Source organism: Tympanuchus pallidicinctus, unplaced genomic scaffold (assembly GCF_026119805.1).
Source record: "Tympanuchus pallidicinctus isolate F22 unplaced genomic scaffold, pur_lepc_1.0 scaffold5, whole genome shotgun sequence".
In the NCBI taxonomy this organism is placed as follows: domain Eukaryota; kingdom Metazoa; phylum Chordata; class Aves; order Galliformes; family Phasianidae; genus Tympanuchus; species Tympanuchus pallidicinctus.
In genome coordinates, this window is record NW_026294769.1 from 42,964,215 (window position 1) to 43,081,235 (window position 117,021).

The 117,021-nt window shown below is 41.8% G+C and overlaps 4 protein-coding genes and 4 long non-coding RNA genes across 17 annotated transcripts; 3 read left to right on the forward strand and 5 right to left on the reverse strand.

Moving 5' to 3' along the window:
- The first annotated feature begins 10,478 nt into the window (after positions 1-10,478).
- Positions 10,479-66,330, forward strand: SGK3 (serum/glucocorticoid regulated kinase family member 3). Of its 8 annotated transcripts, XM_052703683.1 has the most exons (20): positions 16,583-16,701; positions 25,087-25,193; positions 26,105-26,190; positions 32,739-32,868; positions 39,505-39,704; positions 43,666-43,749; positions 45,106-45,178; positions 47,834-47,909; positions 53,178-53,265; positions 55,194-55,243; positions 56,482-56,539; positions 57,127-57,210; positions 57,300-57,431; positions 59,542-59,654; positions 59,874-59,910; positions 60,018-60,104; positions 61,786-61,881; positions 62,623-62,778; positions 64,054-64,143; positions 64,937-66,330. In XM_052703683.1, the coding sequence occupies exons 5-20, from the start codon at positions 39,627-39,629 to the stop codon at positions 65,105-65,107; spliced, it is 1,473 nt and encodes a 490-aa protein (XP_052559643.1). In that variant the 5' UTR covers positions 16,583-16,701; positions 25,087-25,193; positions 26,105-26,190; positions 32,739-32,868; positions 39,505-39,626; the 3' UTR covers positions 65,108-66,330. The 8 variants fall into 8 exon arrangements, with proteins under 8 accessions (XP_052559648.1, XP_052559643.1, XP_052559647.1 ...); XM_052703687.1 differs by lacking the exon at positions 32,739-32,868; XM_052703688.1 differs by lacking the exons at positions 16,583-16,701; positions 25,087-25,193; positions 26,105-26,190; positions 32,739-32,868 and adding an exon at positions 10,479-10,588.
- On the reverse strand, positions 25,659-32,434 carry LOC128090915 (uncharacterized). The gene is made up of 2 exons (XR_008211147.1): positions 31,560-32,434; positions 25,659-28,796 (listed from the first exon to the last, which is right to left on the reverse strand). It is a non-coding gene; the product is annotated as an uncharacterized LOC128090915 (long non-coding RNA).
- A 128-nt stretch (positions 66,331-66,458) lies between the features above and the next one.
- Positions 66,459-77,546, forward strand: MCMDC2 (minichromosome maintenance domain containing 2). Its single transcript, XM_052703692.1, is given in 18 exon segments — positions 66,459-67,786; positions 67,789-67,850; positions 67,852-67,936; positions 68,045-68,128; positions 68,954-69,088; positions 69,175-69,305; positions 69,402-69,461; positions 69,792-69,987; positions 70,566-70,688; positions 71,004-71,111; positions 72,282-72,410; positions 72,925-73,156; positions 74,264-74,469; positions 74,925-75,091; positions 75,413-75,589; positions 76,100-76,242; positions 76,664-76,773; positions 77,250-77,546. Coding segments are annotated over 18 exon segments (2,385 nt in total). The 5' UTR covers positions 66,459-67,716; the 3' UTR covers positions 77,417-77,546.
- A 1,341-nt stretch (positions 77,547-78,887) lies between these two features.
- On the reverse strand, positions 78,888-82,448 carry LOC128091244 (uncharacterized). Of its 2 annotated transcripts, none has more exons than XR_008211314.1 (4): positions 82,128-82,448; positions 80,973-81,141; positions 79,826-79,912; positions 78,888-79,294 (listed from the first exon to the last, which is right to left on the reverse strand). It is a non-coding gene; the product is annotated as an uncharacterized LOC128091244 (long non-coding RNA). The 2 variants fall into 2 exon arrangements; XR_008211312.1 differs by having other exon boundaries at positions 81,010-81,141; positions 82,128-82,447.
- Positions 82,449-82,645: 197 nt separating this feature from the next.
- Positions 82,646-84,817, forward strand: LOC128091245 (uncharacterized). The gene is made up of 2 exons (XR_008211315.1): positions 82,646-83,073; positions 84,568-84,817. It is a non-coding gene; the product is annotated as an uncharacterized LOC128091245 (long non-coding RNA).
- On the reverse strand, positions 83,578-87,453 carry TCF24 (transcription factor 24). The gene is made up of 2 exons (XM_052704298.1): positions 86,900-87,453; positions 83,578-84,588 (listed from the first exon to the last, which is right to left on the reverse strand). Exons 1-2 carry the CDS (start codon positions 87,398-87,400, stop codon positions 84,475-84,477), a joined length of 615 nt encoding a protein of 204 aa, XP_052560258.1. The 5' UTR covers positions 87,401-87,453; the 3' UTR covers positions 83,578-84,474.
- A 1,115-nt stretch (positions 87,454-88,568) lies between these two features.
- On the reverse strand, positions 88,569-90,244 carry LOC128091246 (uncharacterized). The gene is made up of 3 exons (XR_008211316.1): positions 90,155-90,244; positions 89,436-89,522; positions 88,569-88,724 (listed from the first exon to the last, which is right to left on the reverse strand). It is a non-coding gene; the product is annotated as an uncharacterized LOC128091246 (long non-coding RNA).
- Positions 90,245-92,686: 2,442 nt separating this feature from the next.
- PPP1R42 (protein phosphatase 1 regulatory subunit 42) lies at positions 92,687-113,122 on the reverse strand. Of its 2 annotated transcripts, XM_052704396.1 has the most exons (8): positions 112,672-113,122; positions 110,307-110,473; positions 109,787-109,925; positions 107,672-107,788; positions 102,561-102,678; positions 101,740-101,868; positions 101,017-101,169; positions 92,687-93,747 (listed from the first exon to the last, which is right to left on the reverse strand). In XM_052704396.1, exons 1-8 carry the CDS (start codon positions 112,798-112,800, stop codon positions 93,743-93,745), a joined length of 957 nt encoding a protein of 318 aa, XP_052560356.1. In that variant the 5' UTR covers positions 112,801-113,122; the 3' UTR covers positions 92,687-93,742. The 2 variants fall into 2 exon arrangements, with proteins under 2 accessions (XP_052560356.1, XP_052560355.1); XM_052704395.1 differs by lacking the exon at positions 112,672-113,122 and having other exon boundaries at positions 110,307-110,652.
- Between the last annotated feature and the right edge of the window lie 3,899 nt (positions 113,123-117,021).

Genomic DNA, 117,021 nt, shown 5'->3' on the forward strand with positions numbered 1-117,021 from the left:
CAGAGCAGGAACAACCTCTGCATGCAAGACAGGCTGCTCAATGGCTGCTCTGTTTTGCTCATTTGCTTTTCTTTTTTTTTTTAACTTAGGTTTTTATTTTGCTTCTTGGATCAAAATCTGGTTCCTAGGCCCCATCTTGCAAGCCAATTTAATTGATTTCACACGCAAACTCCTTCTCAAAATTAGGGCTCTGCATTTTTTGTCCTGAATTATCTCTTTGAGACTCATTGCTAGCATTAAAGGAGACTATTAACAAAATTGATTCATCAGAACTGGCAGTGTCCTGCAACCATCAATAGGAATCGATCTTTACGGCAGCCAGCCATTAAAAAAGAGGAGAATGTAAGTGTTATTAGCTTAGATGTGTAACCTGATTACACAGAAATCTCAATGGCACTTACTGTGAATATTTATCTGCTTTCCATAGTGCTCTGTCAAATACAAATTGGCAGTATTAGAGTATTAGTTATAATGGTGCAATCCCATTATACTAAGAGATAAATGCCTCACAATAAAATAGGTTGAGCAACTAACACACTCACTGCCGTATTGATTTGTATGTTCATAGAGCATGCAGTCACTGACTCAGTTAAAGGTTTACTTCAATCTCTGTGTCCTGATCACGTGCCTGCTCCTTAGTGAAATTCTCTGCAACTGCTCAGTTTAGAAGAGATGAACAAGCAGCCATATCCAGTACAGATGAATTCTCAAGCCGAGGATGTAAATTAATGGCACCGACAAGAAATGCTTCTTACAGAGCACACAGGGCACTGATGCTGACTTGTGATTGTGCTTAAATTTTGAAGTATTTGAGAGACAGAGAGCTTGTATTTTTCAGATTTGAAGACACACAAGAGAACCTTGTACTCAATAATAGAATGATGGGAGGGAATGAGCTGGGTGGAAACATAGAATCGAAACCACTGTGTCCCCAGATTTCTCCTGAGGATTTTAACCTACATGTTATTACAGCTGAAATATAAACTAGAGGTACCCTTTGGACTGGTTTATTGCACTTACCTTTAGCAATTCACTAATATAGACACCCTTACCACTAGCAGCAATAGCTGGCAATAAAAGGTATATAATAGATAGAAATAGGCATCTAAAAAGATTCTTAATCCATTTTACATGCCTAAAGTTCTTGAAAAAGGAAGTTTGCAAAAACAAAGAAATATAACCGTACTACTGAGTAGGAATTGCTTTGAGGTTAAACTTTCCTTGGATCTGATGTAAGGCCATTCTCAGTAAGAATGAAGATGCATTGCCTATTAAAAAATAACAGCCCTTTGGCCTTTGGGAAGTATTCACAGAATCATAGAATCTTTTGAGTTAGAAGGGATTTTTAAAGACCATCTAGTCCAACTCCCCTGCAGTGAACAGGGACACCTACAGCTACACCAGGTTGTTCAAATCCCCACCCAGCCTGACCTTGAATGTCACCAAGGACAGAGCGTCCACCACCTTTGGATGTTAGGGGGAATTTCTTCACACAGAGAATGGTGAGGTGCTGGAAAAGGCTGCCCAGAGATGCTGTGGGTGCTCTGTCCCTGGCGGTGTTCAAGACCAGATTGGATGTGGCCCTGGGCAACTTGATCTAATGCCTTCATCTAATGGAGGTTGGTGGCCCTTTCCATGGCAGGGGCTTGGAACTTGATGATCCTTGGGGTCCCTTTCAACCCAAGCCATTGTATGATTCCATGATGCTTTCTGGGCATCACCACCCTCACTGTAAAAAACTTCTTCCTTATATACAGTCTAAATCTCCCTTCTTTTTCTGCTGGAAACCTTTCCCCCTTGTCCTGTCACCACAGACTCTGCTAAAGATTTTGTCTCCTTCCTTCTTATAGCACCCTTTAAATACTGAAAGGTTGCTATCAAATCTCCAGAGCCTTCTCTTCTCTAGGCCAAGCAGCCCCAGCTCTCTCAGGCTGTGCACACAGGAGAGGTGTTCCACCCCTTGGATCATTTTTGTGACCCTCCTCTGGATGTTCTCCAACAGGTCCATGTCTCTCCTGTACTGAGGACTCCACATCTGGATGCAGTACTCCAGGTGAAGCCTCACCAGCACAGAGTGGAGGGGCATAATGACCTTCCTCAATCTGCTGGCCACACTTCTTTGGATGCAGCCCAGGATGTAATGGGTTTTCTGGGCTGCGAAGGCACATTGTTGGCTCATGTCCAGCTTGCCACCCACCAGTACACCCAAGCCCTATTCAGCAGGGCTGTGCTCCATCCTTATATCCCCTACCTTGTACTGATACTTTGGGTTACCACAACCCAGGTGCATTACCTTGCACTTGGATTTACTGAACCTCAAGAGGTTTGTGAGTTCTGCACCGCCTTTTCTGCAGTCACCAGGAACTTCACCTGACCGCTGTGACTTCTCAAATATCATTGAGGGCAGCTGGATGACTGTGTCAGCCAATTACTTCAGGACTCTGGGATACATCTCATCCGGACCCATAGACCTATGGATGTTCTGTTTCCTCAGGCAGTCATGAACCTGATCTTCCCTTACATCAGGAGGGGCAATGCTCCCCCAGCTCCTTCCAAACTGTCTGCTTGATGTGTACAGCAGTCATTAGTGAAGACTGGGGCCAAAAAATTGTCGAATACCTCAGCCTTCTCTGTCCATTGTCACCAGCCTGTCTGTATTGCTCACTAGGAGGGGTGCACCTTTCTGGACTTTACTCTTCTGATTGATGTACATGTAGAAGCCTTCTTTGCACCCCATGTCATGTCCAGTTCCAGTTGAGCCTTGGCCTTCCTGACTCCATCCCTACACAGCTCAGCAGCATCCCTGTACTCCTATATTTCTACCGCCTTTTCTTCTTGCTCTCCAGTTTGACCAGCAGGCCCTGTCCAGCCATGCCAGTCTCTTGCTTTTCTTTCCTGACTTCCTGCACCAGAGGATGAAGATTTCTTGTGCACTAAGGAAAGGTCTGCCAGCTCTGCTCCGCTCCCTTGTCCTTGAGGACAGATTCCCAGGCATTTTTGTTGACTAACTCCTTGAAGAGCTGGAAGCTGGCTATCACCTAGTCTCTCCAGCTTGGCTGTGTTATCCTACACCTTGCCATAAGCAGGCTTGATAGCACTCATTTCCCACTTGAAATCTAGCTTAAAGCCCTGTCAGTAAGCCCAGACAACTCCTGGGTTACAATTCTTTTCCCACAATGACTTAGATGGACCCCATCATCAGCCATCAGGATAGAGAATTGATCTACTCCAGGCAATAAAATCATTTGCTTGCATCATGGAGGAACAAACGTGTAGTGATTTTCAATTAATTCTTTTCCTTCTCTAATTCTACCAGAAAAATAGAAGCAAAATACAATTTGGTCCCAAAGATTTTGTAATTTGTATTATTATTATTTCCATAAAATCATGGATGGTATTTATGCCTTTAAGCACAAAGCTGACAGCCTGAAGCCAAAACCACAGGCTATTAACCAAGTGGGACAGGGCCGAAACTCTCTTGCGTTGCTTTGCTGGGCTGGTTCTGGCAGTAGGTGTCAGCAGTAGCTCACTAAGGAGCCCTCTGATGCCAGAAGTGCCGCTGAGCAGATGATGCATTAGGGTACACCTGCAGTGTCACCCTGTTGCCTTTTATCAGACTACTCCAATAAAGAAAAACAGAGAATCTGAGTGCTGAACATCCCAGATGATTGCAAACGACTGAGCCAATGAGCAAGACACACCGCAAGTGAAGCTTTGGTTTCACACTTGGGCTCATTCACACAGCAGATGGGGTAGAGTAGTGCAAGGCACACACTGATACTGTTACTTCTTGAAGAATATTGCACTCTGGGAACATGAGTGCCTGCTCTGGGGTCCAGAACCCAGCAGGAATCTGCTCAAACAAAAGCAACAAAGCAGGAGTGAAGAGAAAGCAAAGCAAAGGTCTCACTGTGATCTGACTGCCATAGATAGCTGAGTAAGGAAGGCTCGGTAGCTGTAATTTTAAGGGGAGGATTTCAAATAAAATTGTGCTAAGGTCCTTCATTACCACCAAATTCGTTACGCACATTAAAAGATACCTTCTGGTAAATGAGTGCAATGGGAGAAAGCTGGCTAAAAGGTAGAAAGTTTGGTAAAAGGTAGAAAGTTTGGGAGATGTACCATTGATACAGAAGTAAGACATCCAATAAGGAATTACTTCTGTCTAAATTTGACTCATACATTTTCAGGTACGGTTCACATACATGAAAAGAAGTGATAGCTATTTTATCTGGACATTCACGAGTTCTGGCACCCTCTCACATAATCAAGCTAGCAAACAGCACACAGATCGGACGCTGCTGTCCTGGCTCGGAAAGCTGCGGTTAGAGCACGCTTATGTAACCATGCGGAGCAGCTGGTCAGCACCAAACTGCAAAAGCCTACAAAATGAGGTTATGCAGGCATCTGTCCTCAGTCAGCTCATCAGCTACGTGCAAGGTTATATTTATTAAACTTGGGGACATACTAAGCTGCTGCAGGCACTTTGAGGGAGAAATTTGTAGTTCATAATGAACTTGACAAGCTGTGAAATAAGCAAGTTTAGAAATCAGCAGATACAATGCTTTAGTCCTACAACCACGAGGTAGGAGAATACATTTAACAGAACCATTTTACAGAAAGAATCAGAGTATGCAGTGAATCATGCACTGATCGTGAGTCAGTCCTGTCATATCGTTACAGAAAAACAAAGTCTTTTGAGGAATTAATACAAAAGTGTTGCAGGTGAGATAACATAACACAGAGGCACTTGCAGCAAGAGCAGTGTGCGTTGGTGCCTCATTTCAAGAAGCATGTGAACTAGCAGGAACTGGTTGAAAAAATTGAGAATCTGAGAAAAAGCAGCTGAGAGCATATCTTGTATGTGGGTCAGCAGAGCTGAGAGTTTCAGCTGGTTTTGTAACAACTTGCAGATCAAAGAATATTTGGATTGAAGCCAGCTACCCATCCCAAGAGTGTTATTCCACATTCAGCCCTGAAAGCTCTTCCCTGGCTCTCTGGTGCGTTAATATCCATGAAGGAAAAGCATGATGGAAAGTATCAAGTCCCAGTCTCACACACAGAGAAGCAATGGGGTAGGAGTGAATGAAGGAGATGCAAGTGGGCACTCTGGTACAGGAACACAGCCAAAGCAGCTTGTTGTGAACCCCTGCCATCCCCTCTCCTTTTTGCAGGCGTTTTTACTGCAGCTGTCCAAGTAAGATGGAGAAGCAAATAGAGGATATGTAAGTGTGCCCCAAACCCTGCCTTTCAAGTCTTGACATAAGAGAGCCCATGGACAGTTTCCCCAAATAACTCTTTAGAAACAGATACTCTCTGATAATAATCTGAAGTACAGAATGGTATTTTTAACATTGGCTTAACATTACTTTTAAGTTGACTTAATCCCTACCCTTAATATTGTGCCTCGGTCACTTTGTAAGGCTCCAAGCACGTCCAATAGCAGCTGTCTCCCAGCATGTGTGCAGAAAGATTTCTCCTAAACTCCCAGTGGTTCCCACCAGCAAAGCCACTACCTCAGATCTGGGCAGCTGCTGGTGTTCAAAATACGCTTTGTCCAGGACACATCCATGCACAACACAGTCAGAACTCTGGGTACCCACTCTGTTCTTCCTGCTGGGGCTGAATAAGACTGTCTGTGTTGATGAAGAATGAGTATTAAGCAACAGTTCTTCTGCTTTATGCACAGACCAAGAAGATTTTTTGCATATAAAATCTATTAATTACCTCCACTTTGATTCCGTATAGTCTTCTACACTTGCCAACTCAAAACTCTTATTCTCTACTTTTAAAGACTTTTATACACTAATTCCAATCTTAAGAACATCACCTCCAATAACCTGTGATGTGTTTTGAGATGTATTTCTGGAAAGACTATTGCCTCATCCTTGGTACTTCCTGGTAAGTCATGGGAAACATCTGACACAGGGACTTTCTTGTTCCCCAAAATGACAACCGCAGAAAATGAACAGGGAGAAGAACAACAGTAAAAGCTCTGCTTTATTAAATAAATTTGTTTCCTAAGTGAGATGATTTCTTGAGTTGTGACTTTGGTAAATTAACTCAATTTTAACTTACATATCTTCATTTTAATCACTACAGCATGCAATAATTAAGGAGACGGTAAGTTAGAAGCCCTGAGTAAAGCCTTAAGTCTACTTTTACTTCTTATGATATTTTATAAATGTGAATGGAGATTAAATCTTAATGGAAAAAATACAAAATATTTTATTATTTTAAAGTATTTTTACTACAAATTTAAAGAATAGAAAGACTTCCATTACTGTAGTTAATTCTGCTTGTGGGGGTTGAAAGTTACATCCTATAGCCAATGTGTTTCATGTGCCAAATAGCTCAAAGCACGGGGAATTCTGAATGCAAACAAAGGGTTCTACTTCGTATGCAAAAATTAAACAGGCTTGGTGTGAATGCGTGAACTTTACAGTTTGTCCAGTAATAAAAAGTGCAGAGCAGTGGAAACTCTGATCTAACTAACCCAGAACTTAACAAAGAACACACTCATATGTCTAACAGCAGCACAATATGCCTCAGCAGCTGCATAGGGGAATATGATAAAAGAATAACAAGTTTGACTCCAACTTTTTGGAAGGAGGAAGAGAAAATGACTGCTGTCTAGGCTGTAGATCCCATGCTTAATGGCTTACAACTTGCCATTTCAGGAAAAGCACTGTACCTACTGCACTGAGAGCTGCTTCTGGCTAGGTACTATGCTAGGTGCTTGCACAACTGAAATGCCTCAAGCCTGGCAGTACCTTCATCCTCTTAACTCATTGGTATTCACCATGTCTCAGGGTTAGGCTGCTAATGACCGCTATTTAACAACAACCAAGACTTGGAAATATGTCTGTTTCTACACTTGGGAGACTGAGAAGCCCACCTCAATATCCCTCTGTGGAAGATTCAAATTCTGCAAAATTTAACCAGATTAGAGCAGTGGCCATGAGAAAGGCAACATCTGCTCTTCTCTACATGTGCTGCTTTGGATGTTGGCATGAGAGTCTGATGGTGGTCTTTGGAAAGGATTTTCTCTTGAAAACACAGTGGAGTTAGACAAGGATCCCAAGGTGAGATCCATCAATAAGGTTCTGGGAGTTCAATAAAGTGTCTAAATGCTCCATCTTATGCAATATGCACATTAAAATGCCCATGTTTACCTTTCCTAAGGAAAGCAAGTTCAGTATCTTTAGTTTGTAAAATGCCAACATCATAAGAAATATTAATAATTAGCTAGCTGCCTGAAGACAAATTTTACCATTCCTTCAGGTGCACAGCTCTGAAAAAAAAAAAAAAGGGAATTTGTGAGCCTGAGACAGGAACCTCATTGTGAACCGAGCCGAGCTTTAGTGCAAGCAAATGCCATGTCACAGAGAGCTTTTCTTATGAAATGTAATTGCTGATTTAATTCCTTGATGTACTCAGCATAATCTTGCTTGTGTGTGGTTAAGGGGGATCAAACCAGCCCCAATGTGTATCATCTGGTCTACTGAACAGACAGTCCTTGGTGGAGGAAGTTCACCTCTTGTAACTTGCTTTCTGCTCCCTAATGTAAAACCTTATTTTCTTTTATTCCATTTGTCCATGGTTTCTGTCTGTTTTTCTCCCAGCTTTTGCTAGAAAGTTCACTGCAAGTCTACACCAGCTAACAACTCCTTTGTCTTTGCAGGGTTTTCTTCTAAAGTTCAGCCTGCACTGCTGCACAGCTTCTTGGTGTAGGAGTGAAGTAGGATGTATGGAGGCAGAGTTGCTATGGGGAAACAGGAGCAGAGGGAAGAAAGGTGGTGATATGCAAATAGATGAGGTGACAAAGAATGAAACCAGGGACAGAAAGCAGGCAGAAGCGATGGTGACCTCACAAGGGATATTTTCCCCATCTTGGTGGTTTGGTACCTCATAGATAGGTGGAGAACACATCATCTCTACAAATACAAAGGGTCTGTCCTCAGTTTATGTACCAGACTGCTGATGTTGTTCTGCATTAAAGCAGCATGTCATCATCACCTGACTTTTCCTTGTTTTCTCTTTCAGTCTGGCTGGTGCTTCTAGGTGAGCTGTTCAGACATTGACCTGCGTGTAGTTAAACAAAGCAACCCGTCTGCAAGGATTTGTGCAAGAAAACAAATGACAGAGCAAACAGAGGATAGAACAGCTGCGGCAGCAGCAAGGACTGAGCCTCATCCTTTAAAGGTTTTTGAGTCTCAGTGCTTCCTATTACAGATGGAGTGGAATTAGGAACCTTGAGTGTGTACTTATGTCCTCACAGGGGAATACCAGAGCAAAAGGAAAACACACAGTTCTTACAGCTCAATTACAATGAAAAAAACACCGACTCTAAAGGCAAGTAATTGTTGTATTTGTTCTTTTATTTTTAAGAGGATTTTGCTTTACATGAAAATTGCTCATAGTGAGGGGAAGCAGCTAACTTTCTCACTGGCAGCTGGGCCTCGTGCTGGGGCTGTGCAGGGAAGCAATGCAGAGAACTGCAGCTCAGAAATGAGAGTGAATTCATACATGTCCAGAGCAGTGTCATGGCATGGCCAAGGCCACAGCTGCAGACAGTGGTCTGTGCTGGGAGATTCTTCCTAGGCTGCCCAAGGATTTGCCTCTTTGAAACAATACTGAAAACAGTTTTGTATACAGCTGCACTATAAACAGTTAGAAGTGGAAGATGGGTCCATACTGCAAACATGTGGAAGATGGATCAAGGACACCCAAAGGACACTCACGTGGAGGTGCTGCTGCATATATGCAAGACTTACCAGAAGCAGAAGGTTACAACCAAGATTATATGTACTTCAGCTTTCTATGAAAAAGGAACTAAATAATCTGGCAGCTTTTCATGTTTGTGATACTTTGGATCATCACACAGTTTTAAAGAAGCTATCAGTCAGAAAGAGAAATGTTCAACCCAACAGGAATTGTTGAATCAGTTTGAGGTTATGATTCCAGCAAGTGGTGGTAGGCTAAAGAACAGACAAAGAAGTAAATTATAGCTGTATCACAGGACTAGGCAGGATGATGGGCTAAAGAAGCATTCCTAAAAAACATGTCACAAAAATTCTTAAACTGAGAGAGCAAAAGGAAGCTTGCATGAAATCATACCAGCTTGGAACCTGGGTTCTGCTGTTTCATCACATGTATGTTGTTTGGCTGCATAGTTTTGCCTTATTCCTTTGCATGTTTTTGCCATCCTTCCTTTGAGGGGAAGGAAGAGACTTTCCAGAATATACTGTAAGGTGATGGTTATTGTAAGATATGAGGGTTGCTCTAAAAGCAGTGAGTGCTATTTTATGTTGGCCAACAAAATCAGAGGCAGATGCTGGTGGTATGGCAGTAGGGTTGAACTTTTCCACAGATACTCCATTACATGTTGTTACCATGTCACAGATGGCAACAGAAGGGCAGTGTGACAAAACAATATCTGACATGGAAGTGCATATGAAACAAAGGGTCAGACTGAATTCTTCCATGCAGAAAAAATGGCACCCATTGACATGCTTGCTGAATGTTTATGCAGTCCAAAGAGTGGATGTGAGCACAGTGCGGCAGGGGGTGGTATTTCAGCAGTGGTGACAGTGGCAGTATATAATGTCACCTCGCTGGTGTAGATTTTTATGAGCACCACATTATAGCTGAGAATTTGCTCTATCAAATATTGTTATAGTGCTCTTTGTATCCCCTCTGGACGCTTACCTGTATGACCCATTGTAGGGTACCCAGTTTAGCAGGGGCGTTGGACTCAGTGATCTCCTGAGATCCCTTCCAACCCCTGCAACTCTGTGATTCTGTACCTATTGTCATCTCGATGGAAATAAACAGAAGGCATTACTTTTGGAGTGACCTACGTAGCTGTAACATCAGATTAACCACAGCAGAGCATCAGACGGCTCTCTGCCCAGTTTTCACAAACTACAGCCTGTTTTCTTCCTGCCCCCTCGCAGCGAACGCCTGGAGCCCACTGCCACATCCCAGCACAGCTACCTGCAGCTGCCTGGGCAGGGCGGGACATTCTGGGGGGCATCCTGTGGAAATGCGCGGGGCGGAAAGCGCGGCAGGAAGCACACCAACGGCACCCTGAGTGGAAGCAACCGGCGTTGCTTCAGGCAAACAGGCAGCCCTAAGCTTACCACATCCTGCCGTGAGAAACGAGCACGGAGAGCGACTACCGAAGGAAATAAAAAAGCAAAACGTCGCCAGGAGGCTGTGGAGGAGATACTTCAAACGCTTCCTGCTGAGAGCGGCAGGCCGGGCCATTCGGGCTCGGTATAACAGAACCGCACAACGGTTTGCGTCGCAAGGGCTGTCAAAGACCACCGAAGGGCACCGTCCACCTGCCGACGCCTCCTGAGACCGCGGCGCTTCCGGGCGGCGCCTGCGGAGAGGGCCGCCCCGCCGCTCCCTCAGGCCGCGGCCGCCAGGGGCCGCTGAGCCGCGCGTCCCGATCTGACCTCGCGGCGTGGCGGGGCGGCAGCGGCACCGCCCGCCCCAAACGGGGGTGGTCGCGCGTGGCCGTGGGGCCGCTCCGCCGGCGGCGCGTCGGGGCGGGAAAGAGCGAGCCGAGCGGGCGGAGGTAGGTACGGGCTGGGCCGGGAGCACCGCCGGCGGCGCGGGGAGATCCGCCGCTCGTCCTTCCTTCGGCGCGGGCGTTTGGTGCAGCCCGGGGATAAGCGAGATCTGCGCTTCTGCCTTTGCGGCGCTTGCGAGGTCAGCGGGGAGGAAGCGAGCCGAGCCCCGAAGCGCGGAGCTGATACTGGCGGGCGGGAGGCAGCGCGCCGCCCCAACGGCAGTGCCCGCAGCGGGCGGTGTTCCTGCACGTTCTGCGCCGTGCTACGCGTTGCGCCTCCCGCGCTGGCCGGGCTCGGCAGGGAGCCCCGTGTATGCTGGTCCCGGCCACGGTTGACATCGTGGCCTGCAGCTCCACTGCTTTAACTCCGCGAGAGCGATTGCGGGATGGAGGTGAGGGAGGATTTGGGGAGGGGGCAGAGGCTGCCAAGCCCAGTTACCTGGCTGCGTGTTCCGCTCCGCTGAGCGCTGCAGCCTCTTCAGTGTGTGCTCTGAGTGCTGAAATAGTGTTTCAGTGTGGATTGGGCACTCAAAGTAGGTGCTGACAGCCCTTCTGTTTAAGTGTCTTTCAAATTTATCTGTTAAAATAAGTACTGCTATCTTAAAAGAGCACTAAACATTCCTTGAGGAGTGAGGCGCTGGCACAGCTGCCCAGTGAAGCTGTGCTGCCCCATCCCTGGAGGCACTCAGGGCCAGGCTGGATGGGGCCCTGCGCACTGAACTGGTGGGTGGCCGCCCTGCCCACGGCAGGGGTTGGGACGTGTGTGCTTTGAGGTCCCTTCCAACCCAGATCATTCTATGACTGAAGAGAATGAGAACTGTCAGGACTGGTACATACAGCATACCTAGATTAGTGCAGGGCTTGTAAAGTGCTGAATTTGTTCTTACTTCAGTGATCAGCAGCAGATAGGAACTGGTGCTTTTCGTTATTGCCCACCTGCATTTGGATGCATTTGGATTCATTTGGATGATCTCGGGCTGGATGTTAATGGAGCAGAGGAGCCACAAGGGATGTGAGTTGGGCGGTTTCTGGCCCGTTCTGCTGTGATCTGCATATGAAATGACATGCAGGCAGCTAGTAGTTAAAGCTTTACTTTAGAATTCCCAGTAAAAGTACTCGTCTGTTCATTTTTGGAGTTATTTCAAGTCAATCCGTGAGTAGGTGGATAATTCTGCTGTAATGGTGTATGTTTAAAACTGTGATTGCTGGTTTTTAATATTCAGAATTCTTTCAATCTAAGCAGCTGGATTGGCTACCAGCCTCCAAAGCTGACTTGACCCAGCAACAAGAAGTTTCCACAGAATATACTGAATTCTAAAAATAAAGTGTATAAGATAAAATGTCACAGGTATTGGCAAATTAAAATAGGTGTATAGCAACTCTTTTCTCTCTGGGATCTGGGATTTATGATGGAAATAGTCTTGTCATTTCATAATGTCATGCATGCTAATTGCAGGCTCAGGTTAATCATCACTATATAGGAGTGCGTGTCAAATCTTATTTTTCCTCCTATGTGCAGAGGATAAGCTTCTAATAAGCTCTGATCCTCCAGCCACATCCATACAGCAGCACTTTCTTGGGTTGCCCTGCCTCTATCCCAGATCATTTTCCACAAGGTTTCAGTTTCAGCACTGACATGCAAGCAGTAGGGCATTTTTGTCCCATGGGTACAAGGCGTTTCATACAGAGATGCCCAGCATTTCTGCATATAAAGCAAGATCAGTTTACGCATATTGTACTGTAAATGAATATTTATTTTTGGTTGTCTAGTTTTAAAAAAGTATTATTTTTAAGCAGAGGGCATCTCCCAAATGCAAAGTCACTGTTGGCTGGCTTTGTGACTTCATTTTTGTACACTCATAAGCCACTAAAGACTTAAACTGCTGTGATTTTTTTTTGTATAGACCAAAGATCTAGATAACAGCATAAGTAATCTATGTGCTTCTGCAGACTGAGCTGTAGTAAAGCAATATGTTGTTTTTATTTGAAGTTAGCACTTCACATGTTTATATTGAAGTTTCATTTTGTTCAAGCTTAAGCAGTATCCATCTGCTAACATAACCTGCGAAGCAAACATGCTTTCCAAAGTAGAAGTGAAGGACTTGGAGAACACTGCAAGAATGCTTTAAGACATCTTCAGTGAGTTTCACTGAGTCCTTGCATTCCAGTTTCTCAAACACACTATCTCAAACAAAGTCCTCCAAGCTGCATAACAGTGTCTGCCCAGCTCCGAAAGTGTCTGAGGTGTAGTGCATCTTCCTTCTTGAGCAGGAAGTTCTTAGTTGCTTTATCTGGAGCTGCTGTGGTTGAGCATCAAAGCTCTGAGGAGATAAGAAACTGGGACACCTAGGAAGTGTGCTGTAAACACACTGATAGGATCAGTTGTTTAGGTGTTGTTTTGTGTTGTTTTTTTTTTAAACATGGCCTTTCCGTAGGTGGCTGGAGGGATGATAGTTGTGGTGATCAGAACCTGGGATCCTGCTCCCTGTGCCCAAGAGGTTCAAACCCACATCTCCCCCACCTCCACAGTTGTTGCTTGGACTGAAGGAGCCGAGTGGGGGGCAAATTGCTGCTGCAGTGGTTAGCCTGGGCCATGGCATGGAAGGTGCTACAAGCTACCACAGCCTGAAGAGGGGAGAACCAGCAGGAACCCAGCTCTTGCAGCACTTGGTATGGTGGCTGTGGTGTAGCTTTGTAGGGTGAGGGCTAGTCTGTCACCTCTTAGGCAGGGATTTAGTTCTGTCATACTGACCTCATCCACAGATTGGTGTGGCTACAGTCTGACCTGTAACTGTGTTGAAAGTCATCTTCTGCATTCTTTAGCAAAGGGAGAAACACAAAGATATAACGTTATATCTTCACATGGTCTTTTCACTTCAGTCTTTAAGGCAAAAATCACAGAATCATTAAGAGACCTCTAAGATCATCTAGTCCAACTGTCAGCCCATCCCCACCATGCCACTAACCACATCCCTCAGTGCCACATCTACATGTCTCTTGATCACCTCCAGGAACAGTGACTCCACCACCTCTCTGGGCAGCCTGTTCCAATGCCTCACCACTTTTATAAAGAAGACATTTTTCCTGATATCCAACCTGAACCTTCCCTGGTGCAACTTAAGGCCATTCCCTCTCATCATGTTGCTGTTGTGTGGGAGAAGATGCTGACCCCCACCTCGCCACAACCTCAGACTTGTACTCCAGACCCCCAAAAGTTCGTTGCCTTTCTCTGAACGCACTCCAGAGCCTCAATGTCTTTCTTGTAGTGAGGGATTCAAAACTGAACACAATACTCAAAGTGTGGCCTCACCAATGTTGAGTACAGAGGGATGATCAGTTCCTTGCTCCTGCAGGCTGTGCTATTTCTGGTACAAGGATGCCATTGGCCTTCTTGGCCACCTCGCCGCACTTCTGGCTTATGTTCTGCTGGCTGTCAACAAGCACTACCAGATCCTTCTTGTCATCTGACAAGGAGGGGTAAATTCCTCATTCTGTGATAGTTCAGGTGCTTTGTTTTGCTAGCACTGTATTTCTTTGATTTAGAGAAGGAAAGCACCTGGCTGCTGGGGGAGGTGTGCACAAGAAAGATTGGTGTCTACATTTATTTCAAAGCTCCTTTATTCAAAGAGACACCATGTCTTATTGTTGGCAGTCTCATTTGAAACTGTGAGGATGACTGGCAACCTGCTAGTGCTAACTGCCTTGCCAGATCCTATAGCAAAATATTGCCACTGTAAGAGTTGTTTAACTTTATAGACCATTATATTTCTCTTGGAGAAAAGTAAATCAGAAGGATATTGGCTTCTGACACTCCCTGATGTGCTGCTTAAAAGGAGAGAGGTCTCAGCTGAGAAACAAGCACTGCCAGCTGCTTTACTGCTGCCTGCTCTTCTGGCTCTTAGGATCATTTCTCCTTCAGTGGTACTCCTCCATCTCTTGTTTATTGTAGTGAAAAACCGAGGATGCATAACTGCTTCACTGTGTTTTTAAATGCAAAATACTTTATAACAGGCTTCAGACTAAGGAATGCTTTGCCTTTGATTCTGGATTCAGTGTTGGTAACACTGGTACCAACAGGTACATCAGAATGGATTTGTGGTGTCCTTGCAAATATGACTGTTACACCTCATATCTCAGCACTGATCTACTGTAGAATTGAAGTCACTTCCAAGTACTTATCTATATCATGTAAGATGCAAAATCTGTTATCTAAATTAAACAAACTGTGTGCCAGCATTTTAGGTATTGCACCTTCTCTGTTTTCTGCTAAAACAAGACACCAGTTGGGCACAGTTCTTATTTTCATGAAGCTACCTTTCACAGCTTGGCATCGTGAACATCTGCTGAAATGATAATTTGAATGAGAAGCTGTGTTTGGGAGACTTGGGAGCTTTGTTGTGAGCTGTTGTACTAGAGCAACATTTCTGAATTCCAACAGGAAGATGTGCTGAAGGGGAAGTGCTGCTTAGGGCTACATGTGTTAGATCATGCAGTTACTTGGGTCAGAAGGAACCCTGGCATGTGTCAAGTGCAACTACCTACTGAAAACAGAGTCAGCACCAAGTTCAGGCAATTTGCTCTGGGTTCCTGGCTGGATTTTGGCTGGATTTTGGCGGGGTTCCTGGCTGGCTGGATTTTGAAAACCTCCAGAAACAGACCCCACAGCAAAAAGCCTGACTTCTTGGTAACATTCTCAGCAGAGGCTGCCATTGGATCCCATGAAGTCTGATGTTAAAACCCCTACGGCAGGCGCTGCAGCCATTGACCATCCTTGATCTTCCATTCCCTGTATAGTTTCTGCTTAAGTGCAGGAATGTTGCACATACATGTTTAAATGCTGATGTACAGAGTCTGCAGTAGTGTAAGAGGATGACTGTCTATTTAGACCATGATAGTCATAGTTGAGACTTTTTTAGTGGCACCTTAGTGTTAGGTTCTTATGAATTGGGATCACTGTCATGCCCTTAAATGTTTCATACTAAGTTCGATAAATAAGCATTCAGTTGAGCATCCAGAAAATAAGTACTTGACTTGAGTGCTCTGGAATTTCCAGTTTATGTGTTTTGCTTTAAAATTTGAAGGAATATAGAATAGGAATTTGAGGTAATTAAAAAAAAAAAGGCTTTTAGATGGGCTTTAACCATACCTTGCAAAAGGAAGAGCCCTTATTGGAAACATATGGGGTTTCTCTACAAGGAGACCACAAAGCTGACCCTTAGTAGCATCCCTTGAAAAATCATGTGATACTTGGATCAGTGACAGAGAAAATGAGCAATTGCATGGCTCTGTCAGGAGAGCGTGCCTGATGTGCTCATAAATTGTCAAACCTCTTAGTAGAAAGTGTTTGTATTGAGAACAAATGGTGCTGCTTCTGATGATGTTTTATATCTTGTGCATGTGTACACACATATTACATGTAACTCCAAAGGCATGCGCTAAATAGATTGCTTTTACTTCACTTTTCTTCAGAGTTTTTTGGAGGTCGACTGCCTTCTTGGTGCTCTTTTCATGTTAACGAATATGTTACGTGGTGGATGAATAGGATTCTTTATAGAATTATCTAAAACGAAGCACCGATTTATTTGAAAACAAAGGGTTTCTTTAGAGCTAAGTTTAAGCTGGCATTGCCATGAATCCTAGAATTATTCCACATTTAAATGAGAGAACAGTGATGCACTTGTACTTGTGCCTTGAACAGCGCAGAGCTGTTGACCAGACTTAGAGGCTGCTAAGCGAATCTTTTTAGGTTCATTTGCTGAAGTTTCCAAGTCTGCTCTTCTCTTCTTAAGCTGATAATGAAAAGCAAAGGTAAAAAGATATTATATCTTGCACTAACCAGTTTATGTGGAAGTATGCAAGTTGCTCTATGGAGTGCTTTAAAAAAACCCTTAGAATCCCAAGTGATCTGTAGCTATTTGAATGTGTACTTTTTCTCTGTTTTGGTTTGGGGTGTGTGGGATGTAGTGTATAGCAGCTAAACAATACCTCACTTGTTTACAGAAAAGCTTGGGAAGGAGCAGTGTGAAAGAAGAAAATATTTACAATAGTTTTCTACCCAATTAAAAACAGAAGACAGACTGAAAAGGAGAGAGCTCATCTACCACCCACACCAATTAAAAGTAAGTTTTGCTGCCTGGATTTTGATTTACGCATCCAAGACAACGTAAATATAAAGTAGAAGCTTGACTTAGTCTCGCCAATTCAGAAGACCTTCAGATTTATGATCCACTTGGTTTTGGTTATGGCATCTGAGTGTTTGAACACATTTTATTTCAATTGACAGAGGCTATTAGAAACTCATGAACAGCCTTAAAATGCTGCACTTGTAGAGTAGTTCACCAGAATGTGTAATTGATGCCTGTCTTGCAAGTGTAGCTCTGCAACATGTGCTGGCTGGGATCCTCACTTAAGATATTCTCATGTCTGATGCCCTCAGCCCTTCTTCCTGTTTAATTATCTGGGAATAAAACCAGAATTCTGTAGCTTCTGTCAAGTATTCAAAAGTATCAAGAATTTCTGTGTAAACATTGTAATTGTTGACATTGGAGTTGTTTTTTTGTCCCGTATTTCATGTGTGTTTGTTTCTGAAGAACTGAAATAAAGATGGAAGAAGGAATGGCACAGTGCTTGCAGGGTTTTACTCAGAAATAAGAGAGTGAACTTGTCAACACGTGCAAAAAATCAGTTTGATATTTTATGTAGGGGCATCACTTGAAATGACTTGAAATGACCTGAAAGAAACACTATCATCGACCACTCAGTCAAAGTTCTGATAATTATACAGGCAGTCATGCTGTATGTGAAGGGCAGAGGTTAAGAAACCAACCAGTCTTTGATAAGGAATCTGTACATGCTGAATATTTCCACGGGTGCACTGGCAGCCCCTTTGCTACAGAGGGACTGCTTCGTAAGGCACAGAGGCTGGCCTTAAGCCTCTGAATATAGAGCTGCTTTTCAATGGCAGTTGCATGCTCTCAGACATATGCACAATTTTACCCTTAGGGGGAAAGAAAAAAAAGAGAAGTTGCATCATGTTAACAAGAAATTAGGAACAGGCAATGAGAAACTGGAACATGGTTTGTCATGGGGACTGCTTTATGACTTGGGAGCTGGAAGAGATTGATGGCTTGGCTGCTTTGGCTTTTGCTTTTTTGCTTTATTCGTGCAACTTTATACAAGTCAGAAAGCCCCAAGACATGGGGTTTCATTTATTTTTTGGGGGGTGGGGTGAGAAAGCAGTTCTGTGATTGTTTGCTGCAGTTCGTACGCACACCCGCCGAAGACATGCATATGTCACATTAGGTGTCAGTGGTCAGTATGCAGTCTTGACTCAGTGCCCAGTGCCTGAGCTGTTGATGGTGTCCCTCTGGCATGCGTGTTGCTGCAGGGAGCATACACCTACCTGGTGGCAGAGAGAAGTCGTGCTGTTCTGGGGTGCAATAGTTGATCTGTCCTGCTTTGCTCTCTGTGCCGCACAGATGCTGCTGCTGGTCCCAACACTCACAGTTTGGCGTAGGGCAAACCTCCATGGTTCATAGAACATTGCTTCCAGCTGTACTTTTGAAGTCTCAAGAGACCATCTAAAATGTCTGTGCCCCAAAGGAAAAAAACTGTCTTTTATTAAGTGTTTGTCTCAGCTGTTCTTAAAGGTCTTGTGGAATCTCTTCCAGTGCCTCGCTACCCTTCCTTGCTTGCTTGTTGTGGTAGATTTGGTTTTCTGTTTTTGTTTGTAATGTTCTTGCCTCCCTCCTCCAGTGTCTAACCTGAACCTTTACTGTGCTCATTTTAAACTCATCAGGACTGGTCCTATCCATGCTTGACTGAGGAAGAGACTATGACCTTCTTGTAGCAGTACACTAAAATAGCAGCCATCCTTTGTGTGGTTTTCCCCTGTCCTAACAACCAGCTTGTCCAGGATCCCACTTCAGCCCTAGCTCCTATTTTTAGACTGCTTTGCATTCTCACTGCTGTTCCCTAGACCCTTTCTGGTGGTCCACAGCTCTCCTAGGTATTCAGATAGGAAGGGAGATAGGAAGGGAGAAAGGTATTTTTAAATTCAGCTGCTAATGCTCTGGCATTGCACTCCCAACACTTTTTTTGGTATCTTTTAACAATATTTGCCTTTCTTAGAACAACTTGGTGTTTGTCTCCTGTGATTCACTGTAGCCTACAGCTGTATTGCTTCTTATCTTGTCTTATTTGATGTTTCCTGCCTGAGGGAAGTACCTTGTAGGTGACATTTCACTCTGTCCTTTCAAATTACTACTGTATCCTGACATTTGTATATTTAACCTTTGTTTCTCACATCCTAAACGATTAATTCTCCCTGCATCTGTAGTTTGATTGTTAAAATACCTCGAGGCAGTTTTGAAACCTTACTCAAAGGAAAGATGTGACATCTGTGCTTTCTCTTCTACCTATCCGGAAGGCCTGTCAAAGGCAGTTAGCTGTGTGATTTAGAAAATCTCTTGTGGCTACTCGTTAAGCTTAAGGTGCTGCTAATTCATTTGTTCTGGATTTTTTTCTTTTTCCTGGGAATTTGACATTAAACTGACTTATTGGTCCTGTAATTTCATTCTAACAAAGATGGGTGATATGTTTGCCCTTTTCCAGTTTTTTTATATATTACATTACTTACCCTTCATGAGTGACCTGTCACCGAGCTTCATCCTGCAAGGAAATTCATCAGGCCGGCCAATTTGTGAATCTCTAATTTCCCTAATATTCTTACCTGCTTGCTGTTGTTTTGTTTACTGTTTGTTTTCTCCATTGTACACATACATGTGCACACACTCCTTTGAGATAAAAGGCCGCAAGGTTTCTCTTGATCTTAAGATAAAAATATATGGACAATAAGGATTATTTATTGCTACTTTTTTTTTTTTTTCTTTTCAATTTGCATTGTAACTTTGTCATAACTGCTGATTTTTTGTAGTTATGTGCTCATGCAAATTTAACACTTGCTGCTAGCAATTTGACCAGGTTTCCACGTCCTGCGTCTGCCCTGAGCTCCTCAGAGATCCCCAAACACAAGACCTAGACAAAGAACCCTCTTACTACAACTTCTTTTGTTTGTTTTTATAGGGCACAAGGTCAGATTGTCCTGTTCTATTGTTCCTTTGAGGAAACTGCTGCTTTTTTCTCTCTTTTAATACTTTCTTTTGCGAGCTGTACTCTAAGTGTGTTAACTTAGACAACTTAGTTAGCAAACTAAGTTTGTCTTCATTGTATGTATGAGCTCCCTCGCTTGCCTTCCATTTCATGACTTCTAGTCAGTTTATCTTCTGAACTGGTTGATCTCCATTTGCCTAGAAGCAAATCTAAAGATCTGCTGCTTTCTGCATTTCCTGCATTTGTTTTTATTTAAAAAATGGTTAATTTTGAAATAAAGAAGTCTCAGTCTAAAGCACAAGAGAGCTTCACACCAGTTCCAAGGCCTTTGTTCCTGATACCACACAAATATAATCACGTTATTAGATTCTCACTGTAGCCTTTTCCGTTCTGTTTTCAGCTTGTTAAATGTTTGATTGCTCAATTTGATATCCCAGGTAGCTGGTGCTGCCAGACCCTCTAAAAAAGCCACATCACTGTTCAAACTGAATAGCCCTACTTACATAAGCAGCTGGTTCCTGCAGTGCTTCAGACCCTACAGGCCATAGTCCCATGCTGTCCATCACTATTCTTCAATAGCAGTGGATAGCAGTGAGAAACATCACTTCAAAAATGGAATAAAGAGTGTGTGTGCTTTCAGAAGGACTGTTGCTGTGTGTCCACAACTCTAGCCAGCAATCCACACGCATCCTTGGTGGGGTCAGATTGCCCTCTGCACACTGATTGTCCCACCAAGCAGGGATGCTGCATCTAAGCTCCTCAAACCCTGGATTTAGGCACAAGATTTAGGTCTACTGCTTCTTCCAAGAATGGTAGGCAGAATTTTTAACGAAACCACATCCTTGGAGTCAACAGTTCTATGACTTGTGTGGCTTAGGAGTTTAAGTGCTTTCCACTGCTGTTTTCAGAAGGGAATGCAGTACTGCATTCAGAAAGAGACAGAACGCTTCAATCGTCCACCCTCAGTGAGAGCAGTGATAGTAGGAGCTAACTGCTGACTTTATGGAAAGCCAGTGAGTAAAAAAGGCCAGCATGAGTATTCCCACCCCACTAGGGGGAGTCAATCCAGGCAGCCTTTGAATTGAACCATTAGCATCAGGGAGAGCATCTGACCTGAGTCCTAAGAGCTTGGAATGAAGAGATTTTGAAAATTTAAGGGGTTCTTAGGTAGTCCATTGAGCATAATTAAAAGGGCATGAACTAAAATACGTAGGTATAAATTTGTTTGGTTGTCTTTGTCATGGGCAGCCACTGCGTGACACCCACGTTGTGCTGATGTGTTGTAGGAGATAATAAAGTTGACTTCTTTCCTAAAGAAGTGTACTCTGGCATTTCTTCCTCTCTGGTGAGACAAGTAACAGCTGCAGTGTGAGAGGGATCCGCTTCTATTAACATCTCCAGCCAAATAAGACAGAGATTTGGATATTTTTTGCACCCCTTCACATCGTGCACCTAACTGGAGATTTAAAAGCTTTAGCACACGAATCCCCTAAGCATTCTGATGCACACCTCTAAACACTCATGAGCAGCTGCAGTACCACTGGTGGTGGTGAGCGAGTGGGCTCTCCAGAATCTGTATGTGAGCTGACCGTTGTGCTGTTGCTCAGCTCTGCCCAAATGAGCCATCAGTGCTGGGCTGGGGTGCTTTCAGAAGAAAGTAGGACATGCAGTTCTTTGTTTGAAATGGACCGGTTGGGATTTTCTTTTCCTAGCTCAATAAAAAGGCAGCCTTTAGCAAATAATCTTACTCCGCTGTGGCATAATGACTAAGATCTCATGGCATTAGAAAGACACAAGGTCTTTTCCTCGTTCTACTGGAAAACCTTCTCATGTGCTTTGGCTGAATCTTTTCGTGTGCGTTGCAGGTACATTTTTAATGCTATTCCCTTGGTTTCCATTGTAGTAGCTCTTAATTTTATTGTTCATTGGAATCTGAACAGGCTTGGCCAAGAAAATGGTTCTACAGGCAAAGAAAATGCTGCTTAGTCTATTTATCAGGATCCAGAGCTGGATTTATTATTTACTCTCCATAGCCAATATCTGGGATTTTATTCTATATTCTGACTTCCTTACAAATCTGTGGTATATTCTATGCCAGCATGCTACAGAACTAACCACAAACCAGCATCAGATGTGTTTTCTTTTTAAGGCTCTTCAGTAAACTGACTGCTTAACTTTTCAGCTCTGGGCAGATTATGTAACAGAATTTGAAAACTTGTTTCTAAAATGTAAATGCAAATCCTGTGGTTTATTTGTTCAGAAGATACCAACAAGTGTTCTCTGAAATAACTTCTTGTTCTCTTAGTAAATCCAGACCCAGCCTGGTATATGTGTGCATATATATATTTTTTTTTTCCTGCAAAGCAACACTGTGGAAAATACATGGAGATTTATATAGTAAAGGAGTGGGAGCTCTGTGTGTTTCCATGTCTGCTCCCCCTGACACTACAGGAAGCCCCAGGCTGTGCTCTCATCTTTCCTAGACACACAATAAAATGAAAATATAATCCCATGTAAATTCAATAACTAATTTTCACATCTCCATGTTTTCATACTCCAAAAATTCTAGCATCCACACAGGTCTAACTTGTACCTGTCTACCATGATCATCATGTTAATGCTTTCAACTCTGTACTTCTGTGAAATGTCCAAAATTTCTTTCCCCTTGATATTAGCTTAATGCTCTGTGTGTTCTCTTTTTGTCTCCCTCAGCTTCTAGTCCTTCTGTTAGTTGATAGAAATTCTGCTACCAGTCCATGATCCAATAAAAGTGCTAAACTATTCCAGCTTATGTGATTTGAGACATCCTTCACAACAACAAGATTTTAAAATCCGATACCTAGTTTAACAATGCAAGTTCACAATGAATGCAACAAAATGTGCATGAAAAGCTTTATTGAGCAGTTACATAGTGTGGAAACACAGGAGCCAGCAATCAGCAGTACAAACAGCCATCTGCTTGCTCTGACTTTTAAGGAATTAGCTGGTTTTTTTCCCTAAAGCATTTCTCTTCTCAAAATTAGACATTATTCTTCTAACAGTGAAAAACTGACAGTGCTGTGTTTTATGACTTTAAAGACACATCCAAATCAATAGCATCAGTAGTGGATGCAGATGGGTGAAGAGATGGAAATATCCATGATTACCTGGACTTTATTTCAGTGGAGATCTGTTTTTCTTCCCAAAGGGTAATACAGAGCACGTGGCTAGGAGGAGGTGTGGTAAGGGGCCCGTGGCAGACTGGGAACAGGAAAGATTTAGGAAGGAAATTGCATCATGGTTTCACGGGTTATTCAAATGTATTTCAGCTGATTCAAGTGTAGGGATATGTAAGGGTGAGCAAGGAGACAGTATTTCTGAAGTAGGTATTTTGAAGGGCTGTTGTTTGGTGCACTTTATATAAATGAAAGGTACATTTGAATCAGAAGCAATTTGGTGTAGTAATCTGCTAGTGACTCATCCCAAACTTGAGTGGAAGTGGAGCTAGTGTGTGACAGATAGATGTTTGAGCACTGACATGGTACCTGCTTCAAACTGAAATTAATTTTCATCAGTTAAATCAAGAGTGACAGTCGTTTGCACCCTTCTCTAACACCACTCCTGTTGGCTTTGCTTGGTATATATTCCAGTTGAGCCGTCCCCACCAACGCTGCCATTTCATCCCAGCGGAGATTCATTTTTGGCAGTTGAACATTGTGCAGGTGAACAATTCTTGTATTTTACTCTAAATGCAGTAGCAATACATTTACTGAATGCTTCAGTTCCTGAGATGTACAACATCTTTCGTTCTCATGGCTTTTAAAAATTACTTATCTTGCTTCTAGAACAAAATTGTTCCTGTGCTTAATTGGAAGATTTATGAAAACATGTAATGAATCAGGTTGACACAAAGTAAGATTGCCAGGTAATTACAAAAGTTGGGCATTTTGTTCTTTTGTGTTCTTACGCAAGCTTGAAATTGTTCTGTCGTCTACAAAAATTGCTTTAATTTGCGCAGCGCTGTTGGAGAACGTTGCATTTGGAGCAGGACGTGTTCTCATGTCTTACCGAAGGAAAATGGAGTTGTTTAGATTTGTGTGCAGGAACACCTTCCTGCAAAACATCTGACTGTTTTGAATGATGACTGCAGGAAAACACAATGCATTTTAGGTAATTTACTTCTTATTGTCCCTTTAAAATAGCTGTAGGAAAGTGTCAGCAGGTAAAATTCTCCTACTTAGTATTCGTGTTCCATGCAGTGACCTTTCCTTATTGCCTTTGTTCTTTACTACCCAAGAATCACAGATTGGCCAGGGTTGGAAGGGGCCTCAAGGATCATGAATCTCCAACCCCCCTGCCACATGCAGGCCCACCAACCTCCCCATTCAATACCAGACCAGGCTGCCCAGGGCCCCATCCAACCTGGCCTTGAACACCTCCAGGGACAGGGCATCCACAGCCTCTCTGGGCAGCCTGTTCCAGCACCTCACCTCTCTCTCTGTAAAGAACTTCTCTGATATCCAACCTTACTCTTTTCTCCCTCAACTTAAAACCATTTCCCCTTGTCCTGCAGTTATCAACCCTTTCAAAGAGTTGAAACACCATAACACCATAATAGCTAACGTCCAAAGAACTGCTGACCTGAAAGATTAAATACTCACATTTGCCCTTAAAAACTTGATTATGAAATAGTGGTCTTGAGTTAACATCGAGATTAGGGGGGATTTACATAACTTTTAGTTGTGTTTCATACTCAGGTCTAGTTTTTCTCAGGATGTGCAATATATATTTAACTGGTTCTGCTAGATTGCCATGTTATTTCTTAAGAAAGGAAAGAGAGATCACTTAAGTAGGTACCGAAAGTTGATAATCTGTCTTCTGCCCTAATTTGTTCTTGGACATCATCTTATATTGGATTGGTTTTACCTGGTATAAGAGGACAGGACATATGCATCTCCATATAAATCTATCACTTAAAGTTCAGACTCGTGTAAATACATAAAACATTGATCTGAAACTCTGAGGACTGAAGAAAGGAATGCTTGGAGAACAAACAAACAAACAAACAAAAAACAGACTCTGTAGTTAGTAGGTGGAAATACATATTCTCTATGGATGAGTAATAGGCTGGGCATTGGGCAAACATGAGGAAATGACTAGATAAACATGTAAACAAAGTAGGGAAAGAAAATAATAAACTTCTGCAAGATTTTCCTTTGATCTCTCTCTTTTTTGGATGGGATTTGGTAGAGGGGCTTTTAAATTGTTGCTATCAGTTTTCTACTGAGGGAGGGAAGATAGAATTGGCATGGATCAGTGCTATAGCAGAATGCATGCATCTTTTGACCTAAACGATTTGTTGGAGATATTAATAGAATAGTAAATCCAAATCTGATCTATTCTGCAAATCTTAGGTTGCCTTTAAAGTGCTGCTATTTTGGAAAAGGGCTGTGAGCAAATGAAAATAGGAGAACAGCTGTCAAAAGAGAAGACCAGTGATTCCTTCCTTCCTCCCATCAGGGTAAAGCTTCTGAACCCTCCTGTCTCTGTGCTTATTTCTTAAGGCTTAATAGAGCAGGAACTGAGAGCAGCTGGAGAACAGAGACTCATAGTGAACCTTCCCCATCTCTTGCCAACTAATGAAGATACTGACTGTGGTGAAGAGGGTGGAAAAGCAAATAGGAAAAAAATACACCACCCACCCACCCACCCTTTTAAAATTTCATTTGAATAGAATACTTGGACAGATGAACAACCAGAAAATAGCTTGAAAAGGCAAATATAGTGGTTGTGTTCTTGCTCATCTCTATGATTTGGGGAAGAATTCTTGACATTCTGGATAGATCCCACCTACATAACATTGTGTGCCAAAGCATTTGTTTACCAAAGCGTGTTTGTTCACCCAAGCCTGTATTTGCAATTCTAGTTGAACGTGCTGTAGCTGGGATTCAGGAGGCTGAATTAAGAAACATCCATACAAAATTACTACTTTGAGAGCTTTTTTTATTATACTTAGCTTAGCTTTAGCATACCTTCCCGCACATACTGCTCAGATCTTGGGCATACTCAGCTAGCTGACCTGTTTTGTGAAACTTTTTATAAGCTGAACACCACAGTCTATGTTAAGAACAAATGCAGGTCTTATCGTACTGTGAGTTGGGAGGAGGTTTTTTTTAGCAACTAGGGCTTATACTTCAAGAGGTATATTGGATAACTTCAGCTTCAAAGCATTTAACAGCACAGTAATTGATGTGATGATGTGATGTATGCATATCTATTGAAGCTTGCCCCAGATCTTGCTAGCACATGCTGCAAGCTGTATATTTGACACATTAAGAACTTAATTTGCATGTATTTGTAAAGCAACCTGTTATCTTTAGTATTTTGCTATATGTGGTTGATAGGTTTTTTTGCTTGGTTTTGTTTTTGTAGAACTCTATAGGACTTAAAATCAGGTCCAGCACACTTCTTTTCCTCATACACATGGAACCTATGTAAAACCTGTGCAAAACTTCCATGTAAGTAAATGCCTCAAGGCAGTATTGACAATGTGCATCTCCAAGATAACAGAAGGCTGAAGTAAATTAGGCTGTGGTTGGGCATGGTGATGTTAAAGGTCTTTTCCAACCTAAGTGATCCGTGTCCCTATCTGGAGTTCGGTATTGGTGCTGTTCTCCTCCTCCTGATAGCTGAACTTGCCAGTAGAGATGTTGTTTGGGTGCCCGTTCTGCACTGCTCACTTCAGCGAGTGAGGGTTGCAAAAGAGATCTGATCCCAGAGGGCTATTTTGATACCAGTGAGTATAGTTTGATAGTGGTTATATGTCCATGCACTGCGGTTAGCAAGGCTCTGTCTGGGTTGAGTCTGTGGTGGAGAGTGAGCGGGGTGAGTAAGTGAGCAGGGTGTGCACAGGGGGCTTTGAGTATGAAGCAAGTGCTGTCAGGCAGCTTCCTGCACTGCTGCTCATTTGAAGTGCTTTATGTTGCAAGTAAATTTTAGAAACTAATCATCAGAGTTGTTTGTGTTATAACAGAATACTTTGTTTAGCTTGCCTTAACTGAAAAAGTAGTGCAAAGTGACTGATGCTGCAATAATGATACATTCTGGTTACGTTTGAGGAGGTCCATGTAGAGCGCAAGGAGAGGAAAAGGAATGCCCGTATTTTAAGGGCAGATATGGTACTGCACTGCCTGACAACTGTTTTTTATCTTCCAATCCCACCATACATTTATGCAGTTTCTGCCCCAAACTGCTCGCCTATATCAAACTGTCCTGAGGTCTGTTAGTTATAACACTGTGTTGTAGAAAAAGAATGAATTTTCCTAAGTACATTTATAAAAGTATATTCAGAATTTTGGTCATGTAACAGAATGTAAAAAACTAGAACTCTTGTATAAAGGGATAAAAAGGATAACTTACGGCCTTATTTGTCCCCATATTTTCATTTTATTTTCCATCCTTTAAAATCCTGTCTAATACTTGTGTCAGTAACTTGATTTGCATGTATCTGTGCTCTCTAATATTAGTTTATTTGGATAAAATGTGAAGCTGATTATGGTATGGTGCAGATTATAGGCTGGTATCAGGCTCATGAGGTATCTGACTTTCCTAGTGGTATGAAATCTTGCAGGTTTCCTCCCCCACTACTGAGCCCACTGTGTTGCATTTTCTGCAACCAGTATTTCCCCACAGTGTGGTGATAGCTGCTAAGCTCATAGTTGTTGGCTGAAACAGATTCCCTCTCATTTTGAAGGACTACATGGAACGTAACTGAACTTGAAATGTACAAGGAACAGCCACGAACCCTGGCATGTATGCAGCTCTGAATGTCACTACCTTTCAGGGAATTAAAATTCCTTGAAGCTCAGTAAGATCTGAAACTCAAAACTGGCTTTTGGTGGGGGAAGGGAAACAACGTTAGGTCAAGTCTCTTTTGCTTTGTGAGAAATTAGGGTGATGTTTGGGTATGATGAAACCTGTAAAAAGTGCCACATCCAATTTTTCTGCAGAGATTTTTCCTCTCCCCTTACTAGAGGTGATACCAGGACTGCACGTGAGCTGTTTGCTTTGATTTTGGAGCATACAAGTAAGAGTGGCCATTCAGTCCAGACTACAGATGTTTAAAAGTCCCACAGAGATCCACTGAACGTTCAAAGTGATGCTGTTGCTTCTAGGAAGGACAAGAAGCACTGCATCATTGATAAGTGTGAATGTCAAGGCACTGAGGGTGCCACTGAGCTCTTTGTTACAGGACCTTTGCACACGACTGAGAGCAGATGCTGTTTTCTGCAGTTAGTCTTGCTCACAGCAACAGTGGGCTGTTGGCAGTGTCATCCTCGGGTGTAAAGGCACTGCTGAAGAGAATGAGAGCTTCACATATTTTTAACAAAAAACGTAATTACTCTGAAGAGCATTGGCAGGCAGTTTCCTTTTCCAAGTTAGGCAGCGGCATCCATGGCACACACGTTCTCCTAACTCACTTTTGTTATCACTCAGCCACACTTGTTTTTCTTTATTAGTGACACTGCTGTTTTTGGCACAATGCCTGCTTGTGTACTTGTGTACCAGCATTCATTTCTATTATGTGCGTCACTTGATTTAATCCTTTTTTTTTCTTTTTAAGCTTCTGTGAATAATTTCTTTGATCTAGTGCTGCTGTCATCATTCCTTTGGTCCATGTTATGCCTACCCTGTGATGTTTGTGAAATGACGCAATTTAGTACTGTTTTTCTGCAGTTATCCATTGCCTTGTTTAGCAGTGTTTGTTATGCTAAGTGTGGTTCCCTTCTGGTTTGGATCTCCACCAGCCTGAGTGCCCACAACACTCTTCTTGTAACGCAGGATCATCTTTGTGTCTGGAGCTCTGGAAAGCCGTGTCAGCTCACTGTGAATGTCATTCAGGACTGGGAAGTTTCCTCTCCTTGCAAGTTTTTAGCTTTGTTGAGGTAATACTCACTCTTCCAGTATTTCTCAGTGAGGTGGCTTGTGTTAGTTTTGGTTGGTGAGTTGGTTTCTCTGGAAGCAGAGGCTGAAGCATATAACTACAAATCAGTCTCTTACATATCCATTCGATTCCTCCAAATTGAAAGACTATCTCTGTAATCTGAAGACATTTTGTGGATGACTGAGAATATGGAAAGAAAAAAAAAGTAGGAAAAAAACATTTCTCCTACAGAGCTCAAGTAAAACTGAACTATTATTCAGACTCCTCTAATAAGCACAGGCATGCAACTATGAAAATGAGTTAAATGAAAGCTATTAATATGCATACATCCATTAAGTGTTACAAAACCAACTTCAGTAAAAAACAGTTACCTGGTGACACTCTTGCTTGCACTGTGGAGTGTAAGTCAGTCTTCTTTTCCATTGTCTTAACTTTCAGGCTTTCAGTGAAATCACTTTCTCACTAAGAGACTTCACTTATTTGATTTTATCCTCTACAGCCTATGATTTCTGGTGATCTTCTGTACCTAGGGAGTCTCTCAGAAGATTGTTTTCTCCAGTAGGTGAGTCTTGGGTGTCATGTTTTGCAGCACCGTGTGCCTGGTCCCAACCTGCCTAGTCCCACACCTCTTAGAAGTCCAGTCCCTAAGCAAGCAGTGAGGATGGATATGGATTAATCAGGTGATTCCGAATCAGAGGCTGGGGAGCAGAGTGAGTGTAACTGAGAGGCGCTGAGCACAGAGTGATGGAAAAGGGCAGGTATCCATCTGTCTTCATGTATTTTATGGGGTCTTTGTGACAGTCAGAATCCTGGGTAGCTGGAGGTAGCTCGAGGTGGGGTTTTTTGTTGTGTTTTTGTTGTTTTTTTTTTTTGTGGGGAGGGGGTTGATGTTTTTTGTTTGATTCTTTTTATTTTTTATTTTTTAATGGCTTGGACTGGAAGGGACCCCAAGGATGAAGTTCCAACCCCCCTGCCACAGGCAGGGCCACCAAACTCCAGATCTGGTACTAGACCAGAACTCTAGACTAGGATTCTTGCATTAAAATCATTTGGCAAATGTGAAGTTAGGTACAAAGGCCAACGATTGATTCCTGAGAGATGTCTAAGTTTCAGGCTTTATAGGCTAAAGTCTAACAGAAATTACTTAAAAGATGGCTTGATAGCAGTGTTACATTTGTGCCTTTTGATGAGCTTTATGCATACATGAATTTGGTTTAATTGGAGCTGTTGGTGGTGGTATGCAAGATAGCATCACAGAAAAATTTGATCTCAGACATTAGCTCAACTTAGTGTCCAAATCTGACTATTAATTGCCCTTTGTAGGGGGCAAGGAGTTTGTGTTATCAGTGAGCGTAAGGTGTAGGACAGCAAACTGGGTGTGAAAAAGTTTGAAGCTGACAGTGAGATGGTTTTTTCAAGGTGTTAGTCAATTGACCCACCATGTTTCAACAGTAATAAAAAACATTGAACTACACTTCTCCCGTAACTGTGCTTGTTGTGTAAATATTTGAATATTTATCTAAGTACCACAGCATATACATATAGAACAGTGCTTATTAACAAAGGTTGTGGCTATGTTTAAACACGTTTTCTGCATTCCTATTTGTCTTTGTCTTACAGTGTTTTTATTTATATTGTCTGTTTCAGACCTCTGGTAAAATTAGACTTCTAATCTTTGGTAAGCGACACAGATTTTCCTGCCAGCTTAGGCACATTTTAAAAACAGCTTTTACTTTACACTTAATAGTTCATATTATAGTGCTACCTGTTTGTACTGGGCTTGGAGAAGTCCAAGTGGATTGAAACAGTTCCTTCCTTTCCTTTTTTTTTTCTCCTCTCCTACCACCCAGTCACTGAGATTTTTCAACAGAAACTTTACATAGTTTGAAAGAAGCACAGCTTATGGGTTTGTAACATTCCTCAGAAGCCAGGTACTGCAAAGCAGTTGGTGGAGGCTAGATTCATTGTGTACACTGCTTGCCAGGCAGACATAAATGGGGAATGCTCGGGAGATCCCATGGATAAAAACATCAGAATGGGTGTGACTTATAAGTTCACTCAAAGGCGAGTTTAGCTCTGTGGTTTTGTGCCACCAGCTATCCCAAAACAAATTGTCATTAGAGTACTAAACTTGAAAAGCTCAACAAAGAAATCTATACATTAGGGTTACTTTAAATTTCAGGATCTTAGCAGTGCTTTGTATGGTGTGATGCAATATATAGCTACATTTGCTGTGGAATTCATTCTGGCAAACTGCAGTTTAGGGATACATACCACACTGCTGCTCTGTAATTACTTAGGCTGAGGCTAGCTCCATAGTGAGAGGAACCATAGCATATATACATAAGATTAAACAGATGACAGACCAGTCTTCAAAGAGTTTTCAGCTGCGAGGAAGGACAAATTTATCTCTTCATTCAGAGCTTTAGGGCTCAGACTGTGTGGTCAGGTGGGCAGAGTTAAACTACCCCTGGGCCAGGGTCCTCTGCTCTCCTGCCCTGAGGCCCTCTACTGTAAATCAGTATGGCTCTGTTCAGTGGCCCTGCTGATGAGTGAATGATTAACCAAAACCCATCAACCAGACGGGAGATGGGCACTGCTAAATGACTTGAAAGTAACTCCTGCATACAGATTAGCTGATTAAATTATTTGCCAGTGAGTTACTTGTACTGACTGAAGTTCAAAGCCTTCTCTTCTGGATGAGAACGAGACATACCAGCACAGTTTCCTTAAAAATTCTCCATGAGTGCAAGACAGATACCTGTTGCCACCATGCAGCATCCAGATCTAGCAATGCGTGCCCCACACTATGAAATTCCCAAACTGGATAAGGGCAGGCTAAAAAGGGAGAATTCCTCACACCTTCCTGGGAGGACTCTGCTAAAATGGCAGGCCACGATCCAGTTGACTTGCAGCCTGTGTGCGCGCAGTCACAACACTCACCGGAACGCTGCCGTATTTCAAACTGTGCCAGGCTGCTTTGCTGGTTGGCATGCAGAGAGCTCTTGGACGACTGTCAGCATGTGACGGTGTGATTGTGTAGAAAGTCTCGCAGCAGGACTGCTTGGAAACCGGATCTCCTCGCTTGGGATTCGCCAGGAACATGCCGATACCTGTGACTGCGTCAAGGAACTTCGCCGTGTCTCGTCAGGCCTACGTGTGAGTCCTGTGAAGACATGCTTGCAGAACGCAGGGCTTTTCCACCGGGCACCATTAGAGCAGTTTGCCGAGGAGGAAGACTGTTGGGCACTGGGGCACCCAAGTGCAGTGCTGTGCATTCCTGCTTGCTCACTCTTCACACAGCAGTCGAAAAGCAAAGAATGATTTTGAAATCCATGGAATCACTTCAGGTATTTGCATGGAAGAGGATAAAACATCATACTTGATACTTCAAACTTGGTATTATCATTTGTGCTGCACGCTTGCCTCTTCAGCTTTGTGTGAGCAGTAACTGTATGCACATTTAGAAACTACAGCTTGTGTGCGTTAAACAATTGATGACTCTTCATGGTTAGAGGCTGCATGTGCAGCAGCTCCACGTGCACAGGTGTCCCTGCGGACTCCTGGCAGCCCTGAACACATTAGGCCTGTTCAACAGAGTGGAAGCAATGCTGCCATTGAAACAGATTTTTTCTGGTACGTGTATTTTTATTTACTTCCTTACGGCCACAGTCCGCTATAGAAAAGCTCACCGAGTCCGACGTTGTAGCTGGAGCGCTGCAACCTACCCTCCAGTTCCGCAGGCCACTGCAGCGCTTCCCCGCAGCCCGCCTCCAGCTAGGGCCAGGCCTGTCCCGAGGGGCTGGGGGCCGCGCTGGCCGGCGGGCAGCCCCGCCCGGGCCGTGTCCCGGCGCCGCGGGGGCGGAGGGGAGCGGCCGTGGGCGGGCAGGGGGCGGCCCGCCTTTACCGCCCGGCGGCCCCTCCCGCGCTACCCGGGGCCGGGAGCGGGGCGCGCTGTTCTCTCCTGCCCGCGGCCGGCGCACGTGAGGGCTGTGGGGGCCGGGCACGGGGCTCGGCTCGGCGCTGCGGTAGCCGCCCGTCCCAGGTGGAGCCGGCCCTCCTCCACTGCGTTTATATAGATATATATTTATATATAATTTTTTCCGTCGTTGGAACCGAAAGCGCGCTCGCGTGCGACTGTGTTCGCCTGCGGCATTCCTAAAGCGGGCGTGAGGCGGAGGAAAGCGAAACGCTGCTTGGAGAGCCAACCGAGAGCCGCGGTGCCTCCGGGGCTGAGGACGAGTCCGGGAAGGTGAGCAGCTGGCGGCGTTCTGGGGGACGAAGGGCTCCCTGCCCCCGGGCCGTTCTGACTCCGTGGCGCTGCGGGGAGCGGAGTTGGAGCCAGGCGCTGCTGCGCGTCAGGTGGCACCTGGTTGGGGCTCCGCGTACCCGCGAGGGCTGTGATTGCCAGGAGGGTAGTTAGGGTAACGTGCGAAGGCTGCGGCCGTTCTCACAGCTCGCCTGCTTGTCTTCACACTGCTGTGAACGTGTCTTCTGCAGCAGCTCTTAGAAATACTGAGCTGCTCTCTTCTGTCCCGCTAACGGGTCCTGAGGGATCCTGTGAGTATCGCAGGGCTGCTGCTGTATAACGCCCTTCTTGTGCTCACAGCCTCGTTCAGGGATGAGGCCGACTCTAAGACTGCTGGTATTTCATTCCTTCGTTCTTTTAATACATTAAAAAGACAAGGTGTCCCTGCAGTTGCTCTTGTGGTTTTTCAGTCTAGAGGTTTAAATATAGTTCTGATAGTTTTTTTTCTTTTTCAAGTGCAAACCTGCACATCGATGTCTCTAATGACTGCAATACCAACTAATTACGAAGAGGGGAGGTGTATGAGGAGGAGTGCTTTCCCAAAGACACTTGAGAGTTCAGGAAAAAATGTTTCGAGCTTTTGGAAGGCATTTTGGAAAGTTCCCTGTTAATGTTGTCAGGGCAGACTCCGTGCGTGGCATTTCCAATAACTGAAAGGTAGGGAGCAGCCCTCTTTATTCCTCTGAAGACATTTAGAGGTGGTTGTTTGGGTCAGAAATACACATGTTGAACTTCACGAGCAGTGTTGTTTTACCATTGTGACACTTCAAGGCTGAAGCATCCGCTATGGTTATGGGGTGATGATGAATTGCCTTAAAATTGTTTTCCAACCTTAATTTCCCCCTTTGATTGTAAATTACAGCCTCACCACATCTGACATTACTGCACCGAGCTCTGTTATACATGCATAAACCAGTGTGCTGTGAGTCTGTGCATTCACACAATTAGAGCACCTTAATGCTCTGTGCGGTTCCAGAACGCATGGGGTCAGTGTGTGTGTTTACTTGTAGGAGTGTGTAAACTGTTCTTGCAAAAAGGCTGCAAATTGCTGGGGGTAGTTGCACTCACAGCATGAGGAATCAACGGTGGTGAACTGGCTGTGTAACTTAGATAGTGCTAAAAGCTCTTTCTCTGATGTCTTTCAATATTCTGCTGCTTAAACTGTTGCCTTTTCCCCATCCCACAGCTGCATGATTCTGGGCAGTTGTGAGCTCTGCTCAGAACCATGGCTCGGGTTTGCTTCCTTCATTGTTCTGTAAATCCTGATACGCTCTGTTGTGTGGATGTTTTGCCAATTTTAGTATGTGAACTCCAGTAATTTTCTCTGTGCTGAATGCACAGTAACAACATAAATCTTAAACAGAGGTGAATCCGGATCTATTCATGTAGCAAAATGGGAACAGCTGGGGACTTCTGTTCAAGGTCATGGAAAAAAAAAGAAAAAAAAACCCAACAGAGGGCAGTACATCTGGAACTGAAATTTGGGTTTCTCCAGCTTAATCTGCTGTGAAAGGGGCGACGTAAGGCTGGGATTATTTGCTGTGTGTTTACTGAAGCCTGACTGCCCTCTTACGTAGAACCGAACAAGTTGCAAGCGGCTGGTATCGGTGTGTGCCCCACTTCTGGGAAGCAGCTCGTGCTGCAGCTGCACCTTCTGCTCTGCACTGTCCTTAGGCATCTGCCCTTAGCTGTAATTGGACCCGGTGTGTAGGAAGGCTGAGGAAGCATGCCAAAAATGTGCAGGTAGCATGTGCAGTGCAAGCTTGGGTCTTGCTTGGGCTGCTCCTGCTGTAAGTCAGTCGCCATCTGAGATGCTGTGACCTTTCTGCAAACTGTAGACACAGGCTAAAGATTGAATTTGTATATAACCACGTGTGGATTAGAAGCCATCTTTTATTGGTGGCAGTTGTGCTTAGGCCCATTTTATTACTCAGGTATTGCTTACCACAGCAAAGAATCTGCATTCTGTTATGTAATAAACAGGAATGCATACAGATACTATTTTCTATGTAGAATGTGTATTTTATGTATCAATCGCTGTATATTTACAAAGGTAAATATAAATATGTATTTGTATGTAAGGTATGTCTGTTAACTTACTGGAGCTTATTCTGGGAGGTGGGCTAGAGAGAAGGGATGTTCTTTACTGCAGCAGGGAGGTGGGATGTAGTAGAGACTGAAGAAAGAAGTTACTGCTTTCAATCCCTTGGTTCAGTTTTCAGTTCACTGCTTCTTTCTACTTGTAGAAAAGAATAGCAGGTAGAATTGGACTTTGCCCAAGTGGCTGTGGAGTAGTGGTTTGCTCTTCACGCTGGTGCTACTGAGGATTTTTAACAAGCAAGGTAGGTGGTGGGTGTGTAAACAGTGATCAGCCTTTCTTTCCTTCGTACCAGTGGCTGATTTAAAAGAGGGCTTGAAGATAAGACAGGGATTGGACAGAATGTTTTGGTTAGTGTTCTTCTTTTTCATCACTTCTGATTTCTGGAGGTCTGTGCTGGTATCTAATGTTTTCATACCAAAATGGTATGCGTGTGGTATGTGAAAGAGTAGCCTGTGTGCAGCCTGTTTCCTTCAGAACTAGATTCTTCAACAGCTTCTAGGCATCCATCTCTCCTTAGAGAAGAACAGTGGTCTGTGTTTTGCTTTTGAATCTTTTGTGACTCCTACAGTCCCTGTCTTTCCTCCTCGTGATTCTGCATTGGATTGTGGATAGCCTGTATCTCATTTCCTGGTGGTGAATGGTTGGGTCACTCCTTTTCATCATAAAGAGCAGAGAAAAAGTTGGCTTTCTCAAAATATCTGTCATGTCCTGTGATATATCAAGGGATTTGGGGAGAAGGCTGTCAAGTGATGAAAAGTGTGCTGGAGATGGTGCTCTCTAAGAGGAGATCAAGTAATGTTTATAGCAAATAGTAGGACTCTCTCCTGTGTCTTTGTTCTGTTTCCCTTAAGTTTGTTCTGTGGCTGGAGTTGCACTCAGGTGGGATTTTCTGCAGCTGGTTTTACTTGTGACTCAGTCCTAGAGTAACTTTTTGCAGGTGGATTATTAGTGTGTAGGGGAAATGCCTGTTCTGTTTTGGTAGGTGGGGTATGGATCCTGGTGAGTCTTCCAATTATGCTTGCAGAAAGACTGGCTTTTGGTCTTTTTGACTGTTCTCTCTGCTTTCCTTCTATTACTTGTAGTGAATTTAATGGTTGTTTTATTCCAGCCTTAGTCAGAAGCATTTAGGGCAATTTGACTACAGCTATAAAAGCAACGAGTGCTTCCTAACCTAATTGTGGTAGAGACTGAGTCATGAGCTTGGAGGGAGAGGGTCTTTGGTTTTGCATTGATATAATCTTCAGGTTATTCTCATTTATGAAAAGAAAACAGTCTGATTAAACTTCAGAAATGTTTTATGATGTGTTTGGAGCCTATCTTACATAGAATGGAGTTGAGAGGAAGTTGCTGTATGTCACAAACTCCTTAGTGTTTGCTTGTTGCATGTAACTGTAATGAGGTTGCATGAAGCGGTTTTTTGTGAGGCATTCAGAAAATTCTTCATTTGTGTGTCTAGAGCTATATACGTTCACATTGAGTCAGTTTTGCTATTGCCACGCTCTTGCTTCAACAGAGACAAGAGTCAGCTTGAAATTTGGCATTGTTGCGGCTTCCTACAGGAAACAGTGAAAATAAAGCTTGCTGCTGGATGGCCACAGTGGAGAGAATGGACGTGGAGCAGTTGGTTAGGCTTGAAATTTTGCCAGGAGAATGCGTGACTTCTGCTCTTCCCTTGTCTATCTGTCTGTGCCTTCCTGTGTTTCAGACCTCAATACTGCAGTGACTTGATGGTTCTAGTTCATCACAGTTGTTTTTAACAGCATTGATTTTGGTGTTCATGTCCTGCATGATCTGCATGCTCTTTATCTAGTGCTCAAGTATGATTTTAGGGTATTTCTTTTATAGGCTGTTCTTTATTTTTTAAAAAAAGCTTCTCCTCCTTTCTGCTTGTTGCCAGCAGAGGCAGGGTTTGCTTGTTCCTAGCTGCAGAAAAGCTGTAACCAGAGGCAGAGACTTCTCACCTGACAGTGTCTATTACATTTTCCCATATTTGACAACCTTCAAGACACTGCAGTTTGTGCTTTTGGAGTTGTGTGTGAGAATGCTGTCTCTTTGCTCCTTGTGACTTTCATGCAGTTATCATGGCACTACTGGTTTTACCTACTACTAAAAATTCAGCATGGAGAAGGGTAAGGTAAATCTGTCCCTAGTTCTGCAGGCAGACCTGCAGTTCTGACGAGTTCTTCAGAGCTCGTGTGCTCACAACAAATAGAATTTAAAGAAAGCTCTGATATTCTGGACTGTAATGGCCTAAACAATAATGCATTTATTCCAGCCTTGGCAATTCCATGTAGCTTTGGTGACCCAGGCTCAACTTGGAGGAGATTCCTCAGGGAAGGAAAAGAATCCCAGCTGGGGACCTTCCAGGTAGCTTAAAGAAAGAGACTCGAACACTGCAGTTTCAACTTGTCAGATGATTTATTTTTTTTCTCCCCCGCAAGATGAATAAACTCTTCCTGAATTAATGTGAGTGACGCTTCCTCCTTTTGTTTCCCCTAGAACTTTGAGCTTCTGATCTGGAATACAGCTCAATCTGCTAAGTAATGTTCTTTGTGCTACAGCTTTTAATCCTTAGTCATACTTGTGTAGTGGTGGAACTGTGGCACCAGGAATCAAAGGTGAAAGGGATCAGAGAGATGCAGCCTGTATTGTGAGAGTGAATGCATGCGTGTTAGGAATGAATGTGGGTTTACAAGAGGACAAAGACATTGAATGATATTAGTCAGGGAACTTTTAATTCTTGTTAAAGCTTTGCTGTGTTCTTTGTGTGATGAGCAGGAAGGCAGTTCCTTGAGCTGTATCTGAAGTGGCTGAATATTGACATAAGTGTTTAGTGAAGTGTAAGCTTAGCAAAATGCTGACTGAAAGCAGCACCCATTCCCTATTTTAGAGGACCTCTTACTGGTGGAGAAGAGTACAGTTAACCTTTAGATCTTAAAAATAGTGTGGGGAAATGGGTGTAGGATAGTCTTAAGGAAGTTCTAGTGTGAAAAGGGAACTGTACCTTGTTGTAATAAGGGTTTTAACAGTGGCTTGCCAAAGGAATGGAGAAACCAAGTTGAAACTTTAGGTCAGTAACCGTGCTGTAGCCCAATAAAAAGGGGAAGGAGAAAAACTCAACTCTATAATTGCCAGATCAGTGAGGAACAGAACACTTGAACTGACGACAGATGTAACAAAAAGTCATTCTCTGGTTATGTTACAGTATGGATGATCTGTGACTCAGCTGTGATTACAGTAGTTTCAAACACTCCTTTTTGTTTAAAGTCATCAGACTGAACTTTCAAAATTACTTAATTTTAAATTACTACAGGAGGGATGATAATGTGAAAGTTTGACTCAGGGAGATGTTCTGGCTTCTGAGAACAAGAAAGTAGTCGACTGACTGTGATTAGCAGGGTATCAAGAACGTCTTTTCACTGAATTCCAGGGGCTTCAGCCTTCTTGCCAACATAAATATGGGTGTCTCTCTAATAGTAGAATTACCTCAAATTAGCTTGTGCTTTTGAAAGTTTATGGTATGAAATACAGTCCACTTTAATACCTCACTGTTTTAAGAAAACAGGGAGTTAAATGTTGAACTGGGCGCTCCTTTTTCCTCTGGGTGTTTTGAAGAGAACAGTAGCCTCCTCTTACTAAAATAAAAAAAAACCCCAAACTTCTGTCATGTCTGTAGCTCTGACACGCAGTGTTCTAGAAGCTGAGCCGCACTCGCTGACAACACACTTCAGATGGCTGCGCAGGCCTGAACAGGGGCTGTAGGTATTTCAGTGGTGTTCTCCAGCACTCCTGAAGTTCCTGTCACTTGAAGTGTGGCCTGGTAAGCAATTGGCTTGTGCTCGCTGCCAGGTGGGCAGAGTATTCCTCTCTCTGTAGGGGAACATCCAGTTAGCACCGAATGCTCTGTCTTTTGCCTTTCTTGAGTTCTGTAAGGAAGTGAACTGCTTTGCTGATGGGAACGGGCGCCTTACTGCTCTGCTAAATGCAGGCTGTGCCAGGTGTGCCCTCTGAAATTCACATGAAACAATTTTCTAATGTCATCTTTGATCCCTGATGTGATAATTAAATCCACTCAGTACATTCTGGCAAATCTGAAATGCCTTCTGGTACAGCCTCATGCAGTTGAAAATACGTAGTCTTGAAAGAAACCCTTCTGAACGTAATGTCAGTGGTTTTTCCTCAGCTGATACCTAGTTGTTATTTCACTTGGTTCTGTCTTTATTCCTTCAAGTGGACCCCAAATCTAATTCCAGAATGCATAAAGGAGGCTTTTGTGTTGCACTCAAGTCCTCAGAGAACACAAATGATTTCAGTGAAATGACGAAGGACCAAAGGCATGAAAACTTGCAAAATCTTGTGCATGTCTGCGTACATGCGTAGTAAAGTGTATGTCCTGTGAGGAAAAGTTGTTGTCACACAGGTTTTAGCACTTGGAGCCAAGTGTTCCTGGACTTAATTTTCTTTATGTTCACTTTAAGGTTACATGATGGAATTCACTCAAGGAGAGTTGCATATCTTAGATCAGTACCGCTGAAGATACCTTCTGATTGCAACACCCCAGGCACAGTACTGTCACGAATTTGCTGGAAGAACGCATACAATGGATCTCAAAGAAAGCTGCCCAAGTGTTAGCATTCCCAGCTCTGATGAACACAGAGAGAAGAAAAAAAGGTTTACTGTAAGTATGTGAGTTTAAGCATTGTAGGCAAATGTGTAGGTTATTACTACTTGCAAGTGTTACTTGTTTTCAGTAGTGAGCTTGTTTCTATTTTGAACAGGTTTACAGAAATCTGTTCGCTTGCTCTTGTGAGTACTGGCCATAGTCCAGTGTGAGAAGCTGTGAATGTTTTACAGTGCTTAACTACTTTCTGCAAAAACAATTTGACTTTGCAAATTTGTGATACTCCCCCTCCACCCACCCCAAATAGCAATGTTTTCTCGTATAAAATAGGGAAGTTTTCAAATGTGAGTATAACATCTTAGTGCCAAATCAAATGAAAATTTGGCATTCTTCGCGATTTATTTTTGACAAAAACATTCTTTTTGTAAAGGAATAAAATACGTTTATGAAACTGCCGTTTTTTGTAGGTATCACATTTTCATATTTTGTGTGTAAAAGGAAAAAAAAAAATCATAAACCATCACATTTTTGAAAGACCAATTCTCAGTCTTCCTTCCTGTTTTCCGATTGTAATGCTTATGAGTTTTTTCCTATCCTGTTCTCATTTCCACCTCTTGTCGTTCCCCTCCCTTTCTTTTTTGGTCTCCCAGTTTAACCTTCTTTCTGGAAATAGTCTTCCCATCCTGTGGGGAGGTTCTTGCAGTTTGAAAAACAAAGTTTTGTGCACTTGTGTGTGTTTGTATACAAAGACAGCATAATAATCCTTCATTTAAAAAGCTCAAACTGTCTCATTGCTCTTGTGCAACTTCCTCTAAGCTTCCCTCTCTCTGAATTAGTCACTCTTCAGAAGTGGAGGGTAAATACACTTAGACTCAACTGCTGCCTGAATATAACAAAACAAACATTTACTTAATTATTTGTCTTCCTTGACCCCCTCTTCCCCCTTTTCCTCAGAGAAGAATGATATTCAATCTTCAAGTATGTCAGAGCATAATTTGAGGCATAAATGTGCTGGTAAAAGGAACAAGAGAACATTACTAATACTTTGAATGTGTGCGAAACTCAAATGAGCAAATAAAAATCAAAGCTGAAACTTGAGCAAAACAAGTTTGCTTTATTGCCTCAGCACTGACAGTCCTGCTGTTAAAAAGTCTCAGTGTGGTACAGCTGTGGAACATGCTGATATTTAGATTTCCATGTCACTTTACCTAAATATCTTTGTGACAGCCTTAGCTCAAAGGTACTTTATCTGGGCATGCCCTTTGGAAAGCGCTACCAGCAATAGTAGGAAACATCAGAAATTGGGTGTGAGGAGGAGGAGGAAAAAAAAATCCAGCCCAGTTTGTGCTGTGTAGAGGTGCCTTGTCTGGGCATTTTCTGCTTTCTGCATCAAGGAATAATGAGCAGTGTGACAGGGCTGCTTTCAGCAACCAAGCTTTTGACTACTGCCTTGTGTGCTGTAGGATTTGATGACAGAAGTGAGGGTCATGCTAAACTTTGTGGTAGGAACACTGAATTCCAGAGCATGTCTGTCAGTGCTTTCACTTTTGCCTCCTTTTTTGTAGCTGTGTTGTAATGACTGGAGCCTGTCAGGTCTGCTTTTGAACGGGAGTGAGAGGGGTGGGGGGAACACTTAGTTCTGAGCGACTTTGTGCTAGGTCATAGTTGACTGCTTCTCATGGCAATGTCTGTGCGAATTCCCTAAGGAGGAAAAAAGCCTGGGGGTGAAAGAAAATGTTAAGTGACAAAGGCTAGGAAAGACTTTGAGTGACTACTTTGTATAAACTTTACCACTTCACTGATTACAGTATGTATCATTGCTGCTTCTATTAAAAGGCTATTCCAGAATCTTGCTGATCTGAATAGAAGTGATAACTTGTAGCTCAAACCTCCCTGTGGTTGGCTTCATGTTGGCTCAGAAAGGATGCAAGTATGAGCGTTGTCTAGCTCTCATACTTAGTCTAACTGAAGCATTTTCAGAAACAATCTCTGTAGAATCCTTATTCAGATAAATAAGTCAAACTTCTCAGTTTTGTCTTTGGAAATGAGCTCGTGGTTCTTACTGAGCATCTGCATAACCTTTTAATTGAACGTTCAGTTTTTTTTTGATAAATACTACCTGTATTTGATATGTTTATTACCTTTGGGGTGTGAAGTGGGAAAGGGAGCTAATAATTTCACATTTGCTTTTTTTTTTTTTTTTTTTTTTTTTTTTTATGTTCAGGCTGTGCAGTTTTTCTGTTTCCACTTAATTTCTGGTAACCAGCTTCTTTTATATTCATTCTGGTTCACTGTCATGCCATTTTTCCTGAAGATTCAACATTCACGTTTTTTTTTTGTTTTTTTTTTGGGGGAGGAAGTGGCAAAATACATATTTTGGGCCACACATAGGCCGTGTTAACTGCTATTCTGTCCTTTATAGTGGCCTGCTTTCTTTTGCTTTTATCCTTGTGTTATTTAATGGCTAAGGCTTAATTGTATTTCCTGACCTCTTCTGTTGTCTCTTCCAGCCATAACACAGACTTGCTAAGAAATCATAATTTTTCTGATATAATCTGAGAAACTTTTCAGTTTTAACATGTAATAAGGTACAGCTTCATGGAGGCTGTTGTCCTTTTTTAACTATAGTTAGTTTGCATACTTTCCCAATGCTTCCTTTCTTCAAAGTGAAAGATGTATATCCTACCATTGTACATATTTTTAATACAAATTGCATATTCAGTCTAGCAGTGTAAGCTACCAAAACAGAATTGAAACCTTTTGATTTCAATGATTTCTTCCATGAGGAAATCATATTGAGAAATAGCTGGGTGTTGTCCAGTCTGGATCTGAGAAGACAGTTTGCAATGATGGTTGTGATGGTGATGTTTTCAGGAGTTTTGTTTAGTCTTGTGGGTTTTTTTAGAATTTTTTTTCTTAATCTTTTTTTTTTTGAAGTATTACTTATCCACAGATTGCAGGGCTTGGATGGATCTTTTCCATTTTCTAGGAGCTGTTTAAAACAAGTTTTGCTTTCGGCTTAATTTAGTTAGTTTGAAAATGTTATTCTCTGAGCAACTCTGGATGGGTGGTGGCTGTTGTTTTTTGTTGTTTTTTTTTCTTCTTCCTCTCTTGCCTTTCTAGAAGCAGTCAAGATAAGTGTAGCTGGTGGTAGTAGTAGAGCCCAGAGGTATGAAAACATGGGTTAACTGTTGATGCAGAACAGAAGGGAAGGAGGCCACCAGGGTATCAGCCCAGTTTTCTAGGTGAGGAATTAGCAGCCTGCTGCACTTGTTTCCTTGCTATGTCCCTCTTCTCCTTGAAGAAAAGGTGGGCTCTTTCTGGAAAGACAAGAAGATGGGGATGGAAGATGAACTGCTTGCATAAGAGGGAAAGGGATAGGAGATCCAGCTATCAAGTAGGTGTATGAATCCAGGGATCCACAGTTTGCCTGGTTACTAGAGTCCTCTGATGTCATGGGATTTGAATTTTGCATCAGGTTCCAGCTACTCGTCCCTTGACCCCAGACCTGTATTATGTAACCTGAACTGCATTTCAACAACAGCAACGTTTTTTTTTACTTTGAAGAACTCATAGAATCATAGAATGCTTTCAGTTGAATTTAGTATTGTCCAGATTCCCAACTGTCTGCAAGAATCCTAATTATAATATGCATTCTAGATGTTGGGAGGAATTGTTCTCTTTATACCTGTCATCCGTGTGCACTTTCTCCCCAAATTTCAATGAAGGCAGTCTGCAGTGTTGGAATGCTTTACTTCCTTGGTATTTGATATTAGCTTTTTTCTCTTTCAGGGCACAGGTAAGCAAAAGTCGTTTCTGAAAACAGCCAGACTTTCTTGCTCTCCTTGTCCTTTGCATTGATGATTGGTGTTTGTGACTACTGTAAGAAATACATAGCTCAGCCAGTGTGTTCACACAATAAGTTTAACAAGCTGGCCTTATTTTCACCCAGGGATTAAATGTGGGAGGTTTTCTGAGACTTTGCTGTTGACGTTAACGTGTATTTATGTTATTGTAGGTTTACAAAGTGTTGGTCTCAGTTGGCAGAAATGAGTGGTTTGTCTTCAGACGGTATGCAGAGTTTGATAAACTCTACAATACGGTAAGCCAAAGGCGGGTTTCATGGCGTTGTGCCAGGATAACACAGGGTAACACTTGTTTCCAGTGCTAACTGTTCAGCTAATGCCCTCACTGAGGAGCTTGAGTCAACATTCAGTAACTTTAGGAGCCTGTTTAAAGAAAATGGTGGGGTTTTTTTGTTTTGTTTTGTTTTTTGTTTTACTTTGAACTCAAAATTGGCTCCTTTGCCCAGGATCATTATGTTGCGAGGGAAATTTCCAATTAACCAATTGTCAAAGCATGCAAAGTGTGTATTTGTGTATGCAATTGGTAGGATGGTCCCAGCCAAAGGATTGTAGCTGATGCTTTATGTCCAGGTGAGGACCAGTGACAAGTGCTGTCCTTCAGGGTCTGTCTTGGAACCAGTACTGTTCAGCATCTTTATCAATGGCATCGACAGTGAGATCGAATGTACCCTCAGCAAATTTGCTGATTCAAGCTGAGTGGTGCAGTTTGATGCAATGGAAAGAAGAGATGCCATCCAGAGAGACCAGGGCTGTCTTTGAAAGTGGGCCTTTGAGAACGTAGTGAAATTCAACAAGGCCAAGTGTGAGGTGTGACGCTTGTCTGGGCAATCCTGTATACATAACTGGACTGAAAGAAGAACCCCTTGAGATAGCCCTTTCAGGGACTTGGGATCCTGGTGGACAAAAGGCTGGACTTGATGCAGCAGTGTGCAGCCTGGAAGGCCAACTGCTTCCTGATTAGCAGATTATCCCCCCTCCACTCTGCCCTTGAGAGGCCCCCTCTAGAGTACTATGTCCAGGCCTGAATTTCCCAACACAGGAAAGATGTTGAGCTGTTGGATCAGGTCCAGAGGAGGGCCACTAAGATGATCGGAGGGCTGGAGCACCTCTCTTACGAAGAAAGGTTGGGAACTGGGCTCGTTCAGCATGGAGAAGAGAAGGCTCTGAGAGGACCACGTTGTAGCCTTCCAGCACTTGAGGGGAGCTTATAGACGGGAGAGAAACAGACTTTTTACACTGTCTAATAGAGACAGGACAAGAGAGAACAGTTTAAAACTAGAAGAGATGAGTTAATTGGACTAGATAATTAGGAGGAAACTTTGTACTCGGAGGATGGTGAGGCACCAGAACAGGCTGCTCAGAGGAGCTGTGAATGTCCCATCCCTGGAGGCTTTCAAGGCCAGGTTGGATAGGGCCCTGGGCAGCCTGATCTGGTGGGTGCCAGCCCTTCCCATAGCAGGTAGGTTGTAACTAGATCATCTTTAATGTCTCTTCCAACCCAATCCATTCTGTGATTCTATAATTATGATTTTGATGGTAAAAATCACAGCAAAGGTCTAAGCGTGGTTTCATTTTATGTGTTATATTTCCAGCTAAAGAAGCAATTTCCCACTATGAACCTGAAGATTCCAGCTAAAAGAATATTTGGAGATAATTTTGATCCTGGCAAGTTATTATCTTGTTTCTTGTTTTGTCAATGTCTTTATTTGAGACTTGGTCTGTTGCAGCATACAGGAAGCTATCTTAGATGAGTATTGCAGCAATCCTCAAACCAGTGACTAAACCAAAGTTTAGTCATACTTGAGTAAAGAGCAGGAACTAGCGTGGGTAGGTATTCTTCCTTGTGATTTTGAACAAACTGTTGCTTACTGGCATGATACCTGTTTTGTACTGAGTGCTACAGTTCTTCCCAGCCGGGTCATATTCAGGATTGTGAGAGATTCTAACTGTCAGACATAAAATCCAAATTACAGGCTCTTCTAAACATATGCCTATTGAACTTTATATTTGCTTTGTGTGACTTTTCTTCCTGCTAAAAATTTAAGTAACAAAGGAATTTATCCTTGAAGGCTTCTCAACTTCATATCTAAATGTGTTTTTTTGCACAGTTTAGATGAAAACAGAATTCTTCCTGTTGTTACATTTCTGGAAGCCTGTGTGATAAGATCACTGTATGATCCAATTAGGACGGATTAGTCCCAATAAAGCTCACCCTGCCCACATCAGAATATTAATGGAAAATCACTTTTAAAAGTGCAGTGAGTCAATGGAAGCAATGCCATGGGTGAATAAATACAAAGGCAAATGGGCAGGCTAGGCCTCTGCTCTCTGTTCCTGATGGTCATTGAGAACCTCCTTCTACTGGCTTGTTGATTTGATCTGTCTAAGTTTGTAGTGTTCCCTCCTCCTGTACCTGTTTAAAGGTTTAATATTCTTCTTTGCTGAATTACCAGTGGAACCAGATAGGCTGACCTTCTTGGCATGTGTTTGGTTGAAGAGTTCTTTCAAGCATCTTCATTTTTAGCAGTTACTGTTAATCATCTAAACCTTGATGTGAAGCTTCCTTCTCTTTTTTTTTTTTTTTTTTTTTTGTTAATTAAAATAATCCCATACAGTTACCCAGGTTTGTTTTCCTCTTAGGTTGACTTCTTCTGAAGAAGACCTCTTGTTTTATTTTGTCTTCTTTCATTTTCTCCTACCTTGGGACTTCAGAGCTGGCCGAAGACCTAGTAATATCATGCTTTCTGGTCTTCTGTGCAGCCATATGTGCTATTGGATTTCTTGGATTCAGATTTAGGAAACTGGATTTAAAATGGGGGGCGGAGGGAAGACTAAAACTTCACTGAAATTATGTATGTAAAACACAATCCTCAGACTTACTTTAAATTTTCATCGAGTGTTCTGTAATCCTGGAAACATGAGAAAGCAGTTCTTAAGATTTTTCTTGCTTCAGGGCAGGGTGATGCTCATTTAAATAATTCTTGATCTTAACACTAATTTACTAAAACTTTGATGCAGTGTTTCTGTTTTCTTCTGAAATAAGGTGTGTTCTACAGCTTTAGAAAGGTATTTTAGTTTTGTCTGTCTGTTCTTGCATGTGCAGTGTGGGCATTCAGCATTGCACTGGTGCATTGTAGTCATAAGCACAGTAGAGTGAAACTGAAAAATGCTTTTCCCAAGGTCTGCTAAAAATACCATCATCACATCATCACGCTATCATCTAAAGCCTCATTTCTTATTATCATTAAGGTTATTTTAAAATTAATCCAATTGTAACTTTAAAAACAGAGTAGAGGGAAATAATAGAAACCAGTCAGAATACAGAACAAAAAAAATGATGGCGTGTATTTGAGTAGATTTGCTGCAGATATTTTTTCTTCAGCAATGTGGATAGGTTTCTAGCCTTAGAGTGGCTGACTGCATTCAGCATCAGAAGTAGCTGATGCTGGTGACTCGCATAAGATCTTTATGCACATTCATGCTCCTATTTTGGGGGATTGTTTAACATCCTAATTCAGATTTAGGTGTTATGTTGCTGAAACAACGTATTGTTCTTAATAATTAAAATTCTCAAGTTTTTTTTTGCAAATATTTTAAGTAACCTGCTCATGGCAAAAGATGTCATTAGAATACCTTAGAAGTGTGTACACGTTGATTTTTAGAAGAAAGAGGCTTTTTGTGATTGATACAAGTGATGAAACACAAGGTTCTTCTGTTCTGTGCTTTTGTTTTCCTATTTCAAATCCCTCGCGTATCTTTCCATACTGCTTAAAAAAATCATAAAGATTCTGAGGATTTGTTTATTTAACATTAGGGATTATGTCCAAGGTGGAAAGAAAAGTATTTTACCTGATTACTTTTAGTGTTACATCTGAGCACTTGCTAGATGGTTGTGCAACTTTCCCATTTTCATTTGTTATGGAAATATGCTGTTTGGTGAGACTGTTCATGTAAAAACACGATTTGTGTGATAGTTTTGCCTGTGGCTTTTTTCCAAGAGAAATCTGGGCCTGGGGGGCTCAGCCATGCAAAGAAGGCTGCAGGAGGTTAGCACACTGCGGTTGCACGTTGCTCTTGAAGTGCTTTAAAATCCACCTGTCCTGTCACACTTCAAAGTAGCATTACAGAGGAACTGAACTGTGTTCTCTCACCTCACCTGACTGTTCTTGTGATTTTCATGTGTTGAACGAATCCTGTTCTCACTTTGCTCTTTTTAACCGTTGTGCATCAAAATCTTCAAATATCTTCAACTTAAAAATAAGTTTCTTTTGTTAGCTGACTGATCGTTCCTAATAAATGTTTTTTTTTTTTTTTTTCCAGATTTTATTAAACAGAGAAGAGCAGGACTGAATGAATTCATTCAAAACTTAGTTAGACAGCCAGAGCTATGCAACCAGTAAGTAGTTTCATTTCTGTTTTATAAGGGCTATGGCTATATTAAAAGTTGTGAGGTGTCAAATATAAAATTGTGAATTAAGTACTTTTGACTAGAAAATTTATTTTACCTGTCAGAACTTCTAAATGTAATAAATTATCTTTAATATGGTTGTTCCTTAAAGAAAATACAGAGGCTGAAGAGCAGTATAAAATGTTTTTATTTTCTCGGAACTGATTTACAAATAGTCTTGCAATTAACTGAAATGAATTTAAGGGGTGCAGTTTACACACACTCTTCCTCTAGGGCAGGTGTTTGTTCCATTGATAGCTTTACTGATTGAGAACTCTGTCACTTGCTACTTGTTGTCCTTGTAGGAGTGATTCCCTGCATCTTTTCTGGTCTTGTTTAACATCTGCAGTGGTGACCTGGATGAAGTGATAGAGTTCATCCTCAGCAAGTTTGCTGATGATACACAACTGGGAAGAGTGGCTGAAACACCACAGGGCTGTGGGGCTATCCAAGGAGATCTAGAGAGTTGGGCAGGGGGGAACCTGACAGTGTTCAACAAGGGCAAGTTAGGGGCTGACCTTCTGGATAGGAGCTCTGCGGGGAAGGACTTGGGTGTCCTGGTGGACAACAGGTTGGCCACGAGCCAGAACTGTGCCCTGGTGGTGGACAAGAAGGCCAGTGGCATTCTGGGGTGTGTTAAAAAGAGTGTGGTGAGCAGGTCTAGGGAGGTGATCCTCCTTCTCCACTCCGCTCTGGTAAGACCTCACCTGGAGTGCTGTGTCCAGTTCTGTGCTCCCCAGTTCAAAAAAACAGGGAACTTCCAGAGAGAGTCCAGTGAAAGGCCACAAAGACAATGAAGGGCCTGGAGCATCTCCTGTATGAGGAAAGGCTAAGAGAGCTGGGACTGTTGAGTTGGAGAAGAGGAGGCTGAGGGGGAGTTGATCAATGCTTATAAATATCTAAAGGGTGGGAGTCAAGTGGATGGGACCAGGCTTTTTTCAGTGGTGTGCATTGAAAGGACAAGGGGCAATGGTGCAAACTGGTCCATGCAAGCATGAGGAAATAACTTTATAGTAAGGATGACAGAGCACTGGAACAGGCTGCTCACAGGGATTGTGCAGTCTCCTCTGGAGATACTCATAACACATCTGGATGTGTTCCTGTGCAACCTATTCTACAGAACCTACTTTTAGCAGGGGGATTGGAGTAGATGATGCTCAGAGCTCCCTTCCAACCCCCACGATCCTGCAGGTTTTCTTAGAGCCGTTCATGTGTGTACTCCAGAACTTGTTTTAAGCATCTTAACCAAGTAGCTTGGTCACCTTCTTTTGGTGGCTTGGAACTTGCCTGAAACACATTAATAAGATTCCATGCTAAATCTTCTGTCAGAAGACCTGTATGTGTGATAACCTCCATCGGTGGGATGGTGATGAAGTGGTGATAAATTACAAACAGTTTCTGCATTACAAATTTGGAGGAGGACACTTGTGTGAACTGATTTTGAGGGTAAACCTCAGTTTTCTTTCAGTTTCAACCTAGACCTAATCAATTTAAGATAAAGCCATGGAGCTTTCTACGTTGCTTGAATTAGTAAATCAGTAACGTTCTATTTCTGTCTTTAGCTCTGCGTTTCTTTACTACATGTGCTTTGTTTAATTATCCTATCAGTACAACCCATGAAACTGTCCATTTCCCACAGGAAATAAATACCAGAGCATATTGCTGCAGTTTGAAGTCTGCCATCAGATTTTATTTTCCAACAAGCAAATTATGTAATGTTGATTAAGTTGAACTATGTACTTCCTTTCTTTGGAAGAAAAAGAATGGCATATATAGGTTCATTGTGATAAGTGGAAAAAACTTTGAAACAAAGGCTTTATGGCAAAATAGTTTTCCACTGAAGGAAGTGCTGTGAGTTTTGCAGTCATAGCATTGATGTTCTTTGGGAAAGAATAGAAAACACTGCAGAATAACTAACTGTTAAAAACAAATCTGTTTTGTTAAATTATTGAAAAGATTCAGATCTTTTTTTTTTTTTTTTTTTTTTAATTAATTTAGCACGACTCTCTTGCCAGTATGTCCAAATACCAAATATTGTCTCTAAACATTTCATATTAGTTCTCCAGAAACAAAGCCGTGCTTCTGTATGCATCACAGATTACAGCAAATCATGTTAGTAATTACATACTCTGTTGCCTTTTCTATGTGCCGATAAACATGAGCAGGAAAGAAATACCAAAGGTTGATGATCTCGAGTGTCTTGGCACAACCTGCTAGAAACTAAAGGAGTATGCAGTGCCTGAGTCTTTACAGGTAGCCCGTATACACATTTGAACTGTTTTGCTTTAATAATAAATTTGATGTTAGCTAAAATAACTCTCAGAAACTTGGTAACATACAAGGAAGTGTTAGGGGGCTGCTTGTTCTCAGAGTAATGGAAAGAAGCTCATCTTCCACTAAATCTTTAAGCATTAAAACAGATATTGAGATTTTATGCTTTTTAAGTCCTGCTTGGGAAAACGATTTCAGTAAAAGCTGAAGAGTGGTTCATGGTGGCTTCCCACTTCTGGAAGGGAAGGCACTTGAATGTCTGAATTGAAAAGCACAGATGTCAGATTCAGTGTGTCTGTGATGGTGATCTCTACATTATTCTCTGAAACACGTAACTCTGTGCTGTGTTTTGTTTTTCTTTCAGTGGACTTTGTTCTTGGGTCTTGTTTGTTAGATAGCGTATCAGAATCAAACCTTTCTGCTCAGTAGTAAACCTGACAAAACCTACAATCTGCTAGAGTGAATAGAGAGACCCTGTAGTGGGTGGTGAAGGGTTTTCCTGCAGTCCCTGTCATGTGGGATACTGGGCTGGGTGAATCTTGTCTTAGACTGAATTGGGAATTACATGGGCCAGCTTTGAGCTGTGTTTGCTCAGCTAACCATATTTGTTGGAGAACCTGCACTCGTGGGTAGAATGCAGCGTGTACAAAACAAATCTCCAAGGGGGTGGAGATCTGCTGATGCTTCTCCTTTGATGACTGCTGTCCTGGGTAGGAGCTGGTAATTTGTTAGTTATGAGCACTATTTTGTGTAAGAAAGATAGCAGCATTTCACATTTTTTGAAAAGGGTCTTTACAGTTTAAGATATAAAGCACACACCAGGGAGTATACTTTAGACACTTAGGTTCTGTCAATGCCAATTAATTGTACCATTGTGTTTCAAAGTTTGCAACTTCTTGAGCTTGTTTATGTTTCTCCTCACTTTTTGTATGGCTGGCATGTGTTAGCCTTCCCACGTGAGCACAGAAGTACTGCCACTGAGGGAACTACATTTAGGGGGAGTTTGGGGCCTCTTTGTGGATTTCAGAGATAATGCATGAACAGAATGTATCCGGTCCATCATAAAAGTCCAGGGACAAACAGCTTACTGGTAAAAAATAGGCAGTGTGCATTGAACATTCCACCTACGCTTTTTTTTAATCCATTCAATTTGATATGAGAGGTTATTTTAGAAACAGTTTCAGTTTATTTTGAAATCCTTTGAATTAATGCAGCACCTGAGCTAATGGTCACACTGCAACCTTGGTGAAGAAGTGGGTCCATTAAACTTTACTCTAATCACTACTTCTGCAGTCTTTCACAGCTTCTGGAATTAGATGTGAACCATGTAACATTCATCAGTTGTGCCGCTGGCTGCTCCATATTGCAGAAATTGCTGAATACCCAAAACTGGTCAGCAGCCTTTCCCCACAAAGTGATTTTTTTTTCTGCTCTGAACTCAGTAATGGACAAAGTTACTACAGTAACTACTTGAGATGTATTGCACCATGCCCTGCTTAATCAGCCAGTTGCCCAAAATAATGGATGAGGGAAGGTAATTAGGGCAGATTTTGGAATTCCATGTCTAGTGAAAAATGTTAACCATAACTTTTTCTTCATTTTATGATAACCAGAGGTTCTGAAACTTTTAATTGTTGTCACTTGTAGGTCAATATTACTGTAAATTTCCTACCAGTTATTTTACTCTTCCTGGGACCAAGGATACCAAACATATCCTGAAATAGATCAGAATTTGGAGTTTATGTAAGATTGGGAAAAGTAAGCTGAAATGGTTGTGAAATTGTGTGAACAGTCTCACTCCTGAAAGGCTAATGGTAACTGAAATTGCATTCCATCCATACAGAATTTAGGAATACAGAACATAAGCAATGGAGACTGTGAGTGTTAGTAGAGTATGACCTGAGTTAGGTTCCGTAACACTGATGTGAAATACATTATCTGGAGAAGTGTCAAAACTAATTAATCTCTCACTTCTGATCCTTGCTTTACAGAAGTGCAGAAGGTAAAATAGACTGAAAATAGCAAAATAAGGGTATCTGCTTCTAATATAAAAACTACCCTATGTTGTTACTCTAAAAGAGCAGCTTCATGGTGCAGGGTGTGGGCTGGTTGTTGTTTTGAGGGCTTTTTTTTTTTTTTTTTCTTGTACTGAACAGCTCATGCAGAGTTTCCTAACTGCAGCCGCCCTGAGAACGTATGAAAAAACTCTGAAATCTAAGTGAAATTTCTTCCTGCATAAACCATCTGCCTTTTAGTGAACTTGAAAGGCTCGAGTCATCTCTTCAAGTGGTGTATAGCTGTAAATGAGACCCATTCAGGAATTAATTTTGCCTCACTTGCATGTCCCTGTGTACAATGGGAATCTTACAGTCTCTCTTACCAGTTTCTGAAGGGTGGCAGTTTGTCCTGAGGTGGAAAGATTTCTTGTGTTGCCTTGTCATGCCCAGCTAGAGTGCACTGAAATTTCAAAACAGTGATGCTTCACTTAAAGGCAGATGGGGACAGGAACATTACTACCACATACCTCTTGGGGCATGCATTTCTTGATCTTTTGATGTGTTTTACTTTTGTTTTGGCGGTGTTGAAAGCAAATAGATTTACTTACGGTTGCTGGCCAGTTGAAACTTAGGCTTTGGATGGGGCCTTTTCTTCAACTGATTACTTTAATGCGGTCCTACTGACCATTCCCTCATGAAGTCTCCACATATGTATACTGCAACATTTCACATTTTTGCAAGTTGAAAAAATCTTACATACTGTATGCAACATACTCAGCAATTACATTTCTGTAAAAGCATTTCTTGCACACAGTCCTTAATTACTGTAAGTGTAAAACTTTGTGATTAGTGACTGTGATGTGTCAAAGCCATTACTCTTTCTGTGATTCTGGCTGAAAATCATGCAAGTTATTGGTTTCCTAATGTATTGAACTGTGCTTCTTTCTAGCCCAGATGTCAGAGCATTTCTTCAGATGGATAACCCAAAACACCAGTCAGATCCATCTGAAGATGAAGATGAAAGGAGTAATCAGAAGGTAATAAAGCATAGATATAGATCAGTCTCCTAAATTTTAACTACTTGACAGCAATCTTAAATATATTACTTACAGAAGATTACCAGTTGGTTTTGCAATAAATCTCTCCCATGATCTTTTAAGCAGAACTGTTCTGCTGCAGGCTGTAAGATGTTTTCCTGTCTAGTATAAACTGCAGAGAGAAGTAATTCTGATCATGAGCTTTGTCTTGCTTCTTTCCCCACTTGCTGTGAGTAGAAGAGGCACAGATTGAGTTATAGTTTAGCTGTCAGTTTTTTCAGTCTCCTCGAGCACTCTTGCTAATGATGACTGTCAAGGAGCAGAGGCAATTGAATGATTTTTTGTTTGTCTTTAAAAGAAAGAGAGATGTCATTAAGGGTTGGAACGAGATGAGCTTTAAGGTCCCTTCCAACACGAGCCGTTCTGTGAAGTATAATTCTCATGAAGGAAAAAAAAAAGTTGCGATCTTTCTTTAAGTTGCTGAATTTAACTTTAGCTCACATTTAACACTGTCAAGCCTCTTCTGTCAGAAAAGCCCCTAAAGAAGTGCAGTTTAGATGGGTTGTCTGAAAGTTAATTTACAGTCTTCAGAAACAGTGCTGATTGAAGAGAGTCTTTCTAGGAAGGCAGAAGTGCCATAATTAAGTTTATTTTCTCTGGTTTACTTCGTGGCCTTAGGACTTCTCTTTTTATTCAGTCCTCTTACAGAATATACAAACAGGCTATTTGAATCAGCTGTGGATCACACACAATGCACCGTGTTTTCTCAAAGTCTCACTTCCAAAGAATGCCAGTCTTTTGCTTTTTGTTTTTTGAGTGCTTGACAGCATGGTGAGCATACAGCAGAATTTAATTTAGATGACAGATTTCCTCCTCTTCGTTTGAAAATGCTTTAAATAACATGAAAAGCTTCCATAGAAAATTAACAGTGTATTACATGATAACAAATTTCAAGATAAGTGGGGCACTCGTGCTGAACCGATAGGCTGTCATAGGAAATGGGTGCTGTCGTAGTCACTGTAAGCGATGAATTTGTGTGACCAGGAATAAGAACGATCCCCTTCCCAATCCCTGCAGTACTGAAACTTGCACGCTGACTTTTCTAAATCTGCTGAGTACTGTTGTGTGATTGGTTACTATTGGTGCAGCTGTCACATCTGGTGTTGATGTCAGGGCATGCTCTGTTCCTGTGGGCGTGCTCATTTTGTGATGCCTGCTGGCCCGTCTCTGGATAAATTGTTCTTCAAGTTTATTTTCTCTGATAAAATCCAAAAGCACAGTGAGAGTACTAGAACTGCTTTTTTATTTGAAAACAAATTGGAGAAAGTTGCTTAGATGAAGGTATTTCCTCCTGTCCACATAATTTAGAGATTCCATCATCAGTGTGTACTGGTGAGATTTGTGCCTTTCTTGGAATTGAGTTATCCATTATTGTCAGGGTAGGAAAGATTCCTAGTGGCTTTTCTTGGTAGAGGAAACTGGTTTTGTTTTTTAAAGCACCATATCCTTAATTAATTAGACTCTTGCATAAACAGTGGAGTTCTACAGTAATGTTATTGGAATAAAAGGTAAAAAGCAGTTGCAGAAGGGTCTAAGTTCTCCATGAGGAACGCTGTTTGTTGACACAGCCTTAAATTTTTGTTCCTAATCTTGTCCTCTCTGTTTGGACATAATTATTTTATTACCTTTTTTCTTCCATATGGTGTATATAGAAATGTTTTGTGAGAAGGTGTTGGTGGGCAGATACTTGAAATTTAAGAAGTTCACAATCCTAGATATCTTTAAAGAGATATCAGAATATTTGATATCTTCAAAACCTATCAACAGGTGTAAAGATATAGCTTGAAGAAATTAGTATTTTGAAATTACTACTGATTGAAGCATAAGAAAGGTTTATTTTATTGTATTCTATTTGTTTCTTCCAACAGTTAAATTCTACCTCACCGAATATCAACTTGGGACCATCTGGAAATCCTCAGTAGGTTTTTCAATTAACTGTATACTGAAAAATTGGACTGAATATAATTGCTAATAGTATGAAGAGTGGTTTGAATATGTGGCTTTATCTTTTCTCTGCCCAGAAGGAAGCAAGACATTTAATCCTGTGTTCAGTAAATGAACTCCGTTAAGACATTTCCCTTTATTTCCCTTTTCATCTTCAGGTTTTGTTAGTCTGCTGTCCTTTCACATGAGGATTCTATGGCGAAAAATAAACAAAAAACAAAACCCTCTCTCTTTCTGGAATGGTCCCACAGCAGTTAGGAATGTGAAACATTCTGAAAACACATTTGTTTTAATGCATGGCAAAGGAGCAGCTTAAATTGTTGGTATTACAAACTTTATCACTGCAGTTACAACTTGCTTCTCTGGTGTTTACTTCTGTAAACTGCTTTCTCAGTTCCCTGTGCTTTTTTCATCTGAGAGATGACACCTATTTTGATTTATCTTTCCTCTCAGATTTTTTTTCTGGGCTAACAGGAAGAAGTGCTTAACAGATTGCAGTGAGAAATGAAATTGTAAAAGTGCTTCCTTTGAGGGGCAATAAACGAGGAGAGTGTCGTAACAGTTGTTTCAGAGGTGGAAAACATAATTGTTTTGTTGACAACAATACCTCTAAATTGTACTTAGGAAAAAGTGAGGTAATTAGTGGAAATTGCTGAAAGTAGTAGTGACTTGGCAAATGGAAAAACAGTGAGTTCATACAAATAACACATAGAAGAGGAAGGTGTTGGGCCTCCCTCCTGTCACTTTAAACTGGGAAAGCAATGGATGTAGGAAGGATGGGATGAGGAAAGAGGATGAATGATAAACTCCTTCCTTCTGTCATGTAAGCTTCAGAATCCGATTGGATGTCTGGAAATGGGAGGTAAGCTTTGGGAAGAGTCATGGGGAAAAGAAGACTTAAAAATTAGAAGAATCTTGAGTCTCTGGGTGGGGGGGGTTGGAAAGAATAGCCTTGTTCATCCTCTGCACTTACACTTAAAATGAAAAAAATGAAATAAATTCAAATGCTTTAGCTCTGTCACTTTTTCTGGAGGAAAATGGAATTCCAAGATGAAGGGCAGCTTTGCAGAAGTCCAGTTGTTGATTAGCACGAAGAATTAAGAAAGGTGCTGACTTCACATTACGGTTGAAGGGCTACACTAGAATTCTGTACAGCTATGAAGCTTGTAATTTGTCCCCAAATGACCTGTCTCCCTCCTAAATATCTTTCAGCGCTAAGCCAACGGACTTTGATTTCCTGAAAGTTATTGGGAAAGGCAGCTTTGGCAAGGTGAGCTGTGTGATTGCTGTGACTCGCTGTGGTGCAGGGGTGCCGGCGGGTGTCTCATGCACGTAAACTCCCGTGTTGGATTCCTGTTGCTACTTCTCCATAGCCCTGCCATTGTTATTTTCTCATGGTACTTGTTGCCTGCCTTGGTTGCTTGTTGGGATTAAAAAAAATCAGTGTTTCCCTTTCTTGCTAAGAGCAGTAGGGATCCCCTCTTGCCCCAAGAGAGGAAGGGAGGTACCCCTGTGCTTATGCAGCTGGAGTACAAACCCTGCATTTTCCTTTGTTCTGCCTTGTCAAGCGCCTGGTGCTATGGAGCAGTGCAAACATCACTGAAACAACTCTGAGCAGTGCTGAAAAATGACTAATATTGATGCTTTCCAAAGAGATGCATTTAGCTTTTCGTTATATCAATATATAGACTGTACTGAACTGTAAGATCACACTATTAGCGATTGACTGTATTAAAAACAAAGAGACTATTGTGGACACATAGCATTAATGCTTTTCAGTTATGCTGAAATTAGCAAGCCATCAGTGGAATGTGAACTGCAGCCATAACATTTCTTCATTTGTTGTGAATTTCGCAGGTTCTTCTTGCAAAAAGAAAACTGGATGGGAAATATTATGCTGTCAAAGTGCTGCAGAAAAAAATTGTTCTTAACAGGAAAGAGGTATAAAGAAATGCACTTTCTCCACGCGCTTTTTTCCCTTCATTACAAAATTGTGTCTGTTTACTTACTGATCCTTTACTTCCTTACAGCAAAAACATATCATGGCTGAACGTAATGTGCTTCTGAAAAATGTGAAACATCCATTTCTAGTTGGATTACATTACTCATTCCAAACAACAGAAAAGCTTTACTTTGTCCTGGATTTTGTTAACGGAGGAGAGGTATGTGGGGATTCTACTTGGATTTGTGTCTGTTTATTCTGCAGTTCTGTTATTCTGTGGGAGTAACAAAATGATCCTTTGCAATGGGCTGTGATCAGTATTCTCCCAAGTTTTGGAAATCCCGTTACTTAATCTCCAGTGATGCTATTCCTGCAGGCTTCCATAGCTAGACAGACCCTGTTCCTCTTCTTATCAGCAGCGTTAATACAGAATTAATTTATGATTGTCAGATAGAAATACTGTCTCTTTGACAGTTGCCTAAATTTATCAGTTATTAATTAATCATATATTGACATTCTTCAGCATGTAAAATTCTTTTCCTTTTTCATCTGCATTATCTGAGGTGTTCGTATTTCAAAAGTGTGAGGAAGGAAACAAGCAAACAGACAACTGATTTTATTGCTATGATGTCTCTTGAAATCCTGGGATACTTCTGTGGCTTTGCAGATGTAATTGCTTACTGCCAAATAGCCTTATTCTCAGGATTCTTCTCCTTGGAGTGATGCTGTTGAGGATGAGGAGTCCACGAGTAACCTAAGGGAAAACTTCTAAAAGCATTAGAAAAAGTCTATAAATACTTGAATAGTGTTCTGGAGCAGCTTGCCTTTAGCTCTTGCTTTTCAGAGTACTTTGAGGAGTGCTCGAGAAACTCATGATTGAATAGCTACTAAACATGATAAGGGTATAAAAAGTTGTTTTTATTTCTTCAGAAGATACTATTGTATGCTAATTGTATGCTAATAATACCTGGACCTGTCTAGCAAATGAGTTGTGATTGAAGATCATAGAATCACCAAGGTTGGAAAAGACCTAAAAGATCATCCAGTCCAAGATCACAAAGCGTAGTGAAAAATGATTGTGTGCAAGTAACTATACAACATAAATGCTTAAAAGGGAAGCTGCTTGTACTCTAGCAGTACTGTTGTAGATAGTAGAAACTAGCACCTGGCAGAGGGCAGGAGAAGAAAGGGCAGAATTTACATTTGTTTGTTTCTGCATATCTCAGGTTTTCCTGTTATGTCACTGCATCTGAATACACTCAGGATATACATATGGTGAATAAAGCAGGGTGAGGTTCATACTGTGACCTATGTTGGTTGATATTCATGAAGACTACATGGCAGCATTCATGATGCTCCTAGAATTGAGATTCTGACTCCCTTTGAGTGCTGGAATCTGCACTTGATGGGCCTTTCTCTGGTCTGATGCACTGTCATCTTATTAGAAGAATATGATCAAACTCCAGGTTTGCTCTACTCTGCTTCATTTGGCATTCTTCCTGGCAAGCTAAAACACAGTTCAAAACAGCTTTCAAAGTGGAATTAAGAACTTGTAAGATTTTGGTTGCTTGCTATATTTTCTTTCAAATTTTGCAGATAGAAAACAGAATTTGTTCTTTATTAATTGAATGTATAGTACAGTTTCATGTGTGTATGATTTAATCTTTGGCAAGATTTGTGCATATGCTCAACTTGTTTAAAGTCTGAAGACTGTCTGTAGTTGAGAACATTAAGGGATGAGCAGGCTGGAACATACATCTCCCCAAGTGCTCTCAGAATAAGACACTTTTATACAGAAGTCTGAACACAGAGATAGTCAGAAATGAAAGGTTCTTTGTGTGGCACCTGACTATCTGTTAGGAGACTATTTATGCACTGTTGTGCATGCCCCATCACTAGAGGTGTTTAAGGCCAGGTTGGATAGGGCCCCGTGCAACCTGATCTAGTACTTGGTCTAACAGCTGGCAGCCCTGCCTGTGGCGGGGGGTGTTTGGATCTTGGTGATCCTTGAGGTCCCTTCCAACCCAAGCCATTCTGCAATTCTGTGATCTTGCGTAATTGAATCTTGTCACCCTCAGTTAACATGGTTTTCTCTAGTTCTTTCTGACTGGCCTTGCTTTTAAGGGCATATCCTTGTTAGTAAGTTGTCTATTTATTTCTAAGCTGTGAAAGAAAAAAGGAAGTGAGTGAAGGAATGTTGTCAATTTTATTTCATTTTGCATTCTTAAAATTGTAGGCAGCTCAATAAAATTGCTGTTAAAATTATACCATATTAACTTGGTTTTGTGTATGATTTGTTTTTTCTTATTTACTACTTTGCATATTTACAGCTGTTCTTTCATTTACAAAGAGAACGTTCCTTTCCTGAGCACAGAGCCAGATTTTATGCTGCTGAAATAGCCAGTGCACTGGGATACTTGCACTCCATAAATATTGTGTACAGGTAGGTTTCTGAAGTGTATTCTTGTCCTGTGGAAGTTCAAAATAGGACAAATTAATATATAAAAATTACTGCATGAAATGATCTCGGGAAATTTGAACAAAATGTTTTCACCGAAATGTCAAGCTTCCTTTCAGCTGAAAAATAAGTCGTTGCCTTTGAAGCTTTTGTGTTAGTGACTGCTGTTCTGAGTTCATACAAAGATTTTTTTTTTTTTAATAGGGATTTAAAACCAGAAAACATTCTCCTAGATTCACTAGTAAGTAAGCAATGTTTTTGTATTTTATATGTCCTCTGTCAGAATTGACACGTGGATTTGTAAACGTTGATTGTGTTCTGTTTTTTAAAACTCTGTTTCTTAAACAGGGTCATGTTGTGCTGACAGACTTTGGACTTTGTAAAGAAGGGATTGCAAGTTCTGATACTACTGCAACGTTTTGTGGGACACCAGAAGTATGTTGATGACTTTGGCATCTTTTGGCTGGTAACAAATGGTTGTTGAGTGTTACTGGTTTTGTAAACGGAAAATCAAATATGTGTGTATTTATAGTTATGTGTTGTTGAGGACTTAAATTCTTTTTACGGGTTCTTCCATGAAACCAAAGACAAGTTCACTGCAGGTCTGTTCTTTGTACTACTTACTAATGTTCAGTATCTCCTACTTAGCTACCCACATTCTCATAACTCTTGTCTGTCCTCTTCCCTCTTCCCAATCCTTTTCACATACTATTTCTTCCCATGTGTCTGACTAGAAGTAAGACAGTTGGCTTGTGTAACAGCTGTCACAGATTTGCCAATAGGAATCTATGTACTGTATCCTGCCATTAATTTTTAGTAAGTTTAGAAGCACTTTGTATCTTTGAGACATGAACAAATTTTGTGTGTGGGAGAAGCTTTGAACTTACTGACTCTATTGTCTTCTTTTTACTAAGAAAAATGGACTGGAAAACTCAGAATCTGGAAGTCTTAAAAATGTATGAGGTATTCACCTAGATGTCAAGAGCAGTGGCTTTGATATTTTGATAAAATACACTTCAAATTACAGGAAAGGCCTTTGAAAGCAGTAAAGGATGGGTGAGGGATAATGTACTGAAACATTTGAACTCAAAAGGGAAAAAATAAAAGGGCAACATGTGACAACTTATCCTAGCTATCATTAGAGTAGGAATTTACATGGTAATCTGAGCTGAAATAGCATTTGTTGGATTGTTTTGGAAAGCACAGTGTATATAAAACAGTGATGGTTTTGGAGTTGTTGGAGGACAATCTATGAGATTTTGGAGATGTTCAAGACCTGCCTGGATGCCTACCTGTGCGACCTGCTGTAGGGACCCTGCTTTGGCAGGGGGGTTGGACTCGATGATCTCTGGAGGTCCCTTCTAACCCCTACAATTCTGTGATTCTGTGATTTTTGTCCCATGCTCAGAAGTGTGGACTTTGTGCTTATCGTGGATTTGCATGAACTGCAGCGTAACAGGATGCTTAATTTCAGCTCTTTAAAATACCAAGACTAAACACAGCAACTGAATATTAGTCTTTACGTGCCAAGATTTAGGTTAAAATCTTTCACAATCCTGTGAAAAGTGTAATGATATTGTCTGTGTTTCTCAACACTGAGTTGAATGACTTAGTTCCAACTCACTATGCAGAAAGTTATGAAAAATTAGGAAAGTTAGTTCAAAATGCTCTGCTGCTTTTCATGCTTTCTGTAGGGTTATCTATAGACGAATGAGGTACAGAGCACTCGAGCATACAAAAGTTTGAGAAATGCTGACACCATTGAACAGTGACTTACCGCCTCATTACAAATGGTACCTGCCTTGTCCATTAACAAATAGATCTATTTTGTACATTAAATGTCAGAAGGTGGATACCAGTGAGCAATCTTGTGTTCTGAGAGAAGGCTTTAGAAACCGTGTGTGCGCTGTGCAGGGGCGACTGAGATGACAAGGATCCAGCCACAGTAATTCTATACTACATGTCCACAACAAATAGCCTTGTACTGTGAAATGCCTTTGCTTGTACTATGGTGTTAGTGAGTTAGATTTCTTCTGAAACTATGACTAAAACCTAAAAACCCAGATTTTATCATTGCTATCCTAATGCACTGCTTTTTTTTTTATTTCGTTTTTAGTATCTCGCACCAGAAGTTATTAAAAAGCAGCCCTATGACAACACAGTAGACTGGTGGTGCCTTGGTGCAGTTCTTTATGAAATGCTTTATGGACTGGTATGTATTTAATATAGGTGGGAAAGTGCCATTAAGGATGCTAACTTTTTGTAGAGCATTGAAGTACTCTACTTCAGTGGATGAATGATTTGTTTTAACATAGCATCTCTTTTTCTCTTTGGGATTTGGCATTGCCTCTCAATGTCTAAACTTCTGCTTTCCACTGAACTTCTGGACGTCGGCTAAAGACAAACAGTGATAACTAGAGAGATGTTGAAGTAAATAGAATCAACAGCAATAGCACCCAATAAATTAAAACATGTATTTTGGCTTGGGTCTTCCAGGATTTCTCCTAGTTCTTCTGCTTCTTGATACAATATTAAAAGAAAAAAAATCTTACTATACTAATTCCGTCATCTGTAATCACTCTAATAATAATCTGTTCTGTTACCTTTCTTTCTAGTGTTATATGCATCTGGATATTAAGTAGGGAAATAGATTTCTTTTCCCACTCTCATTCTTTCCAGGCAAGCACAGTGGGAGCTTTGAATCTTGGTGGCATCTGCAGTTACGTTACCTGTGAGTGTGAGAACATGTTATGGAAAGAGGAGGTGGCAGGGGGAAGATATCAAGCATGGAGAGCTGGCTGTGTGAATGACTGAATTAGAAGTTAGCTGTGTCTTAAGGTTTCTTCCTTCACTCTTAGTAGTTTGCTTCTTACAGATTTGGTTGTTGGTCCATGCATGTGAAACAAAATGCTGATGTAGCTTTGGATTAATGCGTAACATTTGGGTTTTTTAGCCTCCTTTTTACTGCCGTGACGTTGCTGAGATGTATGAGAATATTCTTCACAAGCCCCTGGTCTTGCGTCCAGGAATCAGTCTCACAGCCTGGTCCATTCTGGAGGAACTTTTGGAGAAAGATCGGCAAAGCAGACTTGGAGCAAGGGAAGATTTTGTATGTAATCTCCTAATTTATCAAGCTCTTCTTCATTTAAATAGGCACGAATAAATCTGAGTGCATCATACAAGTTTAATAGCAGGAGACAGAAAATGCATTTCCATGTATCTGTCCCTGTTTGGTTTTTTTTCTTTTTTCTTCTTTAAAAATATCAGTTTTGGTCATCAAGTCCTGAAAGATGTTTGGAATAGGAAGGGGGTAATTGTTGTGGGATACAGTATTTTTAGCTTGGTTGGTGTCAAACCAGTCAGCAGGGAAACAATTCCCGGCATAGTAATTGCTAAGGTTGGTTAGTTAGTTAATCTAGGAAATAATCAAACAAAAAGGTGATTTTCTGGTAATATCAGTTTACCTGACTACATAAAAAGGTGTTCCTCAAACACAGAATAGAACAGTACTGTACAAGTAGCAGCTTTTTCTTTTTTTTTTCCTCAGACTTAAAATCATAGTAAATGTTTTCCCAGTACAGCCGTGAATTTTATTTTGTTTTACTTGCAAAAAGATGTTGCTAGGAAGCACAGACGACTTCAGAAATGTACAGTGAGGAATAATCTAGAAAGACTTGTGAAAGCACTAGATGTGCTTCCATCCATGGATCGTGAGTCTTCTGATTGCAGCCTTAATGTTAGGTAGTGTGTTGACCTCATCATAGAACGGCTTAGGTTCAGAGGGACATTAAAGACCATCCAGTTCCAATGTCGTGGGCAGGGTTGCCAGCCACTGGACCGGGCTGCCCAGGGCTCCATCTAGTCTGCCCTTGAGCACCTCAAGAGATGATGCATCCGTAAGTTGCCTGGGCAACCTGTTCCAGCACCTCATTGCTCGCTGAGTAAAAGTTTCCTGCTAACATCCAACCTAAATCTCCTCTCTTTTATTTCAAAGCCATTTCTTTTTGTCCCTATCATCTTTTTGTACACTATCAGACAGTGTAAAAAGTAGTTCCCCCTTCTGTTAATAAGTCTCCTCCCCAAATACTAGAAGGCCACAATGAGGACTCTCCAGGGCCTTCTCCAAGCTGAACAGCTTATCTTTGTGGGAGAGGTGCTCCACCTTGTGATTGATTTTTAAGCCTTAAAAGCAGCAAACAGGCTTTTAAAAGGAAACTAGTTTGTAGAGGCAGGCTAATTTTAATTCTCTTTTTGCCAGCTACAGCTTTTATTGAAAAATAAACTGTAAATGCAGAACTTGACCTCTTTAGGTTTTGTTTGTGCATTTACTGTGATGCATGGGATGGATTTCTGAAACATCTGTGATTTCTATTCTTTACTGCAGCTTGAAATTCAAAAGCACCCATTCTTTGAATCTCTCAGCTGGACTGACCTACTACAGAAGAAGATTCCACCACCATTTAATCCTAACGTGGTAGGTGCTGTTTTAGTTCCTAGCTACCAAATTTGTGCCTGTGCAGGCTCCTCTATTTGGAAAGAATACGCGTGTATCAGAGTGGATGGGAACCTCCTAGTGCTGACTGCGCTTTGGAGCAGTGACATTTCTGAGCAGCAATGCTGCCTTTTTGACTAAAAACTCACTTTGACACATCACTGTTTCCTCTGCTTTTTTTCCCATCAAAGAGCTCACAGTTTTTTATGGTGTCTGAAGACCAAAGAATTTACAGCTTCTTTTAAATAAGCCTCTTTCAAATTACGAAGACTATTTTTATAAGCCTTAGTTGCAGCCCTACTCCTGTTCATCTTCCTAGTGGTTTACATCTGCTTGATGAAGAAACCTTTGCTGTCTTGTTTCTTCTCTCTGTAACTGAATGTTACTGTGCTTTAGTTGTTAGGTCCCTTACTGCAGATGTGACTCTATAGTAGCTACTGTTGATGCTGGAATGTAACAGTTTTATATTATTGATGGAAAAGGGAGAAAGATAACTGTACGTAGTTATACAGTTTTTATTTCATTTTTTTTTTTCTCTAACAGTCAATTAAGAAAGAAAATATTTCTTACTATTTCTTACGTTTATTGTGTCATAAATGTTGTGTAGCTCTTGGCCTGATCCCTGGCCCAGAAAAAAACTAGCAGGCTTCTAATAAATGCTTTCAGGGATGCTGTGGTGGTTTTCCTTAGGCTTTATATACTTAAATAGGAAAGAATAGTACAATTTAAAAAATACAGAATTAATGTGAGAAATGATAGATCTTCTGTTTTCTAGGTTGGCCCGGATGATATTGGGAATTTTGATGCGGTGTTTACAGAAGAAATGGTCCCATATTCAGTTTGCATCTCTTCTGATTACAGCATTGTTAATGCCAGTGTCCTAGAAGCAGACGATGCGTTTGTTGGGTTTTCTTACGCGCCACCTTCTGAAGATATGTTTTCCTAGGAAGTTAGAAGCCAACGCTGTTTTGGGAGTCTTGGGATGAACTGAAACATTAAGAACACATTCCAAATTAGTGTAACTAGTGCCTCATTTTGTATATAGATTTGTAACCTATGAAGAAACGTTCTCTGCTGTATAGAAGGAATTTGGGCATTTTCGGATGGCTTTCTTTGGGATTTGAACTGTTTATTCCTGCTGCAGAAAATATTTTTTAAAAAACGTTAAGTAACATTCTCTACATTAACGTATTTTTTTAAGCAAAAACACTGACTGTTCCCATCAGTCCCTTCAGGTTTACATTCGTACATATCTAAGATAATGCCGCACAAGCAGCAGCGTATTAATGAATTTATAAATGCCTTTGTACCTATTTACAGTGACTTTGTGCTTGAATTGTAACTATGCAAATTATCTTTTGTATATCCTGGTTTAAAAAAGGTAAATGTTTTTTTCCCTGTTATATTGGTATGAACTTTGTTAACCTGTCTGCACTTAAATGAAGATTTAACTTAAGACTGAGATGCTTGGAGGATTTACGTAGAATGAAAAATCGGGTATGTAAAACTAGATTGCCACTTTTGTGTCTGCTGGAGTACCTGCATCTCTGAACTGGATTATTTGCAGTATGCAGGATTACTCAAAGCAAGGATGGAACAAATTAGCCATTCATTTGTTAACTTCACTGATCACGAATTCTACCTTTTTTCCTCCTTGGGATAAATGTGTCTGTATTTCAACTGCATTAAAAATATTTTTGATTAAAACTCTGCTTTTCCAAAGATATAATACGCAATAATCAGTGCTCCTTTGAAAGGCTATCTTACTTTAACCTTCCTGTGGTGATGGTGAGGGGATCACGCCAAACATTTAATACTTTTCTCACTGATTTATATTTGGAAGCACCAATATGTTCCAAATCACTGGTATTTCAACATGCATAGCTACTTGTCTTTGTGTCCCATTTTTAAATCTTCACTTGACATTTGAGGGGGAAAAAAAAAAAAGGTAAATTGTGCTTATAATTTTAGAAATGTGAAAAGTTAATGTATTTCTGATAACATACATGTGTATGGAGAAACTGATCGTTCTGATCGACTTCTGTGTAAGGAAAACTTTTAACAATGCAAAAACTGCTGTTAGTGCGTAAAAGCTTATCATGGCAGGTAGTAGTATTATTATGTATATCACCTGTAAATAACAACTTATTTTTGTCTGTTCCTTCATAATCATTCTGTGGTGTGTTTGGTGTTTTGGCTTGGTTTTGTTATTCATAAATACATTCAGTTGAAAGCCTTGGTTTGAGGGAAGTCTGATAGGGCACAGTAAGCAGCCAGAGTCCTGAGGGAGCTGGCTGATATCACTGAGCTGCTCTCAATGATATGTGAGAAGTCATGGTGGTCAGGTGAAGTCCTTGGTGACTGGAAAAAAAAGGCAGTGTAGCATTGCCTTCTTAAGAACGGTAAACAGGATGACCCAGGGAACTATCAACCTGTCAGCAAAATTGTAATTATTCTTGAAATTAATGATGTCAGCAGCAAAGCATTAGACAAGTAGAAGCTAAACCAGGATTGTTTGCTTTTTTTTCATTCTTTCACGTAATGCCTAAGTAATGCTGAGTAGCTGCTGTGTGAGGTGTGGGAAGGAGTCGCTGAGTAAAGCAAGTAGGAATTAACGCTGGCATGGGAAGAAGGAAGGAACTGTGTCGTTTGTGGGAGGGGACTGGTGGCTCTGTGCTCATTTCCTGTCCTTTCACAGTGAAGTTTTGAGAAGTTTGAAACAGCTACACAGCTGTTCAGGACAGCCAGTGACTTACATGAATTGCAGTTGTAATCATTTGGCAGCAAAGTACGTCTTTCTAATGGGCTAGAAGGCAGAAATTGTTGCAGTATGGTATATTCTGCACCCTTTCATTTTCTGTCCTTTCAGAAATGGCTGTAACTAGCTTCCTGACCACGTGTGGGCTCTCGTCTCTCCCCTCTTTATTGGGGTTTCTTCCTTACGGCTTTTTGGTGTGAATGTGTTCCTTTTCACGGGGAATGCTCTGCTCTGTTATTCCTTCCATTCTCTTCCATGTCGTGAAGTGCCCCAGTCAGATCAGGACCGCCAAAGGCGGAGCAGCAGACCCTTCCATACTTCCATAGATCAGCGCTCTTGTTCCGCTTGTCTTTGCATTTCGTGACGATACTTCTCATAGTAAGATGGTGAAAGTGGGGCGGGCCCTTCACAAACCCTGAGTTGAGAAGTAAAATCTCAAATGGTGGTGGTAAATCCGAGGCAGGAGAGCCTACGTGGGAACCGCGGTGGCATTCCCTTCCCGTTGCGGCGGGTTCTTGAGAAGGGGAGGTGCCGTCTGTGACTGATGGAGGAGCGTTAGGACTGACCGCGCGGCGCCGCGTTTCCCCTCATGAAGCGGCGGGGCTCCTGAGGGGCCGCCTGGTGCTGCCGCCGAACTGCCCGAGCCCGCCAGCGGGCGGCGAGAGCGGCAAAAGCTTTGGCGCGTGGCGAAGGGAAGCCCTGGGCTGAGAGGAAGGGTGGTAGCGATGATGAGGCAGCTGGGAGCGATGGAGGTGTTAGGCGCGGTGCCGTGAGGCAGCGGAGTGCGACCGTGGGGGATGCGGTGGTTTGTGAGAGGCCGCGCTTGGCTCTGTGAAACTCAGGGAGCGGCGGCGTGTGGAGAACGCCGGGGCCGTGGTGCGGGCTGTCCTCAGGCTGTCCTCGCTGTGCTGCGTGTCTCTGCTTTGCGGCCGCAGAGCACGGCGCAGAGTGACCTCAGGGCGGTGGGGGAAAGGAGAGGCTGTGGTTTCAGCTGGACTTTAATCTCTTCTTGTAAAAGGTTTGAAGGGGTGGAACGGTAGTTGCATGGGATTCATCCTAAAGAAACTGAAAAATAAATCCTAATGTAAGTTCTCCTTCAATTTGTGCATAAAATGTGATGCTTCGGGCCAGTAGGACGCATCTTCCAGCCCACCCACAGCATACAACTGACAAGAAGTTCTCTGCTGCTGCCATACAGGTGCACCTCAGGTACCCTGTTCTCTCCACATCTGACTGCCCTCCAAACCGACTTCTGTGACCTCCCGCCATGAATCGTTCGTAAATGAAGAGCTTTAGTTTCTCTTCAGCCTCTTAATGCTGTGTTTTGTCCTATGCCAGGTGTTTCATATCGGTTACCTTTAGAAAAGAGAGATGATAATTTGTAAAATAAAGTCTGTGTGAACATTGAAAGATCATAGAATCAAAGAATCCTTAGAGTTTAGAAAGGGCCTCTAAAGGTCATCCAGTCCAGCTCCCTTGCAACAAACAGAGACATCAGATGTGTGTATACAAAGTGCCACATTTTGGCCTTAGTAGTTCTCCCTCTAAGTTCATAAGAGAAGTTCTGAGATTTACTCTGAAAATGCTCTGAAAATACGTGAACAGTATGCAATAAAAACAACGCTGAAGAGTATGGTCACCTTCTAGACCAACTCTGTGGTCTTGAAAGTTTTATCTACAGGAATAAGAATTGATCACCTGTGCATTCTGATGTTTGCAAGATCTACACCTTAAATGGATGCTACAGGAGGTGACAGCAAACAAGGAAAATGTAATTTAAGAAATAAATGATTCCTCCGTTTCATGTTTTCAACAACTGTGACAGCCTTCATAGCTCTCTATATATGTCTCACTTTAGCTCCAATGACTGGGGGGAGGTAAGGAGAGGAGGGGCTAAATGCTGCCTTTAATTTTGATGGGTCAGGGGTTGGGTGGTGCAATAATTCAGTAATAAGAGGAATAGTAAGCATTTTAGGAATTCATTGTTATTGTAGCACGGCCAATTCTGAACTAATTCTTTCCAGCTTATTCCAGAATTCTCATTAAGAGTCCAAAGATCTTTTTGGAAGATGCACAAAGAGATACAGAAAATGAAGGAAATTATCCTTATTTACCTTGACCGAAGTGGTGGCCTTGAGAAATTTGTGCACGATTGCAAAAAATACAACGGTATTGCTCACTCAGTATTTTGTTAACATTGGTAAGTATTGTTAAGCAAACCTCTGTAATATTTAAGACCGTTTTTGCTCCTGCAGACTCAAAACAAAGTTATGCTGTGTATCGTTTCGTTATTTCAATAAACCCTTCTGATGTTGCTGAATTGGATGCAACTCTTGGAAACTACATTCTTCATAGGCCCATGAAAGCTGCAGGGATTTTTCAGTCAGTAAGTTTATAGTTGTGGTCAGGGCTGACAAAGAATAATCCTTTTCTATTTTAACTAGATTTTCCTTTCTAAAGTGAAGTTATTTTTCAATTACAGGTATGTTTCATAGCTATTAAGACATTATCATTAATTGAACAGTTACAGACGGAGGCCCAAGTGAGTCTACACTGTTTCCCCAGTTAGATCTTAAATCTTTTAAGTCTGGTGAAGTATTAGCAAAGATTATTTTTTGTATTAATTTTTCAGCCTTTATATTCCCTTTGGTTGTATTATCCTTTGTACAAAGTGCAAGTCTCACCTCAACATATTGCAAGAATCCTGGCATAAATGATTGTTTTTCCACTTGATACGTTTCTTTTTCTTTTCCTAAAAGCTATTTATACACCATGTTGCATTTCTTCATGTAAGTACATTGAATTTATGAACAGCATTTTAATATATTTAATCTAAATATTTTTATTTCAATGTCATCGTGTCTCTTGTTAGATAAGCATACTGCTGAAACCAACACATTTACCACCATTACCGAGTTATGTTCTCAGTCTTTCTGCATTTCCATTTAATTACACATCTAAGAGATTTTATATGTCTGAAGGAATAGTGATTGCAATGGGAACTGTCACAAAATACACTCAAGGAGCAAGATTTCTTTGCACTGGGGAAACCTGTCCATTCTCTGAAGGTAGTAGTAGAAGAAATTAATATTATTTCATAGAACTGTAGTGTCACCAAGGTTGGAAAAGACCTCCAAGATCGTACAGTCCAACCATCCACCTGCCACCAACATCTCCCCACTCAGCCACGTCCCTCAGTACAACATCTGAATGTTTCTTAAACACCTCCAGGCACGGTGACTCCACCACCTCCCCGGGCAGCCCGTTCAGTGTCTGAAGAGCTCTTTAATAATTTAGATAACTCACCAAATTGAAAACCTATCGTGAGAGTCCTTTTCCTACGCAGTCTTTATGAGCGCGTGTCTTTGTGAAGGCGCGTATATACAGCACGTGTCTGTCCGGTGTCATTCCCACACGACGCAGAATAGCGGCACTCCGCTGCTGGGAGTCAGGCCCTGCAGTCGCGGTGCGGAATGTGCGATGGGGGCACGGCGCCATCTGGCGGCCAATGTTCGGGAAACACGCTTGTGAATTCGGAATTTCCTTGCCCAGTTTTTAGTTACTTCTGTGTTTAACGTGAAATGCAGAATGAAAACCGTGCTCTCATTATAAATGTTTACTAAACTTTTTTTTTTTTCTTTTTCAGGGTTTAGGTACATAAGGGTGCATCTGCCTGGAGCTACAGAATCTGCCACAGTGAGGAATGACTTTGTGTGCAGTTTGTGTTCTTCACCACTGCAGGAAGATATGAAATTCAGAGTACTTGGTGGTAGGAACTGTGTAGTTTTATTTCTGGGTCTGTTATTCCCCTACTGCTGATACACAGTACATAAACAAAAATGGCTGTGGGGATAACAGCCCCAAAAGATAGCAGTCGTCCTAGAATCATAGAATGGTTTGGGTTGGAAGAGACCTTTAAGATCATGTAGATCTAACCCCCCTGTTTTAGGCAGGGACACCTCCCTCTAGTCCAGGTTGCTCAAAGCCCCATCCAGCCTGGCCTCCTAGAGAGAAGAAAAAGAAAAAAAAGAAAAAAGCTTGGTTTTCAGGACAAATAACCTTCTCCTTGCCTTTTTTCTGAAAGATAAACAGATAGTTGAAATGATTGATGCCAAAGTTCTTCGTGCTTTAAAAGGATATTCCGACCATAAATCGCATTTTAGGATTCAGACTTTTACAGTTTTCTTGAGAGGTATGCTGAGTTTCAATTCTAAGACTTGCTAAAAATATTTTAGAAACGAATTGTGACAATTATCTGCATTTCCTTACAGGTTCATTTCTCTGAATAAACTGATGAACGTCATGATAATTTATATTGAGGTTCTTTCTCTAAAAAAAATTAGGGGGGGAGAGGAAGAGGGGTCGTCACCTGCCTAATGCAGGCACAAATGATTGCAGAGAATAATATATAGCTGTGGTGTTCACTTCTGTCTTCATTTAAGCAAGATCCCCTGGCCAGCTCTGCTGCATTACATTCTAGCTTGTTTTTTCCTCCTCTCTACTTCCTTTGGTCCTGCTGTTTTGCACCCATTTCATGTGTTTTTGACATCCTTCCTCAATCTAGCTGGTTTCCGGATTCAATCAGGATTTTTGGCTTCTACTACCACTGCTTTCCACTGGAAACATTAAATGATTTCTAATGCGAGTACCCGACTAAATCACAATTCATCACCATATTTCCAATAATGTTATCTGATACCCAGTGTCTATGGAATCATACAGCTCATCTCTTGAAAACTCACAATAGCTCCAAGATGATGAGATACAACGGCAGCGCTGCACGTACTGTTATGTTGGTGTGATGCTGTGAATTGTGCAAGTACTGAAATTCTCCTGGCTTCAGTGAGCAGTGCAGTTAGACAGGATCTTACAGGCTGAGATTCACACTTGGTTGGAACACAGCTCTCACTTCTGAAAACTAAACGTGACTTCTGAATAAAGTGCACAGAACTACAGAGCTTCCCAAAGCTGTGTGTGTATCTTTTTGAAATCTTTGCAATTTGTCATGTGTAATGTGGTCACTTTTTTTGTGGTTTTTTTTTTTTTTCCTGTCATGTTTATAGGACAGTAACTAACAATGGTGGAACCACAAGCTTTGGAATATACTTGCAAACAGCTGTCCATTTTCTTTTCAGTGCAGAACCAAGTGAATCATTCATTTTCTTTATCAGGAATTTACTTCTCCTCACCCACTCTCCTTCCTTACTCCACAATGGTAAACCTGGATTCCAACTGTTGTTTTCAGCAATTACGTGTGAGAAATGAAAGCAGTTTAGAAAAGCTGACTGTGTCTTTAACACTTTTTTTTTTTCTTAGCTAAAACATCTTCAGGTCTCCCCCACGTTTTGTTTTTCATTTCCAGATGAACTGGCCAATAGAATGACAATAGGAAACCACTACAAGATCATAGGAATTCCAGCTTGTGTACAAAATGGCCCACAAGCTACAGCATTTATAGAAGTCAGTAGTGTAGAGCTCTGTAAACCAAATGGTAAGGAAGTTCCAATTAGAATTGACTTAAAATTTTGAAAAGCATTTTTTTTTCTGCAAAATCTTGAGAACTTTTTGTTATCTAGAAGCCTGGATTGCAAAACCACGGTGGGACTTTCCTCTAACTGGGAATGGGTTCAGTCAGCCAGCTGAGAACGTCTCTCCCCCACTTCTCTTTGCATGCATTGGGAAGTGACATAATTATTTACTGCAGTTCTTCAGCTTCCCTTTCCCAATTTCCCTTGTCACTTGTAAGCTTGGGAATCATGTGTGACACTGACCCAATATTTTTATTTCTTATTCCTTTCTTATCCCATTGGTTTTAGTAGATCGTGTCTGCGGCCTTTAGAGCAGTAAAATTAATAGCTGGCTGCTGTTTACATTCTGAATTTGTGTTTAATGCATAAATATCTGTTCTTTGTAATCTTTTGTATAAAGACTCGAATGGCAATGTATTCTAATGTACCTGCACTGCTCTGTTAAGTGCTTGTTAATCTCTATTTTGTTTCACTTAGGTCCTTCTTTCATCGGTGAAAATTTCAAGTATCTACTCTCACTGACCTCAAGTTCATGCTGGAGGTTTACAGCCACGCTTGCCAATATTTTTGCTTCTCAAGTTGTTCCACCAGGCACTTACAACACTCTTAAATTGGCAATATTACTGAGTTTGGTACAGACGTGTGAAATAGAAAATGCAGATTACCTCGATCTACTGATTGTGACAAGTGACACTCTAATAATTGATAGGTAAAGAGATTCCTTCACTCTTTTTATTTTTATTGTTTTAAGACAATAGGATTGGCCCTACATCAAAAGCAAGAGATGAGGCTTAAAAGGCATATAAAGGGTTCTGACTTGCTAAACAATAACCGTGAAACATCTCTGTTTCAAATGATGTATATAGGATTGCAGCTAATAAATACCCCTAACAGTCTCATAATGATCTCTGTAAGCTTTTAAGACAGGCACTGTTTAGCAGAGGTCAAACTAAACCTTTTTCTAAAATCAAAACTAAGGTTGCCCCAAAAGCTGGTGATTATGAAAGTGAAGTTGTCTGCTTCTCACATCTTTTGTCACTTTAAGCCTTTCCATCGCTAGCTTCCCAGCTACCTTAATTTTCAGTTATGTCCTGGCTTGCCTGGGGCAGAGTTACTTCAGAGAAGCTTACGTGGGGGTGAAGTACAGTTGATGATGGCCAGCTGGCTCCAGAAGGCTTTTGGTCACAGCTTATGCTATGCACACAGTATTCTGTTATCATTAACCTATTTTAATCAATAATTTTATGCCATTTCTTAATATGAGAAGAAATCATGCTTTAACATCTTAAAATCATATGGAGCCTTTGACTGCGGGCCCAAGCAGTGTGTAACTGTGTGCCAAGGAATATAGTGCAGGGGAGTTAAAAAAAAATAAAAAATTGAGCACTCTCCTTTCTCAAAAAGAATTGGGGATGTAACCCAGTGGCTGCAGCCTAGAAGTTACCAGCCTCTTCTTTTTTCCCCCGATGGCCAAGAGAATTAAGAATCCTCTGCCTTCCCCTAGAACAGGAGTAGGCATTAATGGTATGGGGTTACGTTTGGGGACTTCTTTGATTTCCTAGGTATTACTTCTGTTACAAGCCATGGTTTGCCTCATGTTAAAACCATCAGAAATGCAGTCCTCCTGGGGCTTAGATTTCTGTATTTGTACTGAAGTGTACTTCACACATGTAGTCTTGACAGTGGTTTAAATTTGTTGTTGTTTAAAGGTAGATCTTGATATATCTATCACTACCACATGTTAAGAATAGAGTTAATTTAGAAAAACTGAGCAATGTTTGGACAGCTTACCACTGACAATTATTTAATCCTCTAGGCTTCTGAATTACAGCCTGTGTCTCCTGCCTCGTGGCATACGCCACCCATCCTCTAGTGACATCTTTCCTGCTGTGTCCAAAGATAAACATGGAACTGGAAGTGCTAGTATTCAAGCTTGCAGTGCTCTGCTGGCTCAGGGTGGTATCTGTTACATAGGAGACTTCTCTGCATACAAAAAGGATAAACTCGAACTCCTGCAATCCGGTAATTTCATATCTACTAACAAATGAGGGGACAGAATGAAACAAACATGTAACGCCTCAGCTAGGTCTGTTCCTCACCTTATGGCCCTCAAATGCTTGGAAAATATCAGCTATTTTTAACAAGTCTGAAAGAAATGAGGTTAAAAATGGCAAAATCTATAAGCTTCCATTTGCTATACAGGCTCCAGCAGAGGGATCCATTTATTGGCAAAACAAGCACTACAGTGAGGTGGAATGAGAAGCGCATTCATCAGGCTTGCAGGATTTGTGATCTAGCCTTTAACGGATTTAGGCACTCACACACTCAGTCCTCAAAACTGGTGGTGTGGAAGTGCCAAAACTTAAGACAAATTCAGTGAAATAAAATAATGACTCTTTTGGGCTACTGTGCTTGGAACTAGGATTTATAGTCAAACTGTATCAATCACATCGCTGATGTTTATTGTCCTCTCCTAGTGCTAGAGAGCAGGACGACAACGCTGTTCATTCCTGGGAAGAAGTATGGAGAAGAGGCTGACCAACAAGTGACTATTTCAATTCAGACCAACTTCTGGTCTTATGTAGATGTGGGTTCTTCCCCAAAGAAACAGACAGCAAGGGACAGCTTTTTAATTGGGCAGATGGTAAAGCAACTGACAATTATTTCTGGTTATTGTTATTTCAGCTTGGGAAATAATGAAAACAAACAGCTTAAGTGACTTTAAATCAAGTATCTTCTAAAATGAGCTAGCTTTCCCCAAAGTAAATGCCATTTATTTTATTCACAATAGCTTTTGACAACTACTACTGAAACAATTGTGTTACTTATATTATAGATAACTCATTAGCTATTTTTGCACCCTTTGGCATATGGATACTGAATATTACAGACTGAAAAAATTGCAGTGTTTCTAATAGTCAAAATTCCATAATAATTTGTTTTCTTCTCTGGAACTTCTCTTCAGGACCTGAGTTTGATTCCACCTAATCTTTTAGATGTTTTTGGGCTGTTGATATACAATGAATTTCCTTCGTGTCAGCTGTCTTTTCCTGTAGTGCATCATGTCTTGCAAAAAGCCATTAATCCTGAAGCCATGCTGTACAGAGTCTCACAGCAGTTCAGAACACAGGATTATGAAGAGGTAGTTATTATCTAATAATTTAGCAATGCATTATGCTTTTAACAAGAACAATTTACAGTCATAAAACTTAGTGTAAAATACTTGACTAGTTAGTACTGAACTAGTATTAGATCTGGAGGCTGGCAGCCCTGTTTTAGGCAGGGGGGTTGAAGCTTCATGATCCTTGAGATCCCTTCCATCCCAAGCCATTCTCTGATTCTATAAAAAGTTAATATTTCATTCTAAAGAAACTGTCAGTATTTCTAATACAGTTAACTTGCAATAGGGAACCTGCTTTAGCAGGTTCATCTTCCTTCAAATCCCTGTAATTCTGTAACAGGTAATTCAGCCCAGTATCTAAAATCTACCCTTATGCATAGCTGAACAGTGACAAGCTTTTTACAAAAATTGATGGTGAAATACACTGTTCTACCTCTCTTACTACGCCAGTATGTTAAAAGGTATGAAAAAAAAGGTGTATTATTTATTTCCCACAGTTAAATGTTTAAAATTCTTTTACCTTCTCTCTAGTTTATTTCATTCGCAAAGAATCTTCATGTCCAACTGAGTTCTGAAGCAGAAAACCTCATTCAGGGCTACTATCTTGCAAGTCGTAGAGTGAGGAGAGATTCTTTGCGTGGATCAAAATTATCAGCACCTGCACTAAAAATCCTGTATGTCCAATGCTCATCGCAACACATCTATCTCAGTTTCCAATAGAAACTGCTAACCAGCTCAATTTATTAAGTAAAAATGCAGACATTGTTTGAGTTTGGAAGAGTTCAAGTATAAAGAGTATCTTAACATTAATGAATACCACCTTATAGGATTGGTTTTAAAAAATGAACTATTTAAAGAATGAACTATTTCTTAGACTCGATGTTTCTTCAATTTTTTTTTTCCCATTAAAGCTGTTTAGAAAAATAAAAATGGGGTTTACATTTTCATAGCTTTCTCTTACATAAGTTTATTTTTAAAGCAAGAAGTACAGGGTTACCTCTTGATTTACAGAAATGCTTGCAACGGAAAAATATGCAATGTCTTCATTTCTGCAATTTTTTCAACCATTCTGACATGCTTACATTCATCTCTTAGGATTTCACTGTCCAAAGCTCATACTAAACTGAGTTTGAGGAAGAAAGTCCTTGAGGAAGACGCATTGATTGCCATCCTGTTGTTTGAGTCATCTCTTACCCTAAAATACGGTAAGGCAGTCTTTAGGCTTGGGTGTATCGTTTTCATGTTTTGTCAGTTTGAAAAAACTTACCTTAAGTCAGTTGCAGTAACAGAGGTATTTCATTTCAAGTGAAAGCTGAGATCTTTCAGGTGACTTTCCAGTGGTGTGCTTCAGTACTGTCCATAGTGAAGCCCCAAACAGCACCAAGCCTCTATCCTTACGATTGCACACTGGAGACACTGCTGCTGCTATAGCATCGGTCCGGGTTAAACCCTCGGCAGAACTCTTTCCCTGAAGAAAGGTTTTCATTATCATGTCACATTTGTTCACACACAAATTTGGCAGTGACAGAATCACTATGTAATACAGAAGTGCTAACTCACAAAATGAACTACTAAGTGATCTGCACGGCAGCTTATTTTTTTTTTTCCTCTCCACTCCTTAAAAATACTGGCCAAAGGTTGCCAAGCCTCCTAAGGCCTGAACTGATTTCTTTTTGCTTAGGTAAGTCAGCATTGTGCATAGAACCAAACGCAGTATTTCCATTCGACCTCAGTGATGAAAACAGCCTCCAACAGAGAGATATTTACCTACTGCAGTGCCACCATCAACTGCTTCAGTTTATTGGTGCATACAGCCCAGGGACTTACGTTAGCATTAATGAAGAATGAACTCTGCTGTGAGTCCGAAGCTTCTACTTCAGCTTTCTGGCACTGCAGTTACAGAAAAATAGACAACTGTTTTCAGTGCTATTTTGCAAAGAAATAAAGCATAGCTGATAGGATTTAGTTGAAGTTTCCTGGTAACTGATTTAACTGGATGAACACAGACAAGTTTTTAATAAGGTAACTAACATTTAAACCAAGAATGCAGAATACTGTATTTCATTTCAACTATGAACTGTACTTTTTCCTGTTGCTTTTTAAATGCATTATCCAGCAAGGAATAGTTTAAATACACTACAAAAAACAGTACTGATGTAAGACAACTTCAAGTTATTCATGTACTATATAATGTACTATAAATTTTAAGATTTATATCACCATACTGCTTCTTGCTTTATGTCTCAGTTTTACATTACAGCACCATCATATCAGCACAGGATGCAGGTAAGCTCCTGCAATCTGAAATAAAGTTTAGATAAGGACACTGGAGACAGGAGAGCAAAAAAAAATTATTAGTAGGCCCACCAGGGAGGAGGCAGCTCAAGGAGTTCCAGCCTAACTGCCTCATTGCAAAAATGAGTGTGAAGACTGATACAGTGGGTACGCTGTTCTAAGTAGGGCCTTCTCTTGCTGCTTCCAGCTTCTCTTGCTGGGATCCTGGGCTCCATCAGGAGAGGGGTGGTCAGCAGGGAGAGGGAGGTGATTGTCCCTCTCTACTCGGCTCTTGTGAGGCCCCACCTGGAGTACTGTGTCCAGGTGTGGAGCCCTCAGTACAAGAAAGACATAGAGATCTTGGAAAGGGTCCAGAGGAGGGCGACTAAGATGATCAGGGGGCTGGAGCACCTCCCCTATGAGGACAGGCTGAGGGAGTTGGGCTTGTTCAGCCTGGAGAAGAGAAGGCTGTGGGGTGACCTCATTGCAGCCTATCAATACCTGAAGGGAACCTACACCCAGGAGGGGAGTAAACTCTTCAGAAGGGCTGACAACAGCAGGACTAGGGGAAATGGATCCAAGTTGAAGGAGGAAAGATTTAGGTTGGATGTTAGGGGGAAGTTCTTCACAAGGAGAGTGGTTAGGCCCTGGAACGGGCTGCCCAGGGAGGTTGTGGATGCCCCGTCCTTGGACGTGTTCAAGGCCAGGTTGGACGGGGTCCTGGGCAACCTGATCTGAATGTGTACGTTTGGTGGCCCTGCTAGGCAGGGGGGTTGGAACTACATGATCCTTGAGGTCCCTTCCAACCCGGGTGATTCTGTGATTCTGTGTGATTTCTCTTCCTACCAATGCTGCAGCTGTAGCACAACACTGGGCAAGTTTTACATCGGAGGCCCACATTAAATGCAGCAGCAAAATGGACAGACTTCTACTCAAAGATGGATAAACTGAACAAACACTGAGGGCTTGCTGTGACTTCTGCACAGGTCATGCAGCAAAATCATGGTGCTACCATTTACACAGCCTTAACAAAACACTATAGCCGTTGGAAATATAAATCCAGGATTTTATTTATACAAACACTGCATTGAAAATGAGCAGAATAGCTTCTACCATTATTATATAGACTAATTTAGGCAAGAAAACAAAATTTCCTGTGTTTTAACCCTGAAACCAAACTTTGACTGCACTTGAATATTCATACCGAGTTCTAACATTGTCTGAAGGGCTACTTCTCACTCCACTCTCTCTTGAACTTCATTCAGGCATTATTCACATTTTCATCTAAACTCTAACTCCATCCTACTCAACTTCTTCCTTTCAGCATGGTATTACAAGTCACAGGACTTCACCCAGAGCACATTCAAATCAAGCAGTGCTTCTGAGAAGCAAGAAGGGCCAGCAAAGCATTTCCAAGTGCATTAGAAATCCACTTTTCACACTGTTCTCAACCTGTAAAAAAAGCCAAAGCATTTCAAATTTAGCCACTTTTCTATAAGCTTAATCTCATGTGCAATTATACGAAGTTACTAACCGTGCTGGCATTTCAGATCCAATGATACACATCAACAACCAGTCAGATGGGTAAACGGCAAAGATATCATCATTATGCCAGTACAACTATTTTCATAACAGACTAATCAGAAATAATTCTGAAAAGAATTCTGTTTAAGCCATAATAAGGACTACATATCCTTAGAAGAACAATATTCAGCAAAAAGAACCCAACTTTTTACTCCTTCCTCTCCCCAGCTTTACCTATGTGATGCCTTAAGCAAAAACTGTAGTTCTTGTAGAAGGATCACAAGTAAGAACTGCAAAGTCAGGCAGCAGTCTAAAAGCTTAAGTAACAGGCCACATCTTAAGCCACTGTAAGTTGGCACAACTGCGTGCAGCAGCAAATATGGCTAGCAAGCTCTCCCAGCTAGTGAACAGCTCGCTGGATCCTCAGCATTGTAGCATCACAGCAGAAAAACAACTTACCTTCTTAAGCACCCATACTTCTGGAAATCAACAGTCTGCTGTTGGCTATACACAACTTGAAGTCAGCGGAGAAAGTCATCTGATAACCTTTGAAAGATTAGAATAAATCGAGTCAGAAACAAAAGGTTTATCCCATTTGATTTGCCACCTACTGATGAGCTGGCACATCAGAGAGTGTTACTCATCACAGAAATCAGTTGGGTAAACGGCAGACAATCATCATCACAGTGCCAGCAGACAGGTTCCCACATGCCCTAAGACTGGAGCTAATTTTCCCAGGTACCAAGTGCAAGGGGATTTATTAGGTTGGCCTCCAGAAATGTGCTTCTAGAAATCTAAGCAGAACTGTGTTTTCAACCATTAAGCACAGAACAAATTTGGTGTAGCCAGGAAAAAAAAGAAAAGCTCTTTTAGGGCACAACAACATGGGTCTCTGCTGATACATTCAGGCTTTAGATGCCAAGTGTTTTTTTTTCTTTTTTTCCCAGAGGTGAAGTTCACTGCCACGATTCTCTGTCCACTCTGACTGTATTCTGACAGACTGATGTGGTTAAGTACCAGCAGGGATAGCTATCTGAGGACGTGTTCTCTACTTCAGCCTTTTACTTCCAGCTAACATCTGGTTAATTCTTCACAAAACTATTTATCCAGTTAAAAAAGGATTCTCCAGTGTTCTCAAGTCTCTCATTTCCAATTCCTTCATGATTCTTAAATTGATAGTGACACCCCACAACACAGCAGTTGCAAAGGTTTATAGCTGGTATAATACCTTTTAGAATTTTAGCCTCAGTAAAAGCTCAGTTAGCTCTCCAATGACATGGAGTTCAAGTTCAAAGAACAAAAGGCCAGATTTTAAGGGCTATGGTTGTTAATTTAAAGACGGATAAAACCTCACCTTCCAAAATTCATGGCAGTAGTACATGGTAAGGCAAACTGAGCTGCATAATAGACAAATTGAGTCATTATATAAGTAAAAAGCTTAGTAGTAGGAAATCAGTCAGTAATTCAAAATGTATTAACTGGTCTGTGCTGACTGAGGAATACTCTCTAGGACAGTTTAAGACTTAACCCTTCATGCAAATGATCATATATCTTGTTCCATCAGTAAGACAATTTACAAATCTTAAACAGCTGCAGAAATCAAGACCTCGATTTCAGGAGACAGCTCTGGATGATTTCCTCACCACTAAGAACAGTGAGAGATACTTCTGTCACAATTCATGTGACATCTTCCTGCTTGCAAGGCAACAGCACAGAGTCGAGCCTGAAGATTCCCGAAGCCAGAAACCGACTCATCTCCTAATTGCCTTTGTTGCCTAAAACAAGGAAGAGAAGGAAAAAAGGTTTTATTCTCCTGAGCATTCTACTATTGGGCCTTGAGCAAAACGCAACAGCGTTTATCTGGGGAAAGCAAGCCAGTAAGAAAAATACGAAATGAAACTATTGTTGGCTTCACCAGGACCTGGGGAGAAAAGCAGAGAGCGTCAGTCAAAATTAAGGTTAAAAAGATTGTATTCCACCAACAGAAGAGTTCCAGAATGAAGAATGACAGACTGTAGGATCAGGCTGCTCCTAATGAACAACCACCACCAGGGAGAGGAGTATCCCAGCACAGTACAGCAAATAAGACAGCCCTTTGTGGACTGTGCTCCGCAGCACTGATTGATGGGTTTCCCTACAAGCTGAACTCGAGGTCAGCCCCTGCGCTATGGCCCTGGCAGGGCACTGCCACAGAGACACCTCGGGCTGCCCTGGCCCTCTGGGATCTGTGCCTGCTGTGCAAAAAGGGCACGCTCAGGGTCACAGTGCAGCACCAGCCAAACTGGGGAAAAACAGTAATTTATCTTCACAATTAGGACATGCGCTTGCCAATCAAAGTGGCTTATCAGCAAAACCAAGTCTCTCCAGGTGCCTCATTCCCCACAACTTCAGAGGCCTGATGAGCAGCCTGTGAGATCAGCACCCCAATTAGACCCACTTTAAGCTCACAGGTCACATTGCATTGCCAGAATCCTGCCCTGGCCAGCAGGCATCAGCCTGAGCTGCACCGCTCAGCACCGAGGTGAGGCCACTGATAGCAATCAGGCACCTCTGGTGAGCAAAGCAAAGGCTGATAGCACTCGCTCATCCCTCAAGTGATGCTTTAGGTTTGGTAAACGCAGCCAACAATTACTGCTTTCAGTTTAGAGGTCGGATTCATTTCACTGCCAGGACTGCACTCTTCAAATTAAACTGCTGGCGACATAACTTAATGCCTTAAAAGAAAAAAGCAAAACAAACAAACAAACTAGAAGCGACTCACTTAAAGCATCGAGCGCTGAATTGACGTGGGATTGACGTGGAGCTGCAAGGCAGCATCAGCGAGCCACAGCCCTCTGCAACCACCCGAGACCGGCGCTGCGCCCCGTGCCCGCCGCACAGCACGGAGCCAGCCGGCCAGCCAGCAGCCCGCTCCCAGGAGCGGCGTGCGCCGGGCACGGCCCCGGGTTCGTGCGCCACCAAGCCTCACGGAACTCAGGCTCCTCCAGCCAGCCGCTGCAGCACCACCGACCCACGCCCCGCACGACCAGGGCCCGGCCGTAGAACCCATCGCTGCAGCCTCTCGGCACGACGCGACTTCGCTCAGTGCCGCCTCAGGAAAGGGCGGCGCAGCCGCGCGCAAGCCTTAAATAGAGCGCGCGCCGCGGGGCGGGGCGGGAAAGGCGCGCGGGCCTGCGGGCACCTCCGGCGGAGCTGCGCACGCGCAAAACGTTGCGTCGCTGTCGCGCTGTGGTGACGGTGAGTCGGTCCCGATGGGGTTGGCGGGAGATCGGGGTGACTGGAGGCGCGGCTCTGGGCTGTTGAGAGGGGGTTGGAAGAGCGGGAGCGGCTCGCACGGCTGTGGCTGAGCCGGTGGTGCGCGTATGGCGGCGGGCAGAGGGCGTTCCGTGTCTGTGAGCAGAGCGGTGCTGACAGGGAGCGGGCCGCGTCCTTCCGCTGGCCTGTGACGAACCGTTCCCTTCGGCAGCAGCGTGCGGACGCAGCTTAGAGCCGTACGTTGGAAGGGACCGCTAAAGGTCGGTTCCCCCACACTGGCCGACCTCTGCCATCGCTGGGCCGGCCGTGCTGTCCGCACGTGCGTCCCCTCGTGTTTTACGTGCTTACTTCCCAAAGCCTCGCAGTGGCATGAAAGGAAGAAGCCTTTGCAGACCAGCGGGTGGCATTTTGTGTTGCTTTGCTGTGGGCCTCCTGAATTCTGTCCCCCCCAGGTGTGTTATTTAGGAGCTGCTGCTGCACCAGGTAACTGCATGTAACAGCATGCAGCACCACATGTCGTGTTTTCTCCTAATGGTGATTCATCGGCATGTTATTACCTGCCCACAGTGCAGGCTGAGCTTTGGCACTGCCTTCTGGCTGTTAATTTCACCGCTTCTTTTTGCCCTGACCTGATGCCATTCATATAGGTTTTAGTTATGTGTGAACCCCACGTGGCTTCTCCGTGCTTCTGCCATCCTACTTGGCATTTTCTCAGCCTAAAACTTCATCTGCATCTTATGCCCTCATCTTGTGTGTTATTTTAAGACTTAAGTTGTGAAGAAGTCCTCAGAACTGTTAGTATAAATGCACTCCCAAAATTAAAGAGCCAAAATTACCCCATTCCTCTACTAACACTGAAACAACTCCATGACGTTATTATCAGTAACTGTTCATCCTATGCAATTAGAAACAGAAGTTATACAGATTTTGCATCTCAATAAATATATAATGTCCAGTGAATAATATTTAATGTTTACCTTGACAATAACAATATATGAAAAGTACGGTGTTTTACAGAACAGATACATTAGATGGCACTGGTGCATTTAGTTTAAATATTTCTTGCCTAAATATAGGAAATGATGTAGTGAATCATGTGCTGTGAACAAGCCAGCTCTCAGGGCTCATTCAGCTGAAGCCCCGGATGAGAGGAGTGTATTTTGATGTAATAGTTCTGGGGTAACACTTAATAGACACATCACATGCAACACAAGGCTATAGATCAATACAAGTAATACTTAATTAATGGAACTACATTTAGTCTGTAGAGCAGTCTGTGTTTGTGCGTGTAGAATAAATTTCAGCACATCTTTACTTAAAGTGAATGTGCGCCCCCATTTCCATGCATTTATGACTGCCTGAAGGATAAAGGCATGACCTGACTGCTGTCTGTGGGCTTTCTGCTATTAGCTTCATACCATGAGGAAAGGGCACGCGTTATTTTGATGGCTGTTTGCAGACTTGTTTGCCATTTGTTTTTCTTCAGAGCTTGTATTGCACTACACTTAGTCAGTATGCATTTCCTTGTCTCTTTTTCCTGTCATGTACCTATCAGCTTCCTGTGCAGAGGTGGATGAAAACAGCTGTTGTCAGCAGTCTTGCCCCTGTTGCTGTCAGTGCTGACAGCAGCTGCCTTCTCCTGTTGCCCTGGTTCAGATACCAGCAGTATCCTCAATGATGGAAGCCAGTGATAAGTCTCATGAAGTTAATAAGGTATCAGAGATCTTTAAGAACCAATTCCTTCTGATCCACAAACAGTATTTCAGGAATTACGGCTTGCTGATGTGATATTTTTTTAAATTTAAATATATATGTGGTGTAATAAATAACTTTTTTTTTAATGAAAAGGGAGACTACTGTTGAGAATTTGTTGATGTTTCTCCTTGGTTTGCACTTTCTCCTTGTGCTGAGTGATTCAAAAACTGTCCTGTCGCTCCAATGTATAGCCTGGATCGCATTGGCCATTTCTGCAAGACAAGAACAAGCACCGTGCTGAAACACCTGGGGTCTGAATGCAGTTCTGAGTGACAAAAGCAAAGCTTTATGTGGTGATGGAATCATGACAGAATAGGAATCTGACAGTACTGCCAAAAAAAGTTGTGTCTTGTCACTTACTGGAAAATTAGGATCTGTGCAAAGGAACAGCAGCATGGATATCTTCTTTGGGAATAAACTGTGAGATATAGTTCCTAGAAATTCTCATGACCCAACAAACAATTGTAACTCACACTGCTGAGGTGTCTCACCACAAGTTGCATTGCAGCTGCTCTGCCACTAAAACAAAGCAAACCATTCCCTCGATGCTGGATGGGACACTGCCAGGATGCGCCAGTGTTGGCTCCCCTGCATGCACACCCAGCTGTGCCAGCCTGCCTGCTCTGGTGGGGAGGGTTTTTCTTGCAGCCTGGGAGTTGCCGTGCTGTGGGTGTTTGGCTGTATGCCTTGCTATAGGAATGGACGAGCTCAGCTTGAGCGTGGTAAGCTGAGTTTGGTTGTTAGAATTGGATGCAACATGCTGTCTTTTCAGGCATCCCTTTGATGCAGAAATACCTGAAAAAGCCAGCATGGTCTTCCAAGTAGTACCATTCTTTTAAAATTAAGGCACTTGGGGGAACAGGCTGGTACCTTTCCTGAGCAACAAAGGTAGCTCTAAAACTGGAAGGGGGCTGTCAAAGCATTAGCACTGCAGTTAGATTTCAGCCCTTCCATTTAAAGACATAAAGAAGCAGAATGTTCTCTCTTAAGAAAGACCCAAACATCTCATTTGGTGTTTTTATTGCAAACCTGATGTTATGAATTCATCTATATTAAGGCATCTGAGACATTACCTAACTTGAAGTAATTAACCCTGCTTCCTGGTCAGTGTACACACAACAGCACCTGAACGGTTTAGTTTCCACATTATTTGCGTTTATACTGTGCTTGACACAGGAGTGTTGTTACAGCCCTTATCTGCACTGCTCTTCTCATATCCTGCGCTCAGATTTTTTGAAGCATTTACTGTGATTTCTCTGGGACACTTCTGTTCTAGTTCCAACTACAGCATTAATTTACTACCCAAAATATCAGAAAGTTTGGTTAGACTGATAGGATCTCTGGCAAAACTGCAGGTAAATGAAACGCAAATAGGATTATCAAAAATAACTGCTGAATGAATCAACTGTTGCTGTATTCCAGTAGCCTGGGAAATGTGCAGCTGGATCATTTAACTGCTTTAATGGCTATTTTTTCTGCCGGCAGTAGTTGGCAGCCGTTGAGCAGTGCTGTGAGACCTGTGCCCCCTCACCCTGGCCAAGCGAGCTAACTGAAGCTACTGAGAGCTTATTTTGAAACACATCACAGTGTTTATTTTTTTTTTCTTAAATTATAGCCATGTTCTGATTTATGTAAAGGTTTTGCTTTCCTAATGAGCCTGCTAATCATTCGAACGGGCTGGGAAGCCTACGTTCACATCGCGCTTTTTACCACGACCAAGAGCGTGAACAAGGAGGTCTCTGTGACTCAGTCACTTTAGAGGAATTAGGGATTACTTCACGAATTAATCATAATTAAATCATTCTGAATTCATCAGCCTCTTAATAAAAAAACAGCAGTGCGCTAATTCACTCCCTTAGGCTGGAGCCAAAGAAAACACCTCGCAGCATTTCAGCATCACATGTGTTTGGAAACAGCTCCCATTCACAGGTACTTCCTAACAGCAGTTCCCCTTTCATGTCCTCTACATCTCCTGGACCTATTTTGATGAAGGCAGGAGAAACAGCAGCATGTACCAACTACGTGAAATACAAGCATCAGAAAAGCACTTTCACAGGAGGAATTAATGCATGGCCAGTAATTAATGTCTTATTTCTTATCTTGGCTGCCTCAGCAGGAGAAACTGCAGACTTGCAGACATTGCCAAGCACTGCCATGGCCGGGATGGCTGCTGTAGAGCATTTCACATCTTAGCAGTTCCCCCACACGTTGTGCTGGGTTTGGAGCGGGTCTGCCAGGCTTCCCATGGACACTGAGCAGATACTGGCATTTCCCTTCTTAGGATGGAGTCCCACTGCGCTTGGACTTCAGCTGTATCGGATATTTTTGTGAAAAGTCCCTGAAGGAGGGGAAACGCCAGCAACTCCAGGTATTTCCACCGGGCCTGCAGCAGCCAGGTGCATAGTTATGTGGCTCTGGCATACTCAGCTAAAGCAGTCTTTCTGCGCATGCATTCTAGCAAGGTAAATCAGCCTGCAATTGCTGGTTTCGTCTGAATATTTGAACACTAGTTAGCTGTCCTACCTTGACAGGATGGAGGTACCCATCTCCTCGGAGGGCTCCCAGGGACTCTCCTGGAGACTCCTCCTCGTCCTGGAGGCTGCGTGTGAGGTGCGCGATGTAGGTGGTGGCCAGGAGGAGCACGTCCAGCTTGGAGAGCTTGGTGTCGGGCGGCACGGAGGGCAGCGTCTTCTGCAGCTCCAGGAAGGCATGGCGCAGCGTCTGCACCCGGCTGCGCTCCCGTGCAGCGTTGGCAGCTGCGGGTCGCCCTGGGCCTGTCCCGGCCCGCTGCCCGATGGCGGGGGGTAGGCAGGGGCTGCTGCTGGCAGCTGGAGGTGGTGGTGACTCGGGCTCTGGGCTCAGGGTCTCCTTGCGGGCCTCAGGTAAATGCCTACAGTCCATGAGGGGCTTCCCTGTGGGGAGGGGCCTGTAAGTGACAAGAGTGTCCATGAGGCTGGCAGCCAAGGCTGAGGGCTCGTGGTGAGTGAACCTCAGTGCCGGGCCAGAGCTCCCCAAGCTCCTCATCACCCCTCACCTCATGTCCGCCGTACTCCCACTGCGCTCACACTGCAACTCCTCGTGTGCTGCCAGGAGGAGACTGGAAGCCCCATGGCCAGGAGTCACTGTGGGACCAGGAGTCTGTGGGGTGCAAGCAGCACCCAGGCTGCCGGCACAGCCCATGGCACGGCCCCTGCTGAATACAAACTACCTGTCTGCAATCTCAGCTTGAAAATAAACACAGGCATGCACCAAAAAAACTTATGAAGTGAACGTAGTATTTTCACCATCCAGAGAAGGAGATAAAGCATGGAATCACATTATCTCCTGACTGCTGAAATGGATGCCTTCTAGAAGCAACTCCTATCAGAAATGTGAATGCTGCCGGCTCTGGGAAAACCAAGGCTGTTGCATGAGGATGTGAGTGACTTTTGGGCTCACTGTTCATAAACTGGTTTGCTGCCACACGCAGGTACAGAATCAAAACTTTCTGGGTGGTGCTGCATGGAGCCAGGAGTTGGATGCAACAGTCCTTATGGGTCTCTTCCAACTCGGTATATCCTGTCATTCTACAGTTCTATCTTACACCCTTGAAAAGGTGATTTTTCTTTTGTTTGGTATTACAGTGAGCACTCTAAGGATTACTTTTTGCTTTTCTGAGCAAACCTGGCTGACCACGCTGAGCAGTGCTGCCATGGTAGGTCCCATTTACAACCAACAACATTAGAATAAGTGTGATTTTTTTCAAAAAAATACCATTTAGTTAAATGATATGGGATGTGAGACTGTGTATATTTTTTTATTAACAGCCTCACAGGTAATCGGGGCTCCATTTACTGCAGAAACAAAAATGTTCCTTGCAGATATAAAGGGGAATAGAGCCACAGAACACAGCACCCATGTTTTGAAGGGGGAAGTTTGATGGTTCAGAAGACTGGGAACAACATCTGCATGGCCTTGTACACCCAGCATCACTCAAGCCTTGCTGAGCTTGTCCTATCGCTTTTGTTTTCTAACTTAAAAATCGGAGTCCTGTAAGCTGTATTTCGGCCTTCGGGGGGCAAAAGAATCATGTGAAAACAACAGCAAAAACCTTCCTTCGAGCAAAGCTGCAATAACTGCTGAAAGGTCTTTCCCAGCTTCCAGAAAAGCCTGTGCCAAACTCCTTTTCCTTGAGCTCATTCAGTTCCCCAGCAATAAATACTCCATCGATGTTCCCCAACGCGCAGCACTCCGCAGTGAGAATCATACCTGAGCTTTTATCCAAGCAGAGCTTCCGAGCTTCCTGGGCAGCTCCCGGCTTCCCTGCCTTGCAGAGCTCTGTGTTGCCTTGGACCAGCAGCAAAGGCACCTTATGAAAGCAGTCAAAAACAATGGGATTTTAAATATCTAAATAAAAATCAATACACGTGAATGACTGAAGGTCTCCATTTACAGAAGTTAGACCTTGGTGCTGTGAAGCGTTTCAGCCCCACACTGAAGTCCCCAGAAGTCCCAGTGCAGCCACAGCTGACAACAGCAAAAAGCCACAGCAATGAGCTGAGCCAACGACTGTGATAATTATCATCTATGTAAAGTAAAACTCATGGAAATCTACTTGAGCTTGTCCCGAATGACAGCAAAAAACAGTCCTTGAGTCCCGCTGGCAGTGTGAGAGTTTAATTTAATATGTGATCAGGTAATAGCATATTACTTTCCAGTGTTTTCTCCCTCTGTTAAGCTGGCTCTGCGTGCCTGTTAGTGACACAAACATCTCCACTGCCACTGCTGAGTCAGTATGGTCATGAACAAAAGCAGAGCGTGGTACGGCTCCCAGCTTCATCAGCAGGATTTCTCGTTTGCTATCCCACTGAAATCCCACTGAAATGAAGCAGTCTTCCCTGACACTGGATAAGTCTGTGTTGCACAAGGATACAGACAAACTGGATTAGCAGTGCTGGTCAATCTGCTAAAACACTTTTACGGCGGGTTTACATGCAGTTATGTCTTTGCAGTTTTGGAGTGTCACAAAGCAGAGTTATGCTGGCATTGTATATGATAAACAATATAGAAACACACGTACCTGAACACCTCATCTCCTCATGCGTCCCTTGGAAACTGGAGCGAACGTTGTAGGAGCTTCACATCTGCAGGGGATGAAGTCCTGGGCCTGAGGAAAATAAGCAACAATTCACCTGTGGAAATCAGAGGTTTCATTCACTCCAACTTCTGTTCTGTGCTGTTGGCTTTCTATTGAGAGCACCAGCCTGGGACAACGTGACGCCCAGAAAACCAGGGTGTCTGTGGGGATGTGTGTTTGTGCTCACATCCCATTCACTGCGGTTTGCTACCCTGGCTTCTGTGGTCCCCAACAGCTCATGATCCAAAATGCCACTGCAAATTAGTTCCCGTATCACCTGGTTGCAGATTTTGCAAGCAGGTTTGGGTTTAAGGCAGTGAAACATTCCCCTGAGCAGTGTGCCAGCACACACGGACCCAGGGCAGGCAAAGGGACCTGGAGCCAGTGGCACGGCATCCCATCTCAGCATTCTTTCTGATGCACTTCTGCTGCGTGCCGCATTTCTCGGGTGGGCAGATGCATGCGGATTTCACGCGACATCACAAAGACAGCATCAGTTCAAAATTTCATTAGTTTGCAAGAGAAAACTGCACAATGCTTTCTCATTCTCTATGCTGTGCGAAAGAAGTGGTGATGAAGGGGGGAAAAAAAAGAAAAGAAAAATGAAGAAGAAAAAGACGAAGAGAGCGAGAAGCCCCGACGGGACGCTGATCCGCACTTACCGTCCCGGCTGCGCCACCCGCCAGGCCCGGCCCGCCCCCTTTATAAGCCGGCGGCGGCCGCAGCGCGGGGCTGGGCGCACCTGGCCCCGCCACCGCCCGCGGGCAGCGACCGCCCCTCGCCGCGGGGGACGGACCGACAGCGCGCTGCGGGCGGCCCGGCGGCTGCGGTTGGGCTGCGCCGTGGCGTGGGTTGGAGCGGCGGCATTGAACCGGCGGGCCCGGGGTCAAACGGTTCTTGTAGCGAGCTTTCCCCCGCCCCGTCGCCAGTTCTTTCTCCGGTTTGTCCCACGGCCGCGTGTCCGCCCGTTCGTTCGCGATGCTACGGACGCGGCGTTGTCCCACGGCCCCGCACGGCAGTGGGCATTCCGAGCCGCGGGCGGGACGAGGTGCAAGGAGAGCCGGTTTGGAACCGAGCGAGGCCATTGCGGATCAGTGACGCTAATGAGAAGGGACGGGGCAAATAAACAGCGAGGGGATAGAGTTCTCCCAGAAAAACATTTTGAATGGAGCCTGATTTCACGATAACGCAGGCACGATAAATCAAGCCTTGGGAGCAGTAGAGAAACAAAGTCTGAGCAATTTATCACAGCTTTTGCAGCCAAGAAAATTAAGAAGTTAATCGCTAGCTGTTAGGGGCGGTTTGGGGCAGGAGATTGGGGTCTGGTGGGCACCTCCGGGCCCGTCCTGCGGCTGCTCGGCTTCTGCGCTGCCCGGCTCCGCACGGTGGCGCGTGGTGCCGCCCCACAGACAGCCGCTGCTGGGATCGGGCTGCCGGCAGTGCGGGGGTTTCCCTTCTTCCTTCGGGAGTGATTCTAACAAAAGTCGCTCTGTGGGGATTTACAAGACCGCAGTTACGGTCTGTCTGCACCGTGGATCGTAGCATCGTAGAATACCTCGAGTTGGAAGGGACCCACAAGGATCGTTGAGCTCCACATCCAAAATCCAAGCCCTGTGTCTCAGAGTGCTGTCCGAACTCGTTGAACTCCAACAGCTCGGGACCGTGCCCAGTGCCCGGTGCAGCCCCTTCCATGCCCACCGCCCTGTGGTGCAGACCCTTTCCCAGCTGCCTCTCCGCTGACACAGCTCCATGCCGTTCCCTCGGGCCCTGTCGCCGTCACACAGAGCAGAGCTCAGCGCTGCCCTCTGCTCCCTGTGAGGAGCTGCAGCCATCAGGCCTCCCACTCTGCTCTGCGCTCAGCTGCAGCTCATACACCTTGCCTTACAGACCCTTCTCCATCTCTGTAGCTAATAGTTTTGTTCCCTTCTTATGTTGAGGCACCCAAACTGCACTCAGTGCTTGAGATAAGGCACAGCACAGAGCAGAGTGGGACAATCCCTTCCCTCAGCCATCCAGCAGCTGTGCCCAGAAGAATGATGGCTGTGGCTCCCCGGCCGCTGATAGAGCACCCCCAGTGCTTCTCTTTCCTTTCTTGATGGCCACAAATGCACCAGATCGTGCACACATCAGAGGGCTGGTTCTGCCATACCCCAAGGCAGTGTCCTTGCCTGCCCGCTCAGAATGGACTTTTAACTTTTTGCGTTGCAACAAGGAAAACAGATCCAGTGATTTTTCCTTGCATCAACTGGTAAAGTGTAACAGGCTGCTGCAGCTGCTGCTTCTTCTCTCCCAGATAAATGCCTGAGTTGCTCCCTTGCCTTACCTTCTACAGTATATTTCAGATGTGAGAAATGCCCTGGTCACAGAAGAGCCAGATTTCAAGTGTGATTTAAGTAAGGAACAGCTCTGCTGGAGATTGTGATATTTTTCCAGGTACGCTTTGCTCCCTTCTTGTCACATTACTCTCTGCTTTTACAGCTCCAGTTCAGTGTGAACACTTGTGGCACTTTGCTCCATTTTGTTCATTTTCACTCATTCTTATTTCTCTGATAAGAATTTAAAAAATGTGTTTGTCTGCTGATAAGGTACAGCATGAATATTAACACTACTGACTGCAGTGCGGTGTGAGCTGCTGCTCTGGGGAACCTGTGAGAAACCCCGCAGCCCATTCTGGACAGGGAACTGCTCATTCAGATCTTAAATATGTGTAAATAATAAACTAAAATCTTAAAGTGAAGGTTGAAAATACTCAGAACTTTTGAAGACTGTCACGCTCTGGTTGACTCACAGCAAAACCCGCACGGAGAAGTACTAAACATCCTTTAAATGTTTTTAAATGGAGATGTGCAAAGGTGGGAAGGCATCCCAGATACACTGCGCTACCAAGGCCAGAGGGCAGCTTTGTAATGCCACGCATCGAATCCAGCAGCTGATCAGCGTTCAACATTCACCAAAATATTTACATTTGTCTCTGGAAATTGTCTTATTGAGAAGCAGCTTTTACAGTTCTGTCTTCCTTGACCTGAATATCATAGACGATGGCAGCAAAAAACAGAGGTATCATGCTGGGTCAATACTAATTCCAGTAATGGACTACTGGCAACAGTTACACATCAGAATTTTTTTCATTGTTTCATTGTTTTCTGTTTTTTGTTGTTTTCTTTTTTTGTTCTGATGCTGAACTACTCCAAAGCTTTAATGGAAGCAAGTGGCAGCTCCAGGCTGGGATACCACTCAATTACTACATTAGTTTTGGAAATCTGTTTCTTTGCTACCATTGAAAAGTATCTTGTAACTCAGGGAAAATGCATACAAGAGTTAAGTTGATTTGAATTACATTTATCTAAAGACAACAAAACATAAATGACAACAACATACACAAAACACTGAATGTAAAAAGACAGATTTTCTGATTCTGGGAAAATTCTTTCCTTATGTCATTGAGGGTCTCAAGCACAAGACATCATACTGACATTCAGACAGAGAAACTCCATTAGGAAAGGTTTCATTCCAAGGGCAATTTGCAGTCCATACTTTCCTTATCTGTACATTTGGAGTTTTCCTGTATCTGAAGACTTGAGCACTCATCTAATTACTCAAACCAGAGCAAAGCAGCCAAATTCAAGTCCCAGCTACATAAAGCAGAAGCTGATGTCAAATTAACGTGCAATATTCCCAACCCAAAAATTCATCAGTACAGATACCATCAATCTTGTTAAGCTTTTTTCTAACTATTCTACTTCACTTATCAGAAACTGAAAAAATCCTAATCATGGAAATAGCTTTTTAGGACTACGAATCTTCTCACACATCATGTGCTGATGGCTCTCTTCTTGCACTATGGGACTACTAGCACACCTCTGAGTAGCTGTTAAGAGTATCATACATGGAAATAACCTAAGACACTGGTTAAAGGAAACTTATTTGCCGAGGAAAGTTAAGAAGAAGACAACTAGTTAGCCCACTAAGTGCTGATATTTTCACATGCTTACAATACAGAACGTCGCTTCTAAATAAATTGGCAGTCACCTTACATTTGGAATGCTCTTGCAAGGCAGTGTTAAGTTCAACATACTTAATTTTGTCTGCTTTTTAGATTATAAAGACACAGATAACATATTCAAATAAATGTCAATAAACTTTCTTTTTTAGTTTTGAGAAGGAAAAAAAATCCAATAATGGCCAACTGTGCATCCTGTAACTTCTTTTAAAGTTCAGCTTGGCTCTGCCATTTTACTTCAGATTCCTCCTCAACCTGCATCAGAGAGATCAGAGAAGAGAGATCAGACCATTACGGCAGAAGCACACCAAAGCCACCATTGCTTCTGTCTCCATCAACGTGCCTCAGGACCATGCAGCATTTCTACAAAGTTTATAATCGGTGTTACCAAAAGCTGCAGGTGAAAAAGGAATAAAGTATGCTTGGTCCTGCCCTGTTGTGAGGATATTGACCTAATTTGATGATTTGATGGGATATGAAGGGGCCTCAGCACTGAACTGACCAGCTTTTTCCATTTACACATTGAAATATTTGGTCAGCCATCAAGTTTGTATCAAATACTGTTAATTTTCAAGATCCACAAGAAATAAAACCTTAGTAATAGTCCAAGCAAATTCTCATCTAAATGAAATCAGATAAGACGAGATCACTTATTCCAAAATATTTTACTACAAATGATGTGTAACTGATTACATCCAACTTTACTAGACATGTTATCAGTGATTAATATGACACAGTAATATATTAACTCTCTAAGAAAGGAAGATCTTATTATTCCAAATCTCGTTTTTGAATTAAATTATTAGTTTGCTATGTGGGTCATTTCACTGCTGGCTCTGACTTTTCTTGGTTTCGATGCAGCAATTAATTCTGCTCAGAATGAAGGGAACAGAAGGATGTCAGTATTTCTGCAGTCTCTGGTTACAGTGTTACTTGAGATTGAGAGACATTCAAATACATCTTTTTTTAGCACTGAACTTCTACAATCCTTCAAGGTCAAGTGACTAACAAAATAAAAACACTTTCTAGTGAAGTAGAATAAATTACTGATTACAGTCACCATATATTACATTTATTTTTAGTGACCATAAATAGGTATTTTGGAAGTCTCATCTGTTTCTGATCCAAATTTACAATTCAGATGTATACAGTGATGACAAAGCGTAAGTATCCCTGCATTTACTCTGACTAAGATCAGAGGAGCACCAGGAGGAGGTGTTCAACGCCTTACTTTGTTTCCCTGATAGTACTTCCAACAGAACAACAACCTCCAAAATCACTGTGGGTTGCTCTGGAAGCATCAGGATCTTTATGGAAAGGCCTGGTCTCAGACCTCCCAGATCTATGGTCCCTGTAATGATTTTTGGTGGGAAGAAGCACCAAGAACAGTAGATGATGATTGAGTTGGAACCACTCAGGCAAATCTTACACATCCAACTCTTTGTAGCTGGATGTGATGCAACCTGGAGTGCTGTGAGAGCCAGCCAATGTCACATGGAGATGGCTCTCATGATTATTTAAAGGTGGCGGTGAGCCAGAAAGCAGCAAAAGCAAATGCCAGCACATTTTGGTGTTGTCTGCCCTCACCTCTGCCCATAGGAACAAATCTTCCTGAAAAGGAGTTTCAGGCATGTGAAGGATAAGAAAGTGATTGAAAACAGACAAATAGCAAGGGAAGTTCCAAGTGGGTGTGAGGGAAAGACAGAAATGGCAGCGAGGACATTTGTGCAGCGCAATGGTCTGTGGCATTGCCATCCTTGAAAACTTTCAGAACTCCACAGCAATCCAATCTGACTTCAAAGGCTTTAAGTAGGCAGTTGTAACTGTAGCATAGAGATGGTTCTGTTTTTAAGCCCACACTTCATGATTTCCACCCACAATCATAGATTCTTTCTTCTCTGAAAGAGTGGTCAGGCACTGGAATGGGCTGCTCAGGGAGGTGGTGGAGTCACCGACCCTGGAGGTGTTCAAGGAACGTTTGGATGTCGTGTTGAGGGCCATGGTTTAGTAAGAACTATTGGTGATGGGTGGATGGTTGGACTGGACGATCTTGTAGGTCTTTTCCAACCTGGTGATTCTGTGATTCCATGATTCAGGCAGTAGTGCAACTGGAACACTGGTGCTTAAATGGAGCTTGAAGGACTTCAGAAATTTTCAGGTTATAGTGAGAACAAAGGTAATATTTTACTTGCTGAAAACTTGCAGTCATTGATAATACATAGGAATTCAACAGCCATTGCGACTTGTGTTCACGGAACTGTGCAACTTTAAGTTGACAAGGTTTGCGCTTTCACCAAGCAATTGAGGAACCCAGAGACAGGAGCACGCGCTGAAACGCCCCTGTCCCATTTATGCTCAGTGCTGGCTTACAAAGTGTCTGATAGGAGCTGTATCTGCTCAACTCTGTGACTTTTTGTTAGCTCACAATGGTTCTTAGAGATGTTTTTTTGAGCAACCTGGTCTAGAGGGAGGTGTCCCTGCTGATAGCAGGGGTTGAAATTAAATGATTTTAAAGGTCCCTTCCAACCCAAACCTTTCTATGACTCTATGACTCTGTGAAGCCAAACGGTGAAGCAGTGTTTATATCACTGTAGTAAATGAGTGCACTGAAACTGGCTTCAGCTGGAGAGCTTCCAGAGTTACACTACAGTTGTACAGAAGTTAGTAAAACACAGCACCAGTTATTTACATTGTTAATTGGATGCATGCTTCATGCAGAGAAGTGACTTGTATAATTTTGTACACTACACAATAAAAATGTGCAGTGCTAAGGCAGCAGACTAAAAAGATGTTAAAGGGCTTTGAGTGTTTATCACAGCAGCAGGCTGTTCAAAGACTAACAACAGAGACCTAAAGATAGGAAGAATACTATGTAGTCTAAACCTGTTTCATTTATCTAATAACTTTTATCATGGAGATAAAACCTGTAACACCTGAAAAATAGATATGTATACTTTAATTTTTGCATATTTCCCTACCCTATAGTACTTTACTCCACCTTAAAATCACTGAGCAGCCCTCTGTTAAAAATATTAGCATGTATCTCTGTTAAAAATATTATTAGTAAAATTCTCATGTACGTTACGTGGAAGGTTTCAAACAGGCCTGGGTTTCAGTGTTGGTGTGAGCATACAGCAGGTCTGTACATAACGGCCTCCAGACCCAGATGAGCCCTGCTCATTTCCTGACCTCTCTTGCCATTTGCACGTGCCATTTGGTTTTCTAAGGTCGGGGAGATAACACACATCTCCTGGAAGAGGAGGCACACTAGTGCAGGCACATGTGCCCCTGCCCCCTGCCAGCAGCATGCAGCTCCCAGTGAGAACATGCCTGTGAGGAATGTGCTCATCTGGACGTGGAGGGGGTACGTGTGGTCTGCCTGGCAAAGCTCATCAGGAGACACGCAGCCTCATTCAGCTATTTGAAAAAGGGGTTGTTCTTTTCAAGGGTACAGTGTGTCTTTCAGCGTGTGTTCTATTACTGCATGAAGTGTTCCACACTGTATCTAAAGATCATTTCTTTTTCCCAGTTTTGGGCACAGACAGCTGCACAGAGAACTGGAATGGGGAGGAAAGAAAAGGTGTTTCCAAAACAGCAACCTCCAGGTAAATGGCAGAATTCATGGCCAAAAAGGAATGCCTTCTATCACTGTCTTTGTGACGTGGCAGTGTTAGGTATCGCAAATTTGGTGCATATGAAAGCTACTTTTTTTGAATAACTACTACAGAAATTTAGTTTAGACAGAAGATGACAGCATTTGAGTATAATCTTAAATTTGTATTGATATAGTTATCTTCTGCCTTCTAAAGAGATTATGAATTAGCACATGGAGAATCATTCAGCACCACATTTAGCAAAACTGTAAACACAGATAAAGAAAATACCATGAAGGTTCGCAGTGCAGTGCCTTTAATTATGGTTCCTGAAAGCACTCCCACTCACCTTTGCAGGTATCAAATCTCCTCCAGAAAAAAGGCAAGCAGCCACTCAGTTGTCTGAATTGCCAATTGTAATCTTACAGGGACCATGGCAACCAGAAACTGCTCACACCTGATATCCAGACCAATAGCTCTGCTTCAGCGATGCTATTTCAGAATTTCCTCTCTTCATCCTTATAGTTTAACTTATCTAGCATTCCACTGACTCCTCTCATATCCCACAACACGATTTTCACATCCCATCAAGAAAACTCCTTGTTTCTCTTCCTCAGCCTTCATAATTAATTGCCAACTGGTACTTTCTAGACCTCACTGAGATGTTTACATTTTTTCTTCCACACCCCCACCAAGGAAAGGCAGAGAGAGGGGATGTAGCTGCTGCAAAAGGCACTCCAGGCCGGTTGGAAAACACGATCTCAGCTCTGCCCCAGTGCTCCAGCTGGTATCGCCAAGTATTTTATGCACCTAATTCTGAGTAGGGTTGAAGTATTGCAGGCAGTTCAGTGGCTCAATGCAGCTGGAGGGTGCACAGCTAAAACTTCACTTATTTGCATCTCACCTCTGTAGTTCCCATTTTTTTCTGAAGACAAGGCTGAGAGTATTCCTTATTTTTGAAGGTGCAGAAGTGTGCTGAAATTGATATCCAGTAAGAGAATGATATTTAAGGTTGTGTGGAGGTAATGCTCCTCTCCATCCCCCAGGTAAGAGAACTATATTCTCTAACATGACATAAAAGCAAGATTCTAAGTTATCTTTTGGATACACAACTAACACTGATGCGACTACAAGTTCCTTGAACTGCACAGGACTAACACGGTGGCCAGATTTCTTATGGTTAGCTGACACAATCTAGAGTAGGAATTATCAGTCAACTGCATCATTTAAATACGCTGCCATATTTTCAAACACTGCACATACACTGGAGAAACAAAAGGTGACTTTCCCACCGAATTCTGAACTGCAAACCTATAACAATATTTACCTTAATGAGTAAGGAAATGTGGGCAGACACTGCTGGTTACAGTTTAAGTTTACAACATCAAAATTTCAACAACTTCCCTACTCAGGGAAAATTAATAACAGTGTTTCCCATTGGAAGGTATTGAGTATCTTTAATATGGTTATTTGTTTTCTTTTAATTAATTCCTGCCAATATCTCTAAATGTTCAAAACTAACTTTTAAAATCCAATATGAAGTTGCTATTGTTTTTGTATTATCAAAAAAGAAAGATTAATGACACATTTCAGTAATTGAGTAATAAGTGGCTTTCTTCATTGTTCAAGCTATATGTAATCCTCAGTGGATCTTAGATGTAGGTTAAAAAGGTTTTTAATGCCTGTTTTTCAGTTGCCAAGGGTCAAAAATCACCTAGCTTGTATAAAGAAAGAGGAAACATCTGTTGGAATAATTTATTTGGCTAACACAGAGGGTAGGATTAAAATTCACTGATTTCTTTGGTCTGATACTGAATTTCAATTAAACAATGGAAGTAATTGTTCAGTTTGACAAAATTTCCTTTGCTTCACACTTGGGCACACTTGTGCATATCACTGATTACTGAATCTGACTAGGGAATACTCTGATTTGTGATTACTTCACGTCTGCCTGCACTCCAAGAAAGAATATTCTTGTATTTCAACTTGTTTTTCATCTTCCTAAACATTTTAAAGAATTCACAAGCCGTTTACTAATTCTCAAGACTCTTTGGTTTCAACAACATTCCAGCAGTAACAAGAATACGTTGTTAAGACGTATTGGAACATGGGCAATTACACATGGAATGGCATGTATGTAATTGCACATGTATGCAACCTCTGGCATCCAGGGGAAGAGTCCTACTTTCAAAGCTTGTTTGAAATATCAAATGCGTAATGCCTTACTTTCTTCACTATGATCCTTATGTGAATCCAATTAAAAACGTGTATGTACATGTGCATGCTATCTATGTGTACATTAGGCTAACACATACAATATGCATATAATGTATTTACGTATGGATATATTATGTCTGTATAAATTGCAATAGTTTACAAATGCAATCTTTGCCTTTCTAAAGTCAAAAGCAATTTCAGAAGGGCTAGGATTATACTCCAGCTTCCTAATACTGGCAGAACTTTTTCAAGCCAAGAAGCTCATCAGTTGAACAGCTTTTCAACATAACAGAGTAGAATCAGAATGTTTTGTTTAAAAGGAGACAGCAGAAATTCTTTCTGAAGAAAGTAAGTCGGAGGTACTGTACACGAACATTCCATTCTCCGTTAGAACTAAAAGGCATGGTAAATGAAAGCTTAATTTTATTCAGCCTGGCTCAAAAGACAAAATACTAATAAAGATGAAATGCAGGCTGACAGAACACTGAGTTTTAAGCTTATTTCACAAAGGAATGCCTGCAGTTCTTATTTTTGAATTTCTCCATTGCTGTGTGCCTTCTGCATCAGGAAAAAAATATCAAGAATAGGTGCACTTGTGGGTTCAGTTTCTTCTTAGGACAGAATATATCCATTGCCATTTGAAGAGCAAACTACTACTTCAAAATGGATTTGTAATTCCTCTTCCCATTTAAGAGAAAAGTAGATATTTTTAATCAGAACAAATAATTGGGAGGAACAAAACCTAAGAAATGGGAAGCGATAAGTTGTCAAGAATAAAATAGTGTTAAATGTTGTTCAATCAAAACTTCGAACCTACTAATAAATTCTGATTTGAATGTAAACTAAAATGCTACATTTAGTGCTTTAGTTGCAAAAGAATAGCTATGTCAGTTAAATTTGTTTGTTTTACAGAAAGGATGCTTAAACAATTTTTTTGTTGTTGTTATTGTTGTCCAGTAGAGCTGATTAATAACAAAAGAGTTAAGTTACAAGTAATATTAAAAGACTGGAAGGAGTGGTGTTCCAAATGTGGTTCCAAATACTGAATAATCAGAAACACTTTTATCAGGTAACACTGGAAAAACTGAGGTCCCAAATTGCAAATCCCTGTTAGATTTTATTCCCACAGTCATGTTAGAGCTGGCAAGGATGCCTTTGTGAATAGGGAATACATACACTGAATTCTAAATTGTCTAAGCTCATCCGATGTCTGAATGTCTGTGAGGCACACACATCAAATTTCCTTTCCTTATTACTTCATCGGTCTTCAGCCGATGCTGCAGGAAAACTAGTCGTGTATATAATGCACTGAGCACATCCATTAGAAGTAAGCCATAGTAGTGAAAAGTTTCTCCTTCACATAATACTGCACGCACAGTACCAGTGCTCACCAGCACTGTTGACAGTAACTGCATTTCCAAGAATCAACATCTGTATTGTTTCACTTTTGTTTACGACGATGATCAAATTCTGAAGATCAACCAGTGACACCCGAGTACAGTTCTTACTGTTACCTCGTCTGCTCATTTGTAACCAGAAACCAGAATCATTATCCTGACTTACAACAGATAAAGACAATAAACACAACACCATTTAAAAAACTAAAACTGTTTGAGATGCAATTCTACTTCATGTACTTGTTTTCCACTGGCTCAGCAAGAACTGTAAAAGCAGTCCCCAAAAGAACTAATAGGAAGATGGCTGAGGTACATACCTGAGTCTTCCTCTGATTTATGTTCTTCCGCAGTTGCTGGCAGAGGATTCCTTCTGTCTTCCTGCATCTCAGACAGAATTAAAATATTTGTTTTTTCTGTCAGAGATGGACTATAGTTAAAAGGAAGAATAGAATGAGGTGTTTCAAGGCCAGCTGCAGAAACCAAAGAAAAAAAAATTAATTCAGCATTCCAAGTCAAATGGTATCTATTTTAATATTTAATATAGTTAATTGTGAGCTTTGCATCTCAAAATGAATTTGTTTTCTACTTCAGGAATTCAGTGTCTTTTCTTTTAAGGCTTTTTCCTTCAAGACTGATTTTTTTTCTAAGTTTCAGTTTTTTCCTTCTGCTAGTTGTGTATTTTGAAAAGGCCTTCACCAGGGCTGGCGGTATAAACAGATAAAGTAAGTATAGAAGTCTGGTGTATTTCAGACATTCTTACTGCAAAACACTCAACACTTTCTTTTGTTACATACATGGAAAGCAATCATGGGTATTTACAAACATTCAGCACATACCAGCTACTCCTTCCCATGATTCTGGGAGGCTGCAGTGGGGAAATCAGAAACACCCGTGAGCTGGCTCTAAAATTAAATTTGATATTGGAAAAGTTCAATTTCAACTCCTGTGCCTTTGTCTTACTGCCACTGAAAGCCTCATCTCTAATATATTTACTGTGAGCTGCTATTACAGTGCAGTCATGAAGTGATTAGTTTGCTTACAAAAATGTAGATAGTCTGCATGTTCATTTGTCATTCCTCCTTTGCTTTTTTTCCTGACACCTTTGGAGGCTTTCCAATTCATTAGGAACACTCTTTCAATTTCTTTAATTTCTTTCCCATCAAGGTATTCTGCCAAAGAAAAAAGAAAATTTTCTATGATACCAGAAGAGTATTTGGTCTCTTCAAATCCTTTTTTTTTTTTCCCCTCTTTTTTAGTCTTTTGGTAAAAAATGATAATAAAAAATCCAACGATACATTCCAGCTTGATATTCATATTTTAATTAGATGCAGGAGTGAGTTGACATGTCTTAAATGGAAAAGAAAGCACCAATTATTTTTATAATTTTCAAGACATATATATTCAGTTAAAATTATGATTTCATGATTGAGGACAAATGTTATACACCAGAAATTCAAACTGGTGTGGTAGGAACTACTGTCACCAAAACACCTAAGCAACGCCCACAGGCTGACAGAGGATCAGGCTTAACTTATCTTTTAAAACCAGTTTTACGCCTGGAATGTGAACACAAAGAAGTCTTGCTGTCTTATAACAATCTTGCTAATCACCTATCACTAAAACTAACGGTTACTGTTACTAGCAGCAGAAGCTATGTAACAAATGGTGCAGTTGTTAAAGGAGCAGTTTTAGCTACATTGCTTGTACATAAAGTCAAAATGCATCATTTGACAGAACTATATAGGACAATAATTGGCTTTATAATAATTGCCATTCAAGAATGGTTACTGCGGCAGCTACTTTCTAAAACAGAAAGGGTTAAGAGCACGTTCTTTCATTGGCTGTTGCTTTTATTTTTTACCTAAAGTCGGTGACTGTACAACAATCCTGTCCCTGTACTTTGGTTTGTGGCAGATGGGGTTTCCTGTAAGATCCATGCTGCACAGCTTAGTCCATTTGTTTAATACAACCTCCAAATCCTACAATTAACACGAGAACAGAATACTGTGGTTATTTTCCCTTCCCCACTGTAGAACACAACAGCAATGAGATTTGTTCAGTCAGGCCCAAATCCCGCGCACAGAAGTCTCTTCAGTGAGATAATGCTTGTACTTTGAGAACGTTCACCCTCAAAGTGGTGTACAGCATTCCATCAGAGATCACAGCTGCACAGCAAAAATGGTGCAGTAGTTGAAAAACTGTTTTTAAGGATACAGTGATGCCAGCTATGGAAAATGATCACTACAATTCCTACCACAATCTCACCTATAAACAGCAGAAGAATGACCAGATAAAAATGCACGTGCATCAAGTAAACTGTGCACCCCCATGCTCTGCAAGAGCCCTTAGCACATCACAGAGTCTGAAGAGATTTTGAAAAATCTGTGAATAACTGTTTCACAGAGACCCTAAAAAAAAGCTACAAGGCCTGGAAAGCACAGCAGATTCCTTCTCTATTTATACATACGTAAATTGTATTTTAAAGGGGGAAAAGTAATCCCCACCCTTCAATAACTGCGGGTGGTTGGTTATAATATTGGCCCCAGTAGTGAAATTTTTGAATTACACCTTTCTCCATCTGGGTTTCTGCCTGGTTACCCAAGGGCAGTATGACCCAGAAAAAAAACTTCTCTCTTTTAAACACAATAAATTCAAGGTAAAAAGATGCAAAGCTTAGCAGACTGCACCTTCCTACTCCAACACTCTCTGAAATCCCTTGTTTTTAGAATTCCACTTAACTGTCATTATCAGTGTGCTTCCTTGTATGTCTATAAAGCTTAAGCAAGGATTTAAAACAAGGCATATGAATGCAAGAGATTTTTTTTTACTGTTGTACAGTTGTATTAATTTGGAAAAAACAAAAAAACCAACAACCCACAATGATTATGATTTGATAGATTCTAAACCGTGAAGTCCACAGAATTTTGTGCTGTGATGCCAACGATGGAATATCTAGCAATTAGAAATCTCTTACCTCCTTCAAACTTAGAAAATCACTCTGGGAATTCTGGATTTAAGTTAAGATTATTAAAAAAGAAATAGGATTTAGCAAGTTTATTTATTTATTCTTACCTGAGCATTCAAGCATTGTTATTGAAATTTATAACGTGTTCTGGATTTCACTAGAGACTTTTTTCAGGTAATAGTTTTGAAACACAACATTGTCTACTGCTGAAATAAAATGTATACAGTTTAACTTTGATGAATGCATACTAGGAGTCCTGTAGGTTTTTGTTAGCTGTTACTTACTTGATAAATGACCCAGAACATGCTTACTCCAGTGTGTGTTTATCTAAGAGCACACTAATCCTGTGCTGAAATATGATTACCCTTTCGATACGCTCTAGTTGTTCATTGCCTTCCTGTCTCTAATAAAGTGCTTTCACTTCCCAGCCTTTCAATAAGCTGTACTAAAGGGACCAGACACTCTTTTGGGCAGTCTCCGTTTGATAAATGATCATGTCATGCTATCACTTTGAGGTCTGCTACAAAATACTGACGAGCAAATTATATTCCATCTATGGGGGGAGCGGGGGAAGGGCAAGTGCCTTAGTAGGCAGCTGTAGTGCCGGCAGTAACGTTCCTACCAATTAAAGATGGCCATTTAAGAATTGGTATTTGACCAGTTTGCTCCAGTTTTTATCGGAGATGTCGACTACAACCATTCTAACTGCGTCTACAGACAGCCATTTGTCACCGTTTTGACTACCTGTCATAATCAGTTGGAGAAAATCTATAATTTTTCTCTCGTTCCTGACTCAGTTCTGAAGTGAATGAATTCATCTTTTGTGATATCCTCTTGTCATAATCAATACTGGGCAGAGGTTGAATAAATTAAAGACTTACGTACGTGTACATACTGACTTATGTACGTGTTTCTAGCTGTACTTTTGCTGTCTAGCCAAACACTTCAGTCATAATCTCCCCAAATCTGAAGTCTGTTGTTTATACATGTATATACACATATGTGCACTCTGTCTCTGTGTCATCAGGACTTTTAAAATCAGAAATAGCTTTGAAAAAAAGCTATTTCCCCTTAGTATTCTTACCAAAACATACAGCAACTTAAAAGACCTGGTGAGCCTAACTGAAGAAGCTCCATAGAACGAAATAGTAACAAACAATAGAAAGCAAAGAAAAGCCAGTTCTATAAAAATCAGTGATACCGTGATATCTATAGATATCTGTGATATCTATAAAAAACAGTGATTCTCACATAACATGCATTTTACATGCGACAGGCTCAGTAAATTGTTTTCCATGTGCTGGGTAGAGTTACCTACTTTCTGTTCTGTCTACTGTTCTGACCATGTTACGTGAAATTCAGGCACGTGAAGCGAGGTCATATGCCTTATGCCTCTTAACTATGCTAACAATTCCCTGAATTAGCCAGAGCATTACATGCATGAATTCACTAGCCCTAATTTTCTACTGTGCTGAAATCAGCACGGCATCGTTGAAAATGCAGGGAATACAGGTTTATATCAAAATGTGACAAAAGCTGAGATAAATGTCTAAACATCAAGTGATTGTACTAATTATAAAAAGTAAGCAAAGGTTACGTGAGAAAGTTGCCTTTCGTGCATTTGTTACTTTTTCACAATTCCCTTTTTTTCACAGACCCCACTTCATTCCTGCTGTCATCTACCTCTGCTACACAGCTTACAGCTGTTGAGCAGACCTGCTAAGACCAGATGGCTTCTCCACAACTTCTGTTCACTGGGTGAAGCAAAGCTGAGTACTGACTCTCTGTTGCTCCTCACTCACTGAGGCACCACCAGAGTCTCTGATCAATGCAAAAAATTCCTGGAGATGATCTTGCTGGCAGTGATGGGCTGGTAGGAATGGTAATATGGGATTTAGAGCTGGATGTCCAGCTGTGTTACCCCGTTTGTTTGACACATTTAATACAGTAACTAGTTTTACAGGTCTAAAAGAATACAAATAGAAATACCTTCAAAACTTGGACACTGCTTATACAACCAAGGTGGCCACCTTCAAAAATTACCAGAGCTTGATCTGAGTTTAAATGACAGCAGGAGCAGCAGGTAACTCAAATGCTTACAACATATTTTTTCAACACTTGTGATTATATCACATGGAAATGTGTATGTCTAATTTACTGAGATAGATATTAGTTCTTGTCTGCCCGATGAGAAAATAATGAGTTCTAACAATTAACTGAAAAATATACACATAGTTACTGAACAATGTATTGTTTTCATCCATTCATTCTGTCTCAGAAGACACTGTCTTTTTTCCTCTGACACACTGAAATACCGCTTCTAAACTGGCATCCTCATCCTTAGTAACAACCAGCTGTTTGGCTAGGATGATCTTGTTTAAGCTCATCACAACTGAAGGACTTTGTACTTACAAGAAGGAAAGAAACAATGAAAAAAATCACACACTAAGCTTTCTTTTGAAATGGATGCTTTTTGAGAGGAATCCTTTTAGAAAGACATACATACCCATTTAAAAAACCTCAGTGTTATTCTGATTCGACCAACATATCCAATCTGGTTTTAATTATCTAGCCTAAGCCTATATGAATTGCACTTCTATGTGAATTCAATTACAATTACCAGCCAGAAGCATAGCTTGAAATACAAACCATTAATAATACTCTGACTGAAAAAAAAGAAAAAAAGAAAAAAAGAAAGAATGCATTATTCGACATTTTTAATATTAAAATATATTTTAAACAAAGAGTCCAAATAAAGTATATTGACCCAGGTATTTGCTAGATACGTACAGGAATCTCCTCATCAGTAAACAGAACTGCCAAATTAAACATAAAAGGCATTATGTATTCTAAGAGTTAGTTGCCATACTTGTTCTAGTAATTACTGACCTATAGTAGTTCCCTTTTTGTAAGAAAATAGAATGTATATGCAAACCAGTAACAAGACAGTTTAATTTAATCAAGGTATTTTCTTGATGAATTGGGTTATGATAGAAGCCAATTCATTTTAGTATTTATTAACTAAATAAGTCAAAAGAAAGCAAAACACGAATGCCTCACGTTTATATGAAATGAAAACAGTGTTTATCGGGAATCATTTATCAAGTTTGTTCTTTCATGCCTGTACCATCCAGTGATAGTGTTAGCAGTGTTAGCATACTGTTCATCGTAGATTTACTACTCAGTATTATTGAGCATGAAACTCAAATTATTTTTTGAACTTCTGTTTACTTCAAGAAATAGAAAACATCATAACTCCTAAAATAATGAGAGGTGAAAAGGCCAATGTTCCTTTCTGAGAGGCTGGAAGTTTGAAGTCCAGAACATTCTGCTTAAACCATATCCACTACTGCAAAAGGAAGAGCAGAAATACTTTTGTTTCACCTGTTTTAGTTGTTACTGTGCGACTTAGAGCTCCTGCTTATGGAGACTTCTGCTTCCTTCACAGAAAGAGATTCAACATATTCTTGTGTCAAATACTTCTTATGCTATGCCAACGACAGTCAAAAAGCCATTTTGATATTAGAATGGATAAAGGAACAGCTACATAATTTGATATCTAAGAGTTTGCTTTTATTTACATTTCAATTGAGAGTTAAGGACTACAATATAGTAAATAGCTGTGAGTTAATTACAAAACACTGGCCATGTGCTCTGCAAATTAAGCTACTAATAGTCACTCAGATGGCCAACACGTACATGTGTTCTCTACGTTTTATACATGTTATATTATAAATTCTGTGCATGTTAGATCTGTCAGGCTGATAGATGCATGCACAGCTGTGTCTTCACATAGGATTAAAGGACATTTGGACATCCGAGATGAATGGCTCTCCATTTTTAACCTCGACAAGATTTCTGAATAAGAAAAGCTGGCTTGGAAAGTCAGAGGTTCAGAAGCTGTAGAAGTGTTTTTTACTTCTTTACTTGTTTATTTTGTGATAAAGATGAGTGTAACTTCTTTTAAAATCATCCTTACTAAGTTGAAAAAATATTGATTTTAATACCTTCATATGTTGAAGTTGATTGTCAGCTGCTCTAAGATGAGAAAGATTTTCCAGAACTGCCAGTTCTTCCAATTCATCAATGTTGTTATTGCTAATATTCAACACAGACAAAGATTTCTGGAGGAAAGAAAATGTAGAAAATGATTTTTTTCATGCTATGCATGACTTGGTTGTAAATTCTTGATGGAAAGTGTCTTAAAGAACAAGTGTGAAGCACAAACATACATGCAAACACTTCACAGCTCACACATTGTTTTCTCTTGGCTTTGCATCCTGTTCTGAAGTGCTGGCTTTGAAGTTAATCCAAAATAAGATTATTTCTCAATTATTTCAGGAATTCTTAGCAAATACAGATGTATTTTTTTTCCAAACAATACAGATTTTTTTTTTTTCCCAGATGCTTTACAGAGTTCTGCAAGTTTACCAGCTCTACCTCAGACGTAGATAATAGACAGAGAAATTGACTTCTCAGAGGTTACATCTGAACCACAAAGAGCTGAAATCCACATCTGATACCCACGCTCCCATTTAACAGCTCAACTATCTGGTTTCTCATTTTGGCTTAATCCTGCCAGCTTCTCTGTGCACGTATCTCTGGTTTGCCCCTTTGGAACAGCAGTGAGTCACATGATGCACTTTGCCTTTTCTAACAGGTAATAGTTGCAGAAATCTTTACATTCTAGATAAGAAGCAAATGTAGTTCAGGTATTTATCTCAGGAAATACTTCATGCAGTATCACATAAAAGCAAGGAGAAGGTGATATGTCCACAAGATGGAAACGAGTCCCTAATGCAGTCAGTTTAGAGTCATACCAGATATGGTGCTTACCACTGGTTAGAAAATGTCCATTAGTTTCAGCACTAAAGATCATGAAACTTAGCCTCCTTTTCAAATCTGAGCTACGAACAAGACCTGTGTTACAGACAGCAATTGCCAGTATCCTCTTGATACACACAGTGTAACAGGCCCCTCAGACAAATGATACAGCATACTGTCATCAGCAAAACATGCGCTCAGAGTACGCCGAGAGCTGCACAGCCCCATGTTTTGGCTCTTTTGTCTGACGTCATTAAGAGCCCCAAAAGGGAGAAGATGAGATAAGAAGACATCTTGTAAAAAGGGAAAGCATACTTACTGATTGAAGAGTAACAATAGAATGTTTTACAGGTAGCTTCCAAAAAGGTATAACGTGATCAAAGGTGAAAAGTCTGGAAAGAAAACCAAACCAAACCAACCTCCAGAAAACTTAGATATTAGCTAGGAAGAACAATTTGCTAGCGAGTCTTTGCAGGGTGCTGCAAAACACTGAAATATATGAGCTATCATGCTGGGAAAATTGAAGCTGTATAATCCTCCTCTACTTTCATCATCTCTCCAATGCAGAGGGAAAAAAATAAAAGTGCTGTCACAGTAATGGCCCATTTATTTTAAAGAAAAATAGTAATACACGTCTTGGATTACGACATCTCGAACCAGCAAGAATTAGAGCTAGATGAAATGTTTGTGATATACACATGAAAAGAACTCACTTGTCAGTGAATGTTCTTTGTTCATCTTCACAAAACAGATCATAAATCCCTGACTGCATCAGGAGATACAGCAAGTGAATTTTACTGCAGTACAAAACTACAAACACTAGTAATTGAAGTGTACTTTAAAACAAACAAACAAACAAAACTATTTCAACAATAAATTTGATATTTACTGAGCAACTAACATCTCAAACAAACATTTCAAAAGCTGACTTCCTGGAATTTTTATATACCACAGCATAGAAGAATGGCATGGCCAGAATGGAATGCTTCAGATTGCCTCTCAGTATTGCCATCAAGGAGCTGTTTACCCCTGCTGTTGGCCATTGCAATATCTGGAACAAGATAAGTACAAGAGGCAGTAAATAAATTAATGTGATAATCAAATCAGGGAAATATCAACAAAATAATTGTTTACTCCTTGCTTGTATGACAACAGAGATGGGAATCCCTTGGTAGAATTTGTCAGTCTGCCACCAGTTCTCAGAAAAAGCACACACAACAATCGAGTCCTTCTAATCATTCACACTAAAAATACTGACCTATTGATTAACAGCCCATTGAAAATCTCCATGTACTTACTGCCAAGGACCTGAGGGATCTGGGATCAAAGAGAAGCTTTTCGCCAAGAGGGAGGTGTTGACTTTCAATATGTAGCTCCCTTATTTCTTTTAATTGATCCAGACCCTCTACTACAGCGATGGAGTTGCCCCCCAGGTACCTGAAGAATAAAATACAAAGTTGGTTTTACGTCCTTTGAAAGTGAAAGTGAACACAAGACATCAAAATACTATTTAAAAAAAAAAGGTGTTATTGTGTAATGGTTGGAAATTATAATAGAAAAAGTAAGGTAGCGTGCCAGCAGGACACACAGCTAATGGATTCCTTAGAAACTTTATGTTTAAACGAAAAAAAGAAATACATGTTAAGATGTTACTTTACTCATCATAGAACACTTCATTGAAAAATCATAAGCAATTCTTTTTAGTTGAAAAGCCAAACTTAACTATTGAAGAGACCTTAATGGCAGCATCTTTTTTTCATTTCTTAGTGTAACGATTATTCTTTCACCAGTAAAATAAATTCACTGTTTTCAACTTACAGTTTTTCGAGGTTTTTCAGTGATGAGAGATTTTCTATGCATGAAATGCGGTTGTTCTGCAGGTAAAGGTGTGTTAAATGTGAAGCAAAGCCCAGGTTCTGGATCTGACTGATTTGGTTATCGTATAAATACAAAACTCTAAGGTTTCTGCACAACGAGATGTCACCCTGCAAGAAACAACAGCAAATTGATGCCTTATTGCTTTTATTCACTGCCTGTTTCTGGAAGCTGTTGATTGTTTTTACATTTAAACTTATTATTACACTTTTAACTATATTTTTTTTCCCAGAAAAAAATAAATTAGAGTCGATAACAATCTCCAGCATAGATTTATGACAGCAATAGGTGGTTACTGTTCTGCTGTCTAGAAGTTGAGGATTACATTCTTCAGCAGCAGATAGATCAGATCCTGTGTGACTTTATTCCCTTCCCTGCCTTCATCAGAAAGATTTCAGAAAAGCACAATTGTTAGTGAGTTGTCTCCATCAAACCTCAGAGATGTAATACAAAACAGTTCTTGGCAAAGGAAGAACGATTTCTACCAAAACTGTATTTGGATGTACTTCTTTTGTGACAGTTCCACTCAAATGTCAAGTTTCTTTCTACTCCTCTCAAAACACTCAATGGTGGCACGTTTTTTGTGAGTTTCTCCAAAACTTCTCTGTGGCATCTGATGAACCAATCCCAAGCAAATGGACTGATGGAATTAACAACTCACTGAGGCCATTCCAAGGAGTGAGATGAATGAAAAAACCTATTTGCTTGCCTGGGTCTGTTCATATGGTACAAGGTACTTTAGACCTCTTAGCTGAAACCACGCTTTTGTTTTTGAAACAGAAATCCATTACACACAACAATTCAGTTATTCAGGGTTCAGCCATTTCAAAATGTGCTCAGTATCTTCAGGGGATTCAAATTAACTTGGGACTTAGGAAACCGGTATAAATTTCATACCATTGAGCTCAAAGGGGGGAGGGACTGGGTTAAGTTTTTGAAAATGGAAAGGTCATGGATTATTTCTTAAATGAATAAGCTCCAGGGAGCAATTAAAAAAAAAATATGTAGATTTTAACCTGTCTAATTTGAAAAAGCCACTACAGCAGTCCAAATCTGTTAACCTCACTTGGCTCACATCCTGTTCCCGAACTCTCCTTTCCTTTCTCAGACTTCCTCTGAAATCTAAGGACTAAGCCACAGATACACGGAAAATATTATGCTGAAAGTTAACAACCCTTCTTGAAATTCCCAAGAATGGAAAAAATGTGGCATTAGAAGGAATGAAATGAACATTGCACTTAATTGGATGTAATAGCATTACAACTTCCTTAAAAAAAAAGAAAAAATCTGATTTCCTTATCTCTCCCTCTGTTTCACACTTCATATTTTTGACAAGGAAAACTATCAATACATACAAATCTTTAAAGCAAAACCCAAACTTTTGCTGAAAACCTTTTTTTTTGGCTTGGATCTAAAGTGCCCAGAACTAATATAGCTGGATGTCAGCATTAGAGCACTGCCATCAGAGTCCTGCACTTAGTGATTCCATGGCAAAGACCTGGCTGCAGTCTATGAGAAAGCATCATGTCTAAATAATTAAATTTAAATATTACTTTCATGTAAGCAGCTGAAGAAGTGGATTCATCATTTCTATTCCCGTGACTTCCTAAGAGGTCCTTTGCAATATAGCGACCATATGAGATAATAAAAGCAGCAAATTGTGGTTTGTTGGTGTTTTTTGTTTTGTTTTGGTTGGTTGGTTTTTTTTTGGTAAGCTGCAGATTTGTGTAACACTGCAATACTGAAAATGCTGAAATATCGAAAAGATATTTCACTATCACACTTCAATTCACCACTCTTCCTTGTATATTACATGGATTTTCTTTAATGGCAAAAATGAGTAAATGTACTGACAGTGCCTTTCTTGTCAGCCACACTGATGTATTTCTCCAGTTTCACATGGGTAAGGCAGTTGAACACAACTTTTGGTACAGAAAGAAAATTGTGTCCGTTTGATACAGAGGGACCCGGCAGACTGTTGGAGGCACTTGCTCTGCTGTTTTCTATGAAAAGTTCGCTTACATATTTCAAACGCATTTGAAAACCTTCAGTATACCAGCAGGTAAAAGCAATTTTCCACAGAAGAGCAGCACGTTAAGCAGTGAATGCTGAAGCATGTTTCCTGACTGACAGATTTTTAAGGCTTAGCTTCAGATACAAAGTTCGGATATTAAGGAATAACGTAGCTGCTACAGAATATAACCTTTGCTTTGCTTGCTGGTCTCCACAGTGATAAACAAGTCATCAGAACAGTAACAACAGATCATCCACCGCCGGGTTAAAAGGAAGGAAGAGGAACGGATCTTACGATTGCATCTAGGTTTCTATCTGATAGATTCAGATGAGTTATTTTTCGCAGGTGCCGTCCCAAGTCCTCCTCCCTGCGGTTCCTGTGGCCGAGGCACCTGGCGACGAGGTCAGTGGTGAGCAGCACCATGGCTGCGCTGCAGGCCGAGCCGCGCTTCCTCTCGCACTGATGTGCACGTGGGACAGAGAGCCTGAACGTGCCTGCAAAACAAAGAGCGAAGCGTCAGGCTGCTGGCAGCCCGAACCTTGAACACAGCTGGTGTGTGTATTCCAGGCGTGCTGCTTCCCCGCGGGAACCGGGGCACCCGAGCAGCGCTGCTTTGTGGGGAGCTGGCAGAAAGTGACAATGAAGGCCGCAGAAGCAGCTAACTGCCTTGCTTGCTGTTTCAGCTTTTTGTTTTTGTTTTAATGAAAGGAGGACAAGATGGAAAGCAAGAAGGACGCTATTTCTTTTCACTGTGACCCGTACTTCTTTCTTGACGGTTTTACACGACAGCCCTCCCCGAGCAAGCAGTACGGCGGCGGGACGAGCCGGGCTGCCGGCAGCGCCGGGTGCGGGACCGCTGGGCCCCGGCTCCCAAGTCGCCGCGGGACACCGAGCTCCGCACGGCTCAGTGACCTTCGCGTCCCGTGCGACGGTTGCTTGTACGGCCCCGCCCGCAGCACAGCAGGGCCGGGGCAGGCAGAAAGGGGCAGGGTCCGCTCCCGAGAGGAATCCCGGCCCCGCTCCCCCCTCACCTACCGGCCTGGCGGCCACTGAAGCAGCGCTCCAGCCGCCACCGCCGGCGGTTGCCACGGCAACCAAACGCCAACAGCGCGAGGGCGGGGATCGCTCCCGCCGCGCCCAACCCGCGCTGGGAGCAGAGCGGAGGCGGGAACGGCGCCGCGGCTGCCTTAGCGCAGCGGGGTGACGGGGCGGGTGGGAGCGGGCTTCATTCGGCCACGGTCTGAGCCGCGGCGTGACTCCTCGCAAGTCGGGACGAACTGGGGCTGCGGGCTGCTGGTTTCAAGCCCGCAGCGTCCCTGGGGTAGAAGGCTGCCGGGCCAGGGGTGCCTCTCGCCTCCTCTGAGCGCGGCCAGCCGTGCGGCGCACCTCAGAGCCCTCAGAAGGGACCGTCACAAGCGGAGGCTCTCGCAGGAAAAGCTTTGAAGGTTGTTAAAATAAATGGGTGGTGAACAGGACCGCTGTCAGTGCCTTGGTGTAGCGGTAACGCCGTGTGCCCTGGCATCCATCACTTTCATCCTGAGTTAATCAATGAGAGTCTGATCACAATAAATACCTCAGGAAGCAAGCTTTGAGCCAAAAAACAAAGGATTCTTACACTCCCGTCTTGTGGTGTGCCTGCAATGCCAAGTCCTGGTGACGGCAAAGCTACAGCTTGTACGTTTGATCAGTCTTGGTGCCTTTTTAAATGAATGAGTTAATTGCTGAGGGAAGGGGGCTGTGCTGCCATCCACGGCGACCTCAGCAGCAGCCTCTTGAAGTCTAAGTCATGCCCTGGGGAGGAGCAGTCCCAGGAAAGGCAGGGCAAAGCTCTTCTCTGCTGTGCAGGCGATGGAGCAGTGGCACAGGGCTGGCTGTGAAGCCATCTGGATGTGGTCCTGGACACCCTGCTTGAGCCAGTGACCTCCAGAGAACCCTTCCAACCCCAACCAGTCTATGATTCTGAGAATTAAGCATATGAGTCGAATCATAGAATCCTTAGGGTAGGAATGGCCTAGATAGCCTCTGAAGGCCAACTCCCCTGCAATGAACAGGGACACTACAGCCAGATCAGCTTACCCAGGGCCTGATCCACCCTCACCTTGTAAGTCTCCAGGGATGGGGCATCAACCATATCACTGGGTGACCTCATCCAGTGCCTCATCGCCCTCACTGTAAAAGACTTTTTCCTTGTATCTAGCCTAAATCTAGCCTAAGCTTGAAGCCATTTCCCCCTTGTTCTACTGACACAGATCCTTATGAAGAATCTGTCCCCTTCTTTCCTGAAGCCCCCATTTAGGTACTGAAAGGCTGCTATCAGGTCACTTCTCAGCCTTTTCCAGGCTGAAGAGTCCTAGCTCTCTGAGCCTGTCCTCATAGGAGAGGTGTTCCATCCCTTGGATCATTTCTGTGGCCCTCCTCTGGACGTGCTTCAACAGGTCCACGTCTCTTCTGTACTGAGGACTCTACATGTGGACATTTGAGTAACATCACATCATAGTAACTCAGTGTAAATCCATAAAACCTATGTGTACTATGTGCTTGCTATGCATCAGTTGAAGTCAGTGACAAAATACACTGCTTCCAATGAAACCAAGATTAGGATTTTTATTTCAGACAGGAAAAATGACAGTGTTGTAAAGAGCAGTCGTGTTCTGCTTTGACTTTTGTTAGAAATGCATACAAGGTATAAAGAGTCTCCTTCTTCCAACCTGGAATTTCCTATATTCTTTTGAAGATACAGATCATAAGATGTCCTTATTTCAGCAATGGAATCCAAACTGTGCGTACCCTCAAGCTGCTTGTTCTAAGAAAAGTTTATGTCCAAAAGAAGTATTTTAATATTACAAAAGTTAATTTTGGACTTAGTCTGTTCTCCCTCACAGCTGTAGATTCTGCAGGTGTCCAGGGCTGTCTGTTGGTAATTTGATTTAAAGGCAGAAAAAATCTAGGAGAAGTTTCAGAGAGAGTATTTATTCATTAAGATTTGAAATAGGATTCTCATCTAGTGGCACAGAGCATTAAACAATCGTCTGTGTACTCTCCAGTGTGGCAGTAATTTGGCTGAGTACAAATAGTCCTTGTCTTCAAATCTGCTTTTGGAAATACCTGTATAAAAACACTGGTGGCTATATTTCTTACAATTCTAGATTGGAACACTGAACACACATTTATTTCTACGGACATAAAACACCTTAAGAGTCTCCTTTGTGTAAATGCTAGTGTGCATTCTGCATAGTGCTATTTGTGTGTGCATGAATTACATGTGGGGGTGTGTCATACAACGATTGAGACAAATAATCTTAGAAAATATTTAATACTTCTAACTGTAAAATATTACATTCAAGCCTAACTATTTCTGATAAACTTTTTCAGAGTCAGGTTTTAAACTTTTATTCAATAAAGGGTAAACCTTTTCCTGAGCACCTTACCTTCCTCCTTTATAGTTAGAGCTACGTGAAATGCAATTGACACAACTGCTTCAGTATAGCTGTTTTAATGCATAAAATATCTGAAATAATTAATTCTTTCCACTGAATTTAAACAATACATTTTGCATTTTATATATTCAGGGGTAGCAAATATAAGGTTCACAAAAACGTAAGCTTTCATTTCAATGATTTTAATAGGAGAGTGCTGTACTGAAATGTCTATGAAAAACAAAGCTATCATCTGTTCAGTCTGACATTTTTTCAGCCCAGTTTCTTAAGGAAATGGTACTTACATGTCCTTGTTGTGTCTGCCTGTGTACACAGCCTGTTAACCCAGGATCTGGTAGCCAGATGGGCAGCAGGAGCAGTGCAGAGGGTGTTACAGATGTGGAGAAAGACCTCCAGGTATGAACAACTACTTAGTTACAGTCAACAGGCAGTAAAATGCTACAGATAAGGCATCATTATTTTTGCTGCTCACAAATAATAATTCTGGTAAATACATAGTTTTCTCAGTAATAAAGTTTTGTCTGCGTGTCAAATTCTGAAATAGGTGTATTCTGGTATAACTCCACACATTCATATTTCTGTTCTGGAAATGTTTCAGTTGAGACACCTACCTGGAATAATTAGATAAAGCCATAACCTTGTGTACAGTGTTTCATGTTCTTGGACTCGTTCTGTTCCATGACAACTACTTGATAACACCTCGATTCTTGATTTTGTTTAAGCAGGATCACTTGCATGGATTCTTGCAGAGATTGTGCATTCAAAGCTAAGGCCATTTTTCCTCCCTGTGCTGGCCATGTTTGGGCAGCACTGGATTGGAGTTTTTTCCCTGCAGTGCATTCTGCTAAGCATCCTTCCAGTGAGGGTTACACGATCTTCACCAGATAATTTTCACTGCTTGGCATTATTCCTTTTTCTGTATAATTTCTGTTTGCAATTTGATTAATACTTTTGCTGATATTGACTGCTGATGTCAGTAGAACTGTGTGAGCCTAAGCAAAACCTAAGCTCTGACAGGAAATCCCTGAAGTAACTAAATGAAATAGGTAACAGCCTTGCTGAAGTTTCCAAAATGATTTCTGCAATTAAAACAGGTACAACACCAGACAAAGCCACAAGACCAATATAGATAATTATTACTACACAACTTTAAGGTCTATTATTACTACAAAACTATTACCACCATTATTGGCAGTTGAAGGCTTTT

Excerpts from the sequence above, each read along its gene's own strand:
- TCF24 (XM_052704298.1), bottom strand. The coding sequence starts at position 87,400 with ATGAGGAGCTTGGGGAGCTCTGGCCCGGCACTGAGGTTCACTCACCAC. Across the intron at positions 84,589-86,899 it reads GGTACCTCCATCCTGTCAAG|AAATGGCCAATGCGATCCAG; the intron begins GTAGGACAGCTA and ends CTTGTCTTGCAG.
- PPP1R42 (XM_052704395.1), bottom strand. The coding sequence starts at position 110,632 with ATGCTGGAGATTGTTATCGACTCTAATTTATTTTTTTCTGGGAAAAAA. Across the intron at positions 107,789-109,786 it reads GATCCCTCAGGTCCTTGGCA|AAATCTTTGTCTGTGTTGAA; the intron begins GTAAGTACATGG and ends TCTTTCCTCCAG. Across the intron at positions 101,869-102,560 it reads TGTACAGTCACCGACTTTAG|AATACCTTGATGGGAAAGAA; the intron begins GTAAAAAATAAA and ends TTTCTTTGGCAG.
- SGK3 (XM_052703688.1), top strand. The coding sequence starts at position 39,627 with ATGGATCTCAAAGAAAGCTGCCCAAGTGTTAGCATTCCCAGCTCTGAT. Across the intron at positions 55,244-56,481 it reads GGACCATCTGGAAATCCTCA|CGCTAAGCCAACGGACTTTG; the intron begins GTAGGTTTTTCA and ends AATATCTTTCAG. Across the intron at positions 61,882-62,622 it reads ATGAAATGCTTTATGGACTG|CCTCCTTTTTACTGCCGTGA; the intron begins GTATGTATTTAA and ends TGGGTTTTTTAG.